General features: G+C 33.1%; 21 protein-coding genes and 1 long non-coding RNA gene across 28 annotated transcripts; 12 read left to right on the top strand and 10 right to left on the bottom strand.

Moving 5' to 3' along the window:
• Nucleotides 1-26295: 26295 nt before the first annotated feature.
• LOC109603593 (ets DNA-binding protein pokkuri) lies at nt 26296-32581 on the top strand. Of its 3 annotated transcripts, none has more exons than XM_049969819.1 (4): nt 26296-26449; nt 30293-31183; nt 31245-31494; nt 31581-32581. In XM_049969819.1, exons 1-4 carry the CDS (start codon nt 26350-26352, stop codon nt 31873-31875), a joined length of 1536 nt encoding a protein of 511 aa, XP_049825776.1. In that variant the 5' UTR covers nt 26296-26349; the 3' UTR covers nt 31876-32581. The 3 variants fall into 3 exon arrangements, with proteins under 3 accessions (XP_049825776.1, XP_019875638.2, XP_049825777.1); XM_020020079.2 differs by lacking the exon at nt 26296-26449 and adding an exon at nt 27616-27865 and having other exon boundaries at nt 30296-31183; XM_049969820.1 differs by lacking the exon at nt 26296-26449 and adding an exon at nt 27616-27865.
• A 711-nt stretch (nt 32582-33292) lies between these two features.
• LOC109603608 (leucine--tRNA ligase, cytoplasmic) lies at nt 33293-37638 on the top strand. The gene is made up of 10 exons (XM_020020098.2): nt 33293-33415; nt 33493-33921; nt 34012-34173; nt 34232-34476; nt 34529-34754; nt 34821-36383; nt 36441-36695; nt 36752-36964; nt 37019-37250; nt 37305-37638. Exons 1-10 carry the CDS (start codon nt 33413-33415, stop codon nt 37526-37528), a joined length of 3552 nt encoding a protein of 1183 aa, XP_019875657.1. The 5' UTR covers nt 33293-33412; the 3' UTR covers nt 37529-37638.
• On the bottom strand, nt 37600-40340 carry LOC109603607 (CLK4-associating serine/arginine rich protein). The gene is made up of 9 exons (XM_049969426.1): nt 40194-40340; nt 40043-40137; nt 39689-39984; nt 38992-39628; nt 38669-38941; nt 38558-38615; nt 38315-38384; nt 38154-38259; nt 37600-38089 (listed from the first exon to the last, which is right to left on the bottom strand). The coding sequence occupies exons 1-9, from the start codon at nt 40290-40292 to the stop codon at nt 37684-37686; spliced, it is 2040 nt and encodes a 679-aa protein (XP_049825383.1). The 5' UTR covers nt 40293-40340; the 3' UTR covers nt 37600-37683.
• A 197-nt stretch (nt 40341-40537) lies between these two features.
• Nucleotides 40538-42040, top strand: LOC109603597 (tyrosine-protein phosphatase non-receptor type 20). 4 transcript variants are annotated; one of them, XM_049970242.1, is made up of 7 exons: nt 40538-40567; nt 40627-40888; nt 40940-41010; nt 41057-41191; nt 41338-41612; nt 41672-41807; nt 41860-42040. In XM_049970242.1, the coding sequence occupies exons 2-7, from the start codon at nt 40714-40716 to the stop codon at nt 41908-41910; spliced, it is 843 nt and encodes a 280-aa protein (XP_049826199.1). In that variant the 5' UTR covers nt 40538-40567; nt 40627-40713; the 3' UTR covers nt 41911-42040. The 4 variants fall into 4 exon arrangements, 3 of the variants coding, with proteins under 3 accessions (XP_049826199.1, XP_019875648.1, XP_019875647.1); XR_007548743.1 differs by lacking the exon at nt 40538-40567 and having other exon boundaries at nt 40605-40888; nt 41677-41807; nt 41860-42036; XM_020020088.2 differs by lacking the exon at nt 40538-40567 and having other exon boundaries at nt 40610-40888.
• Nucleotides 42041-42136: 96 nt separating this feature from the next.
• On the bottom strand, nt 42137-43319 carry LOC109603596 (uncharacterized). The gene is made up of 2 exons (XM_020020087.2): nt 42344-43319; nt 42137-42283 (listed from the first exon to the last, which is right to left on the bottom strand). The coding sequence occupies exon 1, from the start codon at nt 43104-43106 to the stop codon at nt 42348-42350; it is 759 nt and encodes a 252-aa protein (XP_019875646.1). The 5' UTR covers nt 43107-43319; the 3' UTR covers nt 42137-42283; nt 42344-42347.
• A 142-nt stretch (nt 43320-43461) lies between these two features.
• Nucleotides 43462-53130, bottom strand: LOC109603609 (E3 ubiquitin-protein ligase UBR2). The gene is made up of 7 exons (XM_020020099.2): nt 52813-53130; nt 50549-52117; nt 47725-48137; nt 47348-47657; nt 46409-47291; nt 45403-46348; nt 43462-45348 (listed from the first exon to the last, which is right to left on the bottom strand). The coding sequence occupies exons 2-7, from the start codon at nt 52098-52100 to the stop codon at nt 44125-44127; spliced, it is 5328 nt and encodes a 1775-aa protein (XP_019875658.2). The 5' UTR covers nt 52101-52117; nt 52813-53130; the 3' UTR covers nt 43462-44124.
• A 2553-nt stretch (nt 53131-55683) lies between these two features.
• Nucleotides 55684-57777, top strand: LOC109605061 (kielin/chordin-like protein). Its single transcript, XM_020021629.2, has 5 exons — nt 55684-55705; nt 56014-56178; nt 56705-57085; nt 57139-57317; nt 57376-57777. Exons 2-5 carry the CDS (start codon nt 56022-56024, stop codon nt 57484-57486), a joined length of 828 nt encoding a protein of 275 aa, XP_019877188.1. The 5' UTR covers nt 55684-55705; nt 56014-56021; the 3' UTR covers nt 57487-57777.
• Nucleotides 57778-57886: 109 nt separating this feature from the next.
• LOC109605067 (uncharacterized) lies at nt 57887-66758 on the bottom strand. 2 transcript variants are annotated; one of them, XM_049969710.1, is made up of 6 exons: nt 66469-66756; nt 64856-64957; nt 60107-62369; nt 59286-60056; nt 58905-59032; nt 57887-58367 (listed from the first exon to the last, which is right to left on the bottom strand). In XM_049969710.1, the coding sequence occupies exons 2-6, from the start codon at nt 64868-64870 to the stop codon at nt 58251-58253; spliced, it is 3294 nt and encodes a 1097-aa protein (XP_049825667.1). In that variant the 5' UTR covers nt 64871-64957; nt 66469-66756; the 3' UTR covers nt 57887-58250. The 2 variants fall into 2 exon arrangements, 1 of the variants encoding a protein (XP_049825667.1); XR_007548674.1 differs by having other exon boundaries at nt 58291-58367; nt 58837-59032; nt 66469-66758.
• Nucleotides 66759-68538: 1780 nt separating this feature from the next.
• On the top strand, nt 68539-68860 carry LOC126266269 (uncharacterized). Its single transcript, XR_007548701.1, has 2 exons — nt 68539-68629; nt 68684-68860. It is a non-coding gene; the product is annotated as an uncharacterized LOC126266269 (long non-coding RNA).
• Nucleotides 68861-72608: 3748 nt separating this feature from the next.
• Nucleotides 72609-75515, top strand: LOC109605063 (uncharacterized). The gene is made up of 6 exons (XM_049969547.1): nt 72609-73324; nt 73408-73534; nt 73586-73741; nt 73791-74070; nt 74126-74928; nt 74982-75515. The coding sequence occupies exons 1-6, from the start codon at nt 73217-73219 to the stop codon at nt 75335-75337; spliced, it is 1830 nt and encodes a 609-aa protein (XP_049825504.1). The 5' UTR covers nt 72609-73216; the 3' UTR covers nt 75338-75515.
• Nucleotides 75516-75786: 271 nt separating this feature from the next.
• On the bottom strand, nt 75787-77062 carry LOC109605072 (beta-sarcoglycan). The gene is made up of 2 exons (XM_020021640.2): nt 76988-77062; nt 75787-76930 (listed from the first exon to the last, which is right to left on the bottom strand). The coding sequence occupies exon 2, from the start codon at nt 76921-76923 to the stop codon at nt 75928-75930; it is 996 nt and encodes a 331-aa protein (XP_019877199.2). The 5' UTR covers nt 76924-76930; nt 76988-77062; the 3' UTR covers nt 75787-75927.
• Nucleotides 77063-77312: 250 nt separating this feature from the next.
• Nucleotides 77313-86664, bottom strand: LOC109608242 (CD151 antigen-like). The gene is made up of 6 exons (XM_049969558.1): nt 86282-86664; nt 78586-78787; nt 78305-78499; nt 78083-78256; nt 77880-78035; nt 77313-77819 (listed from the first exon to the last, which is right to left on the bottom strand). Exons 2-6 carry the CDS (start codon nt 78652-78654, stop codon nt 77616-77618), a joined length of 798 nt encoding a protein of 265 aa, XP_049825515.1. The 5' UTR covers nt 78655-78787; nt 86282-86664; the 3' UTR covers nt 77313-77615.
• On the bottom strand, nt 79976-83623 carry LOC109605077 (sorting nexin lst-4). Its single transcript, XM_020021646.2, has 3 exons — nt 82730-83623; nt 81067-81783; nt 79976-80709 (listed from the first exon to the last, which is right to left on the bottom strand). Exons 1-3 carry the CDS (start codon nt 83241-83243, stop codon nt 80327-80329), a joined length of 1614 nt encoding a protein of 537 aa, XP_019877205.2. The 5' UTR covers nt 83244-83623; the 3' UTR covers nt 79976-80326.
• A 614-nt stretch (nt 86665-87278) lies between the features above and the next one.
• LOC109605070 (uncharacterized) lies at nt 87279-90081 on the top strand. Its single transcript, XM_020021638.2, has 6 exons — nt 87279-87505; nt 87572-87785; nt 88679-88913; nt 88967-89298; nt 89385-89551; nt 89603-90081. Exons 1-6 carry the CDS (start codon nt 87386-87388, stop codon nt 89786-89788), a joined length of 1254 nt encoding a protein of 417 aa, XP_019877197.1. The 5' UTR covers nt 87279-87385; the 3' UTR covers nt 89789-90081.
• A 130-nt stretch (nt 90082-90211) lies between these two features.
• On the top strand, nt 90212-91442 carry LOC109605074 (supervillin). Its single transcript, XM_020021643.2, has 3 exons — nt 90212-91031; nt 91087-91304; nt 91360-91442. Exons 1-3 carry the CDS (start codon nt 90389-90391, stop codon nt 91384-91386), a joined length of 888 nt encoding a protein of 295 aa, XP_019877202.2. The 5' UTR covers nt 90212-90388; the 3' UTR covers nt 91387-91442.
• Nucleotides 91443-92296: 854 nt separating this feature from the next.
• Nucleotides 92297-92910, bottom strand: LOC109605075 (uncharacterized). Its single transcript, XM_049969761.1, has 2 exons — nt 92754-92910; nt 92297-92689 (listed from the first exon to the last, which is right to left on the bottom strand). The coding sequence occupies exons 1-2, from the start codon at nt 92808-92810 to the stop codon at nt 92327-92329; spliced, it is 420 nt and encodes a 139-aa protein (XP_049825718.1). The 5' UTR covers nt 92811-92910; the 3' UTR covers nt 92297-92326.
• Nucleotides 92911-93635: 725 nt separating this feature from the next.
• Nucleotides 93636-94234, top strand: LOC109605064 (uncharacterized). The gene is made up of 2 exons (XM_020021633.2): nt 93636-93747; nt 93802-94234. The coding sequence occupies exons 1-2, from the start codon at nt 93697-93699 to the stop codon at nt 94168-94170; spliced, it is 420 nt and encodes a 139-aa protein (XP_019877192.2). The 5' UTR covers nt 93636-93696; the 3' UTR covers nt 94171-94234.
• Nucleotides 94235-96822: 2588 nt separating this feature from the next.
• LOC109605073 (uncharacterized) lies at nt 96823-97464 on the bottom strand. Its single transcript, XM_020021642.2, has 2 exons — nt 97309-97464; nt 96823-97249 (listed from the first exon to the last, which is right to left on the bottom strand). The coding sequence occupies exons 1-2, from the start codon at nt 97363-97365 to the stop codon at nt 96881-96883; spliced, it is 426 nt and encodes a 141-aa protein (XP_019877201.1). The 5' UTR covers nt 97366-97464; the 3' UTR covers nt 96823-96880.
• A 237-nt stretch (nt 97465-97701) lies between these two features.
• Nucleotides 97702-98339, top strand: LOC109605068 (B1 protein-like). Its single transcript, XM_020021637.2, has 2 exons — nt 97702-97856; nt 97919-98339. The coding sequence occupies exons 1-2, from the start codon at nt 97803-97805 to the stop codon at nt 98291-98293; spliced, it is 429 nt and encodes a 142-aa protein (XP_019877196.1). The 5' UTR covers nt 97702-97802; the 3' UTR covers nt 98294-98339.
• On the bottom strand, nt 97923-114148 carry LOC109605065 (TWiK family of potassium channels protein 7). Its single transcript, XM_020021634.2, has 6 exons — nt 113793-114148; nt 105982-106249; nt 103654-103822; nt 103006-103187; nt 99560-99780; nt 97923-98814 (listed from the first exon to the last, which is right to left on the bottom strand). The coding sequence occupies exons 1-6, from the start codon at nt 113943-113945 to the stop codon at nt 98653-98655; spliced, it is 1155 nt and encodes a 384-aa protein (XP_019877193.2). The 5' UTR covers nt 113946-114148; the 3' UTR covers nt 97923-98652.
• Nucleotides 114149-116836: 2688 nt separating this feature from the next.
• LOC109605071 (TIP41-like protein) lies at nt 116837-118035 on the top strand. Its single transcript, XM_020021639.2, has 4 exons — nt 116837-117125; nt 117175-117354; nt 117417-117636; nt 117692-118035. The coding sequence occupies exons 1-4, from the start codon at nt 116947-116949 to the stop codon at nt 117974-117976; spliced, it is 864 nt and encodes a 287-aa protein (XP_019877198.1). The 5' UTR covers nt 116837-116946; the 3' UTR covers nt 117977-118035.
• A 320-nt stretch (nt 118036-118355) lies between these two features.
• On the top strand, nt 118356-128724 carry LOC109607130 (eukaryotic translation initiation factor 5B-like). The gene is made up of 14 exons (XM_020023651.2): nt 118356-118524; nt 118580-118651; nt 118849-119655; nt 119712-119944; nt 119997-120158; nt 120214-120386; nt 120442-120660; nt 120715-121057; nt 121114-121457; nt 121514-121777; nt 124724-124800; nt 124860-125163; nt 125344-125505; nt 128331-128724. Exons 1-14 carry the CDS (start codon nt 118478-118480, stop codon nt 128436-128438), a joined length of 3315 nt encoding a protein of 1104 aa, XP_019879210.2. The 5' UTR covers nt 118356-118477; the 3' UTR covers nt 128439-128724.
• The last annotated feature ends 10870 nt before the right edge of the window (nt 128725-139594 follow it).

Raw genomic sequence — 139594 nt, 5'->3', positions numbered from 1 at the left:
AGTTCACCTTTAATTACGATAATTTTAAGGGAAATCTCTTCTTAGGATTCTTAGATAACTTCATTCCTTACCACTATTAATATTTCTAAAAATATTTATGATCCCTTTTATAAAATAAAAATTATTTTAATATAACGGAAGAATTATTTATAAAATTTTTGAAAATGTATCATTTTGATCATATTATTTGAAACATTATCTGTCGTCTAACTTCATTATTTATATATAATTCATCTTCAATTAAGATAACTTATAGGGAAATCCTTTCTTCTTAGACTCCTTAGGTAACATCATTTCTTACCATTATTAATATTTTTAAAAACATTGATTATAACTTTTCTAAAATAAAAATTATCTTAATATATAAGAAGAACTAATTTATAAAACTTTTGGAAGTGTATCATTTTGGTCCTATTATTTGAAACATGTAACTTCTTTCATATATTTTGAACTTTCTTCTTATATTATTCATCATCTGATGTATAACTTCATTAGAAGTTCATCTTCAATTAAGATAACTTTAGTGGAAACTCCTTCTTCTTAGACTTCTTAGATAACTTCATTTCTTACCAATATTAATATTTTTAAAAACATTGATTATAAATTTTCTATATTCTTAACTTTCTTCTTGTATTATTCATCATTTGGAATTTATTGGAAATTGTTTATATAAAGTCTTTAATAACTCGACATTTAAAGAACTTTTCGGGATTAAATGGATTTTGATGATTATGTCCAAGGAGATAAGTAAAAAATATCTAAAAAAACAACTCAAAATTCATCAGTTTAGTTTTTAAGTAAAGTTTATTACAGAATACTGATAAAAGAAATCTCTTTTAATATTAATTTTATGAACTTCTATTCAGCCAAGTTCTATATCTATTTGATTTATATTTTCTGAGATATGATCCCCAGGATGGATCCACCTTGTCGTGGTTCTGGGGCTCAGTACCACTCCACAAACCAGTGGCAGTGAGAAGCTAACGGATCCAACCCCGCAAGTCCAATCCTTCCCCAAGAAGATCTCGGATCTTCCTCAGATTGGTCTTCCTCTTCAGAACTCAGTTGACAGTCTTGCGTCTTCTGATTCAGCAAACCCGTATATGCCCTGCGTATATATGTCCTGTTTCACCCATATATAAATTGTCATATATGTTAAGACATTTGGCTATGATCTTCGGATCAATGCCGACTGAGAGGTTTTTAATCTTTTATAAGACTTTGCCGCTCTCAAAAAAAAAAGATATGGCTGACAACCTTCACTTCACATTATTTTGAAATTATATGATAAGTTTAACTTTTTTTGTCATAGTTTTTTAACCATGTTTCAAGTCATTGTAGTTTCAAGTTATTGTAGTGAGTGTAAAAATAATTAAAATATATTCTTTGTACATAAATTTCTTCATTAATAACTTCTTTAATATAAAAATGATCATATTATAATAAGTAAGGAAAGACTTATCATTTCTAAAATAATATGATTAACAACATATATTATTTATCTTTGTTTCTCCTTCAACAATACTCGATTACTTCAAGAAATGAAACCCAAAAACTCCTTTCTTTCACACATTCTATACATTTCCAGTGTGCATTATTCACCATCAGATATCACACCAGAAAAAAAAAACAGTCATTGTTCACTACATTACAAAACATACATTACGACATTATTTCGCGTACATTTCTGGCACAGCATTCCGGGATTAGTTTTCTCGGAAAACCACCTGCAAAGGAACAATCGCTGAAACACGGCTTTAGCTGATGGAGTGTAATAATTAAAAGGCCGAAACAAAGACCTTTTCACCGTACAAGACAAAAGGTTAATGCTCAGATGTTGCGGGCCGTTACTTTAATCAGCATCTCTCCGGTTTAACCCCTTCAATTACTTAATACGACACGTGCGTGTTAATTTTAGCGCATCCCATTATTATTATTATTATTTTGCCGGTTAAATAATGAGTTTGTGGGCATTTCGTAACGGACAGTTTAGAGAACGGTTTTCGGAACTGTTTTGCTTTTCTGCGGTCCGATAATTGTTGATAACGTTCCGTCGCAGTCAGGGTCAGAACAATCAAATCGATGTTCTGATTGACATCATATTGTCTATTTATTAACATTTCCTGAGAAAGAGTTTTGGTGGTTAATAGGGTCACTTCTTAAATTTATATTAGTAATATCCGTTTTGGTTAGAGGAATGTGGCTTGAGTAACATGTCTCTTCCGTTCTCCAGAATCGAATGATTAGTCAGTGTGCAAATAGTTATTTAATGATTAAACTATTCGTTCTTAAAAAATCGATTAAGGACAAGTTTTCAATTGAAACTTTCGACCCCACAGCTTTAAATAAATTTCCTATACCATCTTAAAGGTTTTCGAAAATAACGAGGCTCTAAACAGGTCCAAGTTCTGAAAAACGTCTGATAAACAGTTTTCAGTATCCAGTTCCAATTAGTACCTCATCGAATCCGCCGCATTTCCTACAGCATAATAAAGATAATACTAATTACACCGTCAATTAACAACACAGAATCCGCTAATTGACAATGATCTCGTGTCAGTTTGCATCACAATCGTTTTAAATTTCACATTGATTATTTCCTCGGACCTTGTAAATGGTAAAGGAGAGCAGGAATTTTAAGTGAACAATTGCGACGTGGCAGTGCATCATGAAGCGGATGTGCCGAGCGTTTTGTCTAATGGCGTTTAGTCATCTGCAAGAAATATTGCTCGCACAGTCGTCAACAACAACGATCTTAGTTAACAGTTGTTTTGTTTCGAAAGTGAGAAGCAATTAACCTTTAAGAATCGAATTTTGATGTATACTTAAATATTTATCTGGCTGGAAGCCTTCCAAGGACTTTAAAAAGTCTCGTGAAGAAATTCCTCTGTGTATTGATATTTTCTTTACTATGCTATTGGAAGCAAAACTATTTAAAGATCTTCTATAGGCTGCCAGCTTTCCAGATGTTCAATTTTATCATAAATTAGAGAATTCTAAAGATCATCTCTTAGCATTTCTCTTATATTTATTAGATATTTAGATATTGAATGTTCACATAAAGTTCCACATATTAAATAGAACTTTAAAATTGTATTTTTGTCCTCAAACTGTTTAGTTGCCAATATGTGAAGTAATTTCTACACATATTAGTATTTTTTTCAAACAAGTTCAAATATTCAAATTTAAATTCCTGGACAGATGCAGAACTCTAAACAACTAATTGGAAAGTTCATCTATTGTTTTTTGCGCCTTTTTTCTTTTGTTTCACAATATCTTTATAAGAAATATTTATAATTAATCTTTGAGAATCTACTTCTTTACATGTGTATGATTGGATATGAATCATCCAAGTTCTTTAAAAAGTCCTCATATCAATATGTTATGGTATTCCTCCACATATCTGAGTTAGGAAGAAAAGATCTTACCCAAATGGGTTTCAGGTGTCAAATTTGAGTTCTGGAAGAGATGAAAAGAGGTTTAATTTTACAATTAATAGTTCATTTCAAAGTGTTTGCCCTAATAAAAAGATATTTTTCTCATCTTCTACAACAACACAAGTCATCTCGATGTCTAAATAAAATTGGTTGGAGCGTGCGTCCAAGCAGCACACACAGTTCTCGATTGTGTCCGTGTCAAAGCGATGCGAAGAGGGAGAGAGAGAAGGTGCGGCCGGTTTCCGGAAGTGCTGCGATTCAAGGTCACACGTTCTCCGGGTCGTCGTCGATCCTCGGCCGCGTACACGGACTCCACATACCATCTCCGTGGTAGCCGCCGGACGACGCATCTTCTGCCTTCTGACACGTGCGCCAAACGGATCTTTACCCGTTCACAACGGTTTTGGTGCACGGTACTGTTTGATGTGTTTCAAAACGTACTGTTACCATATTGACTTAAATAACTTGTTGCACACTTGGTGCTCCTCGAATGGATTGACGCTAATTGAGACTGGGAGGCACGGAGGGGTCGTAACCGGATCCGGAGTCACGGGAAGGGAAATGTCGGGTGAATTGGGCGGAACATCCGTCTCGCGACAAGTGTAACGCGATGCAGGTTGCGTTACGTTTTCAGCGGGTCGTTCTAGCGGTACTGTATTTCCTCGAATCCCAGACGACCGGTGGGATTTCGTTCGCGTTTGGCACGAGGACTCGATTAATTGGTTGGAATGTTTGGGTTTGCCGCTGGTCGGTTTTAAGAAGAAAACTCAAGCCATAGGTTTTTTTAGTTGTTGGCGTTCCGGGAGGTGAAGAAAATGTTGGGATTTTCGAGGCTACCAAAGAGTAATTAAGTGGGTTATACTATGAAATTACGGTACAGTTTAAAACGCAGTTCAGAGGCAATAAAACTTGAGCGTTTAAACACTGTTTAAACTTACATCTGTCGGTCCTTGTACAGAATCATTCCTGGAACTTGTAACATTATACAAATACGCCGGTTATCAACTCGTCTATCTGAATTCCCCGTACGTAATTGAGCAAGCCTTACATAATATGCATTTTTTTACAACTATACTGTTTTTAAGTACAGCCACGAGATTTTTTTAATGATGGCCGCACGAAAAATATTTAAATTGCCGGACTTTAAAATAATAAAAAAAGAACATAGTGGTCACCATAAAACTTTGACGTTAAGTCCAGGAAGTACTGTTATAATGAGACGGGCGTTATTTATGTGTTTTGAGAGTGAACTTTCGGTAGTTAACTTGTCTAAAATGAAAATTTTAGAAAGAAACAACAAAATTTTGGTGGTTGGAAACTCCAAAGGGGAAAACCATTTGTTTTAATTCGGAATTTTTGTAGGTAGGTAATATCATCTGAACCAAACATATGGAAATTAATATTTGCAATTTATTTATTGATATTGCTATCGTTTATGGCAATAAATTCATTTAATGACTTTGTTGGAGTTTCCTAAATCAATCGGAAAAAACCAGTAAAGACCAGCCAAGCAAAGATAAGTCTCGAGAATCTTAAGATAAAAATGGTACCATAATGATGCGATTGGAGCAAAATTCTATTAAGTGAAAATTAATTATCGAATAATAACAGTCGTTCTCAGGCGTCGTAAAACGAAAAAGGAGGAAAACCATCTCGCTTAACCAATGGTGCTCCTAACAGTACCAGACACCTAAAGATTACCATTACTTCCTATTCGGTTTCTCATCGAATACGGGACATCGAACAGTACTCCGCTAATGAATAATATTTCCCTCAACTATATTGATTCTTTTTCAAATTTAATAAACAACGTTTCGGTTTTATCGGCCGGTTCGGATCGCACGAACGACCACTTAACTATTTCCTGCTGCGGATTCCTGCATATTTCGCCAGTTACTTCACCCACTTTGCACCGGGAAACGTAAACGCGACCGTTTGACGGTCCGCTGCCTTTCAGATCGGACATACGTGAATTTTTCACGTTTTTATTATCCTGATTATGTCGATTCGTACAAGCGGCGTTTTTACGGCGGGTTTTCAAGTAATTGCGTGATTGGAGGGACTTCGCACCTGGATTTATTGAGTAACGTGCTTACGTAATGTGTTACTCAACAGTTTTTAAGGCCAAAATCAAGTAGTACTTTGATATAAATTTACTTATAAATAGTTACAAATATTTTATAAATTTCTTAAAACATATTTTTTGATTTAATTGATAGGTCTTTAAAATAAAGAAATTTTAGATCACAATATTTTAACTTTCAACTTTCTTTAAGATAATATTATAAACATGTATGTATGTAAAATTATTTTGTTATAGAAGTAAAAGCAGAAATCATGGTATGAGCAATAATAATAGTTTATAATTAAAAATTCCTAGATTTATCAATTTTTAATTTTCCTTAACTCATAATTTTTTTATAGTTTTTATAAATTATAGGATAGTATTAATGTAGATTTTGAGAGTTTTATTGACTTTTAGTTTTTAAATTATTAATTTTTTTTGCTTAAATTTATTATTGAATTGGCAAGTTCAATTTTGAAAGATTTTTTTATTCTTATCTCATTGGAAAGTTTATTTAGAAATGTGAAAAATTATTTCGTTGTAAGTGTTTAAATAATAATTATTTGTGCAATAAAATAATAATAATTTTAACAAATTTGAAGGTTTTCTTTAAATTTATAGGTTTTCATACATATTCAGGATTTTATAGATTTTTATTTTTTAAATTATTACATTTAAAAAATTTGACATAATTTTAAGACATTTTAGATTACAAGTTTTTGTCATTAAATTTTATTATTGAATTGGCAAATTCATAATTATAAAATACATAATTTATATATTTTTTGAATTTTTCTAGCAGATTTTATAATTTTTAATGGTCATTACACATTTACATTTTATAGAATTTTAATTTTTTATATTATTACTCTTAAAAATACATATTCGAAAATATTATTTTAGATATTGAAATTTTAAATTACAAGTTTTATATATTTAAATTTATTATTGAAACAATGAAATTCGTTATTTTAATAATTATTGAGTGCTTCTTTAGACTTCTAAATTTTATAATTTTTTTTAAGATTTTATATATTTTCAGGATTATATAGATTTTAAGTACCTGATAAATTTTTATTTTTTAAAATATTACATGAAATATATATTTGGACGTATAATTGTAATATTTTAAATATTGTAATTTTAGATTACAAGTTTATATAAGTAATTATTATTGAATTTATAAGTTCATAACAATAACAATAATAATATTAGTAAATGTTGAGTTAGACTTATAATTTTATAATTTTTTATGATTTTATAATTTTCAGGATTTCATAAAATGTAATAATATAAAGACCTTTATAGATTTTTAATTTTTTAAATTATTATATTTAAAAAATATATGTTTAACTTTAAGACTTTTTTGATATTAAAATTTAAATTAGTTTTTATAATTAAATTTTATTATTGGATTGAGAAGTTCATAATAATAAAATTCATAATTTTATCAATTGTTGAGTTTTTCTTTAGATTTATAGATTTTGTACTTTTTTTTTTTGATTTTATACATTTTCAGAATTTCATAGAGTTTAAGAACTTTATAATTTTTAATTATTACGTTTAAAAAATATTTATTTGGATGTTTAATTATGTCTTTTTAGATATTAAAATTTAAATTACAAGTTTTTATAATTAAATTTTATTATTGAATTGAGAGGTTAATAATAAAATTCATGATTTTAGCAGTTCTTTAGGCTTATAGATTTTATAATTTTTTATGATTTTTTACATTTTCAGGATTTCATAGATTTTAATAACTGATTTTTAATTTTTTAAATTATTACATTTAAAATATATATAATTGATTATATAATTTTTATTTATTTTAGATATTAAAATTTTAAATTACCACTTAAATGTTATTATGGAATTCATAAGTTAAAATATAATTCATAATTTAGTCATTGTTAAACTTACTTTAGATTAACAGTTTTAATTTTTTTATGGCATTTTCAGGATTTCATAAATTTTTAATTTTTCAAATTATTATATTTGAAATATATATTTGGATATATAATTTTAGGGATTTTTAGATTACAAATTTTTATAATTAAATTTTAATATTAAATTGATAAATTTATAATTTTAGCAATTGTTGAGTTATTCTTTAGACTTTAAAATTTATCATTTTTTATGTTTTTATACATTTTCAGGATTTCATAAATATTAAAAATTTTATAGATTTTGAATTTTTAAAATATAGTTATAAACAATTTTTTTCAATGTTTAATTACTATAAAGGACTGAATATATTTTTTTGTATATATTTATATTTTTTATATGGATAAACTTATAAAAAGTAATTAATTTATTTATTTCAAAGTTATAATTTTAATAATTTTTTGACTGAAAAATATTTATTATTTACTTTGAACTTTAAAGTCAAATTCCAAATGAAACACGCATCAAAACCTAGCATTGCAAACGAGATGGACTGGAATGCACCACACTTCCGACTCTTATAACACCACTCGTCTCTCTTGATCTTATTGGAAAGATCATCTTCCATCTTATTTCACGTCGCTTATTGTCGGGTACGGGTTTTCAAATCTATTTTTACCGCATGACGGACATATTCTCGGAGCCGTGTTCCAAGTGTTATTGTTTTGTAGTCGATTACGGAATTGTCCGTATTAAATTAAACCACTCTTTGTCAACCTGCTATTTATCATTCGGTTTTATTTTAGATGTTATAAACAGATTCGGTGCTTGTATGAAAATAACACGGGAAAGAATTTCGTTAATTACACCAAATCAAAATTTAACGACAACTTTCTTCACAGTAAACAATCCATCAATTAGTAATTCGAAAGAGTCGGACCGTTTCGAAAACCGGTCGTATCTCCTAAATGAAATGCGCCCACAATCGCGAAACCACCTACTAGTTACGTTGACCCCTCAATACGGATCTGGATTAAATTACCAATTAACGGGATGTACAACTGATCGGTATTAATACCGACGGATTGACGGGCTCGATTTTCCCAACAACGGAGTGTTTAAAATGAAAGTACATAAAAAGCAGTGTTTAAAAACTAGAATCAACAAACAAAAATCCATCTCCGGACTAATTTCCATCCCAGGCAAACAGTCAATTAACACAGGGGAGATTTCCACCCCCCGGATAGCAGACAAACAGAGGAGACAGATGTGCAACCTGTAGACAACATGTCACACTTGTTGGCTCCTCGTTCTCCCCTATTTCAAATCGGAAATCTGGCCTGTTTTACGTTCACTGCTCACCCCATCACGATAACCCAGCCCCGAGTCTTTATGGTGTTTACACACATGCAACCGAGATTTCTGAATTCAGGTTTTAAAACGACAAATATTAAATTATGTTTGAGTAACCAGCTCGAAGAGAAAACCACAAAATATCATGAAAACATCTTTAAAATAACTGTCCATTATCTGGTTCTTCCTCTATGGCTTGTTGATGTGATCTTACACCGCATATCGCATGTACCTGTCGCATGTGCATATAATACCATCGAAGCCCCAAACGCGAAAAAAAAAACACCAACAAGTTGATGCAGCTGGCGATAGGAAATCTCGGATTTCACACATGCATATGCGACAAATACATGTGCATTGTTTACTTAGGACAGTTCCTTCGAAGTAACCGATACCTGCCCACATGGTGAATATGGTATTTGCTTTTTTTTTGATCAAAAGTCCAACAAGGAAGGATGTTTTAAAACTGTTCCATCATCAATGCTAATTAACATCGAAGAGACTGAAACATAATCGCGTCAATTTCATTGCAATGGTTGATATTAATCCTTACTTTTTACAATTCATCCTGCCACCAATTGAAAGGTAAACAGCATCCAATTACTCATCTCTAATTGACGTCTGTGAGAAACCAAGATTTACCGTTCGAAGCCCATTAATAATAGACCTATTTACGGACTAATTTATCTACTACCATCCGAAGATTTAAAGAGGACAAAGGCCCGAAAAAGTGCAAGTTCCAGGAACCGAGGGACACAAAGCGGGTCTTTATCGTTGGGTTTAGGAACGTGAAAAATTATTTATGCCCGACTCGCCTTTGTTGACATTGCATTATGACACACCCATACGGAACAGGTATTTTTTTTTCATCTCTTCTCGGTTTAATTCTTTGAGGGTGTTTAAGAGACGTTTTTCAACGTGATTCTTACATACATTATTGCCATTGTGTGGGCGATTTTTGGTTCCGAGAAGGGAATTGTGTCGGTGACATGTGCATTTTTAAATTGATTCATTTTGACTAATGGACTCTGTAATCCCAAATTTTTTGGTACCAAAAATACTCTATTGCAGTTAAATAGTTGAAATTCTTTGCAGTCTTTCACATTCTCTACATTCTTAGAAACTCAATTATTTAATAGGAGTAACTTCCTATAAATATTTCTAATCTAAACTAAACTAAAAAACGATCTTCACTGTAGCCTTTAAACGTTCGGAAGTGATTTAAATGGGGCACCATCAAAAAACCGGTGCGTTTAAAACCCACACAATTCGTCTCGGTTTAAAGACCCCGCAATTCGGTCGCTTCCCCACACGAAACGCACCGGTCCCCCTAGGTCAGCGGAGGGATGCAAGTGTTAAATTATGGTCATAAGTTACGAAATCCCTTTTGAAGTGACGGCAACGTCGCGATTGCACCCCGTTTCGTCGCGTCGGGGGGTGGACCTGGTTTTTTTCACGACCACCCTCCGAACGCAGGCACATGTGTGGAAAATTATGCGTTTACGATGTTTTTGGGGTAGGTTTTTTAAATGTTGTCTGTTGGGTCTCACCACTGCCGATTTTATTCGATACAAGCTCGAAGGAATTAAATGGATATTGTACGTTACATTGAAATTTCGGGTTTGAAATGATATAAACACTCTTTTAAATTGTTTGTTGGATTATTTATTACTCTTCTACATCGCAACTTTCTCCTGTACTTCTCTAAATTTTGAAGTTTGGAACTGTTTAAACAACCTCTGATTGTTGTTCAAAATAGTGAAACAGTTTTCAACAGTTCAAGTTATTAATTATTCTCAAGTTTGAAACTGTTTATTGATGTGCACTAGATTAAAACTGTGTTTAAACAATTTAAACACCAAAAGAGATTGAAATAGAGCTTTCTTAAATTCTGTACATTATTTTCAAGTCCCAGAATGTTTAAACTCTTTAAAAAATTTTTTGATTAGTGCTTCCTAGTTTGAAACTGTCTAAACAATTTAAAGAAATCTCTTTTTTAAGGGATTGAAACAGTTCTTTTAAATTATGTTCATTATTTTCAAATTGTTTGAATAATTGTTTATTATTTACTAGATTAAAACAGTTTTCTTAAATATTTTACCACTTTTATTTTGAAACTGTTTAAGCTTTTTACACTATCAATAAATAGTTGTTCAAAAGATTAAAACAGTTTTCTTAAATTCTGTTCATTATTTTCAAGTTTCAAATTATTTAAACTCTTTATTGTTTATTATTGTTTACTAGTTTGAAACACAAAATTTTTAAATTTTTATTTTGAAACTGTTTAAACTCTTTAAACAACTGTTGATTGCTGTTCAAGTTTAAAACATAGCTTTCTTAAATTCTGTCCAATATTTTCAAACAGTCTAAACTCTTTACACAATTGTTTATTATTGTTTACTAAATTGAACCACAGTTTTCTTAAATTTTTGATTATTATTTTTATTTTGAAACTGTTTAATCTATTTAAACAACTATCGATTCTTGTTTAAAAGATTGAAACAGAGTTTTCTTAAACTCAGTCCATTATTTTCAAGTTTCAAGCTGTGTAAATCTTTACACAATTGTTTATTATTGTTTACAACACAGAAACAGTTTTTTTTTTTAAATTTTTGATAATTATTTTTATTTTGAAACTGTTTACACTATTTAAACAACTATTGATTCTTGTTCAAAAGATTGAAATACAATTTCTGTCCGTTTTTTCCAAGTTTCAAACTGTTTAAACTCTTTACACAATTCTTTATTATTATTTCTGAATTGAAACTAGTTAAACAACTGTTGATTGTTGTTCAAAAGTTTGAAATTAAATTTTTGATCATATTTTTGTATTTTGAAACAGTTGATACTATTTAAATAACTGTTCAAAAGATTGAAACACATTATTTTCTAGTTTTAAACTGTTTAAACTATTTAAACAACTGTGACTGTTGTTTACGAGATTGAAACGCAGTTTTCCTAAAACGTTGAAGCTTTAAACTGTTCATTGCCGCTGTAGAGATTTCTATAAGTATTTCTAATCAATTTCATTAAATTTTACTCCAAGGAACGGTTGTGATGGTTGTTGATATCCATGATTAAGATGTGTACTCAAGATTTGAGCAGTTAGATTCCATTGTAGGCGTAGATCAGGAAACTATTTGGTGTGCTATTTAAAGTGAGGCGAAAGGTCATCTACTTTGAAACAGAATAATACGACATTTACATACATTATTCCATGACAAAAACACGATTGTCATCGTATGCCTAAACGCAATTTACATGATAATAAAACTATTACCGCAATTTTTATTTTTGCACCTTGTACAGTTAGTATGGGTGAACTTGAAAAGACAATAATCAATTGAAAATAACTATCTAATTATCTGTTTGCTTGTTTTTGGTGGAGCTATTTTTACAAACTATTTGTTTCTACGAGGTCGATATTTAACAACATGCGAAATGTTCTATTTATTTTCACTGTACCTCGTCTCTGTTATTCCATTGGTTAAATGTCAACTATGGATGTAATTCTAAACCTATGGCTCATTAAGGGTGGTAATCGATACTTTCTCAACTATTTTGATTTTAATTTTATGTCTGGACCGAATCACAGATGTCAAACAAATTTATTACTACATTAGGGGACATTTTCTAGACAAATTTTTGCTACGGCTTTAAAAATTCATGCTTAATTGGACACCAAAGCTATAGACTACTTTTGGGTTGTTTTTGTTGACAGGCACATATTTTTTCACTACATGTGTTTCCAATATTTTAAATTTGTTGTAATTGAATATTAGCAAATATTAAATGAATTTGCGAAGTCATTAAGAATTTTGATAAAATATCTCTTTTGCCATTTAATAAAATTATCATTAGACTAATGATGTCATCATTATCTTAATAGCAATTATGAATGAAAAAACTAACATGAAACGTGCATTTCCTAAATGTTTATAGACGGTTTTATAATTGTTGCGTAACAGAAGATTTAATTTGAATATTTGGGAATTTTAAATTAGACCTGTAAACGATGTAAAATTCTAATGCGATAACTTAATTTCCATACTAGACTTCTTGCGTACATTTACGTATTTAGAAAATTTTGTCATTAAGGAACTTGTTAAAAACAGATAATATTAACTATCTAAAAGAGCCAAAATAATTTAAAAATGTGGAAATTTCTAATCAATGACGAAAATTGACTGTTATACCAAAAAGCAATTCAACGTACTAAAGTAATTAACGAGTACTACACGTGCACACTTAAATATCCAATTATAGTTATAGTAGGCACATGTTTCACCAATTTATGCACAAATTTTCAGTATTAACAACCCATTAAACGTAAAGTACCACGTGCTACTAAAAATTTGTTCTTTGAACCGACAGAAAAAGTCCCCGTTGAGTCGGTAAAGGTTCACCGTAACGACCAATAACCAATTCAAGACAATATCACGGTTTTCCTGGCCGCACGATCCGATAAAACCACACAAGTAACTTCCTCAGAAAAAAAAATATCCATGAGCGAATTCGTTGCAGTTCCTGCAGACATTAAATCCGCGGGGCAGAGTTGCAACCGAACCGCGGAAACGGATGTATTAATTAGACGCGAGAACGGTTAGCTGCTTATTTAGACCGACTTCCTAATCGTCGAGATTGCACGTAACGGAAGTGGATATGCACGGGAACGAAACCAACGGCCGACGCCTTTGTGCGACTTATTTCGATGCTGTTAATTATGTGTTTCAAGAACAAACATAAAAGTGTGCTAAAATTATAATTAATTGTCGGGTAATTACTAAAACAACCATTAAATGAGGACTGCTACTAATAAGAGTCTAATTTTTTATTGAATTGGTGCAGTGTTAATTGTGATTCTGAAGTTTGAAACCGTGTAAATAGTTTATAAAACTGTTGATTAATGTTTGACAGTTTTCTTAAATTATTCATCGAAATTTTAAAGTTTGAAACTACAGAAAATCACTCAAAATTTATTGCTTTTTATTATGGAGATGTAAACAGTATTATCTAAATTGCTAATTCTTATTCTGAGCTTTGAAACTGTTTAAATTCCTCTTATATCAGTTGATTGTTGTTCCATAGATCAAACCATGTTTTTTTTTTAAATTGTTCTATATATTAAAATATTGTCTATCGAAATTGTTAGTTGCCAAGTTGAAGATCTAAAAGCTTGAGACCATTGAAATTCGTTCTAAATATACAGCTTTATATTCTGGATATATAAACAGTAATTATTGTAACAGTAACAGGTGGTTGTTATTCCATAGAATCATTGTTTTGTTAAGTTGTTCTACACCATTTTAAAGTTTGGAATTATTGAAATTGTTTCTGAAGTTCAAGGTTTTTTGTTTTACATATTGAAATATTGCCTAGCCAAATTGTTAGTGCCAATTTGAAGATCTAAATTCAATTTTCTAGAATTGTTCTTCGTAATTTTAAAGCTTGAGACCATTGAAATACATTCTAAATTTACATTTTTATATTCTGAAGACATAAACACTATTTATTATATTATTAATTCAGATTCTGAATTTTAAAACTATTTAAATTCCTCCTAAAACAGGTGGTTCTTGTGCCATAAATCGAAACATTGTTCTCCATCATTTTAAAGTTTGGAATTATTGAGATTGTGTCTGAAGTTCGGTGATTTTGTTCTACATATTGAAGTATAGCCCAGCCAAATTGTTAGTGCCAATTTGAAGACCTAAACATAATTTTCTTGAATTTTTCTTTATAATTTTAAAGTTTGAGACCATTGAAATTCATTCTAAATTTACAGTTTTATATTCTGGAGATATAAACAGTATTTATTGTATTGTTAATTCTGATTCTGAACTCTTGAAGATGTTTAAATTCTTCCTATAACAGGTGATTGTTGTTCCATAGATCGAAATATGGTTTACTTAAGTTGTTCTTCACCATTTTAAAATTTGAAACAATTGAAATTATTTTTAAAGTTCAATATTTTTGATCTACACATAGAAATATCACCTACCCAAATTGTTAATGTCAATTTTAAGATCTAAACATAATGTTCTTAAAATGTCCTTCGTAATTTTAAAGCTTGAGACTATTGACATTCATTCTAAAGTTGCAGTTTTATATTCTGGAGATATAGAGAGTATTTATTATTCTGTTAACTCTGATTCTGAACTTTGAAGCTGTTTAAATTCCTTCTATAACAGGTGGTTATTGTGTCATAGATTGAAACATTGTTTTCTTAAGTTGTTCTCCGCCATTTAAAAGTTTGGAACTATTGAAATTATTTCTGAAGTAATTTTGTTCTATGGTACATATTGAAATATGTAGAATTGTTAATGCCAATTTGAAGATCTAAAACATAACTTTATTGAATTGTTCTCGTAATTTTAAAGTTTGAGATCATTGAAATTCATTCATAAAGTGGTTCATCATAATTTTAAAGCTTAGATTTGTTGCTTTTTATTCTAGAAACAGAATTTATTTCAATTGTTAATTCTTATTCTGAACTTGAAAAACTTTATATTATTTATCTACTTCTTTAGGTACTTTTGTTCCAGAGGTCAAAACATAGTTGTTGATTTTAAATATAAAAACTCTTGAAATTCTTTATAGATTTACAATATTTTGTTCCAATGATTCATGTTCCAATGTTTATTTGTCGAAGTTTGAAACTTTTTCTAAATTTCTTAATTTAGAGATCCAGCCCACTTGAAGTTGAAGTAATGTATTAATAACATTTTCAGTGACAAACAGTGATGTTTCATCTGGTTTGTGACCAACTTTCGTGTTTTATTCGAAACGAAAATAGTCCGTGAATTTATCATCCGATTTAAGTGTTCCCATTTCCTGCAACGCCGATTGCCAAACCGTAATTTTCGTCGCAACCAAGGACCCGTTTGAACGTGCGTTTAAATCGCCATAAATCTGAGGATAAACATCGTAACTGCACAAGTACAAATAGTTCGTATCAATTAAATTGCGAGTGGCTGGTAAAGACGCAGTTTCGTGGCGAGGTTCACTGTCCTTTCGTCGTGTGTATTTGCGGTGATGCTCTAAACTCTCTTACACGCACACAACACTGTTTCGCCTATTTTAGATGACCCGCATTTTAAGGCATTCCCCGCATTTCGAAACGATGTTAAGCACTTTGTTTTTGAGCTGCGCCGAAAGCTTAACACGTCCCCCGACAACTTCCCCAGGTACCACTCCAAAGAGCTCCATGATCCACCGGACAAGCATTTATGCAAATGCCACCTTCCCAACGGAATAATGCACGGTGACTCAGGCCACAACAAAAAATTATATTCAGCTTCCATAATCTGGCACTTATCTCAGCCGTTCCCCCACAGTGACACGGCGTTGGGTAAAAAAAAGGCGCACATGTGTGCCGACGTTTCGAAGCAGGGGAGCATGTTTCGGTGTAAATATACCCGAGTTGTGTAACTTCCACACCTGTTAAACAGACGATACGGTTTCTCACAGTCGCACAAATAGACTTTCCGCTCCGTTTCGAGGAGTAGCATTCCTAGGAGGTTCAGACCGGTGTTTTGGATTATCAAAAAAAAAATGTATTAGACTAATTAATGGAAGTGTTTTCCTTTTGGGGTTCGAGTTCAAGCACTGGCACTGATAAAAAAATGACGAAGCGGCGTAACATAGATGGTTGTTGAAACTTCCTGGTGAAAAAATAATTTATTATTCCATTTTTAGATAGCGACTATTTCCCGATGTATTAAAATAATGCAAATAACACGATAACCTTGGTGAACGTAAGTGACTGACGGTTTTACTTCCTATAGTGTTTACTGTGTATTGTTTGAGTTATACAAGGAATTTAAACTTGCATAACGTTGTAATATCATGAGTTCCTATTGTTAGACTATTGCCTAAGTGTGGAACTAATGATTTATTGGGCAAAAGCCAATAAGAGTAAAATTGATGGCACTTGTGTACCAATTCAGTAATTTTAAGGGGTTTAGAGGAGCCTCCAGTGTAAAAACCTTCAACATTTTTACATTTGGACGATTACAAAATGGTCATAAGGAAATCCTGCTTTGAGTAATGTCTTGTTGCAACATTATAAATTCGCCAACGTAATCGTGAACGTAAATATTTAGATTAGAAGTGTTCAATTTCCTTTGGTAGTTTTATCACGACCGAGTTATTACAATTCCGCTTAATCATCCAACAAAGGCAATTGTTTCACTTATCAATCGATTTCCGGTTATAATTTACAATAAATACATGAGTTTATGCGTCACACATGAAAAATTTAAGTCGTTAAATATGATTGTGTAATAAATTATCCGTGGAATTAACGAAAACAATTAACACATTCTTTACACGTTCCTAAGCAATTAGATGAGATCCGTCCAATTTACAAAGTGAGCAACGCCTAAATTTGATGCCCAGATAAAGTTCGTTGACGCTTTCTCAGAAAATATTCACTAATTTAATTAAAAATATCTAATAAAAATAAATTTGCATCATAAACGATCTGTTACCTGACTTTGATACATCCTGAAGTGTGAATATAACTCGATCCTGAATCATTTCCAATGCCTTGTTTTTACATTTTGACTTTCCAGGTAGTTTACTAACAGGTAACCGTTGTAATCTGCTTGTAAAACCTTCTGGGTAACCGTTTTTTCTTAGACCAAACGCCGCCAAAATTTAGGAACATCAGGAGAGATAAATTTGTGGACGTTTTTTGGGGCACAGGATGTCGGAACTGTTTGATTTTATCTCCTGAGACGATCAATCTTTTTAATTGACGTTGGGCCCTCACGTAACAACGAAGAAAGCGGACAATGATAGAAATCAATTGGGGAAAAAGTGAAAACGTCAACACGCCCAATGTTTACAAGAACCCGTCCGCCAAAATATATTTTTAGTCGACTGGTGTGTGTCACAAACGAAATTAAACCGCGGAATGAATCACCGCGAAACGAACATTTCTCATCGCATAGGAAGGAAGTGGCGCGAGATGAGAGTCGGTGCCAAGAAATTCCTGTCGGTGAAAAAAACATGTGTCGCAACCGAAACGGTTTTGGCACGTCCGGTTTTACGGTCATCTCAACGTTCGAACGCATACCGAACGTCGTGACGTCAGGCGTTCGAAAACGCGTCCATTTTTAGAGCTACATGTTTCCGGGAACGTTTCCTAACGTGAATCACTGCTTTTATTTATTGGCCAGTTGGTGGTTGTGATTGTGGACTTGCTCATACTCTACTGGGAAATTAGATGTGATCATAACGAGGCAGTAGTGATTACATGCTTTGGTGTGGGTTCAGTTGAGCTTTTCCTCTTGGTTTGTCCTTAATTTGTCTTCGAGAACAGTTGGAAGTCGCCGGAGCTTCCGTGAACGACCTTAAGGCTCTCGATGACTCTCTGGAGCTGCTCCGCATGGGGATTAATTCACCAGCATCGATCATAGATTGATTGAGGTCAGAAGATTGAAGATGCACCGGAATTTCGCAATCGATTGCGTAATGATTTGCAGTCACGATCTACCGTGTGTTGTATAATGTTGGCCGTCGGGTAGCGATTTACTCTTTCGCGTTGCGTTTGGAGAAAGTCTCGCGCCGAATTTGTCCCGCAGTCCCAGTTTCCACATTCACGCCCACAACAACAACAACCACACGTAACCGATTATGTGTGTGTGTGTGTGTGGTAACTTGGGCAAAATTTGGCAAAATAAAAACGATGCAATTTGATTAAATTTACGTCAGAATGGAGTCGGTATCAGTACGAAAATCCGCAAATCATTGCAGCACCAACAACCTTTGCACCAACATCGCGTGTTTACCAGCCAAAAAAAAAACAATTTATCAGGATTTTTGGTAACAAACCCGGACGTCCTATAATGAGGTTATCAGTTGACTGATACGAAAGGTCTCTGTTATTTTCTGTTAGTTTATTACATTCAAGGCAGAGCAAAAAATGCAATGTTTTGCAATTTTGTCTCCATAATATTGTTATCTAACCGAATGTTGACATCGCATTTCGAAATTGATTGGTTTGCAAAGGATGAGAACGTTGCAGCCGTGTTCTGTTAATTACTAGAAAGGTTTACAAGGAAAATAAACAATTGTAAATGTTAAAAACAAAAGTAATAGTTCCTCTTTCACCCATTAAGTGGAATAAAAAAAGATTTGCATTTTATTGGTGTTTTTAGTGGCGATTTACCTTTTATTTAAGCTGCCAAATGTCATTCATCGTTGGCATTTAAGTACCGGAACTCCATTGTGCTTTTATTAGTCTTTTAGGGTTGTTTTTTAGTCAAGTACCTAGGACATTGTGTACCTGATTAGGCTCTTCGTTCTAGGTAAAACTTCAAGTCGGTTTTGTTTGATGAAAGGGATTTTCTTGGTACAAGGACTTAGGGAAGTAAGTGCAAACTTTACTACCGATAAAAATGTTATCCTTGATTTTTGTTACGACAAAACGTGCACGATTTCGTCATGCTTTCAATTAAAAAATGTTTCAATTAGTCCACTTCACCCATCAAGATAAGTACAATGCATATTTTAGATAGTTGATCTCGTATTCTTTCTTTTAAGCCAACATGATGGAAATGATCAAAAGTCGGAATCGGTTGATTAAGTATAATAATCATTAAATATTTACTTTATATGATAATAGAAACATCCTGTGTGTTAATCTCCATGACTGTTCGATATGTTATCATTTCCTACGTCAATTGATAATCGAAGGATTAAATCAATGTCTGATTGATAGAGTGTTGCGAAAAATTTTCCGCACTTAAATTAATCGGGGCAAAAATTAAAATTATGCGATCAATTGATGTTTGTAAACATAAAATTTCTCAAGTTGTTGAATAAATAACAAAACAGTTCAAAATTGAAAACAAAAATGACTGGAAATTCTTATTATTATTTATATAATTGATTGTTTACATAATTTAAAAATATTTTGCCACAAGGTTGGTTTATTTTTGATACGACGATAAAAAACGTTATCATTATCGGAGTAGAGGTCACATTTGAGAAAAATTTCAACATCTTTTCGGAAATGTAATCACAATGTACATGTTTTGCTTTATCTTTTTATAAATTTTAATTGGATGTTTTATCCAGAAGTCACGTATGTATTTTATCAATTATTAACTTTTTGAATTAGTAGTCTTGACTATTAGGTAATATCATATTTAAGTAAGGAGACACAAGTCTTGATCAACTAGAAACATTGTAGTTACAAATCTCATCATTTATAATATTGTCACTTGCCACTTCAGTTGACAATTTATTTTTTAATAATGTTATCAATTAATTCTTCATAAATCTGTAACCATATAATTTATTGTAATTTTAATTGTTCATTACTTTCTCATCTAGTGATTTTGACTATTAGTAACATTATCAACTAATAACTTTGTAAATCCGTAACTCTGTCACTTCATTTCGTTGTAATTTTATATTATTGTCAGTTTATAAGTTAGAAAATTAGAAATTTTGATCATTTATGACTTTGTCATTTGTTATTGTTATTATGTGTTGGTTGGTAATTTTGTTATCGATTTGTATCTTTTTAAATTTGTAATTTTGTCATTTCAATACATTTTAACTTTGAAATATTATCAGTTTATAAAGTATAAACACAGAAATATCACTTGTTATAATTTTTCTTCTTCGACTTGTAATTTTGTTGACAATTAGTACCTTTATAAAACTGAAACAGTGTCATTTCAATTCATTGAAATAATGTCGGTTTATAAGTAATAATGTAAAATTTTGTCACATGTCATAACATTTCTTTTTAGATTGGTAACTTTGTCATAGAAGAATAAAGAAGAAACTTGACTGTAAATGTAACTGTAAACTTACTGTAACTTTGTAGTTTGTTAATTTATTCATTATAAATATAGAAATTTTAATAATTTATAACATGGTCCCATGATATAATTTTTCTTCTTCAGTTGGTAATTTTGTTGAGAATTAGTAACTTTATAAAACTGTAACTTTGTCATTTCAATTTATTATAACAGTGAAATAATATCAGTCTATAAGTTATAATGTTACAAATTTTAATCAGTTATAATCATCGTTGTCACCTGTCAAACTTTCTTTTTCAATTAGTAACTTTGTCATTTAAATTCATTGCAATTTTGTAATATTGTAAGTTCAAAAGTTATAAAATTTTGATCATTGTCATATATTATAGTTTTTTTTCAGGTGATAATTTTGTTATCTTATAAATCTGTAAATGTATATTTATAAATTATAACTTTGGCATTTCAGTTCATTGTAACTTTGTAATATTATCATTTTACATTTAAGTTACAAACATAAAAATTTTAGTAATTTATAACATTTTTACTTATTATAACTTTTCTTCTTCGGTCGTTGACAATTAGTAACTTTATAAAACTGTAACTTTCTCTTTTGGTAATTTTGTTATCTATTAGTATCTTTATAAATTTGTATAAATTGTCATTTCAATTCACTGTAGATTTGAAATATTGTAAAATAAAAATAACTTTATAAAACTGTAATTTTGTCACTTATCACATTTCTTTTTCAATTGGTAACTTTGTCACCTAAGTTCATTGTAATTTTGAAATACTCAGTATATAAGATAAGTTAGAAATGATGATTACTGATAACATTGTCACTTGCCACAATTTTTATTTTTCGATTGGTATTTTTTTGTCAATTAGTAACTTTATAAATCTGTAACTCCCATTCAATACAATTTTAAGTAACCGCAAGTTTGTATACAAACTCATATAATTTATAAGCTATAGAGTATCAAATCTTGATCGTTGTCAATTATTATCAACTAAAAATTACTCATATAAATAAATTGTTGAAATCTATTTCCCAATTTGATCGGTTGACAAATTGGCATTTGGATCGTTGCGATTATCGCGGTCGGGCGTTAATTTAAGTAACAACCCGGAAACGGGGCGCCGGGCAAACATACACACACACGGATTGGATAACGTAATAGGTCATTTGTTGCAGAAACTGCTTATGTAACTATTACTTCTCCGACCCGGTACCGTACTATACGATGTATCGGTACTGCTTCTGCGTCTATGCTGAGTTTAAAGCAAATATGGGACACCATCGTTAAGCGAAAACCTCATGTTGGCATTAATTTTTATGTGATAACATTCTGATTAAAATCTAAATTCACACGTTTATCGAAATGATAAGGCAGAAATTCAAGTACGAAAATATTAGGGACTATTTTTTTATAAAATAACGAGCGACAGTATTTATCATGTTTAATCTGGTAATCTTTTCTATATTAAGATGATTTTAATTCGTATACAAATATTTATTGTGAAATTTTATACAACATTCATGATAAAATACCACTCTCAATTGTTTTATCTGAGGAGTTTAATCCTAAGTATTTTCCATGACGTAGATGTGTTTTGTTTTAGATATAATTATTTTTTATTATTGTTGTTCATTTTTAATCACTTGTAAGTTAAATAATTGTAACATGTACGTGATAAAAAGAGTATTTTTATAAGAAACGGTTCCAGAAATACTATATTAACTTACCTTAGGTTAATTTGACCTAACCCAACATAACCTAGTTTTTTATACATTCTTAAAACGTATGAATTGACTTTTTGCTCTGGAAGTTAAATAATTAGTTAGTTAGGTTAGGTTAGGTTGAGTTACAATTCTGTTTTTAATACTTTCGTTATCATAACCCAACTTAACCTAACCTAACTTTTGTGAACTCTTTAATAATAATGTTGTTATTAATATTTATTAGAAACTTTTAAATTTAAATTATTAGTTAGGTTAGGTTTGGTTGGGTTGTAATTATATTTATGGTACTTTCGTTCACATAAATATTATTATCCAACCTAACTTAAATTTTCAATAATAATGTTGCAATTAATAATTTTTAAAAACTTTTATTACTTTGGAAGTTAAACAATTAGTTAGGTTAGGTTAGGGTAGGTTGGGTTGAAATTATATTTATGATACTTTCGTTTATGATGTTTGTGATACTTTCATTGTCATAACCCAATCTAACCTAACCTAACTTTTGCGAACGTTTCAATATTAATGTTGCTATGTTGCTAAGTTAAATATTTAGTTAGGTTATAATTATATTTGATTTTTTCGTTATTATAAATATAATTATATCCTAACCTAACTTTTATGAACTCTTCAATAATAATATTGTTATTAATAAATAATAAAAACTTTTAATGCTTTGGGAGTTAAATAATTAGTTAGGTTAGGTTGGGTTACAATTTTATTTATGATACTTTCGTTTTCATAACCCAACCTAACCTAACTAATCGATGACACTTTCGTTAACCTAACCTAACCTAACCTAACTTTTGCACCCTTCAATAATAATGTTGTTATTAATATTTATTAAAATCTTTAAATGCTTTGTGAGATAAATAATTAATTAATTTAGGTTAGGTTGGGTTACATACGTTATCATTACCCAACCTAACCTAACTAATTGATTATACTTTCGCTGTCAACAATATAATTATAATCCAACCTAACCTAACCTAACTTTTGCGACCTGTTAAATAATAATGTTATTAAACAAAATATTTTTGCGAGAAGCAGTAAACAGAATGGTTATTTAATCATCGGCCGGATCGTACACAGTAACCCAAATATCGGCGTGCACGACGCCGAGCCGTTTCGCATTATTTGAATACAATTATGAGAAGGAAATCGTCGGTGTGCCAATACTTGTTGCATGGCCGACTGTTATGTACTGTAACGAACCTTCCGCAAAACCGTAATTTTTCCCTTACGATTTCGAAGGTGATTTCAATTATCCGACGAAACCGGTCACGTAAATTGATAAAACTATATTACGCACAAAGCTGAGAACCATTCAAAAACAAATTAACAATTGTTTCGGATGCGATAAGCGGACCCGACGGAGTGCAAAAACTACATTGGATTTATTTTTAGCGACGTGGAATGTAATGTATTTTTACTGATTTCAAATAAGATTTTTTTTTGTGTACGGTTCAGTATGTTAATCGTGTTTATCAACAAGTTTTTATTCTGGGATATTTGATTTGCGTCATCGTTTATCGCACGCTGATATCTTGATACCGATCGTAAATTTCGCAGCTTTGAGCTCGTTTTAACCGTTTTTTATTGTTTCCAAAAAGTTTATTGCCAACTGTAGGTAACATCTACGGAACTTTCTAATGTCGAATTAACAACTGCTCTTACTTTTCAAGCGTCGACGTCAATCGACTGTCTATTTAAATACCAATTTACCGGATTATCCATTAATGTGCACGAAACAACGACTTAATAACCAAACTAAAAGTCTTAAATCGATTAATAATATGTACGCAAATCTATTACATAAATAGATTATTACCTGGTCGACATCCGGATTGCATTACAACAGTTTCCGGTGTCTCGCAAGATTCGCAATACACCGTGCAAATAATTGTGGGAATAATGTAATTGTTCCTTAACGAGCTGAGGATTTATGCATAACTGCGAAACGCAGGTGCTTTTGTTTATTTCTTTTGTTTCAATATTTATTTGTGATTTACGCTGCTGTGATTTACTGCACTGTATTTGTTTGTTTAGTTATTTCTTCCACAGAAGTTAGACTAAAGATTTTGTGTTAGATAAGAAAGGCATACAAACTTGTTAATTAAAATTATATTAAACAAATTTTGATTAGTCGTAATTCTTTTTACTGATTACAAAACTAAAGTTTTTCCAAAAAGAACATTTTCAACAAAAGAATAATACAAATTTGATTAATATTCTCTTTAAGATTTACTCTTTCAACCAAAGAAAGAAACAAGATTTTATTAATAAATGAAACAAAAGTATTTAATGGTAATTCTCTCTACGTAAGATAAAATAGAAGATTGTCTCCTTCAACCAATAAAACAAACAAGATTTTATTATTAAATAAATAAAGCATAATTTTTTCTATAAAAGATGAGATTAAGATTTTTTAAAAGTGGTTCTTTCAGCAAAAGGAAGACATAATACTTCTTCACCAAATAAAACATTAAAAATTTATTTAGTTCTTATTCTTCCTGTAAAAATTAAATTGAAGATTTTTTTTAAATTGACTCTTTGAACTAATAAAGAAAACAAGATTTTATTAATAGGTTAATCAAAAAGAGTTCAATCATAATTCTTTCAATAGAAGATAAGCTAAAGATTATTTTTAAAATTTTTTAAAAGTGACTCTTTCAGCTAAAGAAAATAAAATTTTTTATTCTTTCTGTAAAAGTTAATATGAAGATTTTTTTAAGTTAATTCTTTGAACTAATGAAGAAAACAATATTTTATTAAAAGATTGGTCAAAAAGGGTTTAATCATAATTCTTTCTACAGAATATAAACTGAGATTATTTATAACATTGACTCTTTTAAGCAACAAAACAAACAATATTTTATTAATAGATGATACATTTTGTATAATTTCTTCTATAAAAGATAAGCTAAATATTTTTTAAAAGTGATTTTTTTAACTAAAGAAAGAAATAATATTTCTTAGCCGGAAAAAACATTAAAAAATTAGTTTTATTCTTTCTATAGAAAGTAAACTGAAGATTCTCTTAAAAATTGACTCTTTGAACTAATGAAGCAAACAAGAGTTTGATAGTAAATCTTTCTATAGAAGATAAACTAAAGATTATTTGCAACATTGACTTTTTTAACTAATAAAATAAACAAAATTTTATTAATAAATGAAACAAAACAAATTTTGCATAATTTTTTCTATAAAAGACAAGCCAAAGACTTTTTAAATGTTTTCTTTCTTTCAGCTAAAGAAAGAAATAATATTTTTACTTTAGAAAAAATAAACAGAAAAATTAGATTAGTTTCTTCCGTTCTTTTTAAAATTGACTCTCAAAGAAAGAAGAGAATGAAACAAAAAGAGTTTAATCGATAAACTAAAAATTCTTTTTAAGATTGACTCTTTCAATCAAAGACTGGAACAAGATTTTATCAATAGGCGAACCAAAAAAAGTCTTAATTCTTTCCATAGAAGATAAAGTAGAGATACTTTTTAACACTGACTCTTTCAGCTAAGGAAGATTTTATTAATAAATTAAACAAAAGTGATTTTATTTAGTCATATTTTTTTTCCAAAAGGTAAACTAAAGATTATTTTTTTCCTCTATACGGAATTTTATTAATGGTAATATTAAATTAAAACGTATTAATTTTTATTCTTTTCTGTAGAAGTTAAAGTGAAGATCCTGTTTTAAAACTGACTTCACCTAAAGATGTAAATAATAACTATAGGTGGAACAAAATGATTTAAAATAGTTTTAATCTTTCATTTATAGCAGTTAAACTGTATATTATTTTTAAGAATTACTCTTTTAAGTAAAGTACAAGAGAAGGTTTAATCTAATTAATACTTGGTAATCCATTAATTGATTTAAAGTACAATATGTCCGAAAGGAACAATCCAGGTGTATTATTGTAAAAGCAATCGCCCTGTTATAAACATAAATCTGCCTTTAGGTATCAATATTATGCTAAGTACTTAAGGAACACCTAAATGCCTACAGAGGTGTTTCACAACTGTCCCAGGCAATCCCGCTTCATTAAAATTATTACCGCACCGTTCAATTGGCCCAAACCGAAATCAACAATGGCAGAACGCGCATTTTGGCCGTACCCGACGATCCACCGCGTCCACAAGCCCAAACCGCTGAACCTGACCGACATGTATCCGGATGCACATTACGGAGGTGAGTTATACTTAGCAAGAGTGTATTTGTAAGAGGTGATTGAAACGGATCGAAATGCGTAAACAATAAAAATAGTAGCACGACATCCGCGTGTAACTTTGGAAGCCGGTTCCGACGACGAGCGGCTAATCGCGGATTCGGTTACGGGGCCGGCGTTGCCGCGTCCGTTTTTTAACAGGTTTCATCTTAAATTTTTAACTGGCCGATGATGAAATTCGTCGGCGACGTCCGACGGGCCAATCGCGGGTCGGGACGATGAGTGGTACCGGATTTTGATGGCAGAATTCGTCTGTTGAAAGAGTCACAATAAAAAGAGTATATGTTTTTTATACTGAGGAATGACTCAGTCTTGAAATTTTATGACAAAAAATTGTTTCCTACTTCTCAAAGACAATCACTTATTTATAGTCTTGAATTTAAGTACTGTGGAACGATAATCATCATCACCAAGACATCATTTTTGGAAAAAGATTTTAATCTTGACTTTTATGAAAAAAAATCATTGGCTTCCATATCAATCATTTTTGAAAAAAATTTTGTTTCGTACTTCTCAACAAAGAGTACTCTTGATATATAACCTTAAATTTAACTGTTGTGGACAGATAATCATCCTCATCAAGTCTTCAATTGAAAGAGTTATATTTGGATCAATTTATTTATTTAATTATTTAATCTTGACTTTTATGAAAAAAATCATTGGCTTCCATATCAAAAGAAAGAGTCATTTTTGAAAAGAATTTTGTTTCTTACTTCTCAAGAAGATTCACTCTTGATATATAATCTTAAATTTAACTGTGGTAGAGAGATAATCATCCTCATTAAGCCTTTAGTTGAAAGAGTCCTCCATAAAACAAATTGCATCTAAAAGATCACTACTTACTTAAACTTCCTTTGTTATTATTATTATTCTTGTTGTTGAATGAGTCACCCTTCGAAAAAACATGCAAAATCCGACTCGTCCCCCGATAAGAGTCACTTGGCCATGTGCGTAAAGAGTGATCCCAAATTCGTTTGGAGACAAGCCGTATAGACAACGCGGTGCGATAGGAAGTGTGAGCGACACAAGTGCAGATCCGGTGGGGGCGAAGCGGCAACGGCGCTCCGCTCCCCACCCGGGTCCGCCGCAGCCTCCCGCACACACACTTCCCAGTTCTCGTTGCCGCAGTCGACGAACAGTAGTGGTAAGGTGACGGTCGAGGCGACAGGTCACAGTTACTGCTAAATATCTAACACACACACACACACTGTGTACTATTCCGAACTGAAAAAAAACAACAATTGATAAATTGGAAGTTGATCGTGATCATAGGACACGTTTGATTATTTTGGTGGTGTCGTGAACAGTTACGTCTGGTGATTTGTGTTGATGTGCCGTTTGGATTAACACAATTTTGTTACCCTGGAATAAAACAGAAGGTGCGTGTTATGTTATGTTATGTTGGTGGGTGGGAGTTGCACGTGCAACTACTGCTACCTGTTGCTGCGGCCCACGCGATCCACTCTTTTTGTCAAAACAAACCTTTTTAGTTGTTTCAACGGTATTACCCAATTGGATTTTAGCTAAACTGTGCCAGAAAATTTACTGTCAATATTAGAACTTAATTAGGAAAATTGAACTTCCAAGTCAGTAATTCATAAACATACATTGTTATGCAGTTCATAAATAAACAAATTCATTAATAATACAATTAATTGAAACCTACTAAAACTTGCCCAATTTAAAATGACAAGTTAAAACCAGACAAACTAATCAGTACTTTTCAATGGGTTTAATGTTAAAACGTTTAAAATAACATACTTATCAAAACCGGATTTAAATGCTAACAATGTTTGTTATAATTTTTAAAATTAAATACATACAAATTACACTGATTCCAAAACTGACAACACTGTAATATAGAAAAATTTAAAATGTTTCCACCTCACAATTAATTTTTCATAATTTGTTTAATGGATTTTGATTTTTGAGCCGTTTTTGCCATTAAAAGTAATTAATAATTAAACAGACAATCCAGAATTAGATGTGTTACATTTTTGGAACTCCATTTTGCGCCATCTGTAAACACGAAGAACAAAAATTGCGAGGCGCGTAATTTAAAACCGCTCTCCGAAAATAATTGTAAACCGCCGATTAAAAAACATAGGAAGAAGTGACAATAGGAATGAAATACGGAAACATGTCAATGTCAGTTTCTCGGTGACGCACGCCGGGGCAGTTTTATCACGCGCATATCTCCTCTCAATTAACGTGGAACAGGTGCGTACCGCTTGGAGAAAAGCGATTTTTTCCCCCGCAGACGTTTCGTTAAAAACCAGTTCTCCCGTGCATTGTGGGTGAGTGCACCGTTTCAAGGTTCGAAAACGAAAAGAAAGCGATCGGGTATTTTTCTACCTGTGTCCGGTTCCCGGAAATCGGACACGGCGGGGGATTCTGGGTACGTTATCTCGGACCGCGGGAGGTTTTCGCCTGATCTCCGCTCTGACACCGTGACGTTTTGTTTTTGATACAAACACACATAAATCATGTGATTCGGTTATCGATTTGCTAATATTTGTATATCGCAGGTTTTGTGACACAAACTGGAAGTTTTTTTTCAGTTGTGAATTATTTTATGTTTATTTTAATACCAAATTGATTAAATAAAAAATCTGGTTATAAGTAGATCTTTCGGTGGATCACATCAAATTATTGAATAGGATGACTTTGCTGTTATATTTAATCTAATCTATAAAAAAACAGTAGTTCAAGTTTTTTTTCCTATTCTAAATTCTAATTTTATATCACAGTTGAAATTGTATCTTTTTTCTCCTTTATTTTAGCCAGAAAGTTTTAAAAAATTAGCATATTATAGCATAGAGCATGATTCCAAAATTTTTGAGTTTCTAAGAGTCACTATAACGTCACCACATCAGTCAACATGTTAAATCGTCAATAAATTGTTTTCAAAAGTTGTAGCGTGTGTATTTTATCGTCGCGTTCCTAGAAATGTTAATAAACCATCGTCAATTAACACAAAAACCGCAATCTTGATTAATTTATGTCCAAGTAAACATCTTCAACATAAAAGCAATGAGCATTTTCAATTTTTTTAAAAAGAATATTCTCCCCACATTTTTCCGAACGTTCAAATACAATTAGTAATTGTATAACAATGACGAAACACGATCCGCTCTTTGTCCGTCTCGCAGTTTCTTTACCAGGAAGCGTGCGGAACAAAGAAAAACACCCATAGTCACAAAGTTATGTGGATGCATGTAGGAAGTGTAAAATTGCAAACCGCGTCGAGGAACAAAAAAAAACTTAATAAAAATGTGTAACTAATGATACGTGTGTGTACGTGTGGGTACTGGCGTGCTTTGCGGAAGTTATTCCAAGGCCGCGGCATTTTTAACGCTCGCTTTATATTTACACGGCGAATTCTTTCCGGACCTCGCGATAACGTGTGTTTTTGTAAGAAAATTGCGTTTTTCGCTCGCGGCTCTCCTATTTAAACACGGTTTTATGGACTGATGGAAAATTAATCATGGCACCGAATTTCAATGGTGTGGTGTATTTCCTTGATAAGATTGTTAATGAGTATTGTCGGTGTTATCGCCGAAAATTGCACGGTTTTATTGACCGTCGTAATTTTCCTCTTTTAACAACAACCGTTACTTGATAACTCTCAAGTCAATACATATGACAGCGTTGCTGTAAAATACACTCATTTGTGAGATGATAATGTTTGTCCGGCATTAAGAGATTTCCTTTTTCTATTGTGGGAACAGCTTAACTGTTATCTTCTTGCGTCACACTCACATATAAAAGCCCAAATCTCACCGTCATCTTCTTTTTCATTCCAGCAGACGAAACGATGAAGCTAGTGCCAGGACCATTGCCACCAATACCCACATCCACAGCCATGGACAGACTTCCACTGCCGCTGCCCTTCAGCCCAGACATCCTGTGGAGGTACCCCTTGGGCCTCCCATCGATGACCGGCTTCGGACAACCTCCGTCGTCTCCCCTCTTGGACTACAAAAGCCAGCTGCCATCCAGTCTGGCGTCCGACCCGCGCGTCTGGTCGCGGGAAGACGTCACGACGTTCCTGCGCTGGGCCGAGCGGGAGTTCGACCTCCAACCCATCGACATGGACATGTTCCAGATGAACGGCAAGGCGATGTGCCTGTTAACCAGGACCGATCTGGCCGAAAGAGCGCCCGGCTCCGGCGACGTCTTGCACAACGTTCTGCAGATATTGGTCAGAGAGGCGAACAATTTCCAAAGGATGTTGCCGTCCAGTCCGGTAACGCCGACCACCAGGCACCCGTATCCGCTGTCGCCTCACTCACATCCCCCCACACCCAACTGGAACATGCTCCAGAACTCGGAATCGTTCCACGGCTCGCATCCGGCCTCTCTAGCCGCCCATTTGATGGCGCAGAGCAACTCGGTGACGTTGAGCCCGGCTCCGTCGATAGACAGTCAGGCGGGCAGTCCGCAGCATTTGGAACAGACGTTCGGACATTCCATCTTCAGTGCGGGCAACGGCAGCGGTGGCAGCAATCCTTCAGACTCAGATGAGGATGGATATGAAAAGAATGGACATGCTGGCAGTCCACCCAACACTCCCAGCGCCTATTCCTTGGCTCCGCCCCTACCCCACATCCCCCCAAGAAGTCCGAAGGAAATCTCCAGTCCCGGACTGTTTAAAAGGGAATTTTTCCCTAACGACTCACCTGAGCCTAATACAAGTAAGTTATTTGATAAACTTAAATAATTGCAACATTACTAACTGTTGTTTTTGTTGTACAGATGGCAGATTGTTGTGGGACTTTTTGCAACAATTACTAAACGATCCATCGCAAAGATATACCGGCTACATAGCGTGGAAGAACCGAGAGACTGGCGTATTCAAAATCGTCGATCCAGCTGGTTTGGCCAAATTGTGGGGCATCCAGAAGAATCATTTGTCCATGAACTACGACAAGATGAGTCGCGCCTTGAGGTACTACTACCGCGTGAATATCCTCAGAAAAGTACAAGGAGAGAGACACTGTTACCAGTAAGTATTCACTTAAATAAACCTTTTTATAACGTGCTCTTAACTTTTTCTTATATGCGTACTACAACATTGCTTTTTCTTTATAGGTTTTTGAGGAACCCGACTGAACTGAAGAATATCAAAAATATATCGCTCCTGCGCCAACAAATGTCTCCGACAAATACAAAAAATGCGGCTGCACCCTCGCAGCTGAGCATAAAGCCTGAACCGGTCGAGGAGCAAAATGGCGATCAGTCCAACCAACAGAAGTCGATGGATTTCGACGACAAACCTACAGATCTGAGCATGGACGGTCCGACCGATTTGAGCAGTAGCAGTCGACACTCGAGCGTGAACATCGTTTGTTCGCCCGATCCGCCCATTGTGGGACCGCATCACTGAGACTGTGCGTTTAATAGTGACTTTTTTGGTGCCAATAATTATTATTTTATTATTATTTTTTTGTTTTGAAAGACTCGTGCAAATAGTGATTTTTCATTGTACATAGTATTTTTAGAGTTTATTTAAACAATTTTTTGTTTCTTTTAAAACAGTGCAATAAGAGTATTGTTTTAAATCGAGTATGTGCCAAAACGATAAGTTATTTTTTTAAGATTTGGACATTAAAATTTTTTGGTAGTTTCATAACTGCCAGGGGCAGCTTTAATTTTTTCTTCCATTTATTGGGATTTTATCACGATTGTGATAGTGTTTTATGACAATAAGATTTGGTAAATTATTTTGTTAAAATTAGGTACAAATGAGATGGAACAGAAATGTCGCAAAGCTCAAGATAATATATTTTAGGGACATTCCACTTTTTAATCGATTGCGACACGTTTTCTGGATCCGGATCTTGTGATCTCAAAACAATGTTGATTCAAACTCAATTCTCTGTGTGATTTTTAAAGTATATATATGAGAGATGTAAATAATTCTAAAGAATCGAAAATTGTTATTCTAAATTTTTGAGGGATATATTTCGAATTTATCAAATTTTTTGTCAACTCGTATTTTTGTTACAAGATTTCTAGATATATATGTATATATGTAACAACCTGTTAACATGTAACAAAATAAAAATATATTAGTTAAGTTCCCTTTTCAATTTGTTTTTTTCTTTATTTGTCAAAAACCCTTTTATTTGAGATATTAAAATTAATCAGCAATTAACTGGGTTACATTAACTACAAAGTCACCCTAATCCATTTTTTATATGTCATTATTTATAACTAAAGTTTGCTGAATAAATACACCTATCGAAATGTGTTTCCCCGTAATGGCAGTCTTTTACTATCTCTATCGTGCTCGTTATCTCTCTCATAATTCAGGTGGATCAAACCCTTTTCAATACGTTTATTTTTTTGATACTCATGAATTATATTAAACATTAGAAAAACTGTTGTCTCTTTTTACCTTGATCTGATTTATTTAGAACAATTTTTTTTTCAGTTTTAGTAAAAATATTTAATAACGTTATTAGTTAATTTTATTTTTCAAAAATTGGAGTGCCATCTTTGAAAGAGTGCTTGAAGCTTCAAATATAAATTTAAAGTTCCCTGTACAAGTTGAAGGGTAATGTGGCGACATCTTTCGAAATACATCGAAACTTTTGAATATTATTTTGTAGTTTTCTGTAATCGAATTTTCAAAAATTATAATGATACGTATTTAATAGCGCCATCTTATAAAACATATTGGAAACATCTACCACAATTTTAGAGATTTCTGTAATCAAATTAATTTTTGTATAGAATTCTTTTTAAATAATTATGTTAGTTCTTGTATGTATTAAAAGATGGACTTAAAATTTCTTATTGCCAAGTCAGTTTTATATTTTTCGGAAAATATGGTGCACTGAATTAGTGAGGTTATATAGTAACGTGTCAGATTTTACTTTGAATTATAAATTAAACACCTGAATTTAATTACTGGAAAAATGGTATGTTTCATTTTCAACCCTCTGCAATTTTTACATCATATTGCGGAACATGACGAAACACATTTTCCATATTACAGGCAAATGTTGAACGGAAAGGCACGTTCAAAGTTGAATACTTGCAAAAAATCGAGTCGCAAGTGCGTGAACGGTGGGAAAAAGAGAAAATCTTTGAGGTAGACGCTCCGGCAGCACAAAAAAAATCAAATGATGAAAAATTTATATGCACCTTCCCCTATCCATACATGAACGGCCGTTTGCATTTGGGCCATACGTTTTCATTGTCGAAATGCGAATTTGCCGTGCGGTACAACAGATTGAAGGGAAAAAACGTTCTCTTCCCCTTTGGTTTTCACTGCACTGGTATGCCCATTAAGGCCTGTGCTGACAAACTGAAGAGGGAAATGGAAGATTTTGGTAATCCACCTCAATTTCCCAGTGAAGATAATGTGTCTGTTAAGGAGGAAAAAGATGACATCATCCCTAAGGACAAGAGCAAAGGCAAAAAAGTATGCACCATATGTTACATTATATTTATTAAATTATTTCATTTACATAGGATGTTTTAATTAATTATAAGATGTATAAACAAATTTCAGAGTAAGGCGGTGGCAAAAGCTGGTACCGCAAAATATCAATGGCAAATAATGCAAAGTTTGGGGATACAAGACGAAGAAATCGCCAAATTTGCTGACGCGAACTATTGGCTAGATTATTTCCCTCCTTTGGCTGTTGAAGATTTAAAACGATTCGGTATTCACGTAAGATTATTCAATTAATATAAATTATTAGAGTATCACAATCATAATAAACTGACAGGTTGATTGGAGGAGAACGTTTATAACAACGGACGCGAATCCGTTCTACGATTCATTCATCAGGTGGCAGTTCATAAGGTTGAAGGAAAGAAATAAGATCAAGTTCGGAAAACGACATACCATTTATTCACCTAAGGATGGCCAACCGTGCATGGATCACGATCGATCATCTGGCGAAGGAGTCGGACCTCAACAATACACCATTGTCAAAATGAAACTGTTGGAACCATACCCCAAAACTTTAAGGTGAATTTTTTGATTGGGTATACATTGGATAATTAATTTGATATTGTCGCAGCGTTGTTAAAAATAAGCCGGTGTATCTAGTTGCGGCAACTTTGAGACCGGAAACGTTGTATGGTCAAACCAACTGTTGGGTCAGACCTGACATTAAATACGTCGCCACCGAAACAAAATCCGGGGACATTTATATTAGCACCAGGAGATCGGCCCGGAATATGTCTTATCAAGGATTTTCTAAGGTGGAGGGAAAAATGGACGTGATTGCCGAAATTCTCGGCGAGGTACAAATAATTCCCATTATTTATCTATCACATTATATATCATTCGTTTTATTTGTCTTAATTTAGGAATTGTTAGGTTGTTCAATTTCTTCTCCAAATTGTACGTTCGAAAAAATCTACTGTCTTCCAATGCTTAGCATAAAAGAAGACAAGGGAACAGGCGTGGTTATCAGCGTTCCCTCCGACTCTCCCGATGATTATGCAGCTCTCGTCGACTTGAAGAAGAAACAACCTTTCAGAGAAAAGTACGGGATCAAAGACGAAATGGTACTGCCGTTCGATCCCATACCGATCATTAACATCGCTGACTTTGGTGATTTGGCCGCCGTCACTGTGTACGAACAGCTCAATATCCAAAGCCAAAACGACAAGGACAAACTGTTACAGGCAAAAGAGATGGTTTACTTGAAAGGATTTTATGATGGGGTCTTGTTGGTTGGTGAGCATAAGGGCAAAAAGATACAAGACGTTAAGAAAGACATCACCCAAAAACTGATTGATAATAATCAAGCTCTAGAATATCAAGAACCGGAAAAAACAATTATATCACGTTCCGGTGATGAATGTGTGGTGGCCCTTTGTGACCAATGGTACTTGGATTACGGCGAGGAAAACTGGAAGAAACAAGCGGAAAAGTCTTTGGAACACATGAACGTATACCACGACGAAGTCAGGAAGAATTTCGTCAGTTGTCTCAACTGGTTGCACGAGTACGCGTGTTCCAGAACTTACGGTTTGGGTAGCAAGTTACCGTGGGACCCGCAATGGCTTATCGAATCTCTCTCCGATTCGACGATCTACAACGCCTATTACACCGTGGCGCACTTGTTGCAAGGCAACACGTTCCGTGGCGACAAACCGAACGCCCTGGGCATCAAGGCGGAACAACTGACGCCCGAAGTTTGGGACTACATATTCTTCAAGGAAGCCAAGTATCCGAAAACCGACATACCCAAAGCGAAACTCGATAAACTCAAGCACGAGTTCGAGTATTGGTATCCGATTGATCTGCGCGTCTCCGGCAAGGACCTGATACAAAACCACTTGACCTATTACATCTACAATCACTGCGCCATTTGGCCCAACGACGAAACTAAGTGGCCGAAAGGTATCAGAGCTAACGGCCATCTCATGTTGAACTCCATGAAGATGTCGAAGTCCGACGGCAATTTCTTGACCCTCACCGACGCCATTGAGAAATTCAGCGCGGACGTGACGAGACTGTGTCTTGCGGACGCCGGTGATTCGGTCGAAGACGCCAACTTTGCCGAAACAATGGCGGAGGCGAGCATCTTAAGGCTGTACACTTTCATCGAATGGGTTAAGGAAGCGATCGCCAGCAAGGACACGTACAGAACTGGTCCCTTTAACGATTTTAACGACCAAGTGTTCTCTAGCGAAATTAATTTGAAGATCAAAGAAACTGATGAGTTCTACAAGAAGTTGTTGTTCAAGGAGGCGCTTCGTACTGGGTTCTTTGAATTCCAGGCTGCCAGAGATAAATATAGGGAATTGTCGTTGGATGGAATGCACGTGGATTTAGTTATGAAATTCATCGAAGTCCAAGCTTTAATTATGTCGCCGATTTGTCCCCACGTTGCTGAACACGTCTGGGAGTTGTTAGGGAAGGTAATTTTTTGTTTCATCAACGAAATAATCAGTATTTAATGCTATTTTTACGTGTAGAAAACGAGTATTTTGAAAGCCGAATGGCCCAAAGTGGGCGTCATAGACGAAACACAAATACATGCTTCCGAATACTTGATGGAAACGGCGCATTCATTTAGAATCCATCTGAAGACATATATGCAAGGAGTTAAAACCAAAAACAATCAAAAACCAGTCCCAGTACCGCAACCAAATCTTTTAACAATCTGGGTGGCTAAATCTGTTCCAGCTTGGCAAAACTGCATTCTTACTACTTTGAAAACTTTATACGAGGTAAATTATACGAATATTGTTGTAAAAGGATATTTTTTATTTACTTTTCTTTACAGAAAAATGGTTCTTTGCCTGATAATAAACAACTAGCTGTCGAGTTTGGTAAGAAAGAGGAGCTGAAGAAGTTCATGAAAAAAGTGATGCCGTTTGTACAAGCCACGAGAGAAAAATTCCAACAATTGGGCACGAAAGCGTTTGCAGTTACTTTAGAGTTTGATGAAGCTGAACTACTTCTTAACAATAGCAAATATTTAGCGAAATCTCTTGGTGTAAGTTGTCTCATTCAATATTGATGTGCTTTACCCATTTTTTCGTTGTTAAAGGTCGAGTTTGTGAAAGTAAAATTCACTGATGGTCCAGACGCTAATGAGAAAATGAAGGACTGTTGTCCAGGCTCACCGTTCGTTATATTTTCAAATATTGAAGGTGTTGAAATCGACTTCGTCAATCCGGAGCCTCATAATGGCCTGTTTTCACAGAAACTGACGATTTTGGAGGGCGACGATTACAACAAAATAAAACAACGTTTGGTGAAAGAAATTTCAGCCATCAAAAGTATTAAATTTTAATTTGTAGCTATTTAATATGATTAACCGATTTTGTATTTAGGTTCTCAAAAGGTTGAGTTGTGGAGATATGAAGATCCTATTTTGGGGCCTTCTAAGATTCCTGTTTTCAACGAACCGACAAAAAATAAAGTTTTAATTCCGGAAGACGCATCGTTCGTCGTCGATGTTGAAAAGAAAATTGTAACTCTGGTTGTTGGCAAAGACAAGTTTGACTTGGGTAAATCAGTAACCTACTTGGTAAAAAATGAAACGGAAACAGTATAATAAATAATTAATTTATTTGTATTTATTTTACTTGAATGATTACCGTTAGTATTTTATAATCATTTTATAAACGGTCTTAAAATAAAACACAACAAGCGTTTTATTCCAAATCAATTGTTTAATAATAGTAATTGAACCTAAACATAAAAATTAAACTAATAATCCACCAGTCTGTTGATTCTGTATTCCCTCCTATCTCTGTCCTTTTCCCTATCCCGGTCATGCCTTCTCCTATCTTCCTCCCTAAACCCCCTGTCGTCTTTCCTCCTTGGACTCCCCCTCCTATCCCTGTAAAATCTCCTGTCTCTACTATGATGTCTCCTTTCCCTACTGCTTTCCCGATCATCCCTATCCCTACTCCTGTCACGCCTTTCCTTTTTGTCCCGTTCCTCGTAGTAGTCACGTTTCTTTTCTTTTATTTCACGCTCCTTTATTTTAGGACTGACGCTCCTGCTTTTATGTTCAATTTCCGGTTTGGACGTGTGGCTTTTCACGTCCGAATCGCTGTCTGAGGAACTTGAACTGCGATTGCTCTCGTACGCGTGACGTTTCTCCCTTTGTCTATAATTGAAATAAATACATTAATATCATTGCAGGTGATGGACATGGTAATGGTTTCAGTCACCTTTTTCTTAGTTTTATTGCCATTTCTCGTAGCTCGTCTTCTCTAGTTTGTTGCTCTTGTTTCTCACGTTCGGTTTTAATCTTCTCGGCAATTTTATCAGCCTTAACTGGAAACATGAGTAGTGTTATAACAGTTTTAATTAAATTGGGTGTGCGTCTTACATTGTTTATTGAGTAAAGCCTGTCGTTTCCGCTTAAGTCGTTCTTGTATTGTCATTGAGGTAGTTGGTTTCTGAAAATTCGTCACGTTAAGCACATGTGTTCCTCCAGCATTTAAACGATAAAAACGGTTTTGTCGAACGCGGCTTATTTCTTTTCACCTTTGCACTACATTTTTTATATATGTACAAATTAAATAAAACTTAAATAAACGTTTGACACGAAAATTATGTGGTTCTTACTGACTTTGGCTGTTGAATTTCCAGTTATATTACTACCCGAAGACCTAGTTTCGTTTGAGTTACTAAAATAAATTTGCATGAATATTTAAATCTTTGGGCTTGTAAGATGATGTACCTGTTGACCCGTTTCTCTGCGCTATCGCTCAATTCGCTGAGGTCCGATGAGCTCTGGTCACTCTTTTTTCTGCCGTAGTATCTGGGCAAAACTTTCGGGGGCGATTCCGCTCTCAACGGACTGATCCTGCTGTTTTTCGCAGGCGTCGGACCCGGTGACGACGAACTACGCGACGATTTACTTTTACTCGACGACGATGAAGATGACGAAGACGTCGATCTCCTTCTAAACGACCTGTTCCGGCCTCTCGAACTCGACCTCCTGTACCTGGAACTGTGAATCCAAGTTATAACAATAAATTAATTTTAATTTGGTGACAGCACTTTTCTTGCGACACCGATCTTGAGCTGCTCCTCCTCCTCGAACTTCTCCTCGTCCTCGACCTGCTTCTGCTTGGCGACCGTCTCCGCTTCGCGCCCTCTCTGCTCCTCCTCCTGTACACGATCCGTTCCGTTTTTGGTTTGCCGTACTTCACCTTGTCTGCGTACGTCGGCTTACTCGTCGACGGCGGGTCCTCGTCGTCTCCGAAGGACGTTATGTAAGTAATCTTACCGGCGTTCTCGGGTGATGGTGACCGGGACGGCGATCTGCTGACGTTCAGCAACGGGTTGGTGGGCGAGGCTTGCGCCGCATAACTAGGCGGACTAATTATCCTGTTGGCCAGACGTTTCTCGCGATGAGCTCGTCGTTCCCTACGTGATTTTCTGCCGGAGAACAAGGCTTTTTCGTGCTCCTCTTCTTTAGCCAACCTGTACGTTTCCGCCTCCTCCAGATCGTCGGTCAAGAAGGAGTAAAAGTCGTTGGAACTCATGCCGAAATGGTGACCGTGCTTGTTCATTTCGTGCGCCTCAGTCGGATCCATTTTAGACACGTTTATGGCCAGATCCACGTCCAGGTCGCTGTCTGAGTTGTCGTCGGAGTTTTCGTCTTGGTTTTCATAACCCTCTGGTTGAGTAATACCTACAAAATATTAATACAGTTACAGTTGTCCAAGGAAGATGTGTAATGTAGCTTGAATACCAGTTCCATCCTCATAATTAAAGCCTATGGCGGCACCACCAGTTCTGTCCTTCTTTGGAGGCTTCTCAGTGTATCCAAACTGCTCCTCCAGATGTAGCTGCTTCAGAAACTTCTCCTCTGAGATGGCCAGGAAGGAATTCTGGGCAATGATCCTGTACCTCTCATAATTCAACTGTCTATCTTCTAATGTTTGTCCAGCAGGTTCATCATCCTTTTTCACTGGAGGAATATAATCTAGGTGGGCGCGAACGTCGAAACGGTCTATCAGATTGTCCGTTTGTCCTTGCCACGGCATCCTGCAACAATTAAGCACTTGTATGACCAATTTAAATGACTGATAATTAGATTTTTTACATAACAGCACTATCTGCAGCTGCGGCGATCGCTGGGTCCAAATGGATTTTGCATTGTCTTCCGTGCACTTGTAAGAATTGTGTCGGGTCGGCTTTCTGCAAAACACTTTTGGTTACTGAAATGTTCAAAGTGATAATAGAAAAAATTTAACAATTTTTTCGTAGAAATCTCGGCGACGTTCGGCGCGACGTCTATAATCCACCAGCATGCCACGGATTTTCCGCTCTTGTCTTCTAGCTTCGTGCCACATTTTTGTGGTTTCTTGTGCTTCAAATGAATTTACATGACTTAAGTGACAGTTCTTGTATTGATCAAAATACAGAAATCTTCATACATAGAGTGTATCGGCAACCCATGTTACAACAATTTAAAAAATTTAAAATCGATGTAATACATTTTAAAATTTATTATTTATAATTATAAACACATATACATTTCAAAATAATTTTAATTAACTTGTTATCCAATTTATATACGTCGACCCTAATTTTGATGATAAACATTCTCAGTTAAATCATTTACTTGGTATGTATTTACAATTACAACAGGAAGTTTCCTCATAAAATCCTCTTCATTTGTTCAAGATAATAATGATAAGATAACACACTGAATATACAAAACATTCAATAATTTCTCACATTTAAGAGAAATGTATATAAATAAATACTAACATGTCTAAAGTGGTAAAAAAATATTTGTATAGAAATATACTGGCAAAAACCAATAATCCAACAGAAATAGAAATGGAATTCGATGATCTTGAACTGAAAGAATTCATGGAAGAGACTTCAGTAGGACAATTGGAGTCAAATCGTAAGAAAAACCGCTACCAAAACATTATTCCTTGTAAGTTACTCGGTCAGTTGTAATTTTGTAATAATATTCTACAAATCGCAGATGACTATACAATTGTTAAGCTTGACGTGGATGACGAATCTTCGGATTATATTAATGCATCTTATATTAAGGTAAGTTTCTTAATAATTAAAGGGGAATTTTATGAAATCTTTTCAGGGATTTTCGGGTGACAGAGAATATATAGCGGCCCAAGCTCCACTGAGAAATACAGTTGAAGACTTCTGGAAAATGATCATCCAGAATCATGTTAAAATTATTGTTATGATCACAAAATTGGTGGAAAGTAATAAGGTATCCAATTAAAAATGCAAAATGTATTCATCAAATAACCCTGATAAAATAGAGGAAAAAATAGGTTTAAGGAAAATTCACTATATATTCTTTGATAACATTTGTATACATTATTGCTTCTTATCTTTCAATTGATTTCGTTTTAGCAAAAATGTTTTAAATATTACCCGTGTCCATCGAAGACACTCAAGTTCGGTGATATAACAGTTCGCACACTTTATCAATTAAATTTCGAAAATCATTGTGTCAGGGAGATACAACTCAAGGACCAAAACGACAGACAGTACTCAGTAACACAAATACAATATCAAAACTGGCCAGATTTCAGCATTCCTGTAAATAAATACGAAATGATAAATTTTTGTCGAGAAGTTAGGAAAAGACAAGGTAACAGGAAGAATTTAATGGTCGTACACTGTAGGTAAGTTGGATAATTTCATTTTTATACATTAATAAAATGATAAAATGTTTTATTGTTAGTGCAGGAGTAGGAAGAACAGGTACTTTTATAGCTCTTGATATTATCAGGAAGAAAATCAAGCGTAGACAAAAATTTGATATAATGGAAATTGTTACGGAACTCAGAAGACAACGTATGAAAATGGTACAATCTCAGGTGAAGTTTATTTTAATCTGATAATTAATTTGAAATAATGAGCATTTTTTAGTTGCAGTACGAATTTTTATATGGTTGTGCGGTTGCGCTAATAAATAGATGAGATATGAGTAATTTTATTGCCACAAATAAAGAAAATCAAAATGTATAAATGTATATTCAGAACCTTTAGATTTTCGTATGGGAAATTATTTATAAAAAGTTTTTTTTGTTTTTAAATAAATCAGCAAACTTACAAATTACTTTTATTAGTCTTAAGAAACACGGATGTAAATGAAAAAAATCAGTCTAAATTTTTATCACAGATGAAAGCATACTTATGGTAAAACTCATTAATTTACAAATGTATTGTTAATATAGAACAATACAATTTAAACAAAATACTGATTATACAAAAAGTTGTATAAAATATTCTTATATTATTGTCAAAAATCTGTAGGTTTTGGCATCTTCCTTAATAAATAATCCACAATTAACTGAAACAGCAAAACAAAACATTTAGAAATAAATCAATTAGATTGCAGTTTTATTATTACCATTTTAAGAATAAATCCCTTGTTGCATAATGTGATAGCTAGGCCTAATGTCCATGTTTTGAACATTTTGATATTGAATAATTTGATTTGGCATTCTCATATGTGGATTATGGATATCATGTTGCACCGGAAGTTGTGGTATATGATTCAACATGTGGTTTGGTTGTGGTAATTGTGAGTCAGGCTTTGATTGCTCATTGTTTATTAAACATTCAGTTGGTTTAGCTTGTTGTGGATTATTCTCCATGAGTATGGATTTCCTGCCATCTTTCTCATAGTAAAATCCCATATCGAACAGCAACCTCCTCAAAGTCATCAGACTAAAATCTGGCAGACTTTCATCACCATTAACACTTTTCAATATGGTATTGAGACTAGGAACTATGTTCTTGTACTTCAAATCATAGATTATCTTTCTGATTGATTGCCTGACCGTCTCGTCATATTTTATGAAACGACTGTTGATGTTTATGTTCTTCCTTATTTTCGTTTTGCTTGGTTCTTTGAATCCTGTCTTCTCCTCCTTTCTGAACATGAATATACTCTTCTCGCTGCACCCAGTTGCTCTGGACGTCCTACGGACAATTTCCGTAACACATTTGTCCGAATATTCCGCACGAAAATATTTGAATACGTTTAATATAATAGTCTTTTCTTTTTTCGAATACGACATTCCCTGTTTCATTTTTTTTATGTCAACTGAATCGTCGTAATCTGGTTTCTGTTTAGTTTTTGGTTGTGTATCGGTGGTTTGTGGGTCCATAGCTTATCAAATTTGTTGAATTGTTTGTTGGAGTATCTTTAAACGGAACAATGTAAACACAATTCACGCAGTGGCGGCCTCATGCATAAGTAACATCTAGGCAACACACATTACTCATTACTCTTACATGCGCCATCTACACATAGAGGGCGCCAGTCCGTACTAGGCAACCACGGGTATATTTCAGAATATGAAATATACATAGTGAATGAAATAACAATTCCTGTTTTTAATATATTTGGCAATAGGATGTATTTAGTGGTTATTGTATTGTGATTTATAGTTAGTCACATAGATGTAGAATGTTAGTGAAATTATGTTAAGTCATAGGAAAATAGAGAAAATCAGAAGAAAATCAACTGTCAGTATTATATTTTTACATTGATATAATTTAACAGTTCACTCTGTTAGAATAAATATTTAATTATTTTGACTTTTGAATTGCGGTAAATACAACATGATATATAACAAAAATTCTTCAAAAAATCACAATTCCTAGTTCAGAGAGACGAGTTTTTAAAAACCTATACTACAATAGAATTAGTCTTTTTTTGCTAGGGCCAAGAAAGCGTACTAATTTCATAATAAAGTGATGTAAAAAGAGAATATTCCTACAACACATTGTAAAAAACTATGGGCACCAAAAAGATTAAAGCTATGTAAAATCGTCATGTCAATTAGTAGAGTGTGATTTATAAAATAAAAAGGTAACAACAGTCTCTCATTTAAAACATTCATATATATATATATATACTTTACACATACTGTACAATATAATAAACCCTCATAGAAGAATATTCTAACGTTTCACATCGCTACAGCCCCAAATAGAAAAATAGCTGCATTTACAACTAGACTCTCTGGAATCTCGCTCCGCGCATTTACCAGGATTCAATCACAGCTTCCAAGTAGGTAAGATTAATATGTGCAACCAATTGTGGCACAATTAGTCTTAGCACTCTTCACAAAAATAAATCTATACAGAAGTCGTCGGTTAGTAGTAGCAATCACAATTTTCCTATAACTGGTTCCACTGCATCGCATGTGCCGAATGATTCGTTTCTATTGATCTGGCGATCTCCTCATGGATGCCGTGCTTCAGCCACAGCGTCTGTAGCTTGTGATACCTCTCGGTGCATAGCTTCAACGGGTTACCTCGCCTCAAACCCTGATCCGTCTCGCCGTAATCGTCTAAATAAGGTGGTGACACAAAAGCACCCCGGAACGGTGTGGCCAGATAAAGCACTTCGCATTCCCTCACCCTCAAGAATATGCCGACTCCTGCGCCGCATTTGTGGGCGTGGTAATTACAAGCGCCGACGTGTGTTTTCTCCAGTTCGGTTTGGCAACAGTAGCTCTGCGAGCAGAGGAGTTCCCCGCATACCAGACACATTGTAGGATTGCGCGAGTCTTCATCGCTGTTTGGACACGAGAAGGACGATACCATGTTTAAGAGTTCACTGTAATCGGTCGGCAGTTCCACCAAACGGTTGATCGGTAGTGGTTCTTGGATGATCTGTAACGGCGCACCGTTCAGATAAATCTGCACTTCTTCATGGTTTATCCATTTTTGTACTAAAGACAAAACTTCCGGAGAGTTCAATAAGTCGCTCGGATGAGTGGGCAGGGATAGGTAATCGCACATGTTTTCGAATGTATCCCCGTTGTCCTCTGTTAGTTCTACAGGCGCAGGCACATCCGTTAAGTAATGGTAAAACAAGATGCAGCAACGCAAGAATGGATACGAGCAATATTGGATGTAATTCCAAACAACCTTCGTAGTAACATTATCCCGGGATTTACCCAAAAGTACCAGAATCTCTCTCAATTCTTCACACTCTCCGAACTCCTCACTTTCGTCCACATCTTCCGTCATTAAACTATCTACGTTCATCATGATGAGTATTTTCGTGATGTGAGCTACGAACATCAGTCGTAACGTGTGCATTTCGAGGGTACCACCCGTAGGGGCGGGAGTAGGGAGATCTTTACACGACAAACTGGGCAAGGAGTAAGTTAGGGAGACGAGGAATCCGAAGGAGTCCCATTGCAACACGGACGGGCCCTCGTGTGGATGTTCCATCAGTTTTGACAGCAGATTGAGGGCGTCGCTGCATATCCAGACGCTGCGATTCATGGTCGTTCCCAGTACACCCACCAGGCGCACTAAGTTCTCCAAGCAGTCCCTCTGTCTGCTCGACAAATGGCCCAGTAATGGTTTTCCAGAGTCTCGTAGAAGTACCTAAAATAAACGTGTTTTTTTGTTGCTATAAAATATGTATTGTATTTTTATTACCTCTACGGAGTGTATGGTGTACGCGAGTGATTTCCAGGCGATGGGCGCCACCCTCGTATCGGCCGGATGCGGATGTACACCCAGTCCTCTCGTGAAAGTGACCTGGGTGAATATCCTGATCATCTCTTGCAGATCTTTGTCCAGTTCGGTCGTGCTGACCGGAAATAGTCTAATGAATTCCTTCGGTAGAGTGTCGGTGCGGAGTTGAAAGGTTTCGATGGGACAGGTGTAAAACACCTGGTGCCGTTGGAACATGCAGTTCGCCTCGCAGTCCGTCGGACTCGATGCGCTTTGACCGTTGGTGGAGTTCAGACATGCGGAACAATGTTGGTTCTCACACGGTTCCGTTATGTTGCAATTGAATAAACCATGACATACTTTGTTCTTTCTGGTGACGACCGATTTTAAACTGTTCAGCCACACGTCGAATGGTATCCGTGATTTGTTGATATTGGTTTGAATAGAGCTGAGTGGCGGAGTGAGGGGTAGAACAGTGTTGCTTAAACATTCGCATAAAGGACAGAGGAACTCTTGTTTTTCGACATCGAAACTCGTCGGATGTCTTAATCTGTAGGGTCGTCTGTTTTCTCTCAACATGATGTTGTCGAAATATTTGCGCCAACAATCGCTGTGCATAACGTGACCGCAAGTGCTGACGTGCGGTGCCGGTCCTAAATTAGCGTGCAGGAACAAATGGTCGTGTTTGCTGACGTCCATCAGTTCTTCTGAGTTTTTATGTTGACATAAGACTGTCGCCTGTTGCACAAAGGCGGCTAGCACCAGCGTAGGTCCTTCCGGTCGTAGTTTATCCTCCTCTTGGCACAAAATACAAGTGTAACATGGATCTCCAGGTGCTTTGGGCGATTGGTATGGACCCAAGGCGACAGGTTTTTGAGTGTTGAGATCCGCCAGCTCCATCTGCGATTCGCTCATCGACAGTGATGACCTGAAATATCAACAGTAACATTATTGTATTAATATTAACCACACGGTTAAGAAAGCTAACCTTGTGGGGTTGACTTCTGCGTCTTCGAACATCTTCGCATTCTCCTTCATAAACGTATTTTGAGCCGCCTTCATTTGATTCATCAGTTTGGCCCTGCGTTCGGCCGCCAGTTTCGCCCTGCGAATCTTGTCGGACTCTTCTGTTGATTTGGGTGTGTCCGTGGAGGTGGACGGCACCTCGGGGCTGGGTGTTTCGCCAGAGTTCAGCTTCTGCACCTGCTTAAACTTCATTATCGTCCATTTGAGCAGATCTTTGTGCGCGTCGACCCGCCGACACGTGAGCAACTCCTCCAACAGCTCCAGAATCTGGAACTTCTGCGAGTTTTCGATGAATCTGAAGTATTCGTAATAGCGCGATTCCTCTTCGTGGAGCGCGTAGCCGATCAGATGCAGCACTTTATGCAGCTGTAGTTCGGAGAAGCTGCGCGCTCTCAAGTTCTGGCACCGTTTCAGCACGCACTGCATCAGGTGTAGCATCACGTCGCATTGCAGCAGGTTGGCCAACATGATGAAGGGTGGGCGGAGCTTGCGCAGCTTCGGCGGCGGGCAACAGTCCAATTCACCGGCGTTTTTTCTGCGCAAGCGTTGCGCCTCCTCCGACTTGCTTTGCTCCTCCCTCGTGTAGTGGTAGTAGAAGCAGTTGTACTCGTCGTAACATTCTGGTTTCAGTTCGTAGACGCCGTGGCCGCTGCGGCCGCTCGGCTTCTTGAACGTGGCCACGTTCAAGATTATGTCGTCGTGACTGTTGTCTCCCGTGAGTTCTTCGGGGATTACTTTTACCAGTTCAGAATGCGGCAGTGGTTTGATGCACAGGTGTTGGATCAATTCCTTTTTGATGCGGTCTTCGTTTGAGGCATCAGAAATTCCGGGCATGTATCTTTCACCTATCGTCAGGTGACAAAATAAAATTGGGTTTTGGGATAAACCAAAATTAACTCACCGATAATGACAATCAAGATGTGGAACATCTCTTCTACCAAACTGATGACTTGTCTCATGCTGTCTTCTTCGTTGGCCTTTATGGTGTTCTCCTCGAACTCGGGACTGGCCCAGTAAGTTAGATTGCATTTGTTGATGACGTGAATGAGGAACTCGTTGCTCTCTATTAACGTGGCACCAATTTGTAGCATACTAATGTCACGATCCAGCATTTCGGTGCGGCATTTCACGTTATGATAGAAGAACAATGTGTTGAGGAGTGCGTAGCCATTTCGGCGCCACATACCGGCGTGCACCTGCGCAACCATCACCTAAACAAGAAAACACCGAGACTGTTACTGTCCCTAACAACCACAGATTTGAATTCGATTCAAGTACCTGTGCTCTAAGTACGGGTTCGATGAGTTGCACCGGCGTGGGTTTCGGTACTAGAAACTCGTTCTTTGTGTGCAAATTGAACTGTTCGATGTGAGCATAAAGTCCGGCCCAGAATCTTGACAACGGTAGATGTATCGAAACTGGTTTGGAGGCCACGTCATAGTGGACGCAGGAGGTGGTGTGGTCGGCGATTTCGCGCACGACGCCTCCTTCACCTGGCTCGTAGCACGGTGTCTCCTCTAGTTTTTTCAATGTCAGACGATAGGCTTTGGTGAGGACCACTTCGTCAGTTGCGCACCATTGTATGAGCAGTGAGATGCAGAAGGCCAGTTTGATGTGCAGGTTGAAACCGGACTCCCAGTCTGGCTCGTATTCCATGTGTTGACCCACTTGACGTGTTGCTGCGTCCATTCCTTAAAATAACACAAAATAGAAAAATAACTCATACGTATTTCATTATTAGGCAAATATTTATATAAATTAGTCACAATGAAATAAGTATCAATATTTAACATAAAATGTAAACAGTTTGCATATTTTTTGAGACAACCATATATTATCTAATACGCATTATTTACACACTACAGTACATTTTAATGTTAAAAAAAACTTCTTTATTTTTATTTTAATATCTGTAGAAAAACTAAAACAATTGAAATTTATTTTAAAATACTTCAGAATAGACGTCTTCACCGTTTGATGAACAACGATGCTCTTAGAAGACCTATTCTACAAAGAAAACATCTCAATCGAGATGAAGTTGTTAGGGCCTTTGTACTTCTCCAAGAAGGTGGATCGCAGAGGTACGTGGCAAACTTGCTCCCAGCAAATAAGTCGGTTATTCACAGGTTGTGGAATCGGTGCAGAGAAATTGGTATTAATCATAGGACACCATATACTGCTCATCAGAGACTGACTACTCCTCGAGAAGATCAAGTTTTAGTTCAGATGTCAGTTCAAGACCGAACAAGAACAGCTCGCCAGTTAGGAAACCTTCATTTTAAGGCACAGATACAGACTTAACTACTCAAACGGTACGTAACCGACTTCAAGAAGCCAATTTACATTCAAGACGTGCAGCTGTTGTTCCTGAATTAACTAGGGCCTACTGGAGAATGAGAAGAATCTTCGCTAATGAACACATTAATTGGAACATGAACCAATGGAGTTAGGTTCTCTATACAGATGACTCCAGGTTTTGCTTAAGATCAAATGACGCACAACAAAGAGTCTATAGACGCCGAGGAAAATGTTATTTAAATACAACTGTGGCTGAGAAAAGAGCTTTTGGAGGATGACCTGTAATGGTATGGGGGATATACATTTTTATGAAATATATTTCATAAAAATGTCAATTATTATAGTGTTAAATATTAAGGTCATAACTATTTTATTTAATGTGAATTGTTAAAAATAATTAACATTAACACTTTATATAATATTATTTTTGCATTATAATTTCAGCACATTACATTTTTTCAAGCTCCACGTAGTATACCTTATATTTTAATATATTTTAAAATGTTGCTGTAAATATGTACACTGCAGTATCACATTTTACAGTCAAAAAATGAGAAAAAAATTGAATATTAATAAAAATTCAACAGAATTTACATTTTTCTAATCATTTTATGTGTTCAAATAATCAAAACATAAAATAAAAAGTAAAAATTTTAGGGAATTATCGGACAGTGACTTAAGTTATATTTTCCATATTCAGTTTAATATTTGTTGAAATCTGATATCAGATCTTACTAAACCAGAAGAATAAATTCATTAAAAAATGTGATTTAACTTAATAATAATAAAATATTTCATAAAAAATGTTCGGAAAAATTGTTTCATTTTTGATTGTAAACCCGATTTTCAGATAGGTTACATTGAATAATTATAATATTCGAGAAACATGTTTATTGTTTTATTATAAACATAACGTAGCAATAAATTAGAATCACTGCAAGGAAAATTTATGGCATTTTATAAAATAAATTACATTGTGTAATTGTTTGATAAGATTTAATCTTAAGTTATATATTATCTTGATATTATTAAGATTGTTCTCGAGACTACTTATGAATTATTTCGATGAATTAAAACAATTCAATGGACGAAAGATAACGTCACCTTTAATAAAATGCAAACTCATTGGAAATCTAATTCTGTTTCCATATTTTTCCGTCACAACGTCCAATGAAGTTCGTCCTAGTTTAATTACAAACAAATCAATTTTTACATCGCTACACATCGTTTTATTGATCCCCCCGTCCTAATAAAACCGATTTACATAATTAACTAACCGTGTCATTACAAAACAATAAGTCGACGTGATCACGAAATGAATGTTAGATATAAGAATCCCGACCAAAACACGGGGGTTTAAAAAAAATGATAGTTTCAAAAGTGTGTGCATTCGGCAACGAATAAAGTGAGTTTATTTTTAGTGCGACGACATTAAATGTGGAACACACGAGCGTAATCGAAAATAGCTTTTCGAAAATGTCACCTACACAAAAAGGAAGGAAATGTACCCACTTGTTTCCTGAAATTACGTCGAATATTATCTTCAAACTTAATTATTCGATTTTGAATCAGACGTTATATATATTTGATGATTCAGTAACAATAACAATGATTTGACGAATTATTATTATTTTTAACCCACACAGCGTGTAATTTTCATATTTTAATATGAATTTTGATGTAAATTGAGCGGTGACGGAACAAATTTTTATAACTATGCTCTAATGATTGAATGGGCTAAAAAATGATTTTTAATGTAATACTATTAAGTCATCCGGGGCTTTCACTCAGTTATCCAACTCACCTTGCATCATGCCGAGTAGATTCAAAATCAGCGTTAATCCGTGCAAAAACCTCTTCTTCAGTTCGTCCGTCCATTTCGGCGGTATGGTGCCCAACAAGTACCTCAAGTCGTACAAGGTGTACAGAGATCTTTTGAACGGACTGCTGGCGGCGGTCCTTTCGAATTCGAGTTTACCGAATTTGTTACATTTCCTGCAACACTCCGACATGAGCGTGTTCATGAGGATGTAGAGTACATCCTCGTGTTCAATGAGATGATGGGCCAACGTGGGTACGGTAAAAAGTTGCACCGACAAAGAAGCTATCGAGTAGGAGTGGTCGTGGTCGTCCTTTATGAAATCTTTTAAGACTTGACCGTAGTTTCTGGTGAAAATTTTGGCCAACGCCTTTTTGTTCTCGTATTCCATCAGCATGCCGACTATTAACAGCTTATGCCAGTGCGTCCGTGCGTTCTTCCATAAACTGCAGTCCCTGAGCAAAATCGCCTTGATTAAACAAGGATTGGTGCCGGTTTGTTTAGTGGCTATTTCTGCGAAAACCGCCCTGAACTCTTTGCCGTGCCCCAAGAATGTTCTCAACCATGTTAACAATCTTAGAGAGAACATCTGGTGGCCGATTATGTAGGCGTGGTTGATGAGTACTTTCAGCGGCCTGTTCCCGTGCCTGGATGTGTATTTTTCGATTTCGTCCTTCAGATTGGAACATTCTTGAAAGTTGGAACATTTCACGATCGACCTTCCCTCACGATCGATGTTGGTGACGTAATCAATGGCGACGCGTTGCGTGCATTGCATCACCCTCGTCAAGGTGGTGATGACCTGTTCGAACGTGTGCACCTCGTCGTTGTACAGAATGGTGCAGTAGTTGTCGACGTCGAAGAAGCTTTCGGTGTCGTCCCCGAGGCGCACGTCCGATATGTGTTCGGTGGTGAGCAGATTGTAGACGTGCCAAGCGACCACCTCGAACACGAACCGGCTGCGCTCAATCATATCCGGACTGACGTCCAACTGCGACTGCCCTTCGGCCGGTTCGGGGTGGTTGCTGCAATATGGATCGCGTTTCCACGCTTCCGGATCGCCACAGTCGCAGCATCCGCCGCCGCCCGACGAGCCCATGCGGTACTTGTGGAAGCGGTGAACCGAGTTCTTGAAACAGTCCACGCACAGCACACAGGTCTTGTCGACGCCGCATTCCCTGCACAGATAAGTTGGCTCGCCCATTTTGAACACGCGCCCGCATACGGACGAGGCACGTTCCTTCGAATGCAGCTCGGCCATCACCTCGTCCGGGTTCTTGCCGTTGCAGATGAAGCGCTCCAACGTGCCGATTAGTATGTCCGTCACCATGTCCTCGTTCACCGTCCACGTTAGTTCTTGGTTGAACACAGTTGGTTGGTAGATTTTCGGCACCCAGTCCCGCCAGAAGTCGGTCAGATGGTTTTTCGTTAGTTCCCCACTTTCGTGCAACTTCACCCATTGGACCACTGTTGGATTCATGTCGACTGTGATGTAGTCCATGTTCCTGTCCGTCATTTGCTCGCCGGAATGATCCATTTCGTCATCAGTGGATGCTAGAATAAACCAAAGCAATTTTCTTCGTTCTTTTCTTGTGTTTTAATATTGTCAGTGACATAATAGCATAAACAGAAATAAATAAAATAATTATACTAGTGTTTTTATTGGAATTTATATATACAATGGTACAAACAGCGAAGAAATTGTGGCATTAAAAAACAATTAAAAAATATAAATATAATAAAAACTAAAAAAAAATAAAACTAGTAAATTCCAGTCTAATTTGTTAAATGAATGACACATTCAAGGTTATAATTTAACAACAAAACAAGGAAGAATCAAAAGTTAAAAAGTAAAAGTAGAAAGTAAGATTCCCAAGCCCAAATTTCTCACACAACTCAACAACAAACTTTTAAAAACACCTTGACATTAATTGTACGAAATTTTGACGTTGTCATTACAACAAAATCAATCGGCAAACGAGTATAAGCGATTTTCAGTTGACGAGGCCGTTTTTTAATTGTACAGTATTGTCGAATTGGACAATGATTGTAGGAAAGTTATAATTATCGTCGCGTTCAAAAATATCACACACACACGCACACACACATATGCACAAAGAGAGAAGAGACAGCGAGAAAATTGTTGTTCATCAGCCAAGGTTAATCAACTGAACCATAATTGCGGAAGCAACTGCGTCGAACTACCACTTTCGATGCAAAATCGAATTTTCGTTACGAATCTTCATTACCTGCTCGTGGGCCGGATCACGGTCGATCGGTACGTAAATTCACAAATGATACGAAACGGAAAAAATCACTGGATACAAGTCACGTTACGGGGGGGCTCCTGGTCGTTTGCCAATTGCGTGTGTCTCGAACTTGCAATTTCACCGTCCGTCTGTCACTAACATTACTAAAGTTACGTCGATTGTTCGGGCCCCTTTTTCCCAATCGCGGCCCGAATTTCCTTCTGTCCGTCGTGATTTCACTGGTGGCGTGCGAGAACTGCGCCGAACGATGAAAATAAGGGACACATATTGTTGGCCGCTGATGTCAAACGGTGAATTATCGATGTCACTACATTGCTATTCCACATAGTGAATTCTGTAGCTAAACTACAGCTGGAATATTAATTCATGCCCCTCTTTAATAGATAGCTCCCCAAACACCATTGTGGTCACGGTAGTAACCCGTAATTTTTACAGAGGGCGCTAGTTCAGAATCTACTTATAATAAAAAACCTGTTATTTTTATCATATTTAGTTTAAGTGTAATATGTATACGTTAATAGAAGGTAATGTATATTTAATTTTTTGTTTGGAAATACATATATGACAAAATTATTTTTCAAATTTGAAATATACAGTGTGACCATACATATAGTAACTAATAGTAATGCGCAATATTACTTTAATGTCATTGTTGTGACCACTATGCAGTTGGGCAATTTAATCTGATTCTTTCTAGCAACTCTTTACTTTATAATATTTCAATACTCTACGTCGATATAGTTGATTATTTACCAAAGGACTTTTAGTCATTATAATTATTTAATTATTTATTTATTTTTATGAGGGTAATAATGGGTCGTAGTTCTGCCCTAAAACGAAAACTACAAAACGTTGTGATATTCAGAAGTTGGTCAAGTCTCTCTCTCGGAGATGTGCCGAGATTGTAAAGCAAAGAATATTATAAATGTTGTTGTTGATATATAAATGTTAAATTAAAGGTTTTTTTTTTTTTTTTTTTTTTTTTAAAGGTGGGGGAATGCATTTACGCACACTCAGCACCGAGTGCTGAGTAGTGTGGGGCTGGCCATAAGGGCCTACCCACCAAACCTATAACCACCTACACGTCCTCTCTGCAAACAGGAATACGGTTTTACAGGTAGAAACCTTTTTAAAACCAAGATTACAACACAACATTCGTGTATCATCTCGTGCACCGCCGCCGTGGGTACACTAGCATCACACGACTCCTGTATCCAAACAACAGGATCCAGGGTAAGCATCACTCATTCAACAAACACACAGGGGAGGGGGATATGAGCCCTCTGCAGAGTGGCCAGCCGCAGCTCCACCAGGGACTGAAGATAACTCCAGTACCCCAACCGAACCACAGCCAACCCATCCACAGAGGGGGTACAATTTCCCAAATTTTTCTGCTCTTCGGCCACCGCAACTGTAGCTCACCGCCAGAACTGTAGCCAGGCTCCTGCCCTGTCAAGCCGACCAACCGCAAGCGCTATTCCATGACGTTCAGGATGTCCCTGGGCATTCTGTGAACAGTCCTGGCGAACCAAACACGCTCCTCCAGAGTCGGCCCTAAAGCCGCCTTCCTCACTAACGCGTTGCGGTGGTCCGCCGCGATGGTGAAGAACTTAGAAGCCTTCTTCTTAATGTACTCTTGGAATTCCGTCCAGTGGATGTCCCTGAAAATTTGCCTGTTACGGACAAACCAGGGGGCACCCATGGACATCCTCAACCACACGCTCTCAACTCTGGCTAGTTTACTGATGTGCGTTCTTGCCGCGTAACCCCACACTGACGAACAGTAGGAAAGCTGGCTACGGGCAACCGCCCGGATGATTTGAATCTTCACAGCAGGATTCATCCTGCTTTGACGGCAAAGCATCGGATAGAGCTTCACCAGAGCTCTCTTTGCAATAGCCTTCACACGATCCGTATGCAACTGCCAGGTGAGGCGCGAGTCAAGGAAAATTAAAGGTTACTCAGCTCGATTTATAAAAATAAGTATAACATTTTATAGAATGACAGTAACATTTTAAATAGTAGCAGTAATAATCACCATTATTGTATATAATATATACCGATTGGAAAGCCTTTAATCTTACTGAAATTTGAAAGAGACATCATGCATGTCAGTAACAGTAAAAGAGTCCCAGAAGCAAATTTGTAGACTTTTAATGTCTCTGTCAAGCATGATGTCTCTCTCAAAATTCAGTCGGATCAAACGAGTTTCGATTGGTATTTTATTTGAAATTAATATTTATTAGTTTTTTACTAGTTTATATGGTATATACGTATAGTATGACCCATTTGAAAGAGCAATTTTTTTGGCATGAAATTTGAAGAAAACATACATATCACTGGAATAAGCACTCTTTAAGTATATACTAAGTTTCATGAAAATATATACATATTGTTCTGATATATGTTCGGACAACAGCAGCGCCACTATCATAAAAGAAATCTGTAATTTTATTATGTAGTTTGATAGTAGACATATAGATGTCACAATTATTTTTAAAATTTCAAATTGAGTTCAATAATTAAAAATAAATAAAGGTAATTTAATAATAAATAAATACATAAAAAATAATATTTCACAATCACAAAAAAAAAACTATTTTTTTAAAACAGATTCCTCAACTACAAATTTGATACATAATACATTAATACGTATTTTTTTGTACTTTTTTTATTTTCTAAGATTATACCTTATTTACATTTTTTCATTAAACGACTTAAATTTACAAATTAAACAAGCCCATTTACAAATAATTCTATTCACAATAAACAAGGTTTTAACATAGAAATCGATACGGTTGATTTTGCGCTCGGCCAACCAAAAAACAGAGACAGAATCCGCAACTTCCTGCACATTATTGGGCAGGTTATGGTACTGTATCAGACAGATGTTGGTGTTTTACCAATCGAATGACAACGTTTCATTTCGACTGCATCGGTTGAAATGTTAATTTTTGTCCGCGGTTCGATCGTGTGAATAACCGAATAAACGGTCAGTGTTATTTTAATGGGGCGGTTTCCATTGCCAGGGCGTGTGTCTTAATTTAAATTTAAATCGGTTTTATTTGTTGTTTCCCTTGAAATAAATTCTCTTCTAAAATTGTTGTTAAATTGTTCAAAATCTTTATAATTGACAAAGTAACGTAAAAAATTTTTGGTGTGATAAAATGTTTGTTTCAGCTGTCAAAATGAGGAAATTTAAAACGATTTTGCTGACGTTATTGTGTCTTCAATATTGCCATTCGGTCAGCGTTTCGGATAACGAAATCGACGTTCAAGAGAATGAAATTCCGAGATCCGGAACTAAAGATGTTCATGGGAAATCACCGGCAAGTCATCTTCCATGTAAGCAAAATTTTCACGAAATTTAAATACTTAATAACACACTAAAATAGCTACAAAACATATTTACATAATTCAAGCAGCATAAGATTAAAATTATTTATTTATCTTATCAAAAAATCACACACGCATAAGCACATAACCAAAAAAGCAAATATTATTCGCGTTAATAAAAACTAAATAATAAAACCATTTACGACCTCACTTTATTAAATTATTATTTACAATTAGTCTTGTAATTAAATTAATTTAAAAGTAAGAGCGGGTGAAATTGTAATAATCCCATGTTAATAACAAAATAAACGCGTTAACTCAGTAACATTTTAATTTGTTCTGGTTTGCCGATCATTCATAAAGTGTTGACAAAGAGCCGCGTTGAATAATTACCCGTTTTTTCGTAAATTTAATCCGACTAACTAATAGTTTCTCAATCGTTTCACGGTTTCCCGCTCCGCCCGTGAATAATTCACTAACTAAACGAACTTTCCGAACCGTCGAACCGCCTAACAAAGCTGTTCTGGTCGTTTAGTGGAAGTGGACCTCTTCAAACTGATGAACATCTCCTCGAAAGACCAAGGTGTATCACAAGTCGAAGGCCCCATCAAAAAATACCCAGCCTACAAATTCCGATTGCCCTACGGCAACGTTCCACTGTCGAACGGTTCTTTGGTGACCACAGCCCTGAACGCCCGGGACGGGTTCACCGTCGCCTTCTTGTACCGACAACAGAAAAACAATTTGGGCACCCTCATCTCCATAAATTCCCCCGGGCGACTGACACCATGGTTCCAAATCACTTCGAGCTCCAAAAGCGGCACCCTGAACCTGAGGTACCGCACGCAAGACTCGACGAAACTCAAACAGATCGAGTGGAACCTGCCGAAACACCACAAAAAGTCACCGCTTGCAGGTTTGTGTCCGGTTAAAACGTCTTGTTGCGGCTGTTTATCGTCTGGTTTTCAGCCTGGATCTGGATGTCGGTTAGTGTGGATTACATAAACGGAATAATCAGGATGGACTTGGACTGTCAGCCGAGCAGATTCGAAACGATATCCGCAAAAACTGCCAGAAATCGCATCTGGATCCCCGCCGACTCCCTCGTGTACTTCCGACAGGAGCCCGGGCGAAAAAAGAAGTTTTTGGTACGTTTTTGGCTTTGGTGCTTAGTCTTTAGGGTTATGGTTTTGTTTTTGCTTGTAGGGTTCCATGCAGGTGGCCAAAATTTTACCCTATTATCGTCAAGCTAGAACTTGGACGTGTGCCGAAATCTCGGATAATCTTCCACCGGATCATTCTAAACCGGTTTCCTAATTTTCTATTTACAAAAAGCACTGATATAACTAAGAATTTCATTAGAATTCGAAAGTGACAACAATCCATACTTTATATTAATTAGAAGAGTTTATTGATCTCGAAATGAATGATTAATGAATTTATTCCATCACCTTCTGTTTTACAAATAATTAATTGTTACAATAAGTTTATCTATGAGGTAAATCGTGACTCTGGAAGAGTTTGTAGAGTATATTTATTTATTATTAATATATTCCAACGCTTATATTAGTTGGAATTAATGAATAATTAAAGAGAGTTTAAATATTAATCAAATTGTTTTATTTACCTCCTCCTTAATCCATTCAATTATTTTTAATTAAAAAAATCAATGATCAATGTCTTAGATATTTTATTATACAAAATAAATACATATAATTATATACAAAAATAAATTGTGCACAATTATAAAATACTACAAGTAATTTTCAGAGAGCATCTGCATATCCACAAAACTAAATTTTATTATCATCAATGGTAACTGCTAACTGACAAGAATAATTAAATGTATGTCCTTTTTTTGTAGATACACAAATTATATAATTTAAAATACTTTTAAATAAATTAATATGCTATATACAAGTCTAATAAAACTAAATTGACGATGCGTCACACATAAAATAATAGTAAAACCAACTTTATGTCAGTTTAAATCACTAGAACGTATAAAATTAAATTTTAATGTTTATGTATAATACCCAGATAAATAATTAGTTATATTCTATTTACAATAATCAGCGTCTTCAATGGGAGTTGTTAATTTTTTCTGTTGTCGTTGTGGTACTCGTCGTAGTCGTCGTCGTTGAGGACCCTTTGTTCTTCATTTTAGCCGTGGTATATGGAGTGACGACAGTTACAACCTATAAAAAAACCAGGAGGAAAGTAAGAATTGGAAATTGTACGAGGGACTGATTATATTTTAATACGTTTTCAGCTAATTTTCATAAGTACATTTTAAGTGTTATTAATCGTTTCCTCCGTAAATAGTTTTCACAGTTAAGTATGACAAATTGATCATAATATGTCATTGAATGTAATAGCCATGATTAACAGAAAAAATCTGATCATGCACGTCGTCGAAGAGATTTCTTCGCAACAAGGAAAAGTTTCATGAACACACGCCGCGATAACAATGAGTTAATTACGAGTGTGATTCTCACGAGCCGCTAACCCAATAAGCCACGAAACATTATGGGCATCATTTCACTATTTACCATTCCACCATTTCGTCGTCTTCGTGTGCACAATTAACGTCATATGGGTACGTGAGATTGCTGCGCTTAAGTATTATAATTTTCGAGCTTAATTACTGAATTTACTTTTACTTGCCCACGGTATGTTTAGAAGAAAAAATGGTTTCAACGTGTGTTTGAAAGGGAAATTGTTCAAGTCCAAACCTTGGAATGTCCCGAAATTGTTTGCACCGTTGAGTTGGCTGGTGGGGTGTACGAAGATAGGTCCATGAGGCCGAACAATGGATGTCTTGAAGTTGGCTTTGGTGTGGTCGTCGTTTGCAAATTGTTTACTGAAATCAGATAAAAAAATCATACAATTAACGACTGCGAAACGATGGACTGTTACGCAGTTGCATAATAATTCTAATAAACTGTTTCGGTGCAACAATAAAGTAATTAAACTGAAAGGAAAAATTGTAATGTCCAAAGGGAAAATATTACTTTGCGACATAACAGGAAACGAGCGCAATTGCGACCATGGGAAATTGTTCTGATTGTTTTGCAGTTTCGATTTTATTAAACTGTTTTTAATGGTACGCTTACTTAAGTGTGGCCATTCGCTGTAAACCACCTTCACGGAGTTCTGTCCATCCTGATGGACCAATTCCCTGCCTGTTTTGTTCTGAGCTTCCACCCTGACGCTGAACTTGGAACTTTCAAACGTCCCCTGTCCGTTGACCGTTCCGTTTTTCACCTTAGGTGCCATACTCCAGGCGGTTGCGGGCGTTGAACTATCGAATTTGTAGCTTTGCGGGGTTACCACGTACACTTTTTCTTTTGTCAATGGGGAGACGGTCACTTGGGCAACTTCCCACGAGGATTTTTGGTCTTGGGTGCTGAAAGGAAGAGGTATGGGCTTCGTGGAGTTGGTGACTTCTGTTGTGGTTTCAGACAGAATCAAGTTTGTTTCGATGTCTTTAAGAAGGTCGCGTAAAATCGTTTCTTTGTTGTTAGTCTCAGCGCTTTCGAAAGTCACTTCTTCTGGCACAGTTGTTGTTTCCAGTGCTTGAGTTGTGAAGAAACTATCTGGAATTTGTTTGGTACTATCCACTTGTTTGTTCTTTTCCTTAAATTTGCCGGAATATTCTTGTTGTGTCCAATGATCAATGTTCTTCTGAAGAGAAATAATGTCGTAAGGCAAGTTGTTTTGATGTGACTGACTTTGTGACTTTCCACTATTTATTAGATCTTGTATGTTGTAAACAGGAGTAGTTTGTGCTTTGGCAAGGTTAAAATTGTCCATGAATTTCGACCACACTGATTCTTGAGTCGACGGTGGTGGAGTGTAAACCGGCACCAAAGTTGTGTAGCCCCCTTAAAACAATTGTTATTAACACTGTTGTCAAAAATTAATAAAAACTTACCATTAGAGAATGATTTAGGAGTCTGCGTCTTTTGATAAAAGTGTTGTTTGTCATAAACGGGCTTCCTGTTAGTTATATATGGCACGATTATCTGGATTTGCTTAGGTTTCTTCGTGGTTGAACTCACAGGATTCAACCATGTGGATTTGCCAGGACTTGGAGGCCTCAAAGAAGTTGCCATTGTCGCACTGGGCGACCAATTTGCATAATTGGCCGGAGGCGCAGTGAATTTAGGATCGTTCACCTTCTTAATGTCGATGATTTCGTGATTGGGATTGCCCAAAATTCCCTGATCCAACAACAATTTTTTGATCACGTCCGAATTCACCTCATTCGAAATGGGTTTGAAGGCGTCCAAGTTGTTTAAACTCTTTCCGTTGTCTCTTTTCGTTTGATTTGTGGAGGTGGTGTTGTAACTGGAAGCGGAAGCATGTGCATCTTCCACAACAATAGGATTCTGACTCAACTTAGGCACATAACTTTCTTTCTGACTGCTTTGGGCACTTTGCAAATGATCATAGTTCACTGGAGGGGCGTTGTAAAGTACTTGAGGTTCATTTTGATTATACTGAGTTCCTAAGTTGAACAATTGCTCAGGATTATTCCTTGGTTCTTGATACAAAACATTTTCCACGTTTTGTTGTATGTCATTATGTTGGTTGTCCAAATGTTGAACTGGCGCACTGTACTGATTTTGAGGTAAAGGTTCGTTCAAGTCCGACGGTTCTTTCTCAAACTGATTCCTGCTTTCGTCTTTCACTGAAACCTCCACCAAAGGCGACTGAATCACGTTGATGGGATGTTCTATTGATGACAAATAATCAGCCACGTTTATACTCGGAATAACTTGTACACTGTCGTCTTGTCCATTTGGAACGTTTTTAAAGTTGACGTGTTCCCGAACGGGCACAACAGGTCGCAAACTCAAATTGGGCAAAGGAATGGGTCGATGATTGTCTCCGCTGGGTAAAGATAACTGCTCGTTCTGTCCCAAGTAGTAGTCAGCGGCGTTTGGCCCAAGGGGTGCGCCGTAGCTGTCCGAAGGAACGGGTTGTGGGGGCGGATAATTGGCGCTCGGCGAAGTTGGCACCAATTTTTGGGGCGGCAGATATGACGGTGCTCCGTAAGTACCGCTTACCGGAGGAGGACGGATGTCTGGAGGCGCTCCGTAACTTTCGAAGATTGGTTTGAGGTGAGTTGTTGGTGGACCGAAGTGGTTTTGTGGAGGTCCGAAATGGCTAGGCTGATTTTGTGGGGGTCCATATTGATTTGACGGACTTGGAGGTGGTCCATATTGATTTGACGGACTTTGGGGTGGTCCATATTGATTTGATGGACTTTGAGGAGGTCCGTACTGATTTGACGGACTTGGAGGAGGTCCGTATTGATTTGAGGGACTTGGGGGAGGTCCGTATTGATTTGAAGGACTTGGGGGAGGTCCGTATTGATTTGAAGGAGTTGGGGGAGGACCGTACTGATTAGAAGGTGGACCGTACTGGCTGGAAGGTGGTCCGAAAGGTCCTGAAGGAGGTTTGTAATTGGGAGGACCATAAGCGGGCTTAGGAGGTCCATAAACTGGTTTTGGAGGTCCGTAAATTCCTGGAGATGTTTTTAACGGAGGCCCGTACTTATTGTTCAACCTATAGGAAGGACTGTGAGATTTCAAATGCAGCGGGGGAGGTACTATGAAATCTTGCAAGGTCGTAGCACTTGGTCCATGGGATGATATTCCAAAACCACTGTGGGAACTACCTCCAAAACCACTAGAAGTACCACCGAAACCACTATAATCCTTATTGGGCAATTTCTGAATGAACTTCGGTGGTGGTGGTGGACCATACTGATTATCAGGGGGTCCGTACAAATTTGGGGGCGGATGCACCGATTGTAGGTGGGTGATGTGGGAGCCGGAAGGTGGGACGAAGTTGATGACGGTGTGGTGGCCGTTGTTGGTGGCCATGGGAATCCAAGGTTCTTTGTTGCAAGGGTTGCATTCCTTCTCGGGTAACCCGAAGGCGTGTTGCGGAGGTGGTGGAGGCAGATACCTGAACTGCGGATGTTCGGCTGCCGCAGCCTCCGAATCACCACCAAAAGGAAACAGCCAGTTGGCTATTTTCGAAATGAACGATGGTTCTTGTTGATGTTTCTGATACGATTCAGATTTTTTAAGAATTGTTTTGTCATTGTCGATTCGCTCTTCTGATTCTTTTGGTGTTTCTTCTGCGGCTGTTAGTGTGAACAGAAGAATTAAAAGGAATAGGGCCTGGAATGACACAAAAGATTTTTTGTTAGAGTATAATTAACATCAATAATTACTTGATTTTATTAAATTGGTTTAATAGACAAACGATTGGATCGTGGTAAAAGTTTTTCACATATAACAAATACCGACTTGTAAATCATTTCCTGGGGATTATTTAATTGGTAAATGGAGATAAATTATTTAGATAACCCAGTTCACAGAATATTATTATTTTACAGAAGATTTCAATGTACGATACTGTTCAGACTAAGGATTACTGCAATTAGAACTGTCACATTATCTTTACTGTGAAAGAAAAGTTAAAATCAACACAAGTTAAATTAAGTTGAACTAAAATTCTTAAAAATTAGTTAGTAGCAGGTAGTAATATGTTTGACACTCATTAGCATGGTGCTAATTGTATTAATGAAGAGCAAAGTAATGAGTGAAACATACTAATTACTTGAGTTAAACAGTCTTTTTGTCTCACTTTCCATCCACATTAATATACCATTTTCGTACAGTTTTATGGGCTTACAAAGATAAACAAGATTTTCATTAGTTTACACCCGCAAAATGGGATAAAGAAGAGAAACAAGACAAAAACAATATAAATAATGGCAGGTGTTCAATTATATGAGCATATCGAAGATGCGGCAAATAAAACGCATGACCCACAAAGACTCGAACTAAGTAGACCTTCGAGATGGATATTGTACAGCACTTTTTACACGGCGAGACGCGATGAAAGCATTTTGCATTGCTGAATGACTTTTATGAAAGTAGGATCTCGGACAATAAATAATATGTAAAACAAGTCGCATCTGTATATCAATTTCAGCACTTCAAATCATCTCGGTAAGCTAATTTTGACCAGAAGTACATTTTAGTACTTAGTTCTTGCAACGAATGAGCCACAAATTAAATTATTGGAGCGTTGTTGTGTCATCGGCATTGAAATTCCTTGACACGAACCATAAAATGCGGAACGACCGTCAATTAAAATTCTCCATTGCGAATGGATGTCATTTCACTTTTCTTGTGCATCCATTTAGACCATTAAGAGAACCACTTGAATGATGTCACTCTCCTTATTTCCTACAACCAGTCACATCCTCAATTTTGCCCATAAGGAAGGAGTTTCGTTCCCAGAAAGTGAGAACAATGCCGATTTATTGGATCGGATTGGAAGATAAGGCGTGTTAATTGGACTGCTTCATTTTTTGAACGTTTAGAAATCCGAGGCACCCATAAAATTTTATCGGCCCTATAAATATACCACGCACAAAAAATTGAATAGAAGAAATCGGTGGTGTCTTAATGACACCTTCAATTGATCCAATTCGCCATCTGTTCTATGGCATCTGTCTCCTTTAATTTAAGGAGGATGCCGATTAATTGGCTGTTTTATCAATTTGAATCATAGTAATTTTCTGCTTGCGTGTGCCACATTCATCCGCAACAAAAAACACACAATTATGTAAGTGGTTCGGGTTAGAGGATTGATAACATAAAAAATAGGAGCAGCACAATTAGTGTGATTTAAAGAGAGAAACTCCTCGTCGTTTTGTTAGTCGTAGTGTTGAGACTAAACAGTTTTTTGTTTATTGAACGCTGTTTTGATCGTCATACAATTAATTGTTGGGAGAGAAATTTTTATGGAGTGACCAAACCTTCATTGATTGTTCTTAAAAAAATTTTTCACACAAACAACAAACAAGTAACTGTGTGGTCTTTACGGTTTCGTGTTTCGTGTTTCGTTTGCGAACCGTTAAATTGAAGCTAGTAATTTTTTATTTGGTCGAGTAGATTTGCATTAACGAACCGATTCATTCGATTAAAAATTTATTTATTACCTTTCGACGACGAATGCGAGAAAGTGAATTTACGATGAAAACTGATGTACTCGTCCGAAATTCGATTAAGGTGCATTTTTCGTCACATATGGCCGGATGTACGGTGTCATGTAACATCAAACCTCATTTTACCAAAACGTTTTTCACGTTGCACAGGTGAAAATCCTTAATTGAACTTTCTATATGATTAAGATTATAAATAATAATTAGCCGGTGCAATTTGTGGAATTACTTTTTGCTGGTTAAAGGTAATTTATGGTTTTGAATACAAATAATATTTTTCGGGTTGTCAATAGTTTTTTGTGGGTTCGATATCAATTAAAGTGGTAATAAGCAAAATCTATTAACTTTTTTAAAAGGCACCTGAATTATTAATATCAAAAACCAGTTCCGTAAACGGAAACGAATCACTTGACACGGATTAAGCATTAATTACCACAAATTCATATGTGATTTCGCTTTTCTTGGCCCAAAGAAAGTACGAATATTTCGTTTGATTATTTTTGCGGTCTGGGCGGTAAAAGCCGTGAAAAAAATATTACCAGGTCAACTTATTAAGGTATTAATTTCATTGATTAGCTTTGTCTGTGTTTTGTTCAACCTACTTTTTTTAATTTTTGGTTATTGGAAGTCATAATTAAACGTACTTACCTTGTTTTTCGACATGATTTTCTTCTAAAATTACAAATAATCCTAGTGTATCCTTATGGACATTGTTCACCGCATTCAGCAGAATTTTAAGAGATGTGTTTACTGTAAAAAATATTATATTAAACATAGCAAACAAAATTTAAAAAGAAGAAACAAAGCAAGTGTTTTATACATATTGAACTCTTGAGAAAATGTTGAAGACTCGTGGGTAAAATTTTCTTTTTAGCTTGGAATATGAATCCATTGTTCATTTACACGTAATGAGGTTTAGTGACATAAAATCCATTATAAACCACTCTTTCCAAAAAGAGAAAAGTCCATTTTCACAAAACAATCACGAACACGTAGTAACTTATTATTTTAACGTATAATTTAAATTTCATATTTAAATTAAAAAATTGTTAGTACAATAATATGTTTTATAGGAACAGAAATTATTATAAATTAATATAATTATGGTTCAGAAAAAAAAATTGTTGAATTTTAATAAGAGGTACAAAAACTGTATAATTTCAATTGAAAAATTATTTACTTTCATTTGATTATATATTTTTAACTTTAACTAATATTAATATTTTTTGTTGTTAATTAGTAAGTATAGTAAATGATTTAGTTTTAAATGAATATTAAATTTTAGACGAATTTCATTAACAAAAATAATTATATATAATTGTAGAACATAAAATATACATTTTATTAACATATATGTGTATCTTTAATTAATTTTATTGTGTCATAACAATTTATTGTTGTTAAGTACTAAATATATTAAATGATTTATTTACAAGTAATTATTAAAGTCATTAAACTATTAATTAATAAAATATATTAGTTGTGATTTATAAATTATCTGATTTATTAACATTTATAACGTTGATTAGTTTTATTTCATCTCAATAATAATATATTTAATCATTATCCACATGTTACTATTTCTATATATACGACATATTAATTAAAAGTAAATAAATAGAAGAAATTATCCGGAAACGTTACAAAACAACAAGAATTGTTCTATTAACAATATCGTTACGTATTCCTCATGATTGAACCCTCATATGTTCCATATGATTTCAAAATTGCATAAGTGAAATAATGAGGGCAAATGTAACTTCTCATATATGTATTTTATAAATTTTTAAGTAAAGTAACATAACATAAGTTAAAATTTAAAAATGAATACAATTATAATTCTATTAATCAATTAAGATCAATAGACTAATAAAATATCTTAAGTGTATTTAAAAATTAAATACAAGTTAATAATTATATATATTTTTTGTTTAATACAAAATATAATAATAATTCATTGTCAATTTAATGTTTCACAAAATGAAAAAATAATATTTAAATGAGTCTACAATTTTTAATTAAATTGTAATTAATTTATTTATACTTTTTGTAGTACAGTAATTAATGAAATAATTCAATATCAATTTAATGTTTCACAAAAAGAAAAAATAATATTAAAATGAGTCGCCACAATTTTTAATTAAATTGTAATTAATTTCTTTATATTTTTTGTAGTACAATAATTAATAAAATATTAATTAAATTAACCATTACTATATTAAATTATACATAAGTAGACTTTAAAAAAATAATTTTCTCACCATAAACAACGTAAAATCCAATAAAAAATCCCAAATAATATATAAATAAAAAAAAAAACTATCAAACAGTCACAAACCCCAAACAAAAAAAAAATCACACACAAACAAATGAGCCGAAAAACGCGAAACGGTGTACGAGATGCGGCGGTGAAAGCATCCGAAACGTACTGCGGACGCGTGAAGTGAAGAAGCAGAAGAAGGATCGTGGTCTCGCAACGGGTTCAAAGTGAAATGGAATCGGATCCGGATGACCGTGTTATACCGTGGACGCGACCCGCCGTTTAAAACCCGGTCGGGGAGGACTGCCACGAATTTATAGGTCCCTCGCCCGCATCCCAACGTCTCTTCCTACCTGTTTCGTGTGCCGTTGCGAGAGACGTAGAACGAAACAGGTGGAGACAGATTCACTTTTGCGTCTGGGATTTCAGGAATGTCTTAGGAATTTTGTTCATCGGCTGTCGCTGTTGAACTGTTTTAAATCATGTCGTCGGAAGTGACAGATTTATTCGTTTTAAATAAGCTGAAAAGTTGAAAGGGAGTAATCGTTTAATTCAGTTTTTGAGCTCATACTACCATATACAAGGCGATTTATCTAATTTTATTAGATTTTATCAGAAATTTATTGAGAACGGAAAAAGATATTGGTTGGAATTTTTTATAGCAATTATAACTTGACAGGAACTACTTTTTTGATTTATTTTTATTAAAATTTTATTTCCAGTTTCACCGGAAGTGGCGTTAACTTTGTTATTTTTGATGGAAAACCCTGTATATTTTTAGATTTCAAATTCTACATATAATTGAAAGTAAAATGGATACCTAAACCCAATATTGAGTAATTATTTTTTTTTTCTAACAATTTTGACATATTTATAGTCTCTCAATTTTGATATTGTTGTTATAAGGACCCAAATTCCCAAATCCCAAATTTTACACACAATGTTTAATTTATATATCTTATAACATCATTAATTTTGTTGCTTTCAATTAAATTGAATATTGACAGAGATGTTACCAAAAATGTAAAATAATGTTGTCAGTGTAAAATTGTTAATTTTTATTTTTAAAAATTTTGAAATATTGATGATCTAACTAAAATGTCTGTACAGTCCTAAATTTTGATGTTAGAAAGATCATTTTTAATATTCACGTTAATTAAGAGCCATTCTATAAGGACACATTATTAATACTCCCAAATTTTATACAGAATGTTTGTTATTTAGATTTAATTTATACATCTTATAACATTTGTTGTTTTTAGCTAAATTGAATATTAATAGTGATTTTACCAAGAAAGTTAAATAATGTCAGTGTAATTTTTTGTTCTAAAAATTTTGACAAATTGATGATCTAACTAAAATGTCTGTAAAGTTCTCAATTTTGATGTTGGAAAGTTAATTTTTGGCATTTACATTAACCAAAAACTATCCTATAAGGACACATTATTAATACTACCAAATTTTATACAGGATGTTCCTTTATTTAAGATTAATTTTATACACCTTACAACATCAATAACTTTGCTATTTTCAATTAAATTGAATATTAAAAAACCTTTTGATTGATATAAGCATTTCCTATACATAAAATAAATATTAACAGAAATTTTCAGTATTTTTTAAGGTGTACAAAATTAAACGTAAACACCCTGTATAAAATTTGGGAGTACGAATAATGGCTCATTATAGGAATATCATTTATTAATGTGTATGCCAAAAATGAACTTCCTAGCATCAAAATTGGTGACTTATTTTAGTTAGACCATCATTCTATTACAATTATGAAAATTATAATCAAAAAACGGTTGGCCACTTTATTTGGACGTTGACATTGAAAATAACAAAAAAATAAAAGAAAATAACTAACTTTAAAAGTAGTATTTGATTTATTATATTTGATTTAAATATTTTATCTTCAGTTTAACATACCTACTAAAAAAAACTCTTAACTCATTTAGTTTTCCAGTAAAAAATAGTATATCTCATTTTTCTTATGTTAGATGCTGATTCACAATATAAATTAACGTTATCTGTTCACAAACATCATAAAATTCTGTACATATTAACGAAATGTTCACTACATAACTTGCATCAAATTAACTTTGAACGTCAGAAGTGGAAGTGAAAATGTGCTTCAAAAAGTCACAAAAAGGCAACTACAAGTGAGTATTAATTAAATTTTTCATTTGATTATCAACTAGTATGATTTGTTTTAGTTTTGTGAAGACAAATTCAGAGAAAAGAAATTCTGCTCCAAAATCTGAGGATGCTCAGTCAATTTCATCTTTCTCCCAGATTAAAGTAGATTAATTAATTAATTAATTAATCATTATAAATGCGTAATGAAAGTGTTAATGTTTTAAAAATGTAACAATAAATTGCATAAACCTACATATATGTAGTTTTATCTTTCAGATTAGTACCCATATGCTGGAATAGAAATTAAGGAAAAGATAAAAGTGAACTGTAACAATAAAATCGAACCAGTATATGAACTAATTACATATTATGTAAAAATCTATCGGATTTTACAGGAAAAATTGTGCATGCAAAAATATTTAATTACTTAGAAAGTTGGAACGACAAAAACCACAAAAAATTTCATTTTCGTGAGAATTAATCTGTGATTAAAGTAAAATCCTCAAATTAAAAATAAAATTATGCACAATGTGTAACTAATTTTGTGCAACAACGTTACCAAACGGCCAATTTAACCATGAACATGTGCGATTTTGGTCGAAAAAACAAAATAAAACTGTTGAACCAAATTCGTATCGAAAATGGTTGCGCAAAACGCACAAGTTGAATGTACAAACACATAGAAACCGCAATTAAGGTGACGATCACATACTCGAAATTTGTACATAATGCCAGAATAAATATGCAAGCGCAAATCTGGCCGTTTTCTAAAGTAATAAATATTTGAAGGCAGTACGTTCGAAATTTACAAATTTTTATGCTAAGCGCGATGAAAGTGCTCCGGCACGTCCACTTGTTTATTCTAATCGTATACACATGTCGCTATTGTTATTGAGAATCCGACGTACCTACAAAAGTGAAATTCACACTGCGGCACATGTAAATATTTAGATCTACATAGATAATGCAATTATGATCTGTTAAAGGACAAAATGCTCAGTATTTTCATCTTCAAAACATATTTAACATTTTAAATTCATCTCTTAGTTAATTGTCATTAGCCATAAATTGTTTAATATGAATTTTATTCAAGTGTAACCTCACTTAACCTAATCTAAACTAAGATAACCTAACCTAACCCAACCCAACCTAAATTAAATTATAGAGAGAATTCCTCAATTTGTATTTCTTTGCAATTGTGAAGATCTCTTAGTTAATTGTCATAAGCCATAAATGGTTTAATATGAATTTTATTCAATTGTAACATCTCTTAACCTAATCTAAACTAAGATAACCTAACCTAACCTAACCTAAATTAAATTACACAGAGAATTCCTCAATTTGTATTTGTTTGCAGTTGTGAAGATCTATCTCTTAGTTAATTGTGAAAGGCCATAAATGGTTTAATATGATTTTTATTCAAGTGTAACATCACTTAATCTAATCTAAACCAAGATAACCTATATTAAATTATACAGAGAATTCCTCAATATGTATTTCTTTGCAATTGTGAAGATCTCTTAGTTAATTGTCATAGGCCATAAATGGTTTGATTTGAATTTATTCGAGTGTAACATCACTTAACCTAATCTAAACTCAGACAACCTAACCTAACCTATATTAAATTATACAGAGAATTCCTCAATTTTTATTTACAACTGTGAAGATAATCTGACCTAACCTATACGAAATTATATAAAGAATTCCTGATTTTTTTCTTATTTAAAATATATTTAACACTTTGAATACATCTCTTATTTAATTTTCATAGACCATAAGAAGTTTAATATGTATTTTATTCAAGTCTAACATTACTTAACCTAATTTAACCTAGGATAACCTAACCTAAACAAAATTATATAGGGAATTGCTGATTTTGTATTTCTCTACAATTACCATCTGTTAAATGACAAAAACCTGATTTTTTTCTTATTTAAAATGTGTTTAACATTTTGAATACGCCTCTTAATTAATTTTCATGGGCCTTAAGAACTTTAATATGTATTTTATTCAAGTCTAACATTACTTAACCTAATTTAACCTAAGACAACCTAACCTAATTAAACCTAAACAATCTCTATAGGGTATTTCTGATTTTATATTTCTCTACAATTAAGATTTGTTAAATGACAAAAACCTGATTTTTTCTTCTTTAAAATATGTTTAACATTTTGAATACACCTTTTAATTAATTTTCATAGGCCTTAAGAAGTTTAATACGAATTTTATTCAAGTCTAACATTACTTAACCTAATTTAACCTAGGACAACCTAACCTAAACAAAATTATATAGAGAATTCCTGATTTTGTATTTGTAATCTAATCTAAACGAAATTATAAAAGGAATTCCTGATTTTCTATTTCTTTACCATTATGATCTGTTAAATGTCAAAAAACTGAATTTGCCATAAGTGGTTTAATATGAATTTTATTCAAGTCTAACATTACTTAATCTAATTTAACTTAGGACAATCTAGCTTAAACAAAATTATATAAAGAATTCCTGATTTTGTACTCCTCTACAATTATTATGATTAGGTTAAGTGAAATTAAACTTCAGTTAACCCAATCTAAGATATGGTAACGAAAGCTAAAATAATCAAAATTGTATAGAGAAACCTTGTATTTCTTGAAGTTAATAAAAAGCTGCTCATGCTTCTTAATATTTAAATTTTTTGTAAACATCTTTTTAATCACAGGTAAACTAATATAGTCTAAACAAAATTACCATGATATATTAAATTTGATTGAAATTTCTATTTAGCTTCGTACATTTTTTGAAAGAAATAACCATAAAAATATTTAGGTATCAAGTACTAATACCAATTGCACAATTCCTCTTTGCTTAAATATTTACGCGGTTCAAACAAAATTATCTCGTCTTCAATATGGCTCATTCAACATTGTTTTAATGTTTGAACAAAACAAAATCCAATAACTTTCAGACAAATCAAACAAATCGGTCAATTGTCGAGGTTGTTTATTCCGATACATCACACCTTATAATTTCACTACTTCACCCACTTTCTTGGGCTTCGTACGCATCTGTGCTCTTCTGTTTGACAATTATGCGGTAGACCAGACATCAAATATTCCACGACGCAAGAATTACTTGCGCCACTGCTAACTACTTATTTGTATTTTACTAGGGACTTGTGGTTTTTATGTTTATCAGTCACTTTCCATTTTTTAAACGGTTCGTGTAAAAAAACATCATTTTATTCACTATTATTTTTTGTATACACTTTAACTGATGCAATTTTAGAACATAAATTAACACAACCTAATCTAACCTATCTTAATCTAGCCTAACCAATTAATAAGAAGCTTCATTCATTGAGGTCAACCAAAGATCTTTGATATTTTTTCACTTTTCTTATAAAATTTTCAATAAATGTTAAATGTATAAATTATAAGGGTGTTTGAAAGCAAACTAAAACAATTTACATAATTCCCCAACAAAAAATATCTTCAAAAATATGATTCTAGAACTTAAAAGAAAATGGGAGACAAGAATGCACTTATTTTTCATGACGTTCGGCATTTTAATAATTGGCTTTAATGGCATATAATGGAGTCCGTAAACAGAACTGGTAACAATATCAATTTAACATTCCAAGAATATTTTTCACTGTCTGTCTCGAGACAAAGGAATAATCATTCTTTTTTATGATGTGATAATACGGTTTGTTTATTTTGAGACACCTTGTTTCGATAGGTGAAATTTTTTGACTCAACACATTCAATTGATTGAGTTTCTTGGACCTATAGGTTAATAAACGATTGTACTTAATGGTATAATTAACTCATTATTAAACTTTCAAACAATAAACAATGGTTTTTGTTGAAATGTTTAATGTTGTTTCAATATTTGAAAATTGTAGATAGTATTTTAGCAAATTGTCAACCTTGTAATTGTTGCGACAGATTTGAATTGTTACAAACGGTTTAGTCTTTTGAAATTGTTAGAAAACGTATATTTTTAAATTGTATTGATATAAAATCAACTCAAATTATTGATAATGTCAATTTAAATTATAAGTCGTATGTTGCATAAGTTTAGAGTGCCAAAATAGGCATATTTTCTCGCATTTCATTTTCTTGAAACACTTTACGTTCACCTTTCACTTTCAGGTTACGTTTTAAGCCGCATTTTATTTTTTCCATTCGGTACCATCTTCTCGATTATCTAATCGCTGAATTCACCATAAAGTACGAATGCGAATAAACACGAACGATTAAATAGAAACATGTTGTGCAAATATCTAATTATATCCAATGTTTATTTTCTCAAAATTTAATAAAGATAAACAATTACGAAACGATTGCGGCAATTTGTACAAATTGTTTTTTAATATGGCGCATGCAAAGTCAATTAGGAAAATCGGCATGGCATCAAATTTCACGCACCAAAAACAGACGACCAATTCCCCAACACACAATACCATTTTCTACGTGCTAAGCAAAACGGAAACGTGCCTCGGTCGCAACGCAAAACGAAATGCCATCGAGTTACGAACATCGTCCACAGATACACGCTGATAAGATTAGATAGTGCCGTTTAATCCGGCCACAGTTCGACGCCAAAATGACGGAGGAATGAGCTGACGATGTTGAGGAGTGCCACAGCCGTCAACATCTTGAATTACGACAATGCGGACGCGGAACGAACCAGAAGGACGCCAGTACTGCTTTTGGTCAGCGTCGCTATCGTCGAGGTGGGCACACTTATATTATGTTCTTAATTTTGTCATGTGACTGACACTGATCTTGGTTATGTTTTGTTTTATCTCATTTCCAGTTTTTGCTCTCCTCCATTTTCTTCTGCTATGCTGGTTCCTTTTTGGAGTTTTCAGTAACGAAATTCTATAACTATCACAAAACACTTTGGGTCGTTGTTGTGTTCATCGCAGCCCAAAACATTTCAGGTAATCAAATCTAGTGATATGTATTATAGTGTTTTAATTAGTATCTTTCAGAAACAATCACAAAATGTCTTTACGAGTACTACATAAACGTCCCGTTCAACCGTCTGTATTTAATTCTGGCGGCACTTCTCCTGCAAGCTGCACTTTATATGTCCGCAACAACAAACAGTCTAAACATTTATATACTCACCTATGGACTTTTAGGAGGTACTACACTTTTGTTTTAGCTGAACATATCTTAAATGTATTTTTTTAGGAACTTTATCACAATTTATAACAATTTACATACAAGAATTGTTAGAAGACGAATACGATATTAATATTAATGTTTATCAGAGCATTATACAAATTTCCAGGGCAATAAGTATGTTCACCATGCCTGTTTTGGTTGTCTATTTGGATGAAATTTACGGAACTAAATACACACCACTAATTTTTACCGCCATAATTGGCAACATCATACCTTTTTGCTTGTTCTTCAAGAGGAGTCAACAATGGATTAGCCAAAAACCTACGCATTACAGTAACATGACGAAGTAAACTTTCCTTTGGGACTTATCAACATAAAATTCACCTTGATTGATGTTCTAGCATGTCCGTCTCAATGACCGAGTTAAGCGTTTTCCATACCAACAACAACAACGCACAATCAGAATCAACAAAGAACACATCCAGTTCAGCTTCAACATCCGACGACGAAGACCCAGACGTAACGTGGCAGGAGGAGGAGTACGAAGAGACGAACCTCACCAACGACGAGTTGGACAAAATAAAACAGGAATACTACGCCAAACACTTCGGCGTCAACATCTTACCCCGGATCCGCGAAGAGAGCGAGTCCGAAGAGATTAGCTCGAAACGACTGAGCCAGATCACCGCCAAACTGGAGGAGATCAACAAGAACGATCCGAAATTCGCGAACAGACAGTTCACCTCCGACGTTCTCCTGCCCGAAATCAAAACGGGTCAGTCGCATAACACCATAGACATCGACTTTCCGGACGGTCCGGTCTTCAGACGTGGACAGTGCGGCTGTTCGCCGTACAGGAAGTACCTGTGGAAGAGGCGGTGGAGGAACTTCACAAGGTTTTTGATCTACAACTTCTTCGTGCCCTTCTACCGGACCGTTGTCAATCCGAAATTGTATCCGGTGTTGGTGACGAAATCGTCCACGTCTTTGATCTTCGGGTGTTTCGTGAATTTGATACCGGTTATTGCGTGTGAAAAGTTGCACACATTTGAAAGGGTCGAGGCCGTGTTTTTACTTAGTTACATGGCTTTTTCCTGGTGTTTTTTCCTTATTTTCTTGCCAGTTGTCACCAAGTTGTCCAACGTAAAGATTAGGGTGTTGTATATTACCGGATCTTGTATGTTAAGTTCTGTGATGCTTTATTGTAAGTAACTGTTCTAATTGGAAGTGAAGTTTTTAATGTTTTGTGTTTTTTAGTGTCCCAAAGAGAAATAAACAACGATGCCATAACACTGGGCAGCCTCCTCTTCGGCTTTGGTTACGGAATAACCTCCTACACTGAAACTATAATATATAGAGAGTTCTTTGGAATGCGACACTGGCAAGAGTGTCGAGGAACTTTAAATACACTTTCTGGCATTTCAATAGTGACTTGCTACTTCTTCATCTACCACTATAAAGTGGACTATCAGGATATTATCAACTATTCCAGTTTTGTGTACCTTACCAATATAATAATTTGGGTTTTTTGTCCGATTTTGAAGAGCTGCTTTAAATTTATCAAAAGGACTTTGTGGTATAAAAAGCAAGAAGCTTTATTCGTTACGATTTGAATATTTTGGACCAAAAAGATACTGCGAATGTATTACTTTAATTAATTTATTAGTATTACTAGTTAATTTAAATTAAAAGTTATCTCAAAAAGTCTGAAATATTTATATATGTACCAAATATTTTTATGTAATAATTATAATATTGTAGCAAATCAAATATATTTATATGAAAAATATTTTTAATTAATAAAATACACGCCAAAGTACAAACAACTTTGAATACACTTCCTGTTATTTAAAAGCTCTTTAGTGTTATCTTTATTGTATAAAAAGAAATTATTTTTAAGTTGCAAGTTAAAAATTTTGCTACTAAAAATCATGACAATGTATTAGTTAATTTATATTACATGAGTCATCAAAATTTATATAATTGAACACTAAATATTTTATTAATTATAAGATTGTATTTTTATGTAATTAAGTCTCGTCTTCCCATATTAATAAAAAAATTAAAATAAAAACAACTTTATTGTCATTACAAAATTCGTTTAGATACGCTACAAACGAAAAACATTATTTACAAATCCTATTAAACAACTTAATAACAAATAGATTATAGTGCTACATCGAGAAATTTATTTAATTTTAACCTATTCCTTGACTGCACAAGGAAAACCGGGGCCACTAATATCAACGTCGTCGCAATAAACTTGCTCGTTGACGTCAATAATCGGGATCCTGAACAGTTTCCCTTCAGGCATGCATACACAAATCTTGTACTGGCCACTCTTCACCGTGTTGTTACGCAATTGGGCCACCGGAATCCTGTTCACATCGATGTAGGTGCCCTCCTTCCCGCTCAGGATAATGCAGCCATTCACCGTCTTCAAGTAAATGTCTTCGTCCGCACTCCACACGATTTCGCGCCCTTCAATCTTGCTCCCCTCGGTGCCCTTTAAGTTCACCATTTTGTCGCTTTCTATCGACAGGCTTTCGTCCTTTCCGCTCCTGATTTGACCCGTCTCCATCTGCCTCGTGATGAATCCTTTCGCCTTCTCCAGACTTTCGAATACGGTTTCGGTGGTGGTGAAAATGGGCACGCCGTTCGCCGACTTGACCAGGAAGCGGCTGATGCCTCGCAAAAACGTGTAGTTTTTGAACATCTTCAAGCTGGTCTGTTTACCGTCGCCGGGATTGGCCTGTAAGGTTAAAATCACGGAACTGTCGACCGCCGAGATGTCCACAGTTTCGTCCGAAAATCCCAAAAACGTGCCGTCCTTGTTGTACAGATGGTCCAAATCGATGTCCCCGTAGAAATTAGACACGTTTTCATTGTAGATTATCTCCATGTTACGCATTCCCTGTCCCAGTTTGAGGACGCCGAGTATGGTGATGGTCAGAATCAGATTGCCGATCGCAAGGGTGAACAACAACCCGACCAGCACCCAGAAGGCGAAAGTCTTCCTGCCCCTGGTTCCCGGACGATCCGGTGCGCCGTCCGTTAAGTAACCTTTGTTTATGTTGTTGTTGTTGTGTTGCATCAACGAAATGTCGTACGATTCTTTGTCCTGCAGCGACAACGTGTCTATCTCCTCCGCGAACGTCTCGGCTGGAAGTGGAGGCGACGATGTCGGATAGTCCATCATTTTCTTGCTGGAAACGACGCGATTTTAGCACATTTTTACTAGAATTTTTGGCCTTTACACTCACTAATTCGAGGCTGGTCTAATTTTGTGGGAACAACATACACAAACGACGTTGGTCGATGGCACAGCTGAGCGTCGCGACGCGCGTCGTCTTACGCGCATGTGTGAGAGTTTAAAAATTCCACTTTCTACTCAAATGTGTTTTAAATTTATTAGAGTTCATTCCTAAGGCGTATATTATAGTGTTGTTGAGAAATTGTGTCTAGAGCACATAAATAAAACAAAATTCTATTGTATAAAAATAATGTACACTAAATATACTAAAACTAAAATATATTTTTAATAAAGGTGGTGACTGTCCACATTACATAAATAAAACAAAATTAAATTGAGTAACTTTATTTAGGTATAAATATAAAATCACAGTCATATTAAAATAAGCGTTAACACAATTCAAGGAGACAAGACAATTAAAATCAGTGGAATAGTTGAAATGTGGTGACAACAATAATAATTATTAAAAACAATTATAAAACTAACATACATATAGATCTAAAAAGGGTGAGTAACAATAATTAGCACCCGTAACAAATAAATGCGGACTAGAAACTCTTTTATACGCTTGTTAAGTTTGCTACTAAGAAAAGGTGGTGGATTTAAGTACAAATTGATATGTTATTTGAAATAAATAACTATTTTTTATTTCCGGGTCGTTGTAAAGTGTTTTGGTCGCTGAGAAGCGGCGGCTCGACAGGATAGTCGTCGTTTTTCAGTTTCAAATAAAGGCACATTCCCAATAACACTCCAATAATATTGAAGGCGAACAAACCGATTCCTGTCGCACTCATAAACCACAAACATTCGCTCGAGTTTTGAGCAATTTTCTCTAAACAACCCTAAAACAAATCACCAGAGGAAAAATTAAACAATTTTAGTAATTCCTAAGAGATACCTACGCTAATGTTGATGTTGGATGGTCGGTTGCTGACTCTGGCGCAACCTTCGCTTATTGTTTTACAGCAGGAGTCCGGAATTTTCCTGGTTCTGTCGCTGGTGTGGTACCAGACGCTCTCCAACCAGTCTGCCACAACTTCCGAACCACAACACTTAAACTGTTTTAAAAATTAGACGAATTAGGGTGGTTTTGTTAGTTACTTACGGTCTCTTGTACTTGATCAGTTGCGCTCGTTATTCTGTCGTCAATTGAATATTTTACCATCAACGTTTCATTTAGATTCAGTTTCAGTTGGTCCTCCATACTTTCTTGGAACACGTAAGACATAACGCCCACCATTCCTTGTAGCAGAAATACGAACAGCAACACGAAAACATACTAAACATTCGGTAAATTTAGAATACACAACAGTAAAATTAAACTTACGCATAAAATGAAGATTTGATTATGTTTCGCAACGGACAGAAAACCGAATGGTACAGCAACAATCGCAACCAAAAGGCCGGAAGTAAACAAGGCGTATAACAAAGTAGGAAAACTGGCGGAAGGAAGTAATGGCACGTAAAAATGACTGTTGTAAACTATCCATGAAGAAATTCCAATCACCGCCACTCCAGTGATCTGAAACAAAACGAAAATAGGAGTGCAACATCTATTTTTGTCCGGCTGGAATCTAATTTTATTCGTGTTTATAATTATAAACTTACCAATAAGATAATATTGTAAATGGTTAACACTGTGCTAACACAGTCTGTACTACAGCACTTTTTCGCCATTCGACCATCAGAAATTTGCTTCTGTACCTTTAATTAGTCTCTAGATAAGCGGGAGAACGTCGAAACGGTTGTGATAGGTTGTTGGTTGCGATTATGAATGTGAAGCAGTTGTCCTGAACGTCTGACGTTGCATCTGAAATAAAACCGTCCGAAATAAAGGGATTGACCTAATTCAACAGTGTTCGATATTTGGGTTCAATTAGAATTGGAATTTCAATCGATACTTTTTACAATATTCGCAGAAATAATGAATTTTAATCAAATATTATAATTATAGTAACTTATGTATTAAAAATATCAGCTGTCCTATTTGAAATAGATTCCAGTAAATATAATATTTATAGTGTTTTCTTTTATTGTTGTGTTTGATATACACTATGCAAAAATTATAATTTTGCCTTACCAAGACCCTGATAAATAAGTATATATTGCTAATAGTTTACAGCTAAATCAGTCAGGCTTTACCTGTATTAATAAAAAATTTAGAGAAACAGGAGAAAGTGGAAGCTACCAAAAATATTCTGCAAGTTCGATAAATGGATAATATACATCCAATATCAAAAAACAATCCATTCTTATCGTCAATTTAACCCAGAGAAAATAAGATTTGATGATGTTTTAGAATTGTGAGAAGAAAATTACTGAATGAAGGTTTGTATGGCTAAAGAAGAGGGAATGTGAGTGCCCAATATCAATGTACTCAGAATCACATAACAGATGAGATGTAGGGTTTTTAATGATAAGTCTACGTTTAATTTATTTGAAATGACGATTTAGTTTATGCTAGATCTACAGAAACAAGACTACACAACACTCTTTGTGGAACACTTCTTTGTATAACTTACGTGGAAAGTATTTTGTAAACGAAAAACTAATTTGTTATAAAAACATATAGAAACGTTTAACAATTTTGTTTTTATCTAATATTGATGAGTTGGATTATTGAATAATTAATTTGATAAGTTATCTTGTTATGGTCTTAATTAGCTTATTTAAATCGTCAATATTTTAAGTATTCGTTTTTGAATATTTCTTATTTTTATATATGACTGATGTCACCGTTAATATACACTATCATTCATATGAAGAGCAACTTTAATAAATACAATAAGTGGACACCTCTAGGTATTTATAGCTTTGAAGAACGATTGAATATACGGTTTGGTTGCTTTACTTATGAACCCTGAAGGAAATATACATAAAAATTATGTAAATAAAGATATTCGAACATAAAGGGAGGTACGAAATCTTTAGACAATTATAAAATTAATTTAAATTTGTTTCTCTACATATGAGAGATAGTGTAGATAAACAAGTCAAATTATTTTTAAATGTTTATTAATAATATAAATTACATGTATAATAAAAATATATATAATACAAGTGTATACAAATTAAACAATAAATATACAAAATATGGAATTTCTACACAGCTCAAGAAATACTTACATTTACTCAATTAATATAAGAAAGTTAAACAATAGCAATATTACGGCAACAAGTGTATAAATTTGTTTGAATAGTATGTATAAAGATATATACAAAATATACACAATAAAATAATGATTCAGTTGCGCTCGAGTATAAAGAATTATTTTTGGTACAAGCACTGTTATTCGTAAAAACCGCCCAATCTCAATTACCCTGCTCACTTAAATTAACATAATTGCACTCAATCAAATTTGTCTAAAGTATCCTGCAACTGTCCCACAATATTCTGATAAAACTTCAACTGGTCCTGCAGGAATTGTTTCATCGCCATTCTTAGGTCGGTGTTCTTCTCCGTTTGGAAGTGATTGATTTCGGCGAAAACTGTATAGGTTAAAGTGTCGCATCTTTTCTTCAAGTCCGCCACCTCTCTGGGATTCGTCGCGTTCTTTTCTATCTCCCGTTTTTTCGACTCGGATTGTTTTTGAATGTGAATGATCTCGGGGAAACAGCTGGTAATTCCCTTGTAAATGTACAGTTTGTCGCATAACGTTTGCCAGTGATCCCGTGAAATTTCTTCAAATAAAGTGCCGATTTTTGTGTAAACTATGCCAATATTATGTATTTCTAAAAAAGTAAAATACTGATTAATGTTTGCAGCAGATAATTATACCGGTTTTGTTTTTCTGGAGTAAAATTTTTCATTGAATTTGAAAACGTTAATGGTTTTTAAAACACCATCCAAAAAGATACTTAAAGGTCCATCAACATTTTCAAATCCTACCAAAAATTTGAGTTTGGAAAATTTGTTCGTCGTATATTCCCCGAATGACCTTGTTCTACTCTCAGCTATATTGATTAGATAGATTAATTTACAGGCGCTTGACATTTAGGAGATAAGGTCAACGATTGTAAATTAAACAAACTCAACTCCTTGTTGTCACAGACCAGTTCACAGCAAATATTAAGTGAACAAGCACCTACCCCTTGAAACTTGTGAGGGTTCTTTGCTGTTCTTGTCGATGGCCGCCCCTAATGCGAAAAAGCTCTCCCCAATCCGCATATTCTCCCTCTTATACATATTACCGCATTTCCCCAACTGATCACCGCAAGTCTGCAGCAGTTTCTTAATTTGCTGATCCAACTTAATAACATACGCCGTTTCCTCGTCCAGTTTCCGGTCTGAGGTCAACAGTTCCTTTTCGGGCGCAGCGACGGTCAAACAGAAATTGGCCCCAGTAAAGGGGTCACGTTCCGCCTTCCGTTTGCCGTCCTTCCATTGTTTCTCGTCCGTGCAAGTAAGGAAGTGGTGCCAGACCTCGCTCTGCGAGAAAACCGGATGCCGGCACATGTAGTTGATGAACTCCTGCAGCTGCACTCGTCTGTGTTCGATGAATTGGTCCTCGTACCGGCCCGATATCTGTTTGTCGGGGAGCGGCGGTACCGCCAGCAGGTTGTACTTTTCAGTTAACCGGTTGTGCAGCCAGTCGAAGTGCTTGTAGCGTCGTGACACCTCGACATTGGAGAACGAGGGGGTGAGCGTGTACGCGATGAACGATTTCAGACCGCCCATTTTGGTCGCCTTCTTTGGCGAGTTGATTTGCACGGTATAGGGATTCGATATCGGTTCCCATGTTGATTGGGTGCCTTCACGGTAGATTTTTATATCGGGGGTGGGTGCTGGTACGCTTGTTGGGCCTCCTGAAATTATTCATATATAATTTCAGACATTTTTCTATCTTTTTGTCTATGGAAACTTCTTATCTGTTAAATAAATTTTGAATGGTACTGAAACATTTTATTTGTTGGTTGTTAATGTTATAATACAATTAATTTATAATTTTTTAAAGTGGTAATGGAAATTTTACATTTATGTTAACAGTGATGTAAAATATTATTTCTTAGAAAAATATATTTGTTAAACAAAAAATGTTTAATAAAATCTAAATTTCATTTTTATCTTTGTTAAAGTTTGAATAAATTGTCTAATATTTTCCATAAGAATGTGCTTAATTATGAGACAAACTGTAAATTCATTAAAGAATACATTTTTTAAATAAATTATGTAATATAACGTATGTAAACTAATATATAATGGCATATAATGTATATAGACAAAAAGATGATGAAACACTACTATTATTTAAAGTGTATAATTGTTTTTAGAGTAAAAAAATATTTACCAATAAATTATTACACACTAAAATTTTAATATTTAAACAGCCTTATCATAATGTTGATAACAAATGAAATATTAAAAACTAAAGAAAAAAATATTTAACAAATATTTTTATTTATCCATTGTTAAATTTGATAGTGAGTCAGAAAAAGAGTCATTGACTTTTTTATCAATTAACGTTCATTAATATGAGTAACAACCATATCTATTCATAAGAAAAAAGGCCGAGCATTATTTTTTAAGAAATTGAATGCATTCAGAATTTTGACTTCTTTTAAATTATTAATCTTTTATATCACTTTAAACTTAACAATTTTAAAATCTGTTGGAATCATCTGTAAGTACATTCATATTACACATGTGAGCAGTGATTCATAAATTATGAATTTTAATGATTATTTCAAAATATATAATTAAATTTTATTGATTGAAAGTATAATCAAAATTTGAAAAACGATAATTACCTACCTAACAAGTAACTCTCCAACCCCGATTTAACGATCTGCGAGAACCTGTTCAAAGTCTTCTTGGAAACAGTACCCTTGTTATCAAGTTGAGTGTTACTACCCCCCATTTGATCCCTGGCCATGTATGGCACCACAGGAACATTATGATTAGGTTCATTGCTATAATACCCCTCTTGTTTAACACTTCCCTGCCCTATTTCCGAATACGTATCATCATTATCCCAGTCATCATCCCAATCATCCTGGTCCTCAGTCGGTGAGCTCTTCTTCTCCCAGGCCTGGTTAAAAACAGGCGCGGGCATGGCCGGGGGAGATGTTTTATTATCGGAGGGCAAACGTTCGACGTAGGCCTGCGGGAACAGGCCCGACTTCCCCAAAACGTTCAAACCCTCCCACCAGCCCTCACCGACGTCGGTCCGCGTGACCGTCAGCACTTCTTGCGCCTTGATCGTCAGCTCAGCCGAGTCGGGCTCGCCCTCGAAGTCGTACAAGGCGATCACTTTGAATGTGCCCATTTTCTGGCCTGTTTTGACGTTTAACCTTAAAAACCACTGACACTTTTCACGCACTTAATTAATTTGTTTTTCCGCACAATTGTTGATCGATTTAGTTCACATATCACTGCAGTGTTGCGGCGATTTTGGTTGTTTGTGGTGTACGTTTTTTAGAGGGGCGACAAAGTAATAAAATGATATGGAGCATTCGTCATCATCTGTTGTATTGGATTTTTGACAATTGACGGTAGAGGGCGATGCAGTACTCTATTATCCAGAAACGTTTATCGTTATCGAAGTATTAGCTGCTATATTATATTTGTGTAATTGTAAACATATTTTGCGGTTTTTATTTATCTAAAATTGACCTGTTTTGTTTTTTTTATTTGTGTGTTACAATTACAGAATATTTTCTTAACAAATCGCATATATCTATCCTTGTCTATTGCATATGTAAACATATATATCTCTCTCACTTTAATTGGTGTTCATATTTTGTCTGTTTAAATAATTAAATAATATAAATATTTTAAATTAATAACAATCAACTATTGTTGTGTTTTGTTTTGAAGGAAAAATTAGTATAATCTGAAATATTTAGATGATTTAAATTTACTAATTTATTTAACCAAACTAGGAAATAAATGATTTTAAGAAAATAATTAATAACATTAACTGTGAGCTACTTCAAGTAAAATTTGAAAAAAGAAATAATTCACCACAAAAGCAAAAAAAAATTAGAGGGTCTTTTGCAGATTTTCCAAATATGAGTAATTTTGAATATATAACATATATTAAAATTTAATAAAATATTTTCATTCTTTTAATGAAATTAATTTTTATTATATTATATTTTATAGTTTTTAAATATCACCAAATTTAATATATTAAAAAATTAGTTAAAATATTTTTTTATTAAAAATATTTAATTTAATAGTTGAATATTAAGTTTATTTAAATATTAATGTACATAAATTGATTCAAATATTAAAATTCTGAGAAGTAAAATAAAATAATTTAAAATATTTTAATGAAACTGAAATTTATTTTAAGTGTAAATAAAATAATTTAAAAATTTTGTACAGTATATACAGTAATGGGCATAATCACAACAATTAATTAGGAATCTACATTTAATTTATTTAAAAAAGGGGTTTTAGTTTAAAAGTATTGGTTAAAGGTTATTGTAATAATTATAATTTATTTTAGATATTATCGTAAGTGTATTAAAAATATATTATTCTGAATGATAAAATGATTTAAATAAAACCTGCACTTGAATTCTCATTAAAATTGGTTGAATAAAGTTTAAAATATATTTTTAACCTTTTATAATTATAATTTTTTTATCTATATACTGGAATTGTTTAATATTTTGTATATTTTAGGTAATTTAATCACACCTTCTTTTCAGTTTAAAAAATAACAGAGATCAGTTTTATTTTTAACCACGTTATTTATTACTCCTGCATATAGTTAAAAAATTGTGTATCAATTTGCAGATATCTAATCAGACATTCTCTTTTATCTTCAATAAATAATAGAGAAATAACTGTTCGTTTTATTATTAATCGATAAATTTGTTCTTTCTACATTTAATGTTATAATATAGCAGTGGCAGCAAATATCTTCATTACCCTTTGAAAATAAAAGACATGGCCAGCAAAATAATTTATTAATTACTGTACTTTCCCTTAGCTAATCAAGTTTAACTTATTAATTGGAATTGGACTCCATCAAATCAACAACGTTTATTATGTTAATAAATTTTGTGTTATTGTAGTTGGACACCAATAAATGAAAACCCTTTCCCTAACTGAATCCTCCAGACACACTCACAATAAAGTAATTTTTAAAACTAAAAAATTGGCTATTGATTCTTAGCTATTGGCTACTATTACAACAATAGTCCGTACTTGGATATTGAAACCAAATAGAAATATTCAACATTTACTTATGAAACGAATTGGCGGCAAGAGACACATTTAAAAGTGCCTCCGAAGAACTTGCGCACAAAATATTCATTGAAATTTAATGTAAAACTGTTATTACTTGTTTAATTGTTGGTTTTACAACATATTACCATTCTAGATTTGTTTAAATATTAAGTTATATTCTATTTTGAAGGATATAAACTTAAAAAAAGTATTTTAGTATTAACGTATTTTATTAAGTGAGTGCCTCTGAGTAGCTGCCACTTGATTATAGTAAATAATACATACTATATTTCAAATAAAAGTGAAAATTGTACACGAATTGTACATAATTGAACATATTATTATATATTTTTTGTAAAACCTAATCATATTTTCTTAAGCTGTGGAACAACGAATGTAATTGATTGAAATCTATTTATATAGTCACATAAATTTTAAAAATATTTTGAAATAAAAGGTGCAAAATTTTTATATTTTTATTACTATTAAAATAATAATAAATATTCACATAAACAACCTAAAAATGAACCTTTGTTCTTTTCTTTTTTGGAAATAATAATTTTTATTAGCCAAACAAATTGAAAATAACTTGTTAACACTAAAGGTAGACAAAATGTTGTTCAGGGTTCCTCATTATAAAACGTTAATTTGAAATATACCTACACAATGTCAATTTGGTAAATGCCCATTAAAAGCTTATCACTGTAAGTAAGTAATTAAATACGCATAATACCTATGAATTAACCACGTATTACTTAAGTTCAGCGCATGTTTTAACAATATTATTAATTTTAATGTTCTTTAAAACATTTTATAATATATAAATGGTTTAAAAGAATGTATATACATAAAAATTACATCACCTGCTACAAACTGAATTCATTTAATTAAATGAAACATTTTAGTGACATAAAACATCTTACTTTGCGTTTGAACAAGCAGTAGAACTTGGCAAACAGTCTAATTAATACTGAATTTGTATTCAGGGTTACGCACTATGTGTAATCAGTTAATTTTAACCTTGCTATGCAAATAAATTTTAATCAATATTAGTCCGCAACTTTTATTCCATTTCACCAAAAATATTTTCCTAGCAAAACGTTTCGTCACTTATTTACTTACTATCATTAAAATGCACGGTGTTCTCCACACAAAATTGATATTGTTCCCAGTCCCGTAAAATGTAAACAAAAACAATAGTTGCCGCACAGAAAACTATTACGTAAACAGCAAACCGACCGACAACAAAGTCAACCAAGAACTGATGAGACACGTTTTCCCCGTGTACGGTTTGTTGCCCACGTGATTTCTATTCATGAATTCGGTGTCCGAATTGAAATGCACGGCCGTTTTCTTGTTCCCGTAGGCCGTTCAGTTTCCTACGGAAGCGGTTTTTCCGCGTCGGAATCATACTATACGTATATGGCGAACGGTGATTTTGGGTCACAGCCGTTTTGTGTTTGTGAAACGTGCTGTTTACTTTTCTGGGATCGAACGCGTTGAGAAATTGATGTTTTGGTTGATTTGTTCGAGTACCGATTGCATTTCCTGTCATTGTTAAATAAAAGCCTTGGAAAAATTGTTAACTGAAAACAATTGTTTTATTAATTGCTAATGTTGTGTCGCTTTTAATTGTTGCATTAATATAAATAAATGATGGGATGGGACGTTTAAAAACAACAATTATAAGTTTAAAATATAATACTACTGCTAGTAATACGAATAAATTAATTTGAAATAAATAAATAAATAATTTTATATTATGTACTTACACATTTATATATTTTACAGATTTAATTTATTAATGAAATTATTTTTTAAACCTGCTTTTTAATATATTATTTGATTGTTTATATAACATAAAGTCGTCTTGATTCAAATAAAAATAGAATCAGCTGTAACCTCGAGTGCATTTTGCCCTACCCCCGTAAAATTCGTCACAAAAATAGATGCGACGTTGCCATCGTCCCTGTCAACATCAATTTTCTCTGACGAATGTAATAAAAAACAAAAATTTACTTTCAACAATTCGAGTGAATTTTAATAAACCCACGCGCAAATAAAACAGTTCATCTAAACATATTTATAAAACGCAGTCGACTTGGCAACGTGGCAACCATAACCTCAACAATTTGTTTTGATTCGAAGTGTTTTCACAATGGCCATTGTGGTTGAAGACAGTTCGTTTGTTGTACTTGAAGAGTACGCATAAATAACTTGGTGACAATGGATGTGCTCCCTGTAGAGATAATTGAATTGATACTTATGAAATGTGACGGCAAAACATTGCTCAATTGCAGACACATTGACGACAAAACTGCAGAAATTGTGGACTATTTATCACAGGTAAGCTATTAATCAATAAAAAATAAATACTTAACCTGTAATTGAATTATTTTTTATGTGGTAAAGAAAACGCAAATATGGAAATGGTGTTGCAATGAAGATATACCCAAGAATGAAATGGTTGACTATTGTCGGAGATATACTGGAGGGTATCAAGATTATAGGAAATGGCTACATATTTATCAAAATTGGTATGCCTGGCATAACCCCTCAGATATTACTTGCAAAATGAAAGGAACACCTGTTGAAATTTCAAGAATCTCTTGCTTGGCTGTGTTAGGTACTGAAAATACAAACAAAATTGTCGAATGAAAATGATTTATAAACAAGTTGGTTATATATTTGAAAGAGTTGTCTAAGACAATTATTTAGCAATATAGAAGAGGATATGTATAATGATCAATATTTGGTCTATTTTTCATTTAAATTACAGCAAAATAGTAATTGTGTATGAAAATAGACTTAAAAATTATTGAAAGAACATGTAAACCTCATAATATTCACTACAAAGGTCATTATACAGGATGTCCCAGAATATGTGATTAATCTCCTGAATTCAGATAGAACACACCAGAATAATAGGAAAAGTTCCTATAATTTTCTTTTCTACGGTCTTTTTTATTTAGATACAGGCTCGTAATGGACGCCCCCCTGAAATCATTTGTTTTCAAATAACTTTTGATGTACTAGGTGGAATTGAATATTTTTTTAATATGATGGTAACCCGGAAAGTCTCTCTAAAATTGGCCATTTAAATTATATTTGGCTTATTTAGTTTGCCCTGGACAGACTAGTTCTGAAAGTTTAATGTTATTTTTTGTTACACCCTGTATGTAAGGCACAGCAATAATATTTTTAAACAGCATAAACCTTTAGCATTCAGGGTGTTCCTGGCAAACTATATAAGCTGAATGTAATTTAAGCAGCCCATTTTAAGGAGAGCTATCTGGTTACCATTATATTAAAAAATTATTCAATTCCACCCAGTATTTCAAAAGTTATTTAAAAATAAATGATTTCCAGAGGCGTTCATTATGGGCCCGTATCTCCGTAAAGAAGGCCATAGAAAACTTGTCCTATTATTTTTAAGTGTTATTTTAGATTTTGAGAGATTTCCCACATATTCTGGGATAACCTGTATATATTATATCAATATATAAATATAATTTTTAGGAAATTTGGTTGCGGTTGGTTCCGAAGACGGACGTTTAAAAGTTTACAGAGACCACTGGCAGCTCCTCCACTCGTCCAGACACTTTTCAGTCCGGATAATCGGGGTGGAGTTCCTCTGCCGCGACGACAAAAACCTGGATGAGGTTAACATATTAATTGCGTTCTCGAAAGGCTTTAAAGTCATGGCGCTGACCGGTCCCGACGAAAGGACGATTTACGGCAGCAAATCATATAGGTAACGCATACGCTTGTTTCAAATAGTACGGTTTTAACAAATAATTATTGCAGCGTGTTCCAAGATCACATATGTTACGAAACGGAGGGTGGTAGGACGACGATAAGTAAAATTCAATCGCTGGACGAAGAGATCGACGAAAAAGTGCTGTGGTTCTCGCGCATTTACTCACCTACTCGCATAGTCTGTCAGAAGATGTGGAACGGTGTCTGTACGTTTTTGATCAATGATAGGATCAAATACGTGCGATACGAGAATCCGGAAATCACACCCATGGAAGCCCTCACCGAAAGAACCAGCGTGGATTTTAATTTCACCTTGAGGGATAATAGTTATAAGACGCAAATAAGGAAAATTTTGAGGGACGAAGCTATCGTCAGTACATGTTGGTTGATTTTTGTTTCTGCTTTTATAAACATGTTTACAAATTTATGTAATTTAATAATAATTATTACTTTATGTTGTTTCCAGATAAAAACGATAGTCACCACAAATCGGAATATATAGAGTTCTGCTTGTTGAACGAAACAAACGGTTACAGCACCAAATTGTTTAACAGCAGCGAAATTTTCAACTCCAGTATTTCGTGCATCCATCTCTATGGCAATACATTAATTCTGGGAGTCGACATCGGAAACGTACATATAATTGTCTTATTTTTGAACATTATTTAATTAAATTTTTTGTAGATTTACATTTACCATGTTGGGTCCTGGAAAAACTTGAATTTAAGAGATTATGATAGGAAAATAATAGTAGGAAGACATCCGATAATGGCCATTGATGTGAAGGAAACCGAATCCGAAAGAATATTTTATATTGCCAGCAAATTTTGCGTGCATGAACTATCCGGATTTTCGGTCAAATATAAATAATTTCTAGAAATATTTTTTCTCAGTTTTAATTATTGATAATACTTTTATGGAAAGTATTCCATTTTAAAAGCCAAAAACTTGATTCAATTTGTGATGTTAGAGTATTCAATTTAACTTGTGATTTTATTTATTTTTTTAAATAGTTTTATATATAATAAAAGTTTGCATTTCTCACGTTGTTTTTTCTCAATATTTAATAATTAAGTAAAATTAAAGCTAAGAATTTGTTATTTAATATATTTAATTTCAAATTGTTGTATATATATTTTTATATAATAAATATTTGAATCATACAGGTTGTTTTTCTAATAATATCAGTTGTAGCTTGACAGATAATAGTTTAAGTTATTTACAAACAAGATAAGATTGCGCAACGAGACTTAATTGATCTTCACTAAGATGTGTGACGTGGTGGATTTCATGGTTAGCAGTGCTCAAAACGAATATAAATTTTACGTTGACTATCACAATTTAAACAGAGGTCCCTGCCAAGACGCAAAAATAAACACAAAACAAGTAACATGTTGGAAAATTGTGGAAAATCAATTAGAAAATCAGCCGGACAATTTGCACGGGGTGTTTTCAGACTGCGAAACGTATATGATGAAATGGAAGTTCCAGTTTGAGGCAGAGGGTGAGTTGTTGGATGAAACGTTATTTTTCTTTTGGAAAGGCCAAAACGCTACCAAAGGTTACTCACCGCTGCCCGCGGAATTTGAAAACGAACAAACCATCGTCGAACGCGTCGTACAATGGAGCGAACCTCCGGTGTTTTTCAGGATTTTCGACGATGTTATCACAACGTCCGGAAATGATGGTCAATCGAATCGTCTGTTCGTGTTCAGAGGTGAACTCGAGGGGGAAATACATTTCTACGAAGTACCTTGTTTGAAGTCGAGTTTGAGGAGCAAATCTAGTTTTGTACTTGTACAAACCGACTTGAAAAAAGCCACTGTTTGGCATGGTGTTAACTCGCCAGAAATTTACAAGAAAAAATCTTTAAATCGATTTGAAAAACTATTCGGATTTCCTGTTACTAGTAGTGAATCGTTAATTGATTTGGTACCAGGGAATAATGATTTTCTAACAGTTCATTGCAATGATAATTTTACGCCCAAACTGTTCTATTTAAATTCTATAACTGGTGAATTACAAGCGACTTTGGTCCAATATTCCTTAGCTTCCCATCAAATTGCCAGATATCCATTTTTGCATTCGCATCTTTATAGTGCTATAACTCCAGGTACGTTTTAAACATTTGGGTGCACTTAAAAATATTTCACTATTTTTATTTTTAGCAAGTTTTATATTAGACAACTATTCAGAAGTTTGGCTTTGGACTGATTCTAACGAAGAGGAAAATTTAAAAGAATGTAAAAAAATAATAATAGAATATACAAAAAGGGTTAAAATTATTAGAAACATCCCGATTGTGATGAAACACGTTATTGCCGGTTGTGAACCACTCGATTTCATCCATTTGTTTCCATATTGGCCTAAAATATCCACCAGACAAGTAAGTTTTATTGAAATTAATTAAGTTCATAAAATTACAATTTTCTTGTTTTTAGGAGGTGGATATTATAGTTGAAGGATGAATCGTATTTTCTGTAATATTAAATGATTTTAAAAATAAATGTTTTATTTCGTTTCATTAATTGTTTAAATTTGACATTAAATAAACTAATTTGGCCAAAATAATAATACAAATTTATACAGTAAAAACAGGATACTCCCATAAAATTGTATTTTTTGTCCGATTTTTTATACATATTTTACTTATATATGTATAGATTATAATGTCACGAGTTTGGTCCTAAACGAAAACACACTGGGTATTTTTTTAGCCATGAAAATTGAAGAAGTCATACCAGCAAATTTTTTAAAGCAAATCTACTACACCACTGAATTAAGCATCCCGTGAATTGAGTATATACGAAGTTTCATAAAAAATTATATATAATCGTAATTTTGTGGAAAAATTAAAAATCAAATATTCTTGAAAAATAGTGTGCAATTTTTGACAATTTATTCCGTAGACTAATTGATTTGATTCATAAAAAATATGATTTTTATTTATTTCATAGAATTGTGAATAAGCATTTTTGTATGAATATTCGCATATAGCCATTTCTGACGGTACTTAATACAGTGGTGTAGTTAGATTTTCTATAAACAATTTGCTAGTATGATTTCTTCAATTTTCATATCTAAATAATTACCCCGTGCATTTTGGTTTTAAGTTATAAAACATGACATTTTATCAAAATATAGCATATTTTTATGCTTTACAATAGCAAGAAAGGTGTCAAAATCGGAATAAAATTACAAATTTATAAGGGTCTCCCGCTTTCAAATGGGCCACACTTTATTTTATAATACTTCAAATTAAATATTTTAAAACAATTAAATTCTTGTGAAGTAATTAGTATTACCAAACCACAAAATAATACCAGAAATAATTATCAAAATATTTATTTATTGAACTAAATGAATATATTACAAAATTTAATGAAAATTATGGAAAACTGTAAATAATTACAGCTGGTACAAAATGGAACCAACAGCTTCACGTTGACACTTGACCAAAGAAACAGCTGTTTCCTCGGGGGTGTCTTTGTCAACCAAACAGGCCTGCAATTTGGCCATGTCGGCGGCGTCGTAATGTTCGGCCCATTTGCTCCTCAACAGATCAGTATTCAGTTTTCCATCCTCTTTGATGACGTTAGCGATTTTAGCCATGCATAAAATGTGAGGTCTCAAGTTCTTGACTTCGGATGCTTTGCCCTCTTGGATGAGTTTCAAAGAACCTTTTGGGACAGCGGTTGCGGGGTCAGTTTGACATTTTTCGTGGGCTTCTCTCACTTTTTGTTTGTCTTCGTCCGAAATGGGTTTGATCAGCTAAAGTTAATGGTTAATGGTCATAGTTTTGATGTCAAACAATATGCAATAGAAGTTAACTTACGCCTGCTGCGGTGATTCCCAGGACCAGGGCGAAGACGAGGATGGCGTACTTGTTCATTTTTGATTTTGTTCTGTAATAAAACTAATTTAGACCTAGTCAGATATTCTTTATATACCTACGAATGTGCATGAACTGTGGCCCGTGACATTTTAGATTTTGAATGCCAGTCGAGTCAATTCACGTCTTATCTATTCCGAATCTGATCCTACGACTTCTTTTCGAAGAACCAACAATATTGTTTATGTGATACAGGATTTTTCCATTTTTTAAATACACATTTAAACTATTTATTTATAAAATAAATAGTAATTTATTTTTTATTTTTTGTTCCATTAACTTATACGTGGCCTCAGCAGTTGCTGAATACTTTTATTTATCTATTTTTGTTTACTAAATCATTGCAATAAATTATTTTAAACACACTTTTTATGAATATTTAGTTGTAACATTTTAATTGACTTCAAATCAAAAAATTGTTATTAAATTATTGAATTAAATATAGTCATTAAATTAAATACAATTCATGAATTGAATTTAATCATTGATACTTGTGAACAAGTCCCTATTTTATGTAAAGGGAGGTTTCTTTTAAATCAAACATTCTTATTAGGGAACATAATATAATTGCAAATCTCAATAATTCTAGATATTGACAAGACCTAGTTTAGTATGTTTCTTTCTATAATTTGTTATTGTTTATCAATTATAGTTTATTTGTTTCGCTAAATGTTTTGAAAAATTAGGTTTATTCCATAATTCCTAATTTTTGTTTATATATTATTTGTTTTTGAAAAAGGAATGATTCCATTTGGTATTGATAAGACGTGAAATAAATTGGTAAGCACTTTTTGTTTACAAGCCAAAATTTAAACAATCATCTTGGATATATAAAGAGGCCCAGCTTGGATATATAAATCAGTTCAATTACAAAACTGAATAAAAAATGAAAGCCTTCCTCGTCTTCGCCCTCGTCCTGGGAATCAGTGCAGCAGCCGTAAGTCCATCAATATTTTTCTATCACACCAAAAACTGTGACGTCTAATTTTAGCTGATCAAACCCCTTACGGATGAAGAAAAACAAAAAGTGAGAGCTGCCCACGAAAAATGTCAAACTGACCCCGCAACCGCTGTCCCAAAAGGCACTTTGAAACTGATTCACGAGGGCCACGCCTCTGAGGTCCAGAACTTGAGAGCGCACATGTTGTGTATGGCCAAGATAACCAAAGTCATCAAGGAGGACGGAAAACTCAACGTCGACCTGTTGAAGACCAAATGGGCCGAACATTACGACGCCGCCGACCTAGCCAAGTTGCAACATTGCTTGGTTGATAAGGACACTCCTGAGGAGACAGCTGTTGCTTTGGCCAAGTGCCAGCGTGAAGCTGTCGGTTCCATTTTGCACCATCATCATGAATAATTTTTCGTTGTTTTTTTTAATTGTTAAATCGATTAATAAATAATAAAATAGATTTTAAAGCGAATATTGAGTTTTATTTGTATATTAAGTAAGTATAACTATTAATATTATTGCTTGGTTGACAAGGACACTTCTGAAGAGACTCTTGTTGCTTTGGCTAAGTGTCATCTTGAAACTGTCGTTGCCGTTTTGCACCACCATCATAAAAAATTATTGTTTTGTTTTTTTTTTAATTGTTAATTGACATATATTTTATCTTTATTTTTGAGTTGTATTTGTATATTAAGTAAGTGTTAATAAAATATACACAAGTAAGGGCTTTTATAAATAACTGATAAATTTTATAAATATTTTCACTTTATCTGAACTATAACCCTTAAAAATAATATCGCAAACAAATTAACTTATGCAAATTTTGATAATGTTTCACCATAAAATATTCTGCATTTCAATGCTTACCAATGAACTTTCTTTAATGATTAATTTGCAAGTAATAAAATATATTTTATAAAACGAAGACAAAAAAATGTTTGCATATCTTGACCTTGTTGATTTACACTATCACTCACATGTAGGGCAACTTTAGAAAATTTCGTTTGTCTTAATAAGTTATGCAGTATGTTTGATAACAACATTACAGCAATATAATTGTTTATTAATGAGTTTAGTTAAAGTATTTATCAATATTTGAAAACAATTCAAGAGTCAAAAGTACAGCCACTATAAAATAAAACAACCTTACGTACATTTAGCCTTCCTTTATTTATCTACTATTTTTAATTACTTCTAAACATCCAGTGGATCCATATTAAACCCAGAAAAACATCCCCAAATTATAATGCCTCCTCCACCATGCTTCATATTAGGTCAGATTTGAATAATTGGAACCGACTTCATCGGAAAACAAAATTGTTTTCCATTGCTCATCTGCCCAGTTTATATGTTTTCTTGCAAGAAGCTCTTCTTTTTGCAGAAACGAAGGGCTTCTTTGCTGATTTCCTAGAATACAGACCAGTTTCATTAGTCTTCATTTTATAGTACTCATCGAGACCCTGACTTGGTTTATTTCTTGATTTTATTAATTTAAAGCATATTTGAAAAACTCAAAAATTATTTTTTCAACCACGATCATATTCAGAATTGATATCTTCTTAAATAATCCAAAAGACATTTAAAATATTCCATGTCCAGCTCACACATCGTCTGAAACATAAAAAGAATTTGAGACTAGATCATGGTGTAAGTATACCAACTTCGTCTTTGACCTCATCCTGAGAATCACCGTAGCAGCGGTGATGTGTGTCTTGACTTAATCAAACGAAGAGAAGAAAAAGAATATTTGGAAAAAGGTCAAGAAGAATGCCAAAGTGACGTTCCATTAGCAGTTTAGAGAGATTTTTTGAAACCGATCCAAGAGGGCTAAGTGTCTCTTAAGTCAAAAACTTCAGTCCTCATATCTTATACTTGGCCATAAACTTAATAAGAATTATAAAAAATTCAATGCTGATCCACACTTGTTTGGTTGACAAGGACATTCCCGAAAACAAGTGTTAACATGAAACTATTGGCTCATTTTTGTACTATCAATACCATTATTTATATTATTTGATCATGTAAAATATTTATTTATGTCAATCAATATATTCTGAATAATATTATTTTTATTTACTGTTTTGTTTCTAAATTATACAAAAAATATATGATAAATTTAACTGTATAATAAATTATACATATATTAATTATATTTGGAAATCGGGACACCTTTTCAAATTCTTCCTTGCAACCTTTTGATGGTAATTGCTTTTAAATCGGTTAGTAAGTTAGTAAGAATATAAAACTAAAGTTGTTCCTAAAACTAGATATCAAAAAAGCCATTTCATAAAAATATATTACCTCATTTCTGAACCTTCTATAAATGTTATAATAATAAATTTTCTTTACTAATATGTGTCGCCAAAACCAACATTTGAAATTGTAAATAAAAACTATCCAGTAAGATTTTATGTTTAATCAATACTGAATCTGTTTGTTTGGCGTGGTTTGGAAAACTAATCATTTTTATTTAGTAGTTTTTTAAACGATTTTAAAACCATTATTATGTTTTAAAATAAAGTTGATAATAAAGTAAATGTTTTAATGTATTATGTAATTGATAAATACAAATATTTCCATATCGTTGATGTTATTATCTGAACTATAACTCTTAAAAATTAAATCAAAAACAAATTAATTTATGCATTATTTGATAACTTTTGCACCATTAAATGTAAATAAAATGTTTTTTATAGAACGGCGTTTAAAAATAAAATTTAGTTTTCACAATCAGTAAATAATAAAAAGAAATAATAGATTTTAATATATTTATTTAATATTAATACCTATTTGACGTGATTTAATAAAAAAACTAATGATGAATATGGTGCGAAATGGTACCGACAGCCTCACGTTGACATTTGGGCAAATCATCGGCGTCGTAATGTTCAGCCCATTTGCTCTTCACGAATTCGATGTTGAGTTTTCCGTTCTTGACTTGGGCAGTTTTACCTTTTTGGATGAGTTTCAAGGAACCATTTTCGAGGCCTGTTTTCTTATTGAACGGTGTTTAAAAATAAAATTTAGTTCCCACAATCAGTAAATAATATAAACAAATAATAGATTTTAATATATTTATTTAATAATAATACCTATTTGATATAATTTAATAAAAAAATTAATGATGAACGTGATGCAAAATGGAACCGACAGCCTCATGTTGACATTTGGCCAAATGAGCGGCGGTGTTTTCGGGGGTGTCCTTTTCGACCAAGCAAGGTTCCAACTTGGCCAAATCGGCGGCGTCGTAATGTTCGGCCCATTTGCTCTTCAAAAATTCGACGTTGATTTTGCCGTCCTCATTGATGATTTTGTTGGTCTTGGCCATGCACAAAATATGTGGTTTTAGGTTCTTGACTTCGGCAGCTTTACCTTCATGGATGAGTTTCATGGCACCTTTTTCGACGGCGGTTGCGGGGTCGGCTTGGCATTTTTCGTGGGCGTTTTTCAAGGCTTGTTTTTCAGCGTCGGTGATCGGTTTGATCAGCTACAATTGAACGTTACGGTTTCGATGTTTGAGACAAGAAATGTTTGATGGGAACTTACTTCGGCTGTGGCGTAGGCCAAGACGAGGGCGAAGACGAGGACGGCGTACTTGTTCATTTTTTAGTTTTGTGATTACACTAGTTTGCTCATAGGCTCGACTTCTTTATATATAGTTAAAGAAATGTATGAACTGTGACCCGTGACATTCTAAATTGTAAACAGAAACTGCCTACCGAGTCATTTGTATGTTATCTGTAATGAATCGGATCATTTGACCTGATTTTGTACAATAAACAATTTTTATGTAACGTATTGTTATAGCCCCAGCTATTAATAAAATCATATTTTTCCTTAGCGATTCTTCTGTTGAATTTTCTACAAAAACAAATATTGAAAATAGTTGATATAAGTGTAAACACGTAATGTAAACACGATATCAATATATTTAATTGGTTATCGTACCGGTTCATTTGTTTTCTATAATTGTTTTCTTCGATAATTGATCCGTATATAAACCGGCAGTCAAACCCCAACGACTGTAGTACAAAATCATCATGAACAAGTTAGTTTTGGTGTTCGTTTGCACTTTGGCACTGGTGTATGCCGGCGTAAGTTTTAAATTTGAGAGGTTTGGGCTATAATTAATAAATAATAAACACCTTTGGTACAGGTTGTGAAAGATTTGACAGAAGCCGAGAAGGACCGTTTCAAAGAAATCCACAAGAAATGCATGGACGACCCGGCAACATCAGCAGATGAAGATCTGCTCAAAAAAGTCCACCAGGGAGTATACACCGACGACGAAAAAGTTAAAGTCCACATGCTTTGTATGGCCAAAGGTTTGAAGTTCTTGACGGAGGATGGTAAATTGAACACGGACTGGGTTAAGAATAAATGGGAGGAACATTACAATGGTGACGATTTGACTAAATTGAACGCTTGTTTGGTCGAAAAGGACACACCCGTCGAAACTTCTTGGGCTTTGTTGAAGTGTCAGCATGAAGCTGTCGGTGCCACCCATCACCATCATCTTCATTCACATTAAATAAATCAAAGTAAGGATGTACAATAATATTATATTTTTTATGAGATTTATTTGTGTTTTTATTGATCTCAAGAAATGTATGATCAACGACAAAAGTAGATAAAAAGGTTATCGACAAATAAACAACTTATAATAATCGCACAGTTCTTTAACTATTACATAAAACTTGTTTGTAAACTGTTATCACATTCTTGTTAGTGTTGAAATTGCACAATTATAACATTCTTATCGACAAAATCAAATAAAACATTGTCAACTTATAGGACCGATTTATTGAAACTGTGCAATAACATTAATAATAATAGTATAATGTAAAAACGAAGTGTAGGCAGTTTAGCTAAGTTTAAAAAGGAGCATTTTCACACAGAACTTTCGTAAATGACGATTTGTACCATTGGTGGCGGTGGTTTTGGTTCTGCCGATGGGTTTACTGTTATATCTCGTATCACTGCTTCGATTGCGTCCTCCCATTCTTTTTGTTTCATTTTCTTCTCCTTTTTAGACAATTTCGGCATAGTAACCTGCAAGTAAACAGACAAACGATGAAAAAAGACTTAACTTATCTTATCTAACCTAAACTAACCAACCTAACTTAAGCTAATCTAACCTGTACAATAATGGATTTCATAAGAAACGTAAACATTCCAAAAATTGTAAGGTTCCACTGAATTTGAAATTAATTTGGTCAGCGAAAAATATAAAAAAAATTATTTATTCGTATCCTTTTCCATATTTTGCAACTCTAAGTCACCAAAAATCATTGGAAATGGACGTTCTTTCTTTTGTTAATTGTATGAAAGGCTCTGTTACGAAGATTTTGTTTATTTGTTTTATTTAAGGATGTAATTGAAGTTGAAATTTTTGGTAGATAATTCAAAAACAAAGGTCAATTTAACAATAACTTAAAAAACTATTATAATTTTATAATACTGCTTAGAATTTTACTGTATATTGTTCTGTAGGACCGATTCATAAAGTGGAAAGAGGCGACTGTATATTATCGCTGAGTCTTATTTAGTGTTATGTCCATGTGGGATTACTTACACACATATTTATTGCACTCAGGATCGTAATTCATTTGATTTATTTTTACCCCTTTGTTATTTTAGTTATTGTGCCACAAAGTAAAAAACTAGCAATATAAACAAACAAATCCCCCGAGTTGAACCGAAAGCGGCGGTAAAACAATAAAATGCAAATCTCCGTGATGTGACACATTAATTTAATTGCTAATTGTACAGTTGGATTTGATGTTCCAACGCTTACCACGGTAAGAACTTTCATCAGATCCTGCTGGAAAGCCATCACATCCAAGCCGGGTGCGTTGTCGGCGAATTTCCTAAAGTTTTCGGCCAAAGGACCGCGTAACGCTTGAAGCTGACGCCAAGATTGGGCGTACTGTCTTCTCACCAATTCTATTATTGTCGACGTCAATGCCAAACCGACCAGAATGTACAACGTGCACATCAGCATGTACTTTGGTTGCTCTAAAAATTAATTTCAATCAATTAAATTCCTAAGTCATTTCCATGTATTGATTTGGCTTTGGTTGAAGGGATGAAAAGTTTGATTTAACAAAGGATGTTTTGTCGTTTTGGACGTTATTAAATCGGGTCACGCACAAAATCGCGACCAAGATAATCTCGAGGATTTATAAACGTGTGTCGAACAGTTTACGAAGGCATAAATCTCTCGTATACACACACAATATAACGTAAACGGTGGTGGGAAAAACCAAATGAAATTTCACACATGCGGCTTTGATCAGAAATTGGAAACTTTGGCTTATAAACTTCAATTTTGGAAATTAAATATTTTTTCTCACATTTATAAGAATACATAGTTACAATATTTATTATTAAATGTATAAATTCTTGTATCTTAACTTTTAACACCTAAGATGAGCATTTATTCTATTATTAGTATAAACTATAATTATAAGATATATAGTCATATATAACTCAATAACAATAAGATGTTTTCTGTGATAATTTATGGAATGAACATAGACTTCTTAATGATCCCAATCTGGTTTAAAAATAAATAAATTATTAGATACGAAAAAATATTTAAGTGGTGAACACGGAGAAAATATTATAACAATAATTAATTAAAAAAATGAGTAAAAATACTAAATTATCATACCTGTGATCAAGTCAAAGAAACAAATATATTTTAGAAGTACATTAAAGAAAAAATGTTGCTAAACTTTGAAAGGAGCTTCAAAAGCTTAATATAAATATTTATATAAATAATTTTATGAAATTTAATACAGTAAACATAAGTGAAGAACAAAATATAGCAGATAAATTTAATGAATGTTTTATTGAGAATATTAAATAAATACAAAATAGAATAGAGGGAATTTATTTATTTTTTAGAGAATAATTTTTTTAAACCAAAGTTTGACACATTTGATTTCACTACAATGTCTGAATTTAAATACATATCATAGTTAGAAATAAAAACAGATATTGAACATTTGAAAAACAAATATAGTATTTATTTCTTTAGCAAAAGGCGAATTTCCACAAAACTGGAAAACTTTTGTTATATTTCCTATACAAAATTTTTTAATTCTTCGTTACATTTCGATTAGAGACTTATCAAACTGTTTGTATATTTGAAAGATTTTAGAAATAGTGGTGAAGAACCAATTTATCAAATATTGAGACAAGTCAAATTTAAAAATTGCGTTTCATCTGAAAGTGACAAATAAAACTAATGTTCTCCAAGGAACATGTTGGGGCCTGTTTTGTTCATCTTATACATAAATTGTATTGTGAAATATGTTCAGAAATATAATATTTGGATATTTGCAGACGATACAATGCTGTATATTACTGATAATCATATTGATTATATATTTGAAACTGTAAATCAGCAGTTGTTTCAGATATTTAAATGGATGATAATAGTTTCAGTATAAATATAGATCAAACTATCTTAACATTGATAGGTAAGATTTAATAATAATAATATTGTTCTTAAAACATATATTTATTACAGGGAACTTGATAAAATAATAGAAAATAAATTCTTAGGTGTAATTATATATAACTTTTAGTTGTTTTCAGTTTTGTTTAATTGTTACTTGAACGAATTAAATCAATTTAAAAAACTAAAAAATAAATGCTTCGAATAAATTCCAATAAAATATATAGTATATAAGTGTTAAGCTTTATGGATGTTAAATAAAAAAGTGTTCGAAGATATTTGTAAAATTAAAAACCAATTTATACCATCATATTAATATATGTTAAAAAAGTAAGTTATATCATTGACATTCGTGAATGTAATATTAGAAGAAAAAAGGATTTTTATGTTAAAATTGCCAAAGCTCAATATATAATCATAAGTATTTTGTAAAAGATTACGAATAACGTAAAGTATTGTAATAATTTTATGTATGTATGTGTATGCCAAGTAGTGTTATTATTATTTATATATTCCCGCATTCACCATTTATGTAAAAATTATATTTACAAAATTGGCGAATGCGCACCACAATCAACATCATTTTAAATAAATGGCGGATGCGCACCAGTCATGTAAGTTTTAAAAATGGTGAATGCGCGGATCAGTCACATCCATCAAAAATTTTAATTTATTTTATTATTACTTATATTCACGCATTCACCATTTATATAAAAAAACTATATTTAAAAAATTGGCGGATTCACCATTTATATAAAAAAACTATATTTAAAAAATTGGCGGATGCGCATCTTAATACATTTGAAAGATTTTAGGAATAGTGGTGAAGAACCAATTTATAAAATATTGAGACAAGTCAAATTTAATGCGTTTCATCTGAAGTGACAAATAAAACCACGAGGAACAGTGTTGGGGGTGTTTTATTCAACTTATAAATAAATAATATTGTGAAATACGTTCAGAAGTGTAATATTTGTATGTTTGCAGACTAAACAATGTTAGAAAAGTTATATTATTGACATTTATGGATATAATACTAGAACTTTTTTATATTAAAATTGCCAAAGCTCAATATTTAAACAAAAGTTTATTTTATAAAGAATTATGAATAGTGTATTGTAATAATTCTCAAAAATTTAAAGGTGAATTTAGAATTTTGAGTTTTTGTTTATTAGCGAATGCCAAGTAATGCTATTATTATTTATATTTACGCATTCATCATTTATGTAAAAAAATCAGGCGTCAGATGCGCCTTTTTTTAACAAATAATTAAATTGATTAGTGGTGAATACTAATCAATTTTTAATTGAAAAAAAGTTCGCATGCCAAAATTTTAATTTAGTTCAAGCAATAATTTTAAATCAAGTTGATTCATTCGTGATTTGATTTTTGTCGAGATTTCGTTCAGGGAATAATATATTGATTAGGTAATTCGCAGATTTGAAATCGGATTCGTTAAGGCCGAGGCTATTTGCCAAGTCTGTTTGCTGTTCAAGTTTTATGTGATTAGGTCGTTGCTGGAAGGCGAATATCACTGATGATTTTCCAATAATATGGATACACATAAAATGCGACCGCCGCCAAACAAATCCTCTTTGCTTTCCTTTGTCATTTTATGACCATATGGAAAATGTACTCGAAATTTATGCGCAACAAAAACTGTTGTGAAAAAAACAGTTGTTACATTATTAAACCGTTCGATCAGAACAAGAGCATCTGCTTGTCCGACTTTACACGACAATTCGCAAAATAATCAAAAAAATGTTGTAACTTACTGGGAACGAAGTCACCGAAACCGATCGTGGTCATGGTGATAAAGCAGAAATAAAACCCTTCGAAGAAGGTCCAGTCCTCCTCCCAGATGACGAATATAGCCGCTCCCGCCGCCAGATACACGAACAAGAAACCCACAGCCAGCAAAGCGTAGGAGGAGGTCCTGCGAGCCACCATCGCATTCCTGTCACAATTTTAAACGATGAGGAAGCAAATTTTTATATTACATAATTTGGTGCATGATGTGAATTTGTAATAAATTGTTTTTCATGACATTTAATCAAATTTTATTACATGATTTAATTAAACGATGGCCATCTCGCAAATATATTCGTCCCCTTTCATTAAGTCTATTAAGACATCTCGAACAACTTTTATTCCCTCTTATTCTAATGAGCCGAACTGAAGGACACAAACACGAAAACGAGGCGAGGAGGTAAAAATGTTATTAAATGTTCATAACTGAATGTTAATGAGTTTAATTTGAACCCCTCAATGTTGATTGTGTGCTCCGTGCACTTTTTTTATTGATGTTAATTTGTTTAATTAAATTTTCGATTAAGTTTCAGTTGTATTAACAAAAAATCATTGTTTCCTTATGAAACAATATTGAAATTGATGTTTAATTAATGTAATTTTTCTAGTTTTACCTGAATTTAAGAGGAAGAGGGGGTATGTGCCGAAAAATTGTAGAAACTGTGGATGCAAAAAGTCTACCCCAATCGGCAATGACGGTAAGGGTCAAAGGAATTCCGACCAATGCAAAAATAATCACGAAAACTCTCCCTTCCGTTGTCACAGGAACTATGTTACCAAAACCTGGAACAAAATCAATTAACAGTTTTACCTGCGGTTATTTAAACAGTTTAAAAGCCAAACTCAAATTACCCCGTGTGGTAAAACGATACTTTTGCCACCCCCTTAATGAATTTTTCCATGAAAAATTGCCTTTCACAAAACCTAATTCGTATTCAGACCCTTATCAGTTATATTTTTTCGTCCTAGCAACTCGAAATCTCGGACTAAACGTATTCATTATCATTTCAGATGGCACTTTCACTTATCCTATCACTATAAAAGTGTAGTGTATGGTTTTTTTGGTGCGGGGGGATGTAACAACGTGCAGATAACGCGCATAAATTCTTCTATCAGGTGATGTGTTACATTATTGGGGTGGTATTTCATAATTTTTTCTCTGTTAGTTTAAATTGAGAATAACAAAAACATAAAATACAACAAACAACACCACACAAATGTCTAATGGACCAAAGTGTATAAGATATGTATTGAATTGAAAAGGCAATAAAACAGACGTCCCACTTTTATAGTTATGACTAACACGCGATAAACGCGTACGTTTTTTATACGTCCCATAATTTAATAATTCAGTAGTTGGTTCACGTTGGCACAAGAAAATACCTTTATCCGGAACCCCCTCATTAATTATGTGGCAATTAAATTGTGATTTTTGTTCTGACTGCCTCTAAATCTGTCACGCTCCATTTTTGGCACCGTTTCGTTTTCTTAATTACAACAGCAATGATTTAACGTTAACGAGGTTTCGTTGATTTGCAAGTTTATAGTTTTTCTGTGCAAATTTCTTAAATTTAATGCATTTAAGTGTTTCTGTTTAAGAATTATTTAGAGTTAAATTTGTCACCAAGATTTAATTTAAAATGAAACATTCTTAAACAAGAAAACCACACACACACACATATATATATATATATATATATATATATATATATATATATATATATATATATATATATATATATATATATATATATATTATATATTGTTAATAAAAAATAGCAAACAATTTGCCACAAATTATTGAAATTATGTAATAAGGAAAGCTCGTAACATTTATTCTTCAGTTACTACAGTAAAGAGCGTGTTAAGAATTAGGTAATAGTGGTTGCCTAATTATGCAAAAAACAATTATTAATTATTCAATATGACATACAAACAGTTTATGCATTAAATATTTCAATTGAGAAGTGTGGCGGAATTAATTAGCTGCATTTAAGGTGAAGAAACTGAAAATTTAACTTTTATACATAGGCTACAGCAGGAAATTTTGTTTAATAACATTTTATGCAACCAAGCTTACGTAATTTTGGTTGCCTAATTGTTTCGATTTCTTAATGAGGTTTCGTTGATTTGCAAGTTTGTAGTTTTTATATGCAAATTGTTCAAAATAATGAATTTATGTGTTTCTGTTCTGAATTATTTAACGTTAAATTTGTGGTAAATTTTTTTAATAAACAAGAGAATCACATATGGAGACCCAAATTACGCAATTAGGGTTGCCTAATTATTTCGTTTTCTTATTTACAACAACAATGATTTAACGAGCTTTGGTTAATTTTCAAGTTTATAGATTTTATGTGTAAATTTAAAAAAGAAAATAGTGAATTTAATATTATAATTTGGCCATTTTACTACATTCACACATTTATATATTCTTTTATTATTGTTAAATAAAAAATTATATACAATTCAGGTCTAATTATTGAAATTTTATAATAAAAAATAAATTTATCCCACAAAATTAAAAAAAATCTGGTAAAAATAAGCAACTACTGAGATTGCTAATGCAATTCCATCAAAACAAAATCATGGCCAGAATCTACCAGTCGAATTAAACTTCAATGAAACGGTTCCAATTAGAAATAACAAGCCAACCGAGATAAATTCAAAACTATACCCAATCAATTGATTTTTTTCTTCCCAATTAAGTTGAGAAGTTGTCAACGAACACCACAAGAATTGTTTCGATAAAAATCCCCAAGGGCCACTTCCATCATATCGCCACTAACTGTTTTGTTTTCTCCTTCGCTTTCCCCTTTTTCCTTACGTTTTCCACACTCGCAAATTGGCTCATACAAAATACATAATCCATTATGTGACATGATCTACGAGAATTGTTTTCTATCTTTTATTTTGCTCGATTTGCATTCCATGAAACTCACCGATGGTAGTTAATACTGTGGAGGAGAAGAACACGGCTTTAACGGTCGTCCATTTAACGTTATTATCGTCCTCGTGAGAATTAATGGGAATTCCCTTCAGAATCGAGTCCTCCAGAATCCTTTCGTAGTCCTGAAGGATCTTGTCCACCTCCTCGATCTCGCTCCCATTGGTGCAAGCCGTCAAAACGTCGTATTTTATTCTTAAAACGTTCTTTTCGAAGTACTGCCTCCTCGCTACTTCTTCCGGACGTTCCAGATGCTGGAAAACCTGCAAAAAAGTAATACAACAGGAGCGTTAATTTCCCGCACGGTTTGAAATATTCCAGTTTTCCAGGTCGTTTCCCGCTGGAAATGTCACGGTCTAAATTGGAACACATAGCGTCAAATGTTACAAATATAATTTGATATAATTTTTGGAGGAAATCAGACGTTAATGTGGCGTGCATAAAATCCAAAACACGCCTATAATTTACTTAAAAGCCAGATTCGAACAAATATGTATGTGATCGATATACATAAATCACTAATATACTGGATAAAAGAGCTGGAGTCCATTATTACGTATTATTAATTGCCTCCTCGAAACGGATAACAACAGTATTTCTAACATCAATGACAGTGCTGTTTTGCAGACATTCCCGCAATACAATCTGGATTGTGAGTAAAATCTTTCAGGTCGGTTCAAAACGATTTGTTACAGATTGTTGCTGAACAATTCGACACTATGTTAGTCAATGGTTTCATTTCGTAAATGCAACCGAGATTATTTTTAGTGCAAGTACAAATGTTCGACTTCCATTTGATAAGATCTTGTTTCCTGGTTTTTTATATGATAAGAAAAGGGAACAATGTAAATTGTTTGTAACACGAAATTCAATTAGTCAAGTCATGTGGTTTAAATCCTTTAGTTCCCCATTCAAATCCTGATGTATGTTAACTTGAAAACTCTTCCACAGCATTATTTGGACTTTTACCGAATTAGGACACGTGAAATTAAAGCGAACAAGTAAATTAATTGAAGCTGGTTAAAATAAACTCACGACTTTTTAAATAATCCTGCAACACAATCCTGTTTGCAATTGTAACTAAACAATGTAATATTGGTGTACAGTTTCATTTTGTAATTGCCTCAGGATTATTTTAGAGCAAATACAATCGTTCAACAGTCAATATTTTTTTATGAGAAGGAGGTGGAACAGTTTTGATTACCTGCAACACAAAATTCAAATGTATAGTCTAAAACCTTCAGTTATTCTATCAAAACCTAATAATTATTTGGTTTCTTGACAAATTTATGACACTTAAAATTAAATAGAACACCAAATTTATTGAAGGTAGTTAAAGTAATCACAGTTTTTTAAACATTACCGCAATATAATTCTGTATATAAATAAAATGTTTAAGGTTAGTTAAAAATGATTTGTTACATATTATTCCAAAACAATTCAACAACTAGTACAAAGTTTCCTTTTGTAAATGCAACCGGAATTATTTTTAGTGAAAATACAAACTTTTGACTTTCATTTGATTACATCTTGTTTCCTGATCTTTTATGACAGGAAAGCAGAATAATTTAATAGTTTGGAACATGAAATTCAATAAGACAAGTCATATCGTCTAAATACTTTATCTACTTTATTTGGACTTCTACTGAATTTAGGATAAACTAAAATAATGTAGACACATCAATCCTGATTATAAGTATAAGGTTCATTCAAAATGATTTCATGCTGACTATGAGTATAATCCTTTACGTTGATTAAAGTTGGTTAAAGTAGTCACGATTTTGTAAACGATTCTAAATGTAACTAAAACCTTTCACGTTGATTCCAAATGAATATTACATATTATTCCAAAGCAATTGGAACAATTTTTATTGCTCAAAATGAGATACTCAATTAGTTTGGCCTGAATCCTTCAGTTACTCACTCTATCAAATCTTAATATACTTTAAATTGAAAACTCCTCTGTAACATTATTCTGCACATTTTCAATTTTATGACACGTGAAATTAAAGAGAACACCAGATTTATTGCAACCAATTAAAGAAGTTAAGATTTTGTAAACATTCCAGTAATTCAATTCTGAATGTAAGTACAATAAATATTTCAGGTTGATTCCAAACGATTTTATTATTCCAAAGCAATTCAGCAGTAGTAGAAAGTTTCGTAAATGCAACCGGAATTATTTTTCATGCAAAAACAAACTTCCAACTTTCAATTGATAAAATCTTGTTTCCTGATATATTTTTATGAGAAAAAAAATTTAATAGTTGTGTGGTATAAATCATTTAGTTACTCATTCAAATTCTGATGTACGTTAATTTGAAAACTCCTTCACACTTCTACTGGATTATGGATAAACTAAAATAAAGAAAACACCAAATTAATTGAAGCCAGTTAATGTAGACACGATTTTGTAAATATTCCTACAACATAATTCTGACTGTGAGTACAATCTTTTAAGTTGATTCTAAACGATTAATTGCTAATTTTTACTAAACAATTTGGTATTGGTGCCCAGTTTCATCTCCAATCAATAAAATCTTACTTCCTAGTATTATTTATGACAAGAAAATGGAACAATTTTTGATTGCTCACAATTAGTTTGTCCTGCGGTTTAAATCCTTCAGTTACTTTATCAAATCCTGATATATCTTAAATTGAAAACTCTTCCACAACATTATTAAAAAGAACACGAAATTTATTGAAGCCAGTTAAAGTAGTCACGATTTTGTAAACATTCCTGAAATACGATCCTAAATGCAAGTAAAATCTTTCAGGTCGACTTCAAGGTATTTGTTACAGATGGTTCCAAAACAATTCAGTGATAGTGTAAAGTTTCATTTCATAATTCCAACATTTTATTTCTTGATATTTTTTATGAAAGAAAACAAATAAATTTATTAAACACTTAAACTAGTCGTTGGATTTTGTAAATATTACTGCAACACAATCCTGATTATGAGTAAAATCTTTCAGGTTGATTATATACATGTTATCATTTGTTGCTAAACAACTTGATACTGGTGCTAAATTTCATTTAGTACATACAACCAGAATTATTTTTATGCTAATACAAATATTCAGTTGATAAGGTCATGTTTCCTGATATTTTTTAAGACCAAAAAACGGAACAGTTTTAATTGTTTACAGCACGAAACACAATTAGTCAAGACATGTGTCCCGAATCCTTTATTTATTCAATTAAATCCTTACATAAGTTAACTTGAAAACTCTTGCGCCTTTTGTCGAATTTATGACACGAGAAATTAGAGCTAACAAGTAAATTTATTGAAGCGAGCCATGATCTTGAGAAGAATCCTGAAACACAGTCCTGATTGTAAGTAAGGTCTTTCAGCGGCTTTAAACGGAATTAATTTTTGTGCAAATATAAATGTTGTCCTTCCCATTGATAAGAATCTGGTTTCCTGGTATTTTTTACTACAGGTATACGAAACAGTTTTAATTATTCGCCACACGAAATTCAATTAGTTACAAGTCACAGGGTCACAACCCTTTAGTTACTCAATCAAAAGCTGATGTTTGTAAGCTGAAAACTGTTCAACATTATTTTAACCTCCGTCTGATTTATGACACACGAAATTAGAGCCAACAAGCAAATTTATCGGAGCCAGTTAAACCGGAGTCACGATTTGAGTTCGAAAAAACATCGGTGTGGAAAAGAGCCATTTAGCAACGTCACCGTCTGTTTTTAAAACTAATTTTTTCTATTCACAACAGACGCAAACAAATTTCCGAAAACATATGAAGTATCACGGGAATATTTCATGTCCCGCACGCAGAATGTTCCCATTATGAAGCCCGCAAGTCGTTAGGCACACATCCCTAAGAGCATTTCTTCATAAACCCCACTCTAAAACCCACCCCCTTAAATTAAAACGATCACCCGGTTTGACACAAACTCCAATCAAGATATTTTCCCGCACGTTTCGAACGTTTTAATCCGGATTCGTGTACGTATAATAAATAAAACGGAGCATGTGTTTTAATGGTGCGCCACACGAAATCCTGCTGGTCGATTCCTGCAGCGCGTTAAACGTTTTTTTAATTGCTAATTGTATACATACGTAGAATTGTTAATTATTACAATTTTATTCAGTGCAACAGTTTATTTTAATCAACACAATAGGAATTAAAAAGTTTTTCGAACATTTATCTTTCAAACACAATAAAAAGCACGTTCATCTATCTATAAAGTGTTTATATAGTCTCTTTCAAACTGCAATAAACATTTGATGTAAACATTTAAACGTTTCCAGTCATTTAAAAGCACTTCAACTAGGCGTCAATAAAATAACTAAAAATACAGTCAAAGATAAATCTTGTCGTTTCGATCATTTCATTGAAGTTTAGGGCGGCAGCTTTAAATTATTATCCCCGATCCTTAATCCTAATTTGGAACTAGATAATCTGGAGTAAGTTTCCAGGATTCCTGCCAATGATATATCTCAGTAAGGGGATCTACGTACACATATACATACATAAGTTTATTATTTAATTAGGTTTGATGGTTAATTATAGATTTTGCAATTTTGTTTTATGTACCTTTGCATTGTATGAGTAATTGGACTTTAAAAACTTTTACGATACCATAAAACCTAAAAATAAATAATAATAAGTAAATGTTACTTGGACTTAAACTAAAAAGCCGAATTAAATTCGAATGGCAACATAAAAACACTTGTTTATTGGCGTTGGCACACGTAAAATTAAATTATAATTAAACCACCGGGAAACATTTTGTTTATTTAACCGAATCACATGTAAAATTTGCGCAAACCCAAATATTTAAATTACCCATACGTCAGTTTATATTCGTGATGTTCTGGAACACTTCGAGTCAATAAATTTTATGCCTCTATAATTGAAATTAACTACATCGAAAGTCGTTCCGGGTTATTGGCCATCCATTTGATAAGTCCAGATAACGTAGTTGAAAAAAATGTCCTCGGTTTAACCGTTTTTCTTCTGTCGCGATTTATGCGATAAGCCCAAAAATCAATCCACTTTTTCATTATGGATATTTAAACAAAACAACTTTCGGACTTTGATCGACGAAAATTCCAATTAATTCCCATTCCGGTAATCAAAATCCGAACAATTCCAACTGGACTAATAAATTCTGTAGTTTTACAGTTTCGTTCTCCCGTCTTGTGAAAGTTTTATGCACGAGACCGAAGATTTGTTTACGAAATGGGGTTGTAATGGTGTGCATAATTGATACGACCCGACAATATTTTTTCAGCACTCCGTGTATTACGTAAATTTGCAACGTCGATTTAGAAATGTTGTGCTGCAAAATTGATTAGTTGTGTTTAACGCCCTCACGAAATGATTTAATTAAGATACCATTTTACTATTTTAGTGTGTTTAAGTGATTCTGTTTGTCTAATTGCCCCAAAAACGATACCCAATTAATTGAGGCAGTCCTTAATATTTTTTCAGCAGTCCTCATATTATATAATTCGCATTATCAAATCAGAAATGTTGTACTTATTCAAAATTGATTAGTTATACCCAATGCAGTCATGAAATAATTTAATTAAGAATCCATTTTACTAATTTTTATAATTTGATGTAACTTGGTTGTCTACTGCATCCAAAAACAATATTCAATTAATTGATACAATCCATAATATTTTTTTAGCACTCTGTGTATTACTTAAGTCACGATTTACTAATTTTTATTAAGATTTAGATGTAATTTGGGTTGTCTACTGCCACCAAAAACAATGTTCAATTAATTGAGACAATCCTCAATATTTTTTCAGACTTCGAATTACCAAATCAGAAATGTTGTGGTTATTCAAAATTTATTAGTTGTACTTAATGTAGTAACAATATAATTTAATTAAGATACCATGTTATTAATTTTTACCAAAATTTAGATGTAATCTAGGTTTTCTACTGGCACCAAAAATAATATTCAATTAATTGAGGTAATCCTTAATATTTTTTCAGTACTCGATGTATTATATAAATTTGCAATGTCGATTCAGAAATGTTGCTTGCTGCATTGCAAAATTGATTAGTTTTACTTAATGCGGTCACGAAGTGATTTAATTAAGATACCGTTTTACAATTTTTTACTCTATTATGTAATATGTATGTAATTTTGGTTGTCTAATTCCATCAAATACAATGCTCAATTAAATGAGACAAATCAAAATATTTTTTCAGCAGTTTATGTATTAAATAATTCGCATTACCCAATCAGGAATGTTGCGGTAATGCAAAATTGATTAGTTGCATTTGATGTGGTCACGAAAATGTGGTAAATTTAACTTTTACCCATCGATTACTGCATCATAATACTGTAATAGTAATTTATGCAACCAAGATTATGTAACATTGGTTGCCTAATTGGACCAAAAACAATTATCGATTTAAAGAAATCAATAAATTTTAAATGCGTCAATAAAAGTGGGTTAATTCATGATGATGTTAAACGCGATTTGTTGACAAAACCATTAATCACGTACGAAAATCAGACGAACTAAATGTTTTCGTTGCGCCTATAAATTTTCTCTGTATTCCATTGTCTCGGTTTTGTATTCAAACGACCGATCAAGTTTTGTTTTGCTAAAGTTTGACAAGATAACTTGAAATAATATGAGTTACTCTCTGAAAAAAGTTTATCAAAGCTACATTTATTTTTGTTCTTTGGTAAAAAATAAAGAGTTATGATAATTGACAATTGTTTCAATTAGACGTACCACATAAATTTATTTCATAAAACTTTATTTTCGGTTTACTCAATTCAGCAATGTTACAAGAAACTTCGTTATTGAACGTAAATCCTGAATAAAAAGTTTTCTAGACAATTTTTCAGGATCAAAACTAAAACTTTTAAATGCTACTAAATATAATTTAGATTGCAAAAGAATTTTTATTTATTCTTTTGATTTACAAATACTTAACATAACTTTTTTTCTGATTTGGTAGTAAAATATACTCATAACTTCCTCTAATCTGGAATATGTCCAGTAGTTTATAAGTTAGAGCCAAATTACTGAATAATTCAAGTTAACAACAGTCACGAAAATGGTAATTTCGCAACATTTAATATGCAATAACATTGATTTTAGTAAAACAACTATTTTCCGGTGTCTCAATTTAATAAAGTATTGCGAAATTAATAATTCAAACAATATTAAACAAAATTATATTTTGTATAAAATTGCAATCAATTTCAACTGTCCAAATATTATTGCAACGTTTTTAATAATTTATTTTCATGCATTAATATCTAAAAATATTTCATTTTACTCGTAATTAATTTTCAAACCACAATCGAAATTCGCTTTTTTGCATTCTGCATGAATGCTTTGTTTGTCTCTCTTTTTGTTATTTATGCTGAATCGTTGTTTTGTGGTCGAAACTCTGGATTTGTCCCATAAATTTATTTTTTTACTACGTGTACTATTCGCTTTGTTTAACTTTGAATAAATTGTTTAGATAGGGATGTTTTTATATTTCTACAGCAGATACATATAAAAAATATTTATTTAATTGTAGTTTAATTTTTAAGGAATCACGTTTGAGTCATTTTATGCAAATTGTTCGGAAAGACAGTCAATTTATTTTCCACGCACCATAAAATCTTAAATGCTACTGTTTCAGGATGCGAATAGAATCTTGAGATTTATGGTTTCTCAGTATTTATAAAACAATTACATTCATCTAATATTTTTTATTTGAACTATTTTTAACTCGTTTAAAATTTTCTGAGTGGCTTCCTCCACTTTAAGTTATAAATCAGGAATAAAAACGAACAAAATTTCATACCAGTCCGCCCATTACGGTGTAAAACATGAGAAAAATGAGCAGTCCAAGATGTTGCATCGCAACTTTCAACCTCAAACCGTCCCACCACTGTTTCAGTCTAGTTTTCATGTCCATCGATGCACTTATGCAAACCCTTGTCTCCACCTTCTCCATTTTCCAACCCCTTTTTCTTTTCAGTCGACAATCAACAATAAATAATTAATGAACGAACTCCATCTCCATTTTCCACAACAATTAAACCATAGTGGAAAATGCGGGATACGCAAGTCACGTGTTAGACGGTTCGGTTGCGGATTTCGGAACGTCGTCGGCGACGCTCTATGCGGAACTGGCGTCGCGACGCTCCGGCCTCGGAAAAAGTGAAAATGCCACGAGATGCGCCGTTCTTTCGGACACAAATATTATATTTTGAGATCCTCTCTAAATGTGATTAGTTACTACAACCGTCAAACATTGTTCTGTATGTTTGTTCATTCGAAGAGTGCTTTTAATGTTACTATAAACAAACTCGTTTTTGTTTTATAAAAGAATTTTTATTCGAGTTCCGTTAAAAACTGGTAAAAACGTAAATACAAAGTTTTAATTTAAATTCAAATAGATATTAAAATTTGAAACAAAAATATTTACGTTTATTTATTTAAAGATCAATGTTAAAATCGTAAAAATTCACATTGAAATGTGCTGTAGTGAAATTAATAGAAATTTGCGTATGTAGATGCTAATTTTAGTTATTTTTTCAATTCACATCAGTTTTATGGCTTGTAACTGTAAATAGGTATTGGCTAAAAGTTGTAAGAATTATTGCTCATCTTTTAAGATAAATTTGTTTTATTTGTTTTTGGAATTATTTAATACAAAAAATAAATATATTCTTTAATAATATTTTACTACAAATTTAACATATAAAACCTCTAAATATAATTAATAATTTCATTCATTACTAAAGTATTTTAAATAATAAAATACTTATTATAGTATATACATATATACTTATATTTAGTACATACAGGAAATTAAATGTTCAAATACTAAAATTTTGTGTTGAAAAGTAGTTAATGGAATTAATTACTTATTTGAAAAAGAAAATGTGTAAACGATAGTTTTAGGAATTGTAACTCATTCTTCATTTAAAATAAGCTTATTATATTTGCTTTTGTATAAATAGACTTGTACATAAATAAATAATAAATGTTCAAATCGTAAAATTGAACACTATAATGTACTGAATTCCAATTAATTAATTTTTCAATCCAAGTTATGCTTTATAAAAAATAGTACTTAAAAGTTGTTGATTACATTTGTTGAAATAATAAAAAGAGTATTATATATTTTATAAACGTCGGAAATATTACTTTATTTATTACTCTGATCTGGTTGGCCAAAAATATAACACATTCAAAAAGTTGTGTATGTATTTAACAGTAAGCTTAATAGTTAGAATATATTCTTAGCAGAATTTATATTATTTTATTAATAAATTTACTTTAGAAGAAGGAAACATTGCATTAAAAAAAGAGGAAAATAATAATTAACATGAAACATCAAGGTTTAAATATTGCTGATGCCGCTAAAAACTTATAATGCTTCTGAAAAATGGTTTACAAAACTTAATAACAAATATAAAACAACCCACTAAACTGAAAATGTAACAAAAAAACGACATCTTTTCTTGTCCTCTAGGTAAATAAAAAATGAATTAATTGGGTCATACAATATAAATGTGTCTAGTAGAAGAATCAGACGTCGTCTGAATGAACAAAACTTGTAAGGATATATTTCAGTAATGAAACCATTATCAAGTATCAAAAAAGAATATTCGAACAAGACTAAAAGTGTGCACAAAAACGTATTAATTATCCTCCAGAATTGTGGCGAGGGTTATTTTGAATTGATGATCTATGTTCAAGATGAGTTCAGAACAAGATGAGATGGTAAAAAACAGACTTCCGTCCTCCTATTAAAAGTTTGAGCCCCGATGCACTACAAAAACTTTAAAACATGGTGGAGGAAAAGTTATTGTTTGAGGTTCAATTCCTTGGCTTAATGCAGGACCATTTTCCAACGATAATTTACCAAATACATGGATTTTTATGCAAGATAATGATACGAAGCATGAATCCACAGTAGTTCAAAGTTGATTAAACGATAAAATATTGAGATTTTCGATTGCCAGTGTAAATTCCGGATCTAAATACGACTGAAAACTTGTGGAACGACATGAAATCACGATTAAAACACCATAAAGCATCAAATTTAGATGAATTATGATTATTATTATTAACTGGAGTCGCGAAATTTATTTTCATGCCTCATCGTTTACAGATGGTTATGAAAAATAAAGAGTACCCAACAAAATATTAACAATTTTGTTTAATGTGTAAATTATTTAACATTTCGTATTTATTTTGTTTAAGATTTAATTTAAAGAGAAATTATTTTGATTTAGATTCAAAATGAATAATGGGATAAGGAATATAGAATAATTATTTTAAATAAAATATAAAATATAGATTGTATTTAAATACAGGAGTGCGTTTCCTTATTAACATTGAGAAGTAATTTTTATGGCCACCACTGTATATTACTAAACATTTATTTTAATTAATATAAAACTACAACCTTTGCGATTGTTTTTATTAATTTAGTGTATAAATTATTTAACATTTCGTATTTATTTTGTTTAAGATTTAACTTAAATAGAAATTATTTTGATTTAGATTCAAAATGAATAATGGTATAAAGAATATAGAATAATTATTTTAAATTAAATATTTAATATTGATTATATTTAATCAGAGGGGTGTGTTTCCTAATTAACATAGAAATGTAATTTTTATGGCCACCATTGTATATTAATAAACATTTATTTTCATTAACAATTGCAACAGCAACAACTTTTACAATTGTTTTTAGTAATTTAGTGTTTCATTATTTTTTTATTTCCTAATTGTTACGGAAATAAAATTTGTTATAAATATTGAATATACATGTGAAAATGCGGCAATTTTAAATCTAGTGATTTTAAATTTACCACGTTGGTGTCACTGCATGCCGACGATCATATTTGACATTGTCACATTTTGACTGAAAACAATGCAATAAAACAAACCACGTAAAAAAACATAAAACGACAACAATCGCAAATACAAGAAAAATGTGCACAGTAACGACAGTGAAAGGTGAAATCGACATTCAGCGTCTGCCCGTCAATTCCGAGGAGTACGAGTCGTCCGGATGGCTCTTCAAATACACCAAATCTCACATTCTGCACTCGATCTGCCCGTCTGGCGACAAATGCAAGGATAATGATGAAAACGCCTGTCTATTATGCCGGTAGAACGTCACCGAACAACCTAAGAACATTCTACAATGGATGTTTTAGGTACACGAACGCGTTGCAACTGCCTCATTTGCCCGAAATGGTTTTTCCGAATAATGTCCTGACGATTGTTCACCCGTCCGGTGGCAATGTGGAATTCAGTGCGCTGGAAGCGCTGAAAAAGGTGTGTAATGGAAAACTGCCTCTTAAAGTAGCTTGTGCTGATGCCTGGCAAGAAACTAGGTACAAAACTGAACTGGCTTATAATTAAATAATAAAATTATTTGTATATGGGGTGTTTTTAGATCTGCTGAGAATTTAGAACAGAAAATCAAGCCATTTGATTGGACTTTCAGCACTGATTACATGGGTACAGTATCACAAAATGCAAAAATAACAGAGACTGAGGAAAGGATAGATATTGAAAAACTGAAAGCCAAAGAGAAGATATTGTTTTATCAGGAGTTAATGCTGTATGAAGATGAATTACATGATAATGGAATATCTTCATGCACTATCAAAATTGTAATATACTATTACCTAATTTTATTTGATTAATCTATATTACATTGTTTTTTAGAGAGTTATGCCAAGTAGCTTCTTCATTCTGCTCAGATATTTCCTGAGAGTTGATGGTGTAATGGTCAGAATAAATGATACAAGATATTTTCATGATTTCACAACAAACTACATACTGAGAGAATACACAAATAAAGAATGTGGTGTGGATCAATTAAAATTGCCATTGACTATGTTTGGGGACCCTAATATGTTGTCACCTCATATGCCTTTGAGAACAGGAATTTATCACAAAATTACTTTTGAGGATAATTCCAGTGCCACCTCAAACACTCAAGTTAATTAAGTTACTTTTAAGCTAAAATACTAAGAATTATTTGTAATTTTTAATAAAAAAAAAAATAATAACCTTGTTCTTCATTTAATATCATACACTAATGTTACTATTATATTTTAGTGTTAAAATTTGTTTTAAACTGAAAACCACATATGCGCCACCTATTTTTAATATTTGTATTACATTTAGATAGACAACTCCAATTACACGTGTAAAAGTTATACTTTTGTAACTTAAAATGTATGAATGATTTGGAAAAAGTAATTAAATTCTTTATAAAACAGAATATTTGAATAAAATCGTTTATAATTCTAGTTTAAAAAATATTTATCGCAAATTTAAATTTTATAGATTACACAATACCAACCAGAAAACGGAAAAACCCCTAAATGCTCCGTACAAAAGCATGTCTGTCAGTCTGCAAAGCAAAAGAAATAATTAAGAAACTTATATACTTATGATATATTATACATTTTACCGTAGTAGTAGCAACATAAATCGGCAACCGAAATGGGCAAGGCAAAAAAACAGGGCAAACGTGGCAAGGGCGACGAAAGGTACCGTTCCATCGTGTCGGAAAATTGTGAAAATTTACATATTTTATCGTTTCAGCGAGTCCGAGACTGAAGTCGAGAGTCAAGAACTAATCGATAAGGCCAACGGTAAAAAAGGAAAGGCTGGAAAGTGAGTAAAATTGTTTATTTTACACTTTTTAACGAATTTTGAGGTTATGCAACTATACATGTAACGAGCATATTTTGGCAAATCGCCACGTAAATAACTGTAATTTTCACGTTTTAATCATAAAAACATACGCAAACTGATGGAACTAATACTTAGCGAACGTTTTATTTAATTACCACAACCATTTACACTTCCAGAAATAAAACAGAAGACACTGAAGATGTGAAAAAGGAAAAGAAGCCCAAAGGCAAAAAAGACAAACAGGTGGACGACGATGAAATCGAGCAGTCTATGGCGGCACTCAAAGTCGAAGACGAGGAAAACAGTGATAGTGATTTAAAAGTGAAAAAGAAGAGTGATGAAAGGACTAACAAAAAAGGTAAAAAGGCGAGAAGGAAGCGCGACGACAGCGATGAGGACATTGAAAAAGTATTAGCAGAGTTAGAATTAGAATATTCTGGTGTCAAAAAGGAGGAACCTGCTGCTGCTGCAGCTGCTAGTGCTGTGGTTAAAGAAGATGATGAGGAACAGCCAGAAGAAAAGAAAAAGAGTAAGAAGAAGGAGAAGGTCAAAGAACCATCTGTGGAAAAGGAGGAGGATAAAGATGATGAAGGTGTCACCATAAAAACTGCTGCTCAGAAGAAAAAAGAGAAAAAGGAGCGTGAGAAGCAAAAAAAATTGGCCGCGAAAAAAACAGTGAAACAAGACAGCGTTGATAATGACGCTGAACCTACTGAAGCTAAGCCTCAACCACAAGATGCTGAAACTAAAGACAATGAGGCTGAAGATGGGGAGAAAGACAGCAAAAAGAAAAAGAAGAAAGGTAAAGATAAGGAAGAAAAAGAAACAAAAGATGCCAAGAAAGGACCTGGAAAGAAAACCATAGCAGCCATGCAAGAAGCCATCAAGAAAAGGAAGGAGGAAGAAGAGAGGTTGAGGAAGGAGCTGGAGGAGCAAGAAAGAAGAGAAGAGGAAGCTGAAAAGGCAAGGCTTGAAGCCATAAGGTGAATTAGTAATAATTGTTTATTAATGACTATATTAATGTAATTTATGTGTTAAGATTGGAGCAAGAAAGAAAAGAGAAGAAAAAGCAGAAGGAGAAGGAGCGCAAAGAAAGACTTAAGGCTGAAGGCAAGCTCTTGACTGCCAAACAAAAGGCGGACAGGGCGAGAGCTCAGGCGTTGATAGACAGTTTGAAGGCGCAGGGCGTCGCATTGCCGGACGTAGGCGAGAGAAAACCACGTCTAGGAACAAGGGTTCGACCCAATAAACAAAAGAAAGAAAGTGCAGAAGGTAAATAGATATCCATTTAAAAGGTTTGTGATTCTAATTCGTTTTCATTTAGTTGCTAAAACCGAGGAGGAGTCGAAAGTGGAGGAAGTCGTCGAACAGCCTGCGGAAAAAGTAGAGGAGGTGGTGAAGGAAAAGGATCCAGAGGATGATATTAAAGATGCTTGGGACGCTTCGTCCGATGAGGAAGAGAGCGAAGAAACTGCTCCGACTTCCGGTAAAAATTCTATTATCATGTTGAGTGTAAAAACTACGTTGTTTGTTGTTTTTAGAAAGTAAAGTTGAAGAAGAAAAGCAGGAGAAGAAACAGGATGAAGAGGATAGCAGTACAGAGGAAGAATCGGACGAGGATGATGAAAGCGAAGGTTCCGAATCCGACGATGATGACGACGATGGTAGAACGCAAGCCGAGAAAGCTAGAGATCGTGCTATTGAACGAATCAAAGTACTAAAACGTACAATTTTTAAAATGATTTAATTCCAACTCGTAACGTTTTTAGCGAAGGAAAGAGGAAGCGGAGAAGAACAGGACTGTGGACAACCTTCGTGCCGCTATTGTGTGCGTTTTGGGCCACGTAGACACGGGTAAAACGAAAATCTTGGACAAATTGAGAAGGACGAACGTGCAAGATGGAGAAGCAGGAGGTATTACGCAACAAATTGGCGCCACCAATGTTCCAATCGAAGCTATCAAGGAACAAATCAAAATTGTCAAAGGCGTACGTGTTTTCTAGCAAGAATCAACTGTTTTATGTACAATAACTATGTTTTAGGCTTCTGAAATGGATCTGAAAGTTCCTGGTCTATTGATCATCGACACACCTGGTCACGAATCTTTCAGTAATTTGAGAAATCGCGGTTCGTCGCTGTGCGACATCGCTATTCTCGTCGTCGACATTATGCATGGGCTCGAACCACAAACTATTGAATCCATTAACATCCTAAAATCGAAGAAGACTCCCTTCATCGTCGCCTTGAATAAAATCGATAGGCTGTACGACTGGCAAACGATGAATAGGAAGGATGTAAGAGATATCCTTAAGGCGCAGGCGTCAAATACTCAACTCGAGTTTGAACAAAGGACCAAGGATGTTATACTTCAATTTGCTGAACAAGGCAAACACTCATTATTTATATTGTTTTCAAGTTAATAAATTATTTTTTTTTGTTAGGTTTGAACGCAGCCTTGTTCTACGAGAATCCGGACATCCGTAGCTACGTTTCTTTGGTGCCAACCAGTGCCATCACAGGCGAGGGAATGGGCAATTTGCTCGCTTTAATCGTTGAATTTTGCCAAACTAAGTTGCCGAAACGACTCATGTACTCGGACGAGCTTCAAGCCACGGTTTTGGAAGTGAAAGCCATTCCTGGTTTGGGTACCACAATCGATGTTATCCTAGTGAATGGTACTCTGCGTGAAGGTGACACGATGCTTTGCGCCGGAACTGACGGCCCGATCGTCACACAAATTAGGTCGTTGCTCATGCCTCAGCCTTTAAGGGAGCTCAGAGTTAAAGTAATTGATTCATTAGTTATCAAGTACTGGAAAAAATTCATGTGTTTAATTTTCAGAACGCCTATGTAGAATATAGGGAAATAAAGGCAGCGCAGGGTGTGAAAATCGCCGCCAAGGAGCTGGAAAAAGCGATTGCCGGATTGAATTTGTACGTGGCACAAAAACCGGACGAAGTGGACGTGATGAAGGACGAGGTGGCGAAGGAATTGCGTTCTGCCTTGTCCAACATAAAACTGGTGGAAAGAGGTGTATACGTCCAAGCTTCCACGCTCGGGTCGCTCGAGGCTCTCTTGGAATTCTTGAGAACCAGCAAAATACCCGTAAGTACAAATCCGCCTTAAAAAACAAGGCGAAATTGGTCAGAAATTTCTGGTTGGCAAATCACGAATCGCACATTCCGTGTTTGGCGGTTTCACCAGTCGGTGCCCACGGATTTTCTGGACGAGTGGGAGAGACGGTGCGACGACGACGACGACGACGATCGAGTGGCGTCAAGCAATTATGTAATTCCGTCCAATTTTAGAGCGGAGGAGAAACGTTGCACAGGAAGTCGCTTCCTCTCGTTGCCCGAAAAACGCTTCCGGCCGTTCTAATTATAGTGCGGTGCCTCCGCAAAAATAACAGAATCCGCTTTCGTAAAACCGTAATTATTTGTCTCCTCCTGTCTCGCGGATTTCAATCGTACGATTAGGAACTACGACTCAGTCGCGTCGTTTGCGAAGAAACGAAAGGCGACGCGATACGCGATACTGTGGTGCACATGCAACGCACATTTCGCCGCAATTGCGCCACTCGGAACCGAAAACGGACCAAAAAAACTCACGCATACAATGCACTCGACCGTTTTTCACATCGGTTTATCGACCTCTGCGAAAATGAAACTAGACGCTTGCTTTAATTCAAAATTAATGTTACATTTGGCCAAACCAACATATATTCTATTGATAAATATTTATTATTTTACATCAATTTTTAGTCACTTTTTAGTTTGGCATAATAAATATAAGTGAAAAGTTGCAGAACCATTTCGAATATGTTATAGTTATAATAAAAAAATGTCTAAATCTCGAATTATTGATTTACAGTACTGGCCATAATTACAACAATTTCTTGATATATATTAAATATGCCATTTACAAATTTAGAAAAACTGGACAACCGAAAAATATTCAGCGAGTTTGACAAATTTGGTAGAATCGATAAATTGGAAATTGTTCACGATGAGACATTTAATTTATTTAAAAATAATAATTCCTTCGACGATTGGGCCCATAACGTGTCCAGAAAAGCAGCCCCAAACTAACACATTGCCTCCACCAAATTTTAAAGTGGTGCACATCTACTTTGGATTTAATCTTTAATTTTTAGTACGTCTTAAAATATGTTACCATCTGTTAAATTTGTGAAACTAACTCATCACTAAAGAGATATATAGGACATTTTTAAGTGATTGTTAAGGTTTATAAACAAGTCTTCATGCTGGTAAAGAATGGTCATAGAAGAACTCAAAAATGAATTATATTTATAGGTGGACATTATCTGTTTGGTTTTGCGAAGAGAAATAATTTTAGATGCTGTTAAAAGATATTATAAGAAGTTTTTTAATCGTTTCAAAAATGTCCAGTAAAAGGTTTATTCAAGAAAAAAATAAATATATTTAAAATATTTACATTTTTTGTAGTTTTTTTGGGACGGAATATAGCAGAAATAAATTTTTATCCAACATTGTCGCTTGTATTATGTGCAATACTTTATATTGAAAAAATACGATTTACTTAATTCAAATATGTCAAATTCTAATTGTATTTTGTAAATCAAATTACCGATAATTTTTATTGTTTTCATTAACATTTCTGAAAAGAACCACCTGTAATTACAATTTCACACTATTATAAATAAAAAACATATAAGAATTTGTTTTAAAATGTAGAAATTCTTGATATCTCTCATTTGTACCTAACACCGTCTCTTCTATTATGTACAATACTCTACATTGAAAAAATAAGATTTACTTAATCCAAATATCTCAAATTATAACTTTATTTCGTGATTCAAATTACTGATAATCTTTCTGAAAAAAACCATATGTAATTACAATTTCATAGTATTATAAATAAAAAACCATATCAGACTTTGTTTTAAAATATAGAAATTATTGATATCTATCTATCATTTTTATCCAACGCTGTCGCTTCTATTATGTCCAGTACTATATATTGAAAAACTGAGAATTACTTAATCCAAATATCTCAAATTCTAATTTTATTTTGTGAATCAAATTACTGATAATTCTTATTGTTTTTATTATAATTTCTAAGAAAAAAACATCTGTAATTACGCTTTCATACTAAAAATATATCAGAATTTGTTTTAAAATTCAAGTTAAATAAATTGAGTTGAGTCACTTTTACTCAATTTTAAGTGTCACCATTTCAATTTTAAGTAATTTTGTTTAATATTAATCAAGCTTTAACATCTGTTAAAGAAAACTAAAAATAAATCTTTATTTATGTCACAGTTTAATATTTATTACGTGTAATATAATAATCATTTAATTTATTGTTAATTTTCAGTCGTGTAACTTGGACTCTACATACATACAACCTTTTTTAATGTATATTATAGTATGAAAATTTACATGGAATATTTTAAAAATCGTCGTACTTTCTTAAATATGATGGAATTCATATTAATATTCAGTCCAGAATTTTGCATAAGTAAGAATTATAAAAATCTTGGTAAACTAGTGCCATTAATCGTGAATGTTTGGAAAATATATACGTTAATACGAAGTGAAAAACACGCACGCACATATGTTGCCAGCATCGAATATCTGACACCATTTCGTTTGGTAGTAGGAACCGTATGGATAAACAAATTGTTAAACTGCGCCCGGTTTTTACGATCGCCAAATAAACACGTACAACCGAACTGGGGCGATCGTTTCGAAATCTTTTCACGCTCTTCGACTCCACAATTTTATCGCCATTACTGGGGTAAAGAAAATGCTGGATTTAAACGGTCCATATGGTTGAAATGTTGTGAGGTAACACACCCACGCGCACACGCGAGTTATGCCAATTCTGCATGTAAAAAAGCGCAAGCCAAAGCGGTAAAACCGTTTTTTATTCAACGCAGTGGGCGTACACTCCAAATTCGGACGACGATGTTATGCAACAATTTTAAAATTGTTGGGATGAATGGATAATTTAGAATTATGATCAATTTTCGTCAAAATCAATAAGTAATTGTGTGGTTTGTTCAAGTATTCCGGCATCAGGATCGGACCTGTGGTCAAAAAGGATGTAATGAAGGCGTCAATCATGTTGGAGCACGAGAGCCAGTGAGTAACCCCTATCGAAGTCCTCCAAACCAATATTAATATCCAAATGTTCTGTTTAGATACGCCACTATATTAGCGTTCGACGTGAAAGTCGAAAGGGATGCCCAAGAATTGGCGGACAGTCTCGGGGTTAAGATCTTCCAGGCCGACATCATCTACCATCTGTTCGACAAGTTCACGGCCTACAGGGAGGAATTGAAGCAGCGAAAACGTGAAGAGTTCAAGCACATCGCCGTTTTCCCCTGCAAAGTGCGGATTTTGCCTCAGTTTGTCTTCAATTCTCGTGATCCAATCGTAGTAGGTGTTATGGTTGAAGCTGGGATTATCAAAGAGGGCACACCCATTTGTGTACCCAGCAAAGAGGTAAAATTACTTAAGAATGTATTACTATCTTTACAATTTTTGGGGTAATTTGGGCACTTTGAGCATTGAAGAATATTTGTCTGTTTCTCATTTGGGCTCTTTATCTGGATAACTTGACGTTCCCTCAAGAATAAATTAACTAGAGTCATTATAAATAGTATTCACTCGTGATTTGTTCAGTTTTTGGACTTGGGCGTCGTGACGAGCATAGAGAGCAACCACAAACCAGTGGAGACGGCGAGGAAGGGCATGGAAGTCTGCATCAAGATCGAACCGGTACCCGGTGAAGCCCCCAAGATGTTCGGTAGGCATTTCGACGAAACTGACATGCTCACGAGCAAGGTAAGACATCCATACATATTTATATTGTTTTTGCCCGAAAGCTGAATGACAATTCCACCCCCACAAAGATGTGTTTCACTCTTTCTCCCTCCCTCTCCGTCTTCGAGTATCGTGCTCCGACGTTGCCGCGTTTCGACGTCCGAATTCCCGTTTGCACTGAAGCGTCGCCGTCGCCGCCGTTGACCTCGAGACGCCGCTATGCAAGTCTGGATCGGTTGGCCCAGTTTTCCACCCCATTCATACGCAACGCCCACGCAAACCTTTCAAGAAAATTGTCTGACCCTAAAGCAAGAACGTTTTCAGCTTTTTCTAATGCTCTTAAGGTATTTAAATTGTAGGAAAATTTAAAAGATCTTAAGCAAATTGAAACGCCTCCTCCTCTGCGTCAAATTCCTGATATAAAAAACCGTTCAACATCTGCAGACTGATCAATGAATGGAAGTGTTTGCGTGGGTGAAGCGGATGACGTCGTCGTGACGCCGATTGTTCTAAGTGGGATGGAGGGATGAACCCGTATTCCCGAAACTCGACTGAAGTTCAACCGCCTCCGGCTTTTATCAATTATTCCTGTTTTACGTCATCGCCTTTCTTTCCGTTATGGTTAATGTAATCGTGTTTCGAACACGTTTCCTTCATTAATTCGTACCGAAATAGCTTTATTTATCCTGAATTTTATCCGGCAAAAGGGTGGGTGGTGTTTAATTTTCAATATCGACAATATTGCACAAGTTTAATTTTCCCGTGTTCAATAAGAAACACAAGAATTTAACTGAAACGTGAAAATAATACTTTAAGTTAGTAACTGATATTCTCAAATATTCTTCATATTTTATTTCATTATTTAGTTAATTTTGTCGTTCAAACGTTATAGTTTCACAAGGTAGACAAAATTGTTTGGCTGTTTTTGGCTGTGACAAGTATTTCCAAGTCAAATAAAATATTTGACTTTTTAAACCTTGATTGCCGTAAACCGAATTTTCAAATCTCTGACAGTTTTATGGAAAAAAATGCATTTTAACACTTGTTAAATTTTCGGCACTCATTTTCCTAACACCATGCATAATAATACAGGGTGATTCAATTAATTTACTCATTAAAAGTTTATGGACATCAACTTTGTTCGTTACATTGGAACACCCTATATATTTTTCATTTTTTTAATTCTATATGCTATTGCAAATAAAATAACTATACCATGTCCTACACCTAAATACAATCATTTCTGAGTTATTATTTTTTTTCCAAAAATTTTGACAGATTCAAGATTCTAACTAAAATGTCTGTAGAGATATTAATTTCGATGTTGGAAACTTAATATTTGTTATACACATTAACCAAGAAATATCTTATAAGAAGCCATTATTAGTACTCGAAAATTTTATACAGAGTGTTCGCTATTTACGTTTACTTTTATGCATCTTAAAATATCAATAAATTTGTTATTTCTCTTGGAATCCTATACATATTTTTGTATAATAAAATTGTTCATTAAAAACCTTTTGATTGATATAAGAATTCCCTATACATCCCTATATTTACAGAGATTCCATCGAAAATAATGGAACTATCGATGTTTTAAGATGCACAAATTTAAACGTAAATAACGCACACCCTGTATAAAATTTGGAAGTATTAATAAAGGCTCCTTATAGGATGATCATTGGTTAATAAGTATACCAAAAATGAACTTTACAGTATCAAAATTTGTGGCATAATATGCATTTTCGTTAGACCATCAATCTGTTAAAAAAATTAAAAAAAATAATAATTCGAAAACTACTGAATTTAGGAATAAGACATGGTATGCCATTTTATTTGCAATTACATGTGGAATTTAAGATTTCAAAAATATACAGGTTCCATTGAAAATAACAAAGTTCATGTCACTTCTGGGGAAACCGGAAATGAAATTTTGTTCAAAGTAAATTATAAAAATTTTCAGTATTTTTTCCCGTTCTCCATAAACTTCTAATGAATAAGTTAGTGAATACCTTGTTAATTTGAAAATTTAGAAAAACTTAAGGACAGAACTATAATTTCCATTTGAAATAAGTTCTAAATTTTATCTTAAAATACGTTTTTTAAAAGTAATAACCTAATCTACATGAAAATGTGTGTTAAGAAAGTTACAAACAGACAAAATTAATTGCAATCTGTCAAACTATTTTCGGAGATATCTTTGAAAATGTAGGATATATCAAAATGTGATGTATTAGATAAAATTAGCTCTGGATTAGTAACCTTTTCTTGTCTAGAAACTCCCAAAAAAGTCGAATTAATCCCCAGTGTAATACATTTTTCCTTCCACATATTCACGTTAATATTTTCGAACCAAAACAAACAGGTGTTGTTAGGCGTAGCATAAAAGTGCGAAAACAGAATTTCACCCTGACACGGATCGATTCCGTTCGATTAGATATTCAATCGAGGCAAAACTAATAAAACAGACACAGAAACACAAAACACTGCTGATTGTGCGAGTGAAAGAGAGAGAGAAGAGGTAGAAAAAAAAATGCGTCTTGAAATGTTATAACGTATCGAATTAGCATATTTCGCTGTACCGTCGACCTACATCTTTTGTGCGGGGGAAACAAAACGTGGGACGTCGCTTTATCTCGACTTGTGCAAGATCGATTCGATCGGTCAGGTAGTTTATGTCGTTCGCACCCGGACAAAACACAACGTACAAAAAAAGGAAAATCAATGCGAGACGCTAGGTCAGTTTCGGCGGCGCCCGTGCGTCCCATCGATTTTCCTTCAACCCAGATTCCTGTGGGTTCGGCGACCCCAATTTTCAGCCCTCTGCCATTTACGTTGCGTTACAGATTTCCCGTCAGTCGATCGACGCCTGCAAGGACTACTTTAGGGACGATCTCCTGAAAACCGACTGGCAACTGATGGTCGAACTTAAGAAGCTCTTCCAGATATTGTAAATTACCGCGACCTATTCACCCGGCTGATGTAATTTTAATAGAGTATTTTTTTAAAAGAGTCTACTTTTTCTCGTACATTATTTTTTTGCACAATTTTCTCGTTTACATATTTTGTTATTGTTTACAAAATGTTGTTTTTTTTGTAGTGAGTCCTGCCAAACTTTTATTTTATTTTGCAATATATTCTTTAAGTTTAAAGCGAGTTGTGGGTTTCTCTATATAAAATTGGAAAATGAATGTATATTTATATTATAAAATCCTAAATAAATAAATATTCTGTAATGTATCCAGTTTTATGTTTTATTTAATCCCTAAAATAAAATTAAAGTGAGGTAAGTAAATTAGAATAAACGATAGTTTTCTCGTGAACTAACCCAGATAAAATTATTTGTGTTAAGAGCAAACGATTAAAACACACACACACAAAACAGAGATTCGGCTTGTTTACACTTGGAACAATATGTGTAATACAGTTTAAAAATCTGTGCCGTTTCCAGGAAACACTTACATCACTATCAATACAGCTGCGAACATTGGAAATAATAATAATAAAAAAAATTGTTGAATAATAAATTATTCAAATTGAAACTAACATTTAAATACAATGGGAATTCCCTACGTTTATTATTTTTTTTACGTAGGCGTGGATATATTTAAATGTTGTAAAATTAATTAGTTATGCATTCACCGGCGGAAAAAGTTGAAAATTCGACGGCACGAGAGAAAAAATGGCTCGTTTGCGGTGATTTATCGCATTACTACCAAATTTGTCCGGAGGACGAAAACCCACGTGTTTATGGATTTGAATAATGTGGAAATAAAACGTCTAATTTTACCAGCACCGGACCATCTGCGTGAAATTTGTGATGGCTTTGTTAAAATATTTATGGTCATCGATTTCGTACTGTTGTTATTACAATTCGATACGAAAACATCTGGAAATTACGAAAAAATCTTTCTTGTAATTGCCTCATGTTAATATAGAAGCTAATCGTCTAGAAATCTAGGCAATTAACTAAAAAAGGTGATTGTGAACAAAAAATCTGAAAACTCGTCCAAAATTATATAAATTCGATACGATTTCTAGACAATCAATTTAAGAAAAGTATATTTTATATATAAAATTGGTTATTATTACAAATCAAATCAAAACATCTAGAAATTCTTTAAAATTTAAAAAATCATTTCTATAATTTTAATTATAATAAATTTCTACACACTTAATTATAAAAAACTAATTTCATACTGTTTTTTTTAATCTGGCATCTGGAAATTCCAAAATTAAACAATATTACTCATACTCACACAATTAATTTCTTTATAAAGAATTTGAGATTATTTCTAGACACGTGATTTTAAAAATAATAAATTTCATACTGTTGTTGTAATTCGAAACGAAAACATCTGGAAATTATGAAAAAAATCTTTCTCGTAATTTCTTTGATAAATAGAAACTAATTAGATTAGAAATTTGGGCAATTAATTTTAAAAAACTTATTGTAAACAAAAAAAATCAGTAAGTTCACCCAAAAATATAAAGATTCGATACGATTTCTAGACAATTAATTTAGAAAAAGTAAATTATGAACCTCTTGCAATATGTTAATGAAAAATTGGATAGGATTTCCTGTTAATTAATTCAAAATCATCTGAAAATTCATTCAAAATTATAAGTTTTTTATAATTATTTTATTTATTTTTATGCTGGACAATTAATTTTTATATAAAATAATTAAAAATCTCTTTAAAAAACTGTTACCATTACAATTCAAAAAATCATCTGGAAAATCGTTTAAAATTATCAAAATTCTTTTATAATAAATTTGATACCACTTCTAGTCGTTTAATTTAAGAAGGAACTAAATTTCGTATTATTATTATAATTCGAAATGAAGACATCTGAAAACTCGTTATGAAAATTCCTTTTTGATAAATTCAAGATGATATCTACGTAAGTAATTGAATAGAAAACTAAATGTAATACTGTTATTATTATTATACGAGTTGAAAATATTTGGAAACGAATTCAATATAAAAAAAATAAAATTAACGATTCTAGACAATTAATTCAACAACATTCCTTTATAATAAATACGAGAGAATATTTAGTTAATTAATTTTAAAATAAAACCTAAATTTTGTAGTGTTCTGGAAAAAAACTTTAAAAAATACTTTCAAATGTATGAACAATATTTTGGGAAGCGATTTATATATAATAAATTTGGAAGAACATTAAATTTTGTACTATTGTTATTACTTTAATTTGAAATCACATCTGAAAAGTCAGTCGAAATTCCTTTGAAACTTCTTTTTGATAAAAGACGATTTCGAGGCAGTTAATTTAACAAAAAAGTCATTTCTTACTGTCATTATTATAATAACTAAATTTTTTATTCGTATTATTATAATTTGAAATGAAAATCATGCAAAATTATTAAATGTCTTTTGAATATTAATGTAAAAAATTAAATTTCTAAATCGTATTAAATGAAAATATCAAAAAACTGATTTGATATGATAAAAAATCCTTTACAATTCCTTTATGACAAACAAATTCGAAATAAAGTCTACAAAATTAATTTAAAGAAAAATTAGAGACACTTAATCAAAAAAAAAAAACTAAATTAAGGACTCTTTTTTATTATTCGAAATAAATCCTTTACAATTCCTTTATGACAAACAAATTCGAAATAATGTCTACTAAATTAATTTAAAAAAAAAATTAGAGACTATCAATTAAAAAAAAAAAACTAAATTAAGGACTCTATTTTATAATTCGAAAAGTATACGAGGTGATTTTTAAACAAGTGTTCAATATTCTGAACTGGTAGGAAACATCATTGACAAAAATCTAAATGAAATTTTGAAAAGGTTTAAATTTCAAAAAAAAAAATTCATATTGCCGTAACCTTTGATCTAATTATAAACATTATCTTAAAATACATACTTATAATTAAATGTAAATAAAGTTTTAATACAGTAGGGTAAATCATTTCCTCTTTTATATTTTTTAAAACTTTTAAGCTTTTCATATTCATTGCACAATGTAGAAGAAAAAAGGTACTCTTGATTAATGTTGACTTTCAAAACCGTTTTAAAGATATTTCAGTTTTAATATGTGAAGAAAAGTGATTTTCATACAACTTCTTTATTAATGAACATGTGCCACCTGCTGTCATATTTTGACAACCTATTTTAGTAACGCAGAAATTATGAAATACTATTTAAAATTCCTTAATGATCAAATTATTCACAAAAACATTTAGAAAATTTTGTAAAAAACGGAAAATTATAAATGTAACTCAATTATGAGAAATTCCAGACGATTTCTAGACAACAATTTATTTAAAAAACTAGTTTTCAAACAGCGTCAGTATTCGGTTGCACATATAAAATACCATTAATTCCGTAATTACCATAAGCTGTCTTTAATGAATTAATAATTTATTAACAATTAAACGTATTTTTACTGTATTTTAATTGCATAGAATAAATTATGGGCGGTGAATGAAATACAAGTTTTCGTATCGAGAACCTGTTCGGTCGCTCCGTCCGACACAGAATAAGAACAAAACATAAAAAATGGATAATAAAAAATAATAATAATGGAGGTCTCCCTCTCTCCACGGCCCGATCCAATCGTAAAAACGTAAACAACGTTATTTTTCATTCAGCAACGCTCTCAGATCCCGTTTACCATGATTTGAATAGTTATTGAAAAAATTTCCTAGATCTCGACTCGATAATTAACGAATTTTAATCCATTCATGAATATGCATCACGTACCGGACTCCGCCGCGGATTCGGATCCATCGACACTTCAATGAATAATTTAATTGTGTGCAATATTCAAATGTGCACCTGGACCTGATCTTTTGTCATTGAAATGCGGCTAAGAAGTGATGTTGGTGCGTCCGCATAAACACACGACCGTCCATTGAGGCGATCAAAGGAATTAGATGGCAGTTTTATGCAGGCGATTCGGATCCATGAATGGGTTTGCGCGTCACACGCCGCCATTCAATCCATTGAATTGCTAATTCCGAATTAAATGCCAGGCCACTTTAATAAATTACAAATAATGAGGTCATCCTTGCCACCCTCCCCCCCACGATTTATTTACTGTTTGTTCACGTAAACAATTGGCCAAAAACAACCGGACCATATGGTCACCATAGAGGTACGCAAATTGTTTATTATGGCTGTTTAAACAATAATACTGGTGAGCAAATGTCAACTTTTCAAACATAGAAATTTACTCTTACACTTTTTAAAGGGAATTTAGGAGAGATGCTCAAATTACACACCAAGAAATTAAGACACCACCTATAATTTTGTAAATAAATTTTGAAACACCCTCGTATATGACTTTTAAAAAGTGTGTAAAAGTTTTAACAAGATGTTTAACATTGTATTTATTGGTGCCATTTGGGTTATTCACATAGATCAGGTTTTTTCACATCTACCCCTATAAGACTTTCAAGACAAGAACCCCTCTAAAAAATAGACTCAAGATAAAATATTTTATATAACAATCGGAGGAGAAGCCTTGTTTTATGTTGCAAATATTGGAAATTCACTCTCACAGAAGTAAGTTGTCATGATAGGCAAAAAGGATTATACCACTTTCATATTGTTATAGTTTTACCACTCAAAAATCAGTCAAAAATATATTTTTTAAATCAGCTTGAAGAGTTTGATCTGTGGACATTTCTAACAATGATTTATATTGCTTTCATATTAACATAATATCATGCATGGCTTTCCAATCCAGTTTTCAGTATTACTAATATCAGGAAAGTACCTTTTCAATTCCTCAGGGAGATTAACAATAATAATATTTTGTTAAAAAGGTGAATAGATTGTGCATCCAGTGGTACCAAATTCCAAGAAAAATAATTGAGTCCCAGCTGTAGAAAGTTTGAGTTTTTGAGCACTTTCAGTTAGATTTTTATTTAAAATCAGAAAAAAATGAGAGTTTTTGTGGTTTTTAACAGAAGCTATGGTTTGTTGCTAAATCTGTATATTCTGTATCTGTATAAAAAAATGTACCATAAAACGATGAAAACTAATTAATGAAATTTCCATTGAGTTATTATCGAAAACCATTGAAATGGATATTGTGACAGCATAAGAATGCATTTAATGAATGTTTTAACACTGTTCAGTTACGACCATTTCAGAGAGCCGTTAATAAGTTTTTGAGACAATACAAATGTCCCTATGACGTCAAAGATCAACACAATTGGTACATACGGGTCGAAATGTTTCAATAAATTCTCATTCATTCCAAAACATTTTCACAGCAAAATATTCAGTTTTGGTCTTCATATGAGACAATTAAGAATGATTTTCCCTTATTTGGTTTTTTTTGACTAAAACTCGAGGTAGTGAGGCGGTGAACAAGATAAAAGGTTTCACGAACACACGACTGAAATAAAAAGAAGGTAACAGAGTTTCAGGGACAAATAAATAATGGTGGACTATTGCTGGTTTCTTCTTATACGAGTAGATCCGATCGATAGAAAACATAAAAGCTTGTTGAAGTTGAAGCTCTTGACACATTTCAATATGTATGAAAAATACAGAAATGTAGCTAAATTTATATATTTGTTTTATTCCAATATAACATTTTTATTTCTAGTTTGAGCTTGATTTACCAGGATTTGACATACATGTAATTTAATAAACTATCGATTAAAAATGTAAAACTAAGGACACTGGAATAATTTCTTATTGAAAAGAATTACCCAAATGGCAACTGAGAATGGTCAAAAGTTGTATGACATTTGAACATTTTACCATCATCTTTACCTCATTTATTTTTCTTTCAATTTAAATAAATTAGGTACCAATGACACTTACTTTCATAGTTCATCTGGTTTAAGCTTATTATTTATTCTGAACGTCGCAATTCAACCCCAAATTATAAACAGGAAATCAGATCAAAAACTGACCTAAAGATATATAAAAAAAAGTTTCTATATTTAAAATAACTATAAACTAATGTAATAAAAATAGGTACATAAATTATGTTAACCTTATAAATGACTATAAAACATTAATAAGTTCAAGATTTGGACCTTTTATAAGAATTATAAAATTTTTTTCGTAGTAATATTAGTTTTTGAAGACTCTAAATAACTATTTTAATCAAATTCAATTTGATATAAACAATTAAACTGAAATATTATAGTGTACTCAACGTTTGAAGTTAATTTTAGAAATTTATTGTTTACCTTCATGAAGTTCTGACATTTAATGTTTGATCCTTTATTAAAGTTTACCTTCTGACAATCAATTTGTGAGCAAACAAAGATTTGCTGAGGAATATAATGGTATATTAAATCTATTTTTAGAGCACCCTTCTTATTTACTTCTTTTCCTATATTAATATAATATGAAATTATTAAAAAAATATTGTTTGAACATGTTATAATATTATTTTATCTTTTTGATTTATATAAAATTAAAAATAAATCAATTTTATGTCTATTATAAATTAATTTTGTTATAATCTATATTATTTAAAAAGTATGCCTTAGTATTAATTAATAATTTTCTATTATTTAAAAAGTTGTGGGTAATTAATCCTAAAGTTTTATAAGTAAATGTGAATAATAAAGCTGTAATAATTAAAATGGATTCTGTCTATTTTATAAATCAATTGTATTGTTTTATGTGACAATTGTCCATATTGGGCATTAACATTGTTTTTATTATAATATATAGAAGATAATTTATTAGCTAAATTATATCTATTTCTAGAGCACCTTCCTTCATTTTCTATATTAATTTAATATGAAATTATTTAAACAACATGTTATAACATTATTAAAACCTTTTTTGGTTACATAAAATCAAAAATAAATCAATTTTATGCCTGGTTTAAATCAATTTAGTTATAAAGTTTCTTATTACATTATTTAAAATGCATACCTTAAATTATTATGGTGATTAAGTTAATAATATACAGAATTATTTAAAAAGTTGAATAATTCATGTCTAAAAATATTACTATAACAGTTTTATAAGAAAATGTGAATAATAAAGCTATAATAATACAATTAATGTGGATTTTGTTTATTTTATAAATCGATTGTATTGTTTAATGTGACAACAGTCCATATTGGGCACTAATATTGTTTTTATTATAATATATAGGAGATAAATTCGGTCGGTTCGTGCATAAATCCGACTAAAAATTGGTTTGTTAGCGTTTGAAACAAGTGGAAAAGTTGTTTACTCAAGTGCCCACGCAAGTTGGTGTCGATTTAAAAATTTTTATGTGCCAGACTTCCGTTGTGACGGTTGCGCGGGGGCGTTTTAACGTCCCAACGAAAATTGATTCCTTCAATTTTTTCAATATTCGTCGGTTCAGGTGACCTCAACGCTCCCGCAACGAACAGATGTTAGTTTATTGGTTCTCGGAAGACTTTCGGGTCGGATCTTTCGGCAATTTCGGATGATGTGACTCAGCACTTGACTTAAGTCAAGTAAATCCGAGAACGAATTGGGTCGGTGTTGAGTTGTTCCGTCGGTTTTTCGAGTCCCCTGATGGGTTTTCTTGTGTGGAGAAGCGCCCGGTGGAGTATGAGGCGAAGGGAGTGGAGCGAGGAGAGCGGCGCACCGGAAGTGTAATCATTCATACGCGACAAGAATAGGTCCATTGATCGGTTGCGTTGGGGGCATGCGCGCACCCGTCTCAACTACTCATTGATAGAATTCGCAACTAACCCAATGTCAAACGTGTTGGCCGCAACTCTATTCCAACGCACACGCACCACACATGCTCAAGGTTCCGTCGATTAATCACTTTCGAGGTTCCACAAGCACGGCCAAACTTTTAGTCGTTTCGCAATTTTCAAATATAAATTACCTTCGGAAAAACTGTTCCCCGGTAAATTATATTTTAATCAGTTTTCAAGTTCAACGTCACAATTTGTTTCCAACTAAAATTAGATTTTTTCTACTTGCAGCAAGTAATATAAGTTATATTGCTCAAAGAGACGGAGCCGAGTGTTATTTCCACTTCATCTTTTCACACATGAACGATCAAAACGCCCATCAACATTTCCTTCTATCGATTTTCCCCGTCGTGTGGGTTTGAAACCGACTCGGAAAATTCACTCGACTCCCCCATTGGCTGTCGCGTCATTAATTATGAACAATTTCCCCCAATGGACACGGAGAGGTGGCACCCCAAGTCACCATGGAAACCACCCCTCCGGTTCCCATTCGCCGTGCGATGCAGCTCGTTTTTTCCCATTTTTCCCAACCCGACCGATTAGCACGACGTGTTATATCCACTGTGCGTTCATTCACTGGCTCGAACCTATGAATGGATGCGGCGAAAAAAAATCGAATTTCGACCCGGATTCCAGATATGATTAAAAATGCGTCGCGAAACAATGGGCCCTGTATTTAGTAATTTTCATTGTTGTAACATAGATGATAAACGGGACGTTCGATACGTCAATTATGGACATTCTTGGGCCGAAATAAAAATAGCATAATGCATTATTTATGTTAAATAATAGACGGCATTGTCCATGCGTTACTCGCCTGTTTCTGTTCACTCTGCATCGCACATCGATTCATAAACATATCCGATATGTGTTTGTGTGCGAAGCGAACGTTCGAATGGGATCATGGATTTTCTACACGAAAAAATTATTGTAGAACATCTAGAATGAATCGGGTTTGATGAACTCCGCACTGAGATTCTACGGGATCATTTCACAATCCTCGTTTTTCTTTTCGTCGTTTTTATGTTTTTTCCAATAACTACAATCGTTTATTCACAAGAAAATGTACATTTTTAATGATGAATTTATTATAAAAGTTTATTTGAGTACTAAATTATTATTTCAAATTCAAAATTTGACATTTGTACATAAAGTTAAGTAAGTTGGGTTATGGTAGGTGTGGTTAGGTTGGGCTAGTTTAGGTCAAGTTAATAAATATTTTTAAAAATGATTATAATAAACAACTAAACTTTTATTTAAAGAAATTTATACATGTTTTAGATATATATACAATTATTTTATTTAAATGTTTATATAATGTCAAACAATCATAGATATGTTGATATCAAATTTATTTATTTTTTTAACAATGTATATTATAATTTAAAATATATTTTTACAAATTATTTTTGCTTAAATGAATATATAAGTTCAAAAAGGTCGAATTAGGCTATGTTAAGTGAGGTTAGATTAGATTACTTTAGGTTAGGTTAGTCCATACTTTTAAAAATTATTTTTTATAGAATTATAATGAACAACAAAGAAAGAATTTTAAATATACTTTAGAAATAAATACAATTTTATTCAAATGTGTACAAAATGTTATTATAGAAATGTTGATTTTTAATACAGTAATTATTTTAAAAGCTTTTTGTAACTGTTTAAATTGTTTTTTAAAATATATTTTTGTAAATTATTTTTGCTGAATTAAGTATATAAGTTTAAGTTTGAAAATAATAAATTAGGTTATGTTAAGTAAAGTTAGATTAGATTAATTTAGGTTAGGTTAGTAATTATTTTTAAAAATTATATTTTCTGGAATTATAATAAACAACAGAAAATTTATTTAAAGAATTTTAAATATGCTTTAGACATAAATATTTAAATGTGTACAAAATGTTAAACAATTATAGAAAACTTGATTTTTAATATCGTAATTATATTAAAAGCTTTTTTAACCGTTTAAATAGTTACTTAAAATATATTTTGCATATTTTTCTGCTTAAATGAATATATAAGTTTAAGTTTGAAAATGTTAAATTAGAGTATGTTATGTGAAGTTAGATTAGTTAATATTTTTAAAAATTATTTTTTATAGAATTATACTGAACAACAAAAAATTTTTTAAAGAATTTTAAATATGCTTTAGAAATAACTACAATTATTTTATTTAAATGTGTACAAAATGTTAAACAATTAAAAGAAATGTTGATTTTTAATACAGTAATTATTTTAAAAGCTATTTTAACTATTTAAATTGTTATTTAAAATATACTTTTGCAAATTATTTTTGCTTAAATCAGTATATATCAGTATCAGTTTAAGTTTGAAGAGGTTAAATTAGCTTATGTTAATAGAGAGGTTAGATTAGATTACTTTAGGTTAGGTCAACAAATATTTTTAAAAATTCTATTTTATAAATTTATAGAACAAAAGATTTATTTTAGATTTGCTTTAGAAATACATGAATTTATTATAATTAGGTGTTCTTAATATAATAATGTTAAGTTATGATAAAAATATGGATTTTTAATATCAAATTTATTTTAAAAGCTTTTTTTAACTGTTTAATATTTAAAATATATTTTCATAAATGATTTTTGCTTAAACGAGTACTTAAAGTTAAATTCGGTGATTTTAAATTAGGTTATGATAAGTGAGGTTAGATTATATTCGATTAGGTTAGGTTAGATTAAGGTTACAATAGTGAATATTTTTTAAAATGGTATTTTATAAATTATCATTAATATTATTTTATATATTTTAATATGTTTTAGAAATATGTACAGACAATTATTTTATTTAAATGTGTACATATAGTTATGTTATATAGAAAAATTTTTAATGTAACAGTTTTTTTAACAAACAAAATTATTTTTTATGTTAGTTTATGTTAAATTAGGATGTTAGGTTAGTTTGGTGGTTAAATATTTTTGAAAATGGTATAACACAGACATTTTTTACATACAGAATTAAATGTGTACATAATTTTATTTAACTTAATTATGTTAGGTTATGTCATATAATTTTATATTAGTAAAATAGAATAATGAAAAACTGAAAAACATTGAAACATTAGTATATTTTATAAATTTTTTATTTAATGTTAAGTTAGGTTATTCTAGATAACATCAGTAAATTAAGATAATTAGGTTATATTATATGTCTACTAAATAATATAAGTATTTTATTTATATTTTAGTAATACGAAATGTGTACATAAAGTTGGGTTAGGGTGTATTATATAATGTTAGGTTAGGTTAGGTTATATATTAAGTGGGTAAAAGGAAGTATTTTATTTATATTTTAGTAGTATGAAATGTGTACATAAAATTGGGTTAGGGTGGATTATATAATGTTAGGTTAGGTTAGGCAAAGAAAAAGTAATATTTTTGAAAATTATATTTA

This window comes from Aethina tumida, chromosome 7, assembly GCF_024364675.1.
Source record: "Aethina tumida isolate Nest 87 chromosome 7, icAetTumi1.1, whole genome shotgun sequence".
NCBI lineage: Eukaryota > Metazoa > Arthropoda > Insecta > Coleoptera > Nitidulidae > Aethina > Aethina tumida.
The sequence above is the reverse complement of the archived record's forward strand: the minus strand, read 5'-3'. Positions and strand labels throughout refer to the sequence as shown.

Excerpts from the sequence above, each read along its gene's own strand:
- LOC109603593 (XM_049969819.1), top strand. The coding sequence starts at position 26,350 with ATGGCAGAACGCGCATTTTGGCCGTACCCGACGATCCACCGCGTCCAC. Across the intron at positions 26,450-30,292 it reads TCCGGATGCACATTACGGAG|CAGACGAAACGATGAAGCTA; the intron begins GTGAGTTATACT and ends TTTTCATTCCAG. Across the intron at positions 31,495-31,580 it reads GGAGAGAGACACTGTTACCA|GTTTTTGAGGAACCCGACTG; the intron begins GTAAGTATTCAC and ends TTTTCTTTATAG.
- LOC109603608 (XM_020020098.2), top strand. Across the intron at positions 34,174-34,231 it reads TAAAACGATTCGGTATTCAC|GTTGATTGGAGGAGAACGTT; the intron begins GTAAGATTATTC and ends ATAAACTGACAG. Across the intron at positions 34,477-34,528 it reads CCATACCCCAAAACTTTAAG|CGTTGTTAAAAATAAGCCGG; the intron begins GTGAATTTTTTG and ends ATATTGTCGCAG.
- LOC109603607 (XM_049969426.1), bottom strand. The coding sequence starts at position 40,292 with ATGTGGCACGAAGCTAGAAGACAAGAGCGGAAAATCCGTGGCATGCTG. Across the intron at positions 39,629-39,688 it reads TAATTATGAGGATGGAACTG|GTATTACTCAACCAGAGGGT; the intron begins GTATTCAAGCTA and ends AATATTTTGTAG. Across the intron at positions 38,385-38,557 it reads CTGGAAATTCAACAGCCAAA|AAACCAACTACCTCAATGAC; the intron begins GTCAGTAAGAAC and ends ACGAATTTTCAG.
- LOC109603597 (XM_049970242.1), top strand. The coding sequence starts at position 40,714 with ATGTCTAAAGTGGTAAAAAAATATTTGTATAGAAATATACTGGCAAAA. Across the intron at positions 40,889-40,939 it reads CTACCAAAACATTATTCCTT|ATGACTATACAATTGTTAAG; the intron begins GTAAGTTACTCG and ends TACAAATCGCAG. Across the intron at positions 41,613-41,671 it reads TTAATGGTCGTACACTGTAG|TGCAGGAGTAGGAAGAACAG; the intron begins GTAAGTTGGATA and ends TTTTATTGTTAG.
- LOC109603596 (XM_020020087.2), bottom strand. The coding sequence starts at position 43,106 with ATGGACCCACAAACCACCGATACACAACCAAAAACTAAACAGAAACCA.
- LOC109603609 (XM_020020099.2), bottom strand. The coding sequence starts at position 52,100 with ATGGATCATTCCGGCGAGCAAATGACGGACAGGAACATGGACTACATC. Across the intron at positions 48,138-50,548 it reads TCTACTCGGCATGATGCAAG|GAATGGACGCAGCAACACGT; the intron begins GTGAGTTGGATA and ends TGTTATTTTAAG. Across the intron at positions 47,658-47,724 it reads AACCCGTACTTAGAGCACAG|GTGATGGTTGCGCAGGTGCA; the intron begins GTACTTGAATCG and ends TTTCTTGTTTAG.
- LOC109605061 (XM_020021629.2), top strand. The coding sequence starts at position 56,022 with ATGAGGAAATTTAAAACGATTTTGCTGACGTTATTGTGTCTTCAATAT. Across the intron at positions 57,086-57,138 it reads CAAAAAGTCACCGCTTGCAG|CCTGGATCTGGATGTCGGTT; the intron begins GTTTGTGTCCGG and ends TCTGGTTTTCAG. Across the intron at positions 57,318-57,375 it reads GGCGAAAAAAGAAGTTTTTG|GGTTCCATGCAGGTGGCCAA; the intron begins GTACGTTTTTGG and ends TTTTGCTTGTAG.
- LOC109605067 (XM_049969710.1), bottom strand. Across the intron at positions 59,033-59,285 it reads CAGCGAATGGCCACACTTAA|TAAACAATTTGCAAACGACG; the intron begins GTAAGCGTACCA and ends ATCTGATTTCAG. Across the intron at positions 58,368-58,904 it reads CAATTTCGGGACATTCCAAG|GTTGTAACTGTCGTCACTCC; the intron begins GTTTGGACTTGA and ends GTTTTTTTATAG.
- LOC109605063 (XM_049969547.1), top strand. The coding sequence starts at position 73,217 with ATGTTGAGGAGTGCCACAGCCGTCAACATCTTGAATTACGACAATGCG. Across the intron at positions 73,742-73,790 it reads CACCTATGGACTTTTAGGAG|GAACTTTATCACAATTTATA; the intron begins GTACTACACTTT and ends GTATTTTTTTAG. Across the intron at positions 74,929-74,981 it reads AAGTTCTGTGATGCTTTATT|TGTCCCAAAGAGAAATAAAC; the intron begins GTAAGTAACTGT and ends TGTGTTTTTTAG.
- LOC109605072 (XM_020021640.2), bottom strand. The coding sequence starts at position 76,923 with ATGATGGACTATCCGACATCGTCGCCTCCACTTCCAGCCGAGACGTTC.
- LOC109608242 (XM_049969558.1), bottom strand. The coding sequence starts at position 78,654 with ATGGCGAAAAAGTGCTGTAGTACAGACTGTGTTAGCACAGTGTTAACC. Across the intron at positions 78,257-78,304 it reads ATCAAATCTTCATTTTATGC|TATGTTTTCGTGTTGCTGTT; the intron begins GTAAGTTTAATT and ends CCGAATGTTTAG. Across the intron at positions 78,036-78,082 it reads CTGATCAAGTACAAGAGACC|TTTAAGTGTTGTGGTTCGGA; the intron begins GTAAGTAACTAA and ends TTTTTAAAACAG.
- LOC109605077 (XM_020021646.2), bottom strand. The coding sequence starts at position 83,243 with ATGGGCACATTCAAAGTGATCGCCTTGTACGACTTCGAGGGCGAGCCC. Across the intron at positions 81,784-82,729 it reads GTTGGAGAGTTACTTGTTAG|GAGGCCCAACAAGCGTACCA; the intron begins GTAGGTAATTAT and ends GAATAATTTCAG. Across the intron at positions 80,710-81,066 it reads ACCCTCACAAGTTTCAAGGG|AAATACATAATATTGGCATA; the intron begins GTAGGTGCTTGT and ends TTACTTTTTTAG.
- LOC109605070 (XM_020021638.2), top strand. The coding sequence starts at position 87,386 with ATGGATGTGCTCCCTGTAGAGATAATTGAATTGATACTTATGAAATGT. Across the intron at positions 87,506-87,571 it reads TTGTGGACTATTTATCACAG|AAAACGCAAATATGGAAATG; the intron begins GTAAGCTATTAA and ends TATGTGGTAAAG. Across the intron at positions 89,552-89,602 it reads TGGGAGTCGACATCGGAAAC|ATTTACATTTACCATGTTGG; the intron begins GTACATATAATT and ends AATTTTTTGTAG.
- LOC109605074 (XM_020021643.2), top strand. The coding sequence starts at position 90,389 with ATGATGAAATGGAAGTTCCAGTTTGAGGCAGAGGGTGAGTTGTTGGAT. Across the intron at positions 91,032-91,086 it reads TTATAGTGCTATAACTCCAG|CAAGTTTTATATTAGACAAC; the intron begins GTACGTTTTAAA and ends TTTTATTTTTAG. Across the intron at positions 91,305-91,359 it reads CTAAAATATCCACCAGACAA|GAGGTGGATATTATAGTTGA; the intron begins GTAAGTTTTATT and ends TCTTGTTTTTAG.
- LOC109605075 (XM_049969761.1), bottom strand. The coding sequence starts at position 92,810 with ATGAACAAGTACGCCATCCTCGTCTTCGCCCTGGTCCTGGGAATCACC. Across the intron at positions 92,690-92,753 it reads TGGGAATCACCGCAGCAGGC|CTGATCAAACCCATTTCGGA; the intron begins GTAAGTTAACTT and ends CATTAACTTTAG.
- LOC109605064 (XM_020021633.2), top strand. The coding sequence starts at position 93,697 with ATGAAAGCCTTCCTCGTCTTCGCCCTCGTCCTGGGAATCAGTGCAGCA. Across the intron at positions 93,748-93,801 it reads TGGGAATCAGTGCAGCAGCC|CTGATCAAACCCCTTACGGA; the intron begins GTAAGTCCATCA and ends GTCTAATTTTAG.
- LOC109605073 (XM_020021642.2), bottom strand. The coding sequence starts at position 97,365 with ATGAACAAGTACGCCGTCCTCGTCTTCGCCCTCGTCTTGGCCTACGCC. Across the intron at positions 97,250-97,308 it reads TGGCCTACGCCACAGCCGAA|CTGATCAAACCGATCACCGA; the intron begins GTAAGTTCCCAT and ends GTTCAATTGTAG.
- LOC109605068 (XM_020021637.2), top strand. The coding sequence starts at position 97,803 with ATGAACAAGTTAGTTTTGGTGTTCGTTTGCACTTTGGCACTGGTGTAT. Across the intron at positions 97,857-97,918 it reads TGGCACTGGTGTATGCCGGC|GTTGTGAAAGATTTGACAGA; the intron begins GTAAGTTTTAAA and ends CCTTTGGTACAG.
- LOC109605065 (XM_020021634.2), bottom strand. The coding sequence starts at position 113,945 with ATGGAGAAGGTGGAGACAAGGGTTTGCATAAGTGCATCGATGGACATG. Across the intron at positions 103,188-103,653 it reads CCTCTTCCTCTTAAATTCAG|GAATGCGATGGTGGCTCGCA; the intron begins GTAAAACTAGAA and ends AAATTGTGACAG. Across the intron at positions 98,815-99,559 it reads TGATGAAAGTTCTTACCGTG|GTTACTATGCCGAAATTGTC; the intron begins GTAAGCGTTGGA and ends GTTTACTTGCAG.
- LOC109605071 (XM_020021639.2), top strand. The coding sequence starts at position 116,947 with ATGTGCACAGTAACGACAGTGAAAGGTGAAATCGACATTCAGCGTCTG. Across the intron at positions 117,355-117,416 it reads GATGCCTGGCAAGAAACTAG|ATCTGCTGAGAATTTAGAAC; the intron begins GTACAAAACTGA and ends GGGTGTTTTTAG. Across the intron at positions 117,637-117,691 it reads CTTCATGCACTATCAAAATT|AGAGTTATGCCAAGTAGCTT; the intron begins GTAATATACTAT and ends ATTGTTTTTTAG.
- LOC109607130 (XM_020023651.2), top strand. The coding sequence starts at position 118,478 with ATGGGCAAGGCAAAAAAACAGGGCAAACGTGGCAAGGGCGACGAAAG. Across the intron at positions 120,159-120,213 it reads AGAAACTGCTCCGACTTCCG|AAAGTAAAGTTGAAGAAGAA; the intron begins GTAAAAATTCTA and ends TGTTGTTTTTAG. Across the intron at positions 121,058-121,113 it reads ACTTCAATTTGCTGAACAAG|GTTTGAACGCAGCCTTGTTC; the intron begins GCAAACACTCAT and ends TTTTTTTGTTAG.